Source organism: Terrapene carolina, unplaced genomic scaffold (assembly GCF_002925995.2).
Source record: "Terrapene carolina triunguis isolate 2854851 unplaced genomic scaffold, T_m_triunguis-2.0 Scaffold613, whole genome shotgun sequence".
Classification (NCBI taxonomy): domain Eukaryota; kingdom Metazoa; phylum Chordata; order Testudines; family Emydidae; genus Terrapene; species Terrapene triunguis.
The window spans coordinates 7353096-7475490 of NW_020664964.1; the positions used below are offsets into that span (position 1 = coordinate 7353096).

The following is a 122395-nucleotide window of genomic DNA, read 5'->3' on the forward strand; positions in this document are numbered from 1 at the left end:
CATGCACAGCCAGGAGGCGGGGATAAAAGGGGACAGCCCACCACCCAGGCTCAGGCTCTCCTTCCCTCCCATTCCCTCACCAGGAGGCAGCCTGAACTCAGGCTCTGCTTCTCCCCGCACCCCGATCCCTCACTTGGACGCAGCGGGGCTCAGCTGTCAGCCTCGGGGTGGCAGCAGCCACAATAAAGTAAGGATGGCAATGCAGCGCTAAGTCTGCTGTGAAAAGTGAATTGAAGAATATAACTTTTCACATTGCCACCCTTACTTCTTTGCTGCTGCTGGCACGGTGCTGCCTTCAGAGCTGGATGGCAGTATATGTACTGGGGGAGGGGGGACAGGGATTACAGACGCAAAGAAGGGGGACACAATCAAATAAGTTTGAGAACTACTGAACTAGAGGAATTCCTGGCTGGCTGCTATCACGGACCCCTCTGCCCAGAGACCCCTCCACAGAATGAGGCCAGAAGCAGAACGCGGGGCAGGTGGCAGGGACCCAGACCCCAACTGTGCAGGGATCCTGGACCCCACTGTGTGGGGCCAGGGTGCAGCCGGGACCCCAGACCCTGACCCTGTCGCTGCACAAGGCTGGGGGGCAGCTGGGACCCCAGACCCTGACCATGCCACTGCATGGTGCCGGGGGGCAGCTGACAGCCCTGCCCCTGACCTTGCCGCTGCACGGGGGGAGCAACCGGGACCCTGACCCTGCCGCTGCACGGGGCCGGGGGCAGCCGGAGCCCCAACCCCGACTCCTGAGCTGGGCCGCAGCTGTGTGCTAATTGGGCCACATGCGGCCCATGGGCCGCGGGTTGAGAACCACTGGTCTACAACCTAGTATGCATTAGAGTTGGGAACAAATGGAACACCATCTTTTGAACACGTTATGGACACTTTGCGTATCTTGTGATGCCATTTGGGTTGATAAATGCACCAACCATCAATTTATAAATGATGTACTCTAGGACATTTGGACCAATAGCTGGATGACATGCTTATTTTCTCAGACAATGCTGAAGAGCACACCATGCAAGTCTGTTCCATTGTGGACAGGTTATGCCAACATGGCCTCTATGCCAAACTAGAAAAATGTGCTTTTGATCAGTCCTCCATAGAATTCCTAGGTTTCATCCTCTCTCCTGCTGGTATCAAAATGAATCCATACAGTGTGCAGCACTATAGAATGTTCATGAACTACAATGCTCCTTGGTGTTCACAAACTCCTATCATTCTGAAGTTCTCAGAGTGGATCAACCCTCTCACTGTCCTGCTCCTCAAAAACATCAGGTTCCAATTCTCTCCTGAGGTCTAGTAGACCTTCAAACAATTGAAGCTCGCCTGTATGACTGCTCCCATATTGGTCCATCCCGACACCATGCAAGCCTTCATCCTCAAGGCAGATGCTTACAACTTAGCGATCGGAGCTGTGCTATCCCAAACGCATGGTCCTCAACAACTGCTACATCTTTGCACCTTCCATTCCAGAAAACTCAAACCCCCACAGAAGAACTACAACATTTTAGACAAAGAACTACTGGCAATTAAGACCGCTTTTCAGAAGTGGTGCCACTATCTAGAAGGGGTCCAGTTTCCTGTCCAGCTGTACACTGACCACAAGGACCTTGAATATCTGCATAGGGCTAGGGTCCTCAACCACTGACAACTTCAGTGGGCCTTATTCTTTTTGCACTTTAATTTTGTAATCTCTTGTTGCCCAGTAACCAAAATCAGCAAAGCTGATGCTTTGTCCCAGAAGAGTGAGTATTACACTGACCTGAAAGACCTGAACCTGAAAACCTCCTGCATCCTCAAGCTTCAGAACTTTCTGGGTGTAGCTCCTCCCCAAGATCTGTTCACCCTCATAAGATCAGCCTCTGTGCATGGAATCCCTCCTGCTGACCAGGAAACCATAAGTAAGGAACCCCACAAGGGCCTAGATGGGGTAACCTATGTAAAAGGGCATATATATGTCCCCTTGGACCTCTGAGGCTACCGCCCTACAGGTATGCCATGATTCCCCTGTGGCAGAACATTTTGGCCACTTTAAAATTCATTTCTTCTAGTGACTTTGCTTACAGGACACAGTGCAGGCCTATGCAGCCTCTTGCAATATATGTGCCTGCTCCAAGGCATTGCACAATAAATCCCTGGGACTCCCACAACTCCTTGAGATTCCACCTGGCCCCTGGACAGTCTTAGCCTTTGTAGTAGAACTATCCAAGTCCAATGGGTTCACAACCATCCTGACAGTCAGTGAAATGCCTGCGGAAAAGTACCCCTTTCTATTGACGTATTTCGTTGCAAGGTAATCCAGGGCCAAAATTGGGATGTGTGTGCCATCTATCGCCCCTCTGCAGTTAGGGAAACCCATTTCCGCAAAGCCATTCATTATTTCACACACATTGCCAAGAGTCATGGTTCTTCGCAGCAGGGTGTGATTAATGGCCTTGCACACTTGCCTTAAAGCGGCCCCAACAGTCGACTTCATCACTCCAAAGTGATTAGCAACCAACCAGTAGCAGTCTGGAGTCACCAGCTTCCATACTGCAATCGCCACATGCTTCTCCACTGAGAGGGCAGCTCTCATTTTGGTGTCCTTGCACCACAGTGCTGGGGCAAGCTCTGCACACAGTTCCAGGAAGGTGGCTTTCCGCATTTGAAAGTTCTGCAGCCTCTGCCCATCATCCCAGATCTGCATAATGATGCAATCCCACCACTCAGTGCTTGTTTCCCGAGCCCAAAAGCGCCAGTCCCCTGCGTGCAGCTGTTCCGTGAATGCCAAAAGTAATCATATGTCACTCCTATCCATGTCACCCAGCAGGTCAGGCAACTCTGAATACTGTTCAGTTAGAAACTTTATAATTAACTAAACTGCCAACCGTGATGTGTTAATGACAACTAGCAGAGCACTGGAGAGCAGTTTAGGATCCCTCCTTTCACACACAGATGGCTGGAAGACCATGGAATGTTGGGACAGAAAACAATGCATCATGGGACGTTGAGCCCACACCCATGATGCGTTGCGATCCATTCCGCCAACCCACAAGTCATAGCAGCATAAGGTGGTGAGTGGGACTGTGGGATAGGAACCCACAGTGCACCACTCTCACTGTCAATGCTAGAGCACTAGGTGTGGATGTGCTCTGCCAACAGAGGGAGCGTAGTGTGAACATGCAATAGCAATGTTACTATAGCGTTTTTTGGTTGTCGACGTAACTTTTGTCGACAAAACTCTGTAGTGTAGACATTGCCAAAGGATCCCATTCTTAGGCACCTAACTCTCCCCAGACATTGTATAGGGAGCCTGGGTGCCTAACCTGGGGCTGTGAATTCTACTAGGTGACAGGATGCCTAAAGGGTAGGCACTATAATACTCAGCCCTGCCATGCCTAAATCCCTCTGTGGATCTAGCCCTACATGACTAAGATTTTTCTAGTATCTGACATTTCCTTCAGAGCCCCCTTTCCAAGGAATTCCAGCACGTTGAGGGGTGTGATCCTTGCTTTGTGTAGATTGGGTGAATTACTGAAGAAAGTTTAAGTTTGTTTTATATGTTCATTTTTCATGATAAACGTAAGTTACTGCTTTGACTGATGACAGTATTTTGGTACAACATTAGTCACTGTGGACTTTACATCAGTCCTTAGAACAGGACTCTCTATAATTGATGTGTTTCCTGATGCAGAACAGCAGCTTTGATCATGTTGACATTGATGAGTCATAGCTATTTGCTTTTCTCTGATCACACTCACACTGAATACTTCTGAAAACTAGGGAACAGCATGACTTATGATTACATTACCGTAATGCAGCTGCTTACTAGAATCTTTCATCTTCCCTTTATTTAGTTAATATTATTTTCTATGACAATACTTCTAAAGTAAAATTTGAGTAAGCACATGCATTTTAGAGCACTTTGAAATCTCAGCTCTTGAACAAGCTTTGCTGTCAGAGCAAAAATTCTAGAAAGAGCACATGAAGAATGCAACTGATATGCATAACACCTATTATCAGAAAGCTGCCAAGGACAGGATTAAACCTCAAAATACATGGGTTGTGCTTGGGTTCTGGCTTACAGCAGAACCCTAGTGCTGTTGCTTATGCACACTTCACTCTCTTTGGCGTATCACTTTCATTCAACCTATATTGTAGTTTCAAACTTTATCCTGAAGAACTTTTGAAATATTGTGTCTCCAAAGAGCCAGTGGTTGCCCAGCACTAGCTGAGGTTAATTCCAAGTTTTGGAAGTATTAGAGTTATATAGTTTAATCCCCATTGTGCACAAAAACATAAAAATAAATGTAATGTTTTCATATCATTGGACTTTTAGTGGAAATTGTAGCTTGGGAACCGAACTAAACCCAAATTTGGACCACTAGCCCTGCCCCAAAACCCCCTCGGCAAACAGCAATTTTCAAGACCATCCATTAAGCATGTGGATTGTAGAGCACTGAAAAAAACAGCTGTTAAACAGTAAGCAAGTCCCAACTTCAACTACCATTCAGTTATACTGAATTCATGAATGGGCATTGCCCCTGCTCCCTGCCATGGATAAATCTGTCTCTAGATGGTTTAAAGCTACTATAGTACCTTTTCACTAACTCAAGGAAACCTCTTCCTTTTGACTCCACATTTCCTTCATTTCTAATGGGGCTGATTTGCTGTTGCAGTTGCATTTTACCTTCTTTCTGGGTGGTTTCTGTGCTTTGTTCGATGTTATATTCCACAGGTTCCCCTACAACAAATAAGAGCAAGAAGAGACAGTTTGATTAGAGGAGCAGAGAAGTTACTTTGGCCCAGATACTTAGCTGGTGTAAATCGGTGCATGCTGATTTACACCAGCTGAGATTCTAAACCTTTCATGCTAGGGTCACACGAAAATTGTTTTTAAAAGAAAAGCTGAACCAATTTAATCAGTGCAGCCTTCAAATAATCAATGTGACCAGTTCAAACACAGTAAGCATACTGATAATTTCATACTTACACACACTCATATGGCCATAGTCCTTCCTAAGGGCTGCAGGATCCTGATATTTCTGCTGAATATCTTCTGACTGATTTTGTGGGGGAGGGGAGGCAGTAAGGGGAGAAATCTACATTGTTAAATTTGCTAAATTGTGTTTTACACTTTAAAAAAAAATGAACAGTGAAAAAAATCTATTCTCTCATTTATGATTTTTTTATTGTTACTACCAGCCTGCATTTTTACAATAGATGTTTTTGGAATTTCTGTTGTGCATTATAGTTTTATCTATCATTTACAGAATCTATCATTTCAATCCTTAAAACACAAATTTGAATGATTAAAATGCTCATATAAGCTAAATTTTCATTGCATAGTATGTTGATGTATTGGTGGATTAGGGGAGACAGAAAGAATACTGGTGCAGTGTGGAAGAGCCAAAAGGGAACATTGGTGAACAGCATGTGCAGGGAGGAATCGAGGTATTTGTGTGGTAGGATAATTGAGAGAGTTGAGAGGAAAGATGTTATGCAAATATAAATTATATGCATTTTTCCACTGCACCAACATAGACAGGATTGATTCTTCACAGGAGATTCCCATTCCTAGTTCTTGAGCTTCCAGCACAAGACAGAATGAGAACTCAACCTGGCTTTTAAAGTTGTGGTCCTCTGGTGCTGATAATTGAACACAAACCCCCACCCACTCTATCCATTAGTGCTTCAATCCCTCACTAGAAACTTCCAGTCAGTTCCTGAATGGATGAGTAGCAAGAAATCATGGAAGACTTGGTTCACACTCTTAAACTAGTTGCACAATACCAATGTAAACTGTGACTAACACTAATCCCCCTTACACCAATTTCAAACTAGAGTATGCTATACCAGTGCAGTCATGACAGCACACCTCTGTTGGGACTTTGCTCCAGTTAAGGATTGAACTCATAACCCTGGGTTTAACAGGCCAATGCTCAAACCACTGAGCTATCCCTCCTCCCCAAATGCATCTTGTGTAAACATACCCAAGATAGCTTTAATCTAGCTAGATTGCGCACTAACAGGAGTGAAGTCACAGTAGCATGGGCTTCAATGGAGGCTGTACAAGATCACCTGGAACTCATGGTAATTACTTGGGCAGCTAGGCTGTGCTGAAGCCCATGCTGCTGCAGCTTCATTGCTACTGGTACCTCAGATAGCTACATTAATCCCAATTTATGATTGCAATGTAGACATACCCTCAGCATAATCACAAATGTGAAAAGGGGATGGGAGATGAGACAGTCAATAATAATCAGAGTTATAAGATACAAAATCAAAGATTTTAAGTCCAGAAACAACCATTACGATCATCTAGTCTGACCTCCTGATTCTTGCATCCAGCCCATAGCTGCTGGTTGAGCAAGAGTATATATTTTAGAAATACATCCAATCTGGATTTAAAGAGATAATGTGATGAAGAATCCACTACATACCTTGGTAAGATGTTCCAATGGTTAATTACCTTCACTATTAAAAAATTTGATGGTTCTTTCCACTGGATCTTATTATGCCTTTGTCTGGTAGATAAAAGACATCTCTAGAATCAAACATCTTCTTCCCATGCAGGGACTTCTAGACCATGTTTAAGTCACATCTTAATCTTCTCTTTGATAAACTACATAGATTGAACTCCTTAAGTCTCTCTCACCGTAAGGCAGGTTTCCACACCTTGAATCATTCTTGTAGCTCTTCTCTGAATCCTCTCCAATTTTTTCAACTTCCTTTTAGAAGTGTAGACACCAGAACTAGGGCAAAGTATTGTGAGACAGAGGCCCATAAGTGGTTCACTACTCTATAATACAGCAACTCTTATCAAGCCAGACATCTTCACTACACTTAAAACACTGTTTTCATGTTATAGATCCCAAAAGTGCTATGTAATATATATTTGGAAAACTCATAACTCATTGATAATTAATATTATTGTGTGGTGTATGTAGGAGTAACATAGGAAAAATTACAAACATATGCTGAAATTATGTTCTTAAAATGTGTGCAAACAGGACATAATACCCCACCTGAGAAAAAGGAATGTGGTTCCACCTGCTTGAACGTGTCTCTGATGCAAGAGACACAAAGGTGGGTGAGGTAGTATTTTTTAATGGACCAACTTCCGTTGACTCTTCCTCGGGTCTGGGGAAAATACTAAGAGTGTCACAGTTAAAAACAAGGTTGAACAGATAGTTTAGCATAGGCAGATAGCGCATATTTTAAGGGACCATTCAAGATGAGGTGGCCCGTTAACATCCCTGTTGTCACAGAATTTAAAGTCATAGGACAAAAGTTTTTGTCCTAAGGCAGACAAGCTGGTGTGTCAGTGATCTGTCATGCAGCTTAGCAATAGCAAAACGATCACTTGCTGAGGCTGAGAGGGGTACCACAGTAACTCACGATTCTGGGAACCACAGCAGATTGTCACATTGGCAGATGGTTTTGGGGAAATTTGATAATGGGAGGGTGTTGGGGTCACTCTTCAAAATATAACTTGGCAGTGGAAGCCAGGGTGTGACCTGCATGCTTGTAGGCTGGCTGCTGGTGTCAGTGCTGTGAGCCACAGAAGCATAATGTTTAAGGCACCCAGAATTGCAGGGCAGGTGGTGATATAACCCCTTACTCATCTGAGTTGAACCCAAAGTATAACTAGTATTTTAGTAATGGTCTCAGTAATGCCACATTCAGAGATAATTTTATATCACTCTGTCTCTGAATATTACCCTATTTATACATCCAAGGATCATATTAGCCCCTTTAGCTACAATATCACTCTGGGAGCTCTACAGTGATCCCAATTCCAATATTCCTAACATAAAAACTAGGAGACAGTCTGTTGGAGGGAAATAAACCCTTTTCTGGGAAAAAGGGATCTCTTCTCTGCTGAGCCAATACCCAGTAAAAGCTCTCTTCATGCAAAGGGCCTCAGCTCTTTGGGCTGCTAGAAATAAGGCATATATTTTTAACAGTGAAAGTAATTAACTCATGGAACAATTTACCAAGTGGCGTGGTGGATTCTCCTTCACTGACAATTTTTAAATCAGGATACACTCTAGGAAATGTTTTTGGGAAGTTCTATGGTCTGTGTTATACAGGAGGTCAGACCACATGATCACAATTGTCACTTCTGGCCTTAAAATATTTGAATCTATGCTTACTTTAAAAAAAAAGACACAGCTGATGCTACAGAAAACAAATCATAAACAGAATTAAAACGAAGTCTGAAATCCTCCCAAACTGGAGAGACTGATGTCTCTACCTAAGGCAGAGACTTCTGCTTTATTTGTATCTCTATATGTCTGCACCCTCATAACTGGGACCAGCTACTCCAGCTACTTGCCTCTTGAGAAGCCTGAGAGCCCTTAAAAGGTCAGGTCTCTGTTCCTCTGACCACTTTCTCCTTCCTCACTCCAGCAGGAACACAGTAGCAGTGGGCTCCAGCTGGCTCTGCAGCTGGCCAGCACCAGTGGAAATAGCAGGGGAGTACCTTTGGTCACATCTTAACTTTTTGAAAATTGAAAGATATTTTCTAAAAGGTGAAAATGAGGCTGTGACTCCTCTCTAGCTCCTCCCTCAACACAGGAACCATCACTAGGCAGAAGGCTGCCAAAAGGACTCAACTCTCTTTACAAGTACGAATCCCTGTCCCCACCTGAAGGTCAGGAGGCCATTTTACAGCTCTAACTCCGAGCTTGTCTGTACACTTAGTTTGCAGCAGACTGAGGTGTAAATCGACCCTGCCACACACTAGTGCCCAGGTGGACCCTGCTGCCACACACTAAAAGTTCTGTACTGCATTTTGATCTAGCCTGCTTTGAAACAGGAACAGATCAAAGCACACATAGCACTTTTAGTGTGCAGCATCAGGGTCCACACAGACACTTAATGTGAATCAGGCTAGTGAGGGGCAGATTTACATCCCAACTTGCCATGAACTAATGGTTAATGTAAACAAGCCCTCAGACAAGACAAATGGTACGTGCTCTCTCTCTTCCCCTCTCCTTTCCACCTCCTTCCCTAAGCAGGGAAGAGCAACAGGGATGTCATGATAACACAGATAGCTTACTTCAAGGAAATAGATGTCTGATGCAATTGACTCTTCCTCTTGCTCAGCTCAGCCTTACCTATTATTATTGTAATTTATTACTGTTTCCATTGCTGTTATGCCACCATGCTTCCAGCACACCCTCCACTACTCCAGGAACACACTACTCCAGCTCTGCCCATTCCCAGGACTCAACCAGGTTACAACTCCACGGATATCCAACAGACCTGCCCTGCCCATGGCATCTGGTGAATGAGACAACCAATCTCCATTTGGACCATCCCATGGCAACATCCATTTCATCTCCTATCACAGTTCAAATTGGGAGGAACTGTCCCAGGAAACAGAAAAGCAGAAATAAGAAGCCAGGTTCCAGACGTCTAACACCTATGTACTGCAAAGGACCACTACCTAAAAAGGGGCTGGAAGTAGACAGTACAAAGCATCCTAAACTAAAACTGATGCTTATCAATGCAAGATCTGCTGTTAACAAACAACAATATATGAGCTCATCAGTGATGAAGGATCCAATATAGTCTGTATCACTGAGACCTGACTAGATGACACTGCAGGTCCCATGCTAGCCCATCTCGTCCCCTCCAAGATACTCAGAAAATCACAGACATATAAGACAAGAAGAAAGGCAGCACAGCGTTCAAATTCTCTGCAGACATCAAATGCAGGTAAGGCAATTTCATTCAAATTCATTCATCTGACAGTAGAAACCACAGCCAAAGCTAACAGACTTTATGCTCATTTACAGACCAATACAGACAAAAGGATTCATACAGGAGCTTGCTAATACCTTGTCAACCGTAGTGGTGAAATGCCCCCGTCTTATCATCCTGGAGATTTTAAAATGCATATTGACAAGGCTTGCAGATGCACAAGCCCCAAAACTCATCTCCTCACTTGCCTCCTTAGCACTTTCAGAGATCATCTCTGGTCCAAACCACACAGCTGGTCACAGCCTGGCCCTGATCTACAGCCTAGATATCAAAATAGAGGACATCCCAACCCAGACACTGTCTTGGACAGACCTCCAGTTCATTAAGGCAGTGGTCAGAGACCTTTCTGTGTCCAGGCAACAAGAAAGACCAGTGATCCTGATTCACCAGGAAGACTCTTGGACTTCAACAAATTCCAAAGCCTGCTACAGGACAACAGCACCCCATCCAAAGGATGAGGAGTCAAGGACCTGGTGAATCATTGCCATTATAAACTAGCATGCTAGCCTCCAAACGGACTCTTCTTCCCCATTGCCCACACAGATCTCCTTGGTTTTCTGACACCCTGCAACAGACGGGGAGAGAGGGGTGGAAACTCGAGCACCAATGGCAGGCAGAAAAGGCTGATTCAGACTGGATGATAAATAATAAATTTCTAAAAGCCTATGCTGAGGCCATATTTTAGGCCAATAGGACCTTCCTATCGCCTTCCATTGAGGCTGCCAAATTGTGCCCCAAGAAGCTATCTCAGTGGTAAACCGTTTCATCAATCCTGAATGCCTATAACCTGCATCAGAGCTGAGCACCAAGATCATCCACATTCATTAAAGCCTTCTCAAACAGCATGGATCCACTTTGCCTATACCCACAACTAACAGCCCATTTCCATTCCCAGAGTTCAGTACATTCATTCATTAAGAAGATCTGAACACCCCATCATCCTCTCCAGGATTTCATCAGTTTTGGAGCTAAATAAAACTTCATCTTCAAAGGGGGAATCCTCTAATTTTGACCTGATACCAGGAGGCAGTCCAGATGATCTTAAGCAGGCACCCGGCCCAAATTTGATAATGGTAGAGATTCACCTGGTCCACAGTAGGATTTCCAATCTTGCCAGAAATCTATACCCAGATCCAGATAATATGACCTTTAGTGATATGAATCATCTTCATACTATCCTCTAAAAGAAGGTCAATGCAGTTCCTGATAGGAGTTGGACTGCAGATGGACCTTGGATCTGCAATTGATGGTGCTGGAAATAAGAGTGTTCCAGGAGATGAGATTTTTGATAGCCCAGAGCCCAGTAACATGTTTAAAACACTGCCAGCAGCTGTAATACCAACTGTTATGCTTATTTCTGAAAGCAGCTAAAAGGAGGCCTTTCTGAAACCTCAGCACAACTAACAGACCAGGAGGAGAGGATGAAGTGAGTGACCTCGAGGAGTAAATATGACCTTCTGCCCTCCTGACTTGAGTTGTTTTTTCTGAAGCATGCGATTTTTGCAAGATGGAAATTCTGGCAATAGTTAACTATTGCTATATAGCTGGTTAACTGATGGAAAATTCCCTACCTGACAGGCTGGAAATCTCCACACTTAACTTAGCATCTCCTCAGCAGTTTTTTTGATGAACAAGCTATGTAATACTAACAAGTTAGCTATAAAAAGAGGAAGAAATATGAGCTCGATGGACACTTCAATGCTTGCACACCTCTAAGGTTCCCCTGCATATGGAAGGCCAACCACTGAACTTGCAGTTATCCACTTGAGACCTCCCCAAGACCCTGGGTAAATCTGAATGTTGGATTTTTGGGGCGTTTTACTAATCTGTGGCAGATGTGTATAAGTGCTTGAGATTAAATAAAGTATAGCTTTAAGTAAGAGCACTCTTGTACTGTTTGTGCCAACCATCTATCAGTCGGATGCCCATGTCTTCATTGATCTATTTCCTGACACCACACTGCACAGAGTAAAAGTTACGAAGAGCTTTGGGTTGAAAGAATCCCAGGTAACAGAGATACAATCAAAATTGGGGATAGAGCCTTACTAAGGGAGCTCAATGGATCATTGTGTTGCCATGATGACGACTTACCCACCCCTCAGCCCATCTGTGACCAAGTAAAACCGGATGGTAGCGCACTAAATCACTAAAACAGAACGTTCCACTGCTGATAAAGCACTCTCACCTCAGGAATGCACTCACCAACAGTCATACCAAAAGATAAACTGATGCTGAGGAATTTTTGGGAGGGACCAGAGAAACCCAAGAACCACTGGTCATAGATTAGATAAACCTTGAAAGAAAACCTCTTGTGCTGACCATCTGGCAAAACAAAGTTGTAAAGTTAAGCTGTAATGTGTTGTAATAGTCCGGTGCGGGGGTCGTGCCCTCTCAGGGGCCGTCGGGAGCCAGGCCGCCTCACTACACGGCCTGGATCAGTCTTCGGGTTCCGCCCCTCAGGCAGGGGCTAAGCAAAAGTACAACGTCAGATAGGCCCAAACGCTAGCTCAGGGCGGGGCCACACACACAAGGGTCCAAGGGGCTCAGAACCTTCCTGCAGGCTGAGCCAATAACGCTAATAGCTAAGCCCCGGCCCTCAGTCAGGGCGGGGCACCTAACACTTAGGGTTAGGGTTTTTGGGCGCCAGTCCTTGCCTCAGGGTTTGGGCAAGAACACTAGTCTCTGAGCCCAGGTCCTTACCTCAGGAGCTGAGCAGCAATACGCAATCAGGGGAGCCCAGGCCCTTGGTCCGGGCGGGCAATAAACCAGGGTTCAAGGGGCTCAGGTCCTTGTAGCAGGAGCTGAGCACAAACAGAGTCAGGTAGCCCAGGCCCTTAGTCCGGGCGGGGCAGCAACCAATCAATAGTCCCAGGGGAGCGGTCCCCTTTGGGGCAGTTCTGGCCCTTGGGCAGAGAGGAGGAGAGACTGCCACCCAACGTAGGGGGGGTGGCAGGGGGGAACACAGGCCCACCCACTCCACTGTGTTCCAGCCCGGGGCCCTATCCGCAGCAGTCCGTCTGCCATGGGGGTCAGTGGGGATCCTGCCCGCAACACACTGACATAGGTTCGGGGTCTGCTATCCCCGGGCCACTTCCCATCTCCTCCTCCTCCATGGGTACCTGCTCATCGCTGGGCTCGGCAGCGGGGTCCCACACCATGGGCTCCTCGTCTTGTTGAGGGCTGTCTAGGTCGGGCCGCTCCTCCGGTCTCGCGTCAGGGGGACGCTCGGGCCCCTCCTCGGGGTACCGCGCTCGAGGCAGGCTCGGCCAGTCCGCCTCGGGGTACCGCGCTCGGGGCAGGCTCGGCCAGTCTACTTCGGGGTACCTGGCTCTGGGGAGGCTCGGGCCGTCCACGTCCGGATACCTGGCTCTGGGGAGGCTCGGGCTGTCCACGTCCGGATACCTGGCTCTGGGGAGGCTCGGGCCGTCCACGTCCGGATACCTGGCTCGGGGCAGGCGCGGTTTAGCAGGAGCCCGAGCAGGAGCGTCTGGCCTCTCCGGCCGCTGGGCTCCAACTGAGTGCTGGGGCCTGGCTTTTATACTTCCTGTCCCGCCCCTTGACTTCCGGGGGGCGGGAACAGGTGGCGGTGGCTCCGCCCACTTGGGTGCCTGTTCTGGCTCCTCTCTCTCTCAGGGGCCGTCGGGAGCCAGGCCGCCTCACTACATGCATAAAGCAATAAATAAACATAGAACATAGGGGAATTTGTATGATTGGTTAAAATATGTTATTTTAAAGGTTTTTAGAAAGGTGATAGATTGAGGTATACACAAAGTAGTAGTGGTTTTAGCTATATAATGTGTGTGAAATGTAAAGCTCTTTGGAACCAACTCTGGACTTCAGTTTAAGATTGAGCTGGCAGAACTCTTAGCCCTCGCACAACCGTGACGTGCAGAGGCACCAGAGCCCCAAACGAGCAGACCTCGACTGGCCTTGGGTGAAATTCATTTGTATATTGGGAGTGGTGAGCATTGCAAGGTTGGTGTGTGTATTCCATTGTGTATAGTTAATAAATAGTAGCTTAGGTACCATTGTGTGAAGCTCTGTCATTGGGAAAAGGCCCCACCAACCTGTAGAGGGCCAGTGGACCCCAGGCTCAGGGAGGGTAGGGGGTAGAAGCCTAAATTCTGTGGGTGACAGTTGAGATCCTAAGGTCAGACACATGTTTTCTTATGCCAGATGGAGAGAGGTCTCTGCACTGACTCCAAACTGGTGGTACCCAAAAGTCACCATCTTTCTGTAATGAACTTCGGCCATGACTGTAATAATATTGTTGGATGGGTCAGAACTAACACACACAGTCCCTATGGTTGAGGAGCCTTCGTCCCCGTTGTACTTCCATCTGGAGTCAAACCTTTGGATCCATAGGAAATAACATCCATTGGATTCAAGGCTCTTGGCACCAACTCTCTTCTCTCTGATCAGTCCTTGGGAGTTGATGCGCCTGGTACTGAAGAACCTCTATTTAGATACAGAGGCCAATACCATTGATGATTCCTAGTGTTTAGGCTATGGATCCATAGCAGGCTTTGGATCCACTGGTTTTGGATCCTTCCTCTGGGTGGGTACCTTTTTATATCCCAACTCACCAGCTGCCACAGCCTGTACTGGCTTTTATTGTCTCTTAACCCTAGGGGCAGTGGAGGATACCTTTACCATTCTGGATCTGGATGGCTTGACTGCCAACCCTTGCTGCAGTAATAGAGCTTGCAGTCTGTTCTGCCTCTCCTTCCAGGCATGAGTGTCAAGCAAATAGAGCATCTTGAAGGTTAATGTCCATCTCCAAGGCAAGCCAAATTCCTCTCCAAGGGAAGCCAAGTATATTGTGTGCATCCAAAGTTGAGAAAACAGAGGAACAAGAAGCAAACCTCTTGAAGCCTGGCCTCTTCACTTTTGGAACTGCCATAATGGAATCAAGAGACAATAAGACTCTCTAACTAACTGTACTATTCTAAAACTTCACAAAACCAATTAATTATTAAAACTATAGAAAAGATTACTCAAGCACTACCATTCTATTTAACTATCTAGGGCACTGAAGAAAACAATCTTCCTGACTTGTTCCTGAATCCATCGGCTGGATGTGGTTGGAAGGAACTGAGGCGTCTTGAGGGCCACGCCCCCTTTTATAGCCTCGTCTCAGAACCTTCACGAATCCTGAGGAGACATGTGGAGGGGTGCCTGAGCACTCCAGCGGGCACTGATAACTAAAGTTCCACTGTCTGAACTGCATTTCGCTGGCACATCCGATGAGTGGAAATAGCAGAGGCCACTTGAACCCATGGCTTGAACCACTTGAACCCATGGCTACATGCTTGCTATCCTTATGATGTGCACTGTCACACCCTCCTCCTGAACTTACTGCCAGAGGCTTGGACACTGTCCATGGCGGAGGCAGTATACCTAAAATTCCTCTTTTCTGGACAGGGCATCTGCTACCCAGTTCTCCTTTCCTTTAATATGCATAATCTCCATGTCAAATTCCTGTAGGACCAGGCTCCAGGGTAGCAGTTTGGGGTTTGTGCCCTTAGTCCGGTGAAGGCATACCAAAGGTGAATGATCAGTTAGAATTCTGAACCTCCTATTAAAGAGGTAAGGCCTTAATTGTTTGACGGCCCACACAATGGCATAGCACTCCTTCTCTATGACAGAGTAATTATGTTCGGCAGCGGACAGCTTTTTGCTTAGGAAGGCAATGGAATGCTTCTTGCTGTCTTCCCATCTGCATCAGCACAGCACCCAACTCTGTGTCTGATGCATCAGTACATAATTCAAAAGGCTTATCGAAGTCAGGGCTGGCCAGCACAGACTCCGTAGTGCTTTTACCTTGTTGAAGCCTTTCTGGCACGCCTCTGACCAAATTACCAAATTAGGTTGATGCTTTTTACATAAGTCTGTGATTGGGGATACAATGTCACTGAACCCCTCTACAAACCTCCTGTAATAGTTTGCCAAGCCTATGAAGGATTGGACTTGCCTTTTAGTCTGGGGTACAGGCCATTTCATGATGGCTTCCACCTTAAGAGGGTCGGGGGATATTTTACCTCCCCCACCCAGTGTCCCAGATAAGGGACTTTGGCTGCCCCTATCTTGCACTTAGAGGGCTTCATAGTTAGCCCAGCTTCTTTGAGCTTTGATAGCACAACTTCCAGGTGCTCCTTGTGATCACCCCAGGTGTTGCTGAATACAACAATGTCATCTATGTATGCCCTAGCATAATTTTGCAAACTATTTAACACTCTGTTGACCAGTCTCTGGAAGGTTGCACCAGCATTTACCAGACCAAAAGGTAACACTGTAAATTCATAGAGCCCTATGTCAGTGATAAAAGCTGATTTTTATTGTGCCTCCCCCTCCAAAGGGATCTACCAGTAACCTCTGGTTAGATCAAAGGTACTAAGGTACTTGGCTTGGCTCAGCACATCCAGCATGTCATCAATTCTTGGAATGGGATATGCATCTGTTACAGTGACAGCATTGAGTTTTCTATGGTCTACACAAAATCTAACAGTGCCATCACTTTTGGGGACTAAGACCACAGGGGAAGCCCATGCACTGTCAGATTCCTTAATCACCCCCAGGGCCAACATGCTTTGTATCTCAGCCTGAATTTGCTCCTTCACCTTGCTGGTGGCCCTGTAAGGCCTGGAAGGTGGAGGCTGAGCCCCTTTCATGAGGATTCTATAGGATAGCAAGTGTGTCCTCCCTGGTTTGTTGGAAAATACCTCGCTGTACTTCTGCAGCGTTGACAACGCTTCCTCCCTTTCGACTGGTGTCAGCTCACTACAGATTTCCATACTTTCCAGGGTTGACCCATCTTGGCATTCAGCCATCAGATCAGTGAGTGGGTGTGCCTCAGTTTCCCCTTCGACACAACAGATCATGTTTACCACGGCCACACTACTGTGATAGGCCTTGAGTCTGTTTACATGTACCAGTTGGGGCACAGCATCGTCCACGGGCTTTTTAACTTTATAAGTGTCCTCACTTGCCACTTCCACCACTTCAAAGGGCCCCTCCCAGGAGTTTTGCATCTTGAACTTTTTTGCAGGGCTGAGCACCATGACCAAATCTCCTACGTCAAAAGTGCGTTTACAAGTATTTTTATCATACCACGCCTTTTGCTTGGCCTGACTGCTCTGGAGGTTGTTTTGGACAATTTCCATCATGTCTTTCAACTCCCTCCTGAACCATGGGTTCCTCCCTTACCGTGTTGCACCCTTCCCAAGTATCCCTGATGAGATCGAGAGGTCCCCTCACTTTTCTCCCATACAGAAGATCAAACGGAGAAAAGCCCATGGACTCTTGGGGTACCTCCCTGTAGGGATACAGCAGGAATGGCAATAGCTCTTCCCAACTCTGGCCCCTTTTCTTGGCATACATCCCCAGCATGGATTTTAGGGTCCCACTGAACCTTTCCACCAGCCCATTGGCCTGGAAGGTGGAGGCTGAGCCCCTTTCATAAGGATTCTATGGGAAACCCCCTTGAGAACTGCCAACTGATGTGCCAAGACTAATTCTGCCCCTGCTTTTCTGCCCTACCAGCTTGGGACTCCAGCACCCTGTCTTGTTAAGCCAGACATGCCAATCTGCTCCAACACAGAACCAGGGTCTGAACCACGTGCCCCAAAGCTGCAGACTTAACTGAAAGAAACTTAAGAAGTGTTCCTGTCTTCGAATACAAAAACAATGCATGCATACAAATAGGATGAATAGATTCAGTAGATCATAACCTTTACAGATATATGTCACATGGAATATGTAGTATAAAACATATTCCAGTTATGTCATATATATACATTCCTAAGCATATTTCCATAAAGCCTTATGGGGTGCACTGTCACACTGAGTTTTTGGTTTTTTGTGTTTTTGTTTTGCATTTGCTGGCTATCTGTGCTAACTAATTAGGAAGCAGGCCTTACCCATTGCTGTATTCAGTGTAGCCACTCAGATTACTATGGTTTCATAATCCAGTTTTGCAGCCACTTTGCATTTTATCTATGAGCCCCAGAATAAACTACAGTTTTCACAGATCTCTCCATACATTTGCAATATAGCATGGAGTGGAAAGTTGTTCACAGCTATTGCCAAAAATGATTCAGTGCTCATCTGCCACAACAAAGAAAGGAGTAAAAACTCCTTTATTTCTGACACCATGTTACGAGCTGATGTAGAGGGCTACACCAAGAAAGCCATTTATAGTGAACTAGTTGTACTGCTCTGACAAAACCCAAGATCTATGCTACATATCCTTGATCTACATATACACCTCTACCCTGATATAACGCGACCCGATATAACACGAATTCGGATATAACACGGTAAAGCAGCGCTGGGGGGGGCGGGGCTGCGTGCTCCGGTGGATCAAAGCAAGTTTGATATAACGCGATTTCACCTATAACGTGGTAAGATTTTTTGGCTCCCAAGGACAGTGTTATATCGGGGTAGAGGTGTACTGGCAACTTAATTATACTTAATTATTAATTATTAACTATTTACATATTATGGTGCTGTGGCAACTGCATCATAATTAAGCTTCCTTTAAGAACTTCCATTTTATTTTGTTCAGAGGAAAGTCTCACTTTTTTTTGTACTCCTCTAACATAATGGTATGATTATGGTTCAAATTTGCATAGATATAATTTCTGTGACAAGGATTCCTAAAATACTATTTTTAGGTACATGTGTGGCATATTTTTAAAAGTATTTTAAGTTGTTAAAGGCAAGTTTGTGTGCCCACCTGAAAGTGCCAAATTATAATTTGATAACAAAATACATGATCTCACAGCAGTGAGATCACAATCACTCACTTCTAGAGAGTCTTAACATAAGAGAGAGAGAGACTGATTTATCAAACACTCTGTAGCCTAGGAAAGAGTTCCCTGAGTTGGAAAAGAGGAGACCAGGAATTCAAATTCACTATACTTACTGAGGACAGGCATGATCCCCAACCTAGAAGACAGTTTGGGAACAGCCACTGAACAATTCCTCCCATTTTTTAAAAAGACATTAACAGGCAGAGAACCCAGCTCTCCAACATGACAAACCTAAACTTCAGTTACATTCAATATATACTGTGCCTTTCAGAGTGACTAAGCTAGAGAAGTCTGTGCGTGCATAGAAAATTTGAAAATGTCAAATAATGTACTTTCATTACACATTTCAATAAAAAGCAGTTTTCAATTAAATATTTTGATTTGAAAAATTCTGACCAGACATTAATAGCAAATGTGCTAAGTGAGTTTCTGGTGGAAAGGAATATTAAAATTATGTATATGTACTAGGGCTGTCAATTAATCACAGTTACTGCCTGTGATTAACTGAAAACACTGGGTGGGGAGGGAAGCATCAGTTGCGAAGGGACCTGACAGTGTCCAGTGAGGCATAGTAACCCAATACACCACTGGAGGGCAGGAAGAGAAGAGGAAGTGGTTCCCATCCCAGCTCCAGTGGAGAGGTAGCGATCCTGACCCTGCCATGCCCTATTTCCTCTGGCCAGCACCTCACTCCGGGGACCGACCCTTCCCCCGTGCCGGGCCTCATTGTCCCTGGCTGGCTCCTTGCTGTGGGGGATACCCCAGAGAGAACTGGGGCCTGGTGAGCTCAGCCTCCCTGCACCAACCTCTCCTCCCCACCCTCCATTGCAAACAAGAGCTCACTCAGCTGAAGGGAGCCCACCTAGCTCAGTAAAAGGAGGCAAGCCTGGCGAACCCAGTACCAGAAACCACCCTTCCAGAAGCAGCAGCAAGACACCTCCCTCACCCTCCTCCTGCACAAGTCATTGCTTGTCCCCCCCTCCTCCCCACACATCCTCCTTGAACATTGAATGCAGATTTCTATGATGAAACTCTTCCTCTTTGGACAGGAGGCAAGCCTGGTGAGCTCAGAAACCCAGCCCAACAGGAGCAGCATCAAGATTCACCTTTCTCCTGCAAAATTGACCCTTCTCCTGCACAACTCATAGCCCTCCCATCTCCAGAATACTGACTTTCTGAGTTGACTTGTAGGCTCTAAAATTTTACATTGTTTTATTTTTGAGTGCAGTTATGTACAAAAATAACAATAATAATTCTACATTTGTAAGTTCAACTTTCATAATAAAGAGATTGCACTACAATACTTGTATGAGGTGAACTTAACTACTACTTCTTTTATCTTTTTTACATAGCAAATATTTGTAATAAAAATAATAATATAATGTGAGCACTGTACACTTTGTATTCTGTGTTGTAATTGTAATTAATATATTTGAAAATGTAGTAAACATCCAAAAATATTTAAATAAATGGTATTCTATTATTGTTTAACAGTGCGATTAAAACTGCCATTAAAAAAAAAAAATCTTATGATTAATCACAATTAATTTTTTAACTGCTTGACAGCCCTAATATGTGCTTTTACACTTGCAATTCTGAAAACCTGGCTGTAAAAGAAGGTATTTATTCATTACGTATTTTCTGTGGCTTACCATTCCGAAGTCACCTTTTGACTTGCTTCCAGTGTGAATATTTTCAGTTTCAGTTCTAAAAACAAACCAAATATATAGGGAGTGAAGTCTATGAAGTCACTAGAAGCAATTGTATAACCAGCAACTACCTTAAATGTTTCATTCAATTTTTATATTACTTGTGACTTGCAAAATATATACCATAGCTTATGGTTTAACTCTTAGGTCTGATTTTGATTTAAACTTACAGGTTTTCATCAAAAAGTGAAAGCTTGAAAACCAGTTTTTGACCAAAACCTTACTTTTTTTAAAGAAAAATGTTAAGGAAAACAAAAATTTGTGCTTTTACTGAAATTGTTCATGGGAACAAAAAACATTTACCAACCAGTTCTACAGTCGAAAGCCAGAAGGAACCATTATAGATCATTTAGTTGGTCCTCCTTTATATCACGGTATAATTGTTGGCACTCATCTTTGGAGTGACCCTGGTGGCCTCGTGCGGAATCACGGTTACATCCGTGCCTCAGTTTCCCGTAGTCAGCTTTTAATAAGTTCAGTAAAGCTTGTATACAGGGAACATTGTCCTCAGGGGTCTAATTTATATAATCAACTACAAAAAAAGGATTCTCCATTGCTTAGAGCAGTTGCTCTCAACTTTTCCAGACTACTGCACCCCTTTAAGAAGTCTGATTTGTCTTGCGTACCCCCAAGTTTCACCTAACATAAAAACTACTTGCTTACAAAATCAGACATAAAAATGCAAAAGTGTCACAGCACACTATTACTGAAAAATTGCTGACTTTCTCATTTTACCGTATACTTATAAAATAAGTCAATTGGAATATAAATATTGTACTTACATTTCAGTGTATAGTATATTGAGCAGTATAAAAAAGTCATAGTCTGAATGAAATTTTAGTTTGTACTGACCTTGCTTGTGCTTTTTATGTAGCCTGTTGTAAAACTAGGCAAATATCTAGATGAGTTGATGTACCCCCTGGAAAACCTCCATGCACCCTTAGGGGTATACGTACCCCTGGTTGAGAACCACTGGCTTAGAGCTCTGCAGTCTCTTCCCTGCTGACTCAGGGTAACTCTCAGGCATGCCCTGTCTAGAGAGCTTTGTAGTCTCTCTCCTCTGGAGGTCTCTCTCTTTGTGTTTTGGGATTGGTTCTCTGTCCAGGAACTTCTGCTCTCTGGGGAGACATCACTGGGAGTAGCTTCCTACCCAGCTCCTCTGAGGAGCTATCTCCCCAGCAGCTTCCTCTCTGTGTTCTGGGCTCCAACCTGAGCCTTCATAAACTTTTATAAAACCCAGACATTCCTTAATTTAGGGCTTCAACCGCAGATCACTCTCCCGTCGATTCCTGTACAGCGCTGGATCGAGAAGAGTAGGGGGAGTCGACGGGAGATGCACGTAGTGTGGACCCCACGGTAAGTAGATCTAAGCTATGTCAATTTGAGTTACACTATTCACATAACTCAAATTGCATAGCTTAGATCAAATTTCCCCTGTAGTGTAGACAAGGCCTTAGACTCTGCAGGGAGCACCCTAACAGGGTTGCTTCCCATATAACCCTGGGTTGGGTTCTAGAGGAAAGGGAAGGCCTAGGTCCCCCACCACACTCCTTTAAGGGCTGTCGCCCAGATGCAGGTGGAAGCCTGAAGATTGCTGGCTTGGGGTCAGGAAACAGGCACCTCTCCCACCCTGACAGACAGGGAATGGGCCAGAGGTCTGGAGCGCCAACTGCTAGGATGCCCATCCTTCTGAGCACCTTATCACAAGTTCTCTGCTCATTATGCTGTCTCCCAAGTGTCAAGGTCTGTGATGGGGTGGACTAGGCCCAAAGGCCCCCCGCTGGAGGCCTCAGGGTCCTCCCACACCCATCCCAGAAAAGGAGCAGCGGAGAGGTCTTCCAAGCAGACTAGAGTGGCTGCAGGGGAAGCAGTCAATCAGAGAGGCTGCAGGGAGTAGCCAGTGAGGGCCCAGCAGGTTCATGTAAAAGGAACTGCAGGGCCAGAGTGAGTTCAGTCTGCTTGTAGGGAACCTGGGAGCAAGAGGTGCTCCTGGCTGGCTGCAGGAGCTGAAAGGGCTGGATAAATCAGTCTGCTAGCAGGGACTGGGGGAGCAAGAGATTCTCCTGCTGGCTGCAAGGCTAAGGCAGGTAGTTGCTGGCAGGGATTGAGGAAGCGAGGGAATAGCTTCTGGCTGGCTGCCAGGAAACAATTAAGAGGGGTTATGCAGAAGTGGCCCACAGAAAAGCAGTTAGTTAAAGGGATATGGCACATGGCTGCTACTTAGAGGGTCCCTGGGTTGGGACTCGGAGTAGTGGGTGGGCCTGGGTCCCCCCAAAGCCATTGGGGAAGTTGCTGTGCCCTGAGAGAAGGGAATTTAGACAGGCCCAGGGAAGGTACTGTACATGGAACTGTTACCCCTGGAAGGGGACTGAATTGAGACTGACCCAGCTGAAGATCTGGGGTCAAAGGACTAAAGGGCAGGCAAAGACCCTGGGGGGTGCTACTCCACCCCAAAGCTGGAACCTTCACATGTAAACTGGCCAATTAGGGTACTGAGATAGGCCCTGTTGGTCAGACTGAGGATTGAGCCTGGGGAGGGCTACAGAGACATTGCCAACAGAGGGGTACCATGATGAGCCCAATTGGACTGTTAAAGGACATTACCGAGGGCATTGAGCTAAGCCCGGTTGAATTGTATACCCTGGAAGGGGGTTGTTTATTTTTCGCACATGGACAGAGTGTGACTTGGCCAGAGGGATGAGTCAACAAAGACCCACCTGACAAGGGCAGCAGCTGACAGGAGACACTGTGAGTTGAGAAACTGAGAAAACTGCAGGCACACACACACTTGACCAGGGGGCGCTCGTGAGAGGTGGGTGCCACCCCATTACACAGTCTCTGTTCAGATAGGCTGTGAAAGCCTCCTCCATCTTGAACTGCTTGTCAGTCATCTGAAGAAGAATTGACATGTGCAATCACTCAAAGAAGGAAAAACTGTTATTTACCTGTTCTGTAACTATTGCTCTTTAAGATGTGTTGCTCATGTCCATTCCACAACTCATCCTCCTTCCCCTCTACATAGGAGTCTAATTTATTGGATTCCAGTGAGAAGGAACTGAGGGAGAGTTAGGGTAGCTCTGCCCCAGCTACCCAGCGTCTTCCCGTGCTTGGGAGACGATCGCATAGTGCGAGGAAAAGGTGTGGACAGAGGACCACGTGGCAGCCCTACATATGTCCTGGATAGGGACGTGGGCTACAGAGGCGGCTGACGAGGCCTGCGCTCCTGTAGAATGCGCCTTTACGATAGGCGGCGGGGGAACCCCTGCCAAGTCGTAACACGTGCGTATGCACGAGGTGATCCAGCGGGTAAGGCGCTGGGTGGAGACTAGTTACCCTCTCATACGCTACTGTCCAGGACAAGTGGGACCAGGAACACATGGCCAAGGATTCAAAGGGAGGGCCCGTGAGGCGGGATAGCACTAGGTTCAGATCCCATTGCGGGACCGGGGCCCTGGCGTATGGAAATGTACGATCTAGACCCTTTAAAAAGCGGGAGGTCATCTCATGGGAAAATGGCCACTAAATGTACCCTGACGGAGGCCAGAGCTAGACCTTGGGTCCTCAGGGACAGGAGGTAATCTAAAATAAGTTGGAGGGATGCGGATGATGGGGAGGCGCCCCGCTCCCTCGCCCACCTAGAAAACCTAAACCATTTGGCAAGGTAGGTCCGTCGTGTAGACGGCTTTCTGCTCTCCAGCAGAATTCGTCTGACATGCTCCAAACACCTTCTCTCCTCCTCGTTTAACCATGGAGCAACCACGCTGTCAAGCGAAGCGCAGCTAGGTTGGGATGGAGAAGGCATCCCCTCTCCTGGGAGAGGAGATCCGGGTGGAACGGCAGCCTCCATGGGGGGGCCGCTAACAGTTGCAGGAGGGTCCCGTACCAGTGCTGGAGGGCCCAATCGGGGGCTATGAGGATGACCCTCGACCTGTCCGCCTTTACTTTCTGCAGGACCTTGCCTATCAGTGGAAACGGTGGAAAGGCACAGAACAGTTGGTCTGACCACCGTAGGAGGAATGCGTCCGAGATCGCCCCCCCTTTCTACCCCTGCCCTGGAGCAGAACTGGGGGCAGAGAGGATTCTGGGCAGTAGCAAAGAGATCTACCTGGGGAGCTCCCCACTCTCGGAAGAGCTGCCGGGCGACCTCCCAGTGGAGTGACCACTCGTATTGGTGGGAGAAAACCCTGCTGAGGTGATCGGCTCGCATATTGCGCGTGCCGGGTAGGTGAAAAGCCCTCAGAGACATGTCATGGGCTATACAAAATTCCCATAGGTCCAGGGCTTCCTGGCACAAGGCCGAGGAGCGCATGCCCCCTTGCCTGTTGATGTAATACATCGCGGACGTATTGTCCATGAGGATTCTGAACATCTTTCCCCAAAGGTGCAGGCTGAACGCTATGCACGCCAGGCGCACCGCCCTGAGTTCCCAGATGTTTATGTGCAGGGACAATTTCGAGGTCGACCATCTGCCCTGGGTTTGGAAGCTCCCCACATGGGCTCCCCACCCCAGGTCAGAGGCATCCGAAACTAGATCTAGTGAGGGAGGGGTCTCTCAGAAGGGGATCCCTTGTAACATGTTGTCCGGGAGGGACCACCATTGCAGGTCGGCCACTACGTTGGGAGGTACCGTGACAACCTTGTCGAGGCTGTCCCTTGCCTGGGAATATTGGGAGGCCAGCCACAGTTGGAGGGGCCTCATTCTGAGCCTGGCATGTCACACCACGGAGGTGCAGGCTGCCATGTGGCCCAGGACTTGAAGGCACACCCTTGCTGTTGTCACGGGGAAGGATGTGACCGAGGCTATGAGACTTTTGAGCGTCTCAAACCTGTCCCTGGGAAGAGAGGCCGTGGCTGCGCTCCTAGGAAGTGTATGCGCTGAACCGGCACTAACGTGGACTTGTCCTCGTTTACCACTAGGCCTAGACTCTCGCAAGTGGCCAGCAGGAATTTCATCTGGGCCTGCACCTGTGACCGAGACTTGCCTTTGAGCAGCCAGTCATCCAGGTAGGGGAAAATTTGCAGCCCGTTCCTCCTGAGGTAGGCTGCCACTACCGCCATGCATTTGGTAAAAACCCTGGGGGCCATGGAGAAGCCAAAGGGAAGGACCGTAAACTGGTAGTGGTCCCGCCCTACCAGGAAGTGGAGGAAGTGCCTGTGACCCTCGAAAATATGGATGTGGAAATAGGCATCCTGGAGGTCCAGGGCTGCGAACCAATTCCCCGGGTCTAGGGATGGAATAATAGAGGCCAGGGAAACCATGCAGAACTTGTAACGAACCATAAACTGGTTGAGGCTCCGCAGGTCGAGGATGGGCCTGAGCCCGCCTTTGGAATCAGGAAATACCGGGAGTAGAAACCCCTGCCCTGGAATTCCCAAGGCACCTTCTCCACCGCCCCCAGGGTGAGAAGGCGCGTCACCTCCCTCCGGGTCCCTGGGGATCTCCGGGGGCGGCGGGTGGTGGAGGGGGGGCGAAGTGAACTGCAACATGTAGCCCCTGGAAATGGTGCTGAGGACCCACTGGTCTGACGTGATCTGGGACCATTGCACTCGGAAGGCAGATAAACAGTTGCAGAACACAAATTTTATTAACTGGGGGGCTCCCCTGGCAACAGGCCTGGTGACCCCCCGCAAAGAGTCAAAAGCGCCTCTTCCCCTGCCTTTTGCCCTTGGAGGGCCCAGGTCGCGGGGCCAAGCGGGACTGGCGCTGGGACCTACATCTCTGCTCCCTCGCCCTCTTAGATGGAGGCTCATATCTGCCCCTACTTGGAGGAGCCGAGGTCTGTGGCCTGGGTTTGTCCTTAGCTGGTGGGACATATAGGCCCAGAGTTTGCAGGGTGGTGTGGGAGTCCTCCATCCCGTGTAGACCGGTTTCTGTCTGATCCGCAAACAGGGCCTTCCCGTTGAAAGGCAAGTCCTGCATGAGGGACTGGGATTCCGCGGACAGCCCTGACAGTGAGAGCCACGACGCCCTGCACATGGTAACAGCAGAGGCCATCAAACGGGATGCTGTATCTGCCACGTCTGAAGCCGCTTGGAGGGCCGCTTTTGCCGCCGCCGCCGTGCCTTTGTCGACCAAAGCTCTGAACTCCTTATCCCTTTCCTGAAGAAGAGGTTCAAACTTTGGCAAGAACCCCCACAGGTTAAAATCATATCGGCTCAGGAGGGCTTGATGATTTGCCACACTGAGCTGGAAGCTCGCCGATGAATAAACCTTCCTGCCGAAGGTATCCAGTCTTCTAGCGTCTTTATCTTTGGGGGTGGGCGCAGGTTGGCCATGCCTCTCTCGGTGGTTTACCGACTCCACCACCAGAGAGTTGGGTACCGGGTGAGAGTACAAATATTCGTGCCCCTTTGCTGGCACAAAGTACTTCCTCTTCACCTTTTTTGAAATAGGCGCCAAGGACGCCGGGGTTTGCCAAAGCGACATGGAGATATTGGCCACTCCTTGGTGGAGAGGTAGGGCCACAGGGCCCGGTGCCGAGGAGGACAAGATGTTGAACAACGTGTCCGACGGCTCCTCCATCTCTTCAGCCTGGAACTGGAGATTGGAGGAGACCCGCCTAAGGAGCTCCTGGTGAGCCTTAAAATCTTCCTGTAAGGCAGGTGGTGGCACCGCAATGGATTCCTCCGGTGCCGGTGAAGGGACTGGATCTGCTCCCAGGGCGTTGGGCGGTACTGGTGGTTCAACCCCCGAGTCCGAGCCTTGGTGCGGTGCCACTGCCTCGGTGTGGCTGACTTCTCCCGGTGTCAAGGCAGGGACGTTGAATGCACCTGCGATGCCCCAGCCACCGAACGGGGTCTCGCCGGTGCCGGCGGTTAGAGCCAAGGTGCCCACTGACACCATTGCCCTTGCCAGTGCCCCACTTGGGGACCTAGCAGAGCCGCTTGGTCGTGCGGGATGGCGCGGCCCGGGGATGAGCGGCTGGGTGCCGAGGCCGACGTTGCTGACGACTGCACAGTGCCAAATGAGTGACAGGAGCATCCACAGCTGCGTCGGTGCCGGCCTCGAGATTTAGATCTCGACAAGGAAGACCTGTACCCATCAGAGGTACCTCTTCGAGAGTCACCATGGCGACTGTGGCTACGACGGCTAGGTGCCGGTGATGGCCGAGGGGTGCTTCACAAACAACGCCTGTCAGAGCGATCACTCGAGTCTGAGCGTCAGTGCCGATGGTGTCGAGACCTGCTCCTATAACTCCTGTAGGAAGAGGAGCATCGATGCCTCCTGTCTCGGTGCCTGCGACCCCTCCTGGTAGCGGAGGACCCTCGGGACTCCCTCTCAGGCGAGTCAGCCAACAGCGTGGGCGTGTGGCGCAGGCTACGAGATGTGGTACCAAGTCAAATGTTGTCTAAGTAGATTATATCAACCACACTTGTAATCTCATCAATAAAAGATATCAAGTAAGTTTGATAGGATCTATTTTCCATAAGCCCACATTGATTCTTTATTAATCGAGTCCCATATCAGACATTCCATTATCTTAGCCGGGGTCAATGTCAGATTGACAGGCCTATAATTATCCAGGACATCCTGTTTACCGTTATTAAATATTAACATAACATTAGCTTTCTTCCAGTCTTCTGGAACTTCCTCAGCTTCCAAGACTTATTGAAAATCATCATTAAGGGTCCAGCAAGCTGGTCAGCCAGCTCTTTTAAAACTCTTGTATGCAAGTTATGTAGACCTGTGATTTTAAAAATGTCTAACTTCAGTAGGTGTTTAACATCCTCCAAGGATACTAGGGGAATGGAAAGAGTGTTATCATATGATCTGACTATATCATCTGTTTTTCCCCTCAAAACCAGAACATAAATATTTATTGAACACTTCTGCCTTTTCTGCATTATTATTGATAATTTTACCATTTCCATCTAGTAATGGACCAATACCATTTTCAGGATTCTTTTTGTTCCTAATGTACTTTAAAATGCCTTCTAATTGTCCTTAACTCAACTAGCCATAGATTTCTCCTTGTGGGCCTTCACTTCCATTATCAATTTTTTACAATTCTTAACTTCAGATTTATATTTATGGCTATCAACTTCCCTTTTCTTTGATTTGTAATATTTTATTTGTATAGCTGTTTTTGCTTCCCCTCTAAACCAGACTTTTTTTTTTAATCAATACTCCTTCTTGCTCAATTGTGGCCTTTTGGGCATCTACTAAAGTGTTCTTAAACAATTCACAATTATCATTCACATTTTTCTAATTCTTCTTCCCAGCTCATTCGGTTCATAATTGTCTTCAACTTTGTGAAATTGGCCCTTTTAAAGCACCACATATAGATCACTGGTCTGGATTTTATACTGTTTGCACAATCTCTAATAATTGGGTTTTTTAATTAATTGGTAGTGCTACTCTTCAAGATCTTGAGGTATGCAGGATATCCACCAATTTATGTGGCTTCTCCTGCACTATCTCCCCTTATATACCAAAGAAATTAGCCAATCTTTCAAATAATTCTTGGTATATAATCATCCTGAGTCAGGTACAATGATTTTGAGACTATTGCCTCATCAAGAGAGGATGAAGATGTATCCGGGGTGGCTGCATAGGAAGATTCTGAACTGGTCAGTTGGGTCTAGATCCAGCTTTGAAACTGATACCAGGATTGACATTGCCTTGGAGGTGATTTAGCTGGGCAAGGTACCAGAGAACCACAGGAAGCTAGTGACATGCCCCATGGGTTCTAAAAATATCCCATGGCTCTTTGTTCCTAGAACTGCTCCTGTAATCATCAGTGCTGAGAGCTGGATTTCTGTGGAAAGGATGGTGAATTTTGTGACCTCATATAATAGAACTAGGATGTATAAGATCCCACCTCCAACTCCAAAGAAGAAAAGGAATAGTCAGAGAACCATGAAGGTGTGGTAACAGAGTGTAGGAGGGACCAGCAATCAAGCTCTACTATGAGATGTAGTAGGTACTGATGAAGCACCTGAGGTTTCCCAGTGACAGTACCGAACATATAGGTCATAGCTGCATGGAGCCTCTCTCATCGTAGATACTAACATTTGCTGCATCAAAACCTGTATTGAGTTATACAGTGCCAAGGATGTAGACAGTACCAGAACTTGTGAAGTAGATGGGTACTGATAAGTCTACCTCCTGTATAAAAAACAGTTACTTACTTTTGTGTGACTTGTTCTTCGAATTGTATTGCACATGTCCATGCCACTATAGGTGTGTGAGTGCCCCATGCACAATTCTTGGAGATCTTTTTCCCTCAAGCAATAATCATAGGAGCAACATGAGTGCCCTCTGCCATCACATGCCACTGCAGGTATAAAAGGCTGGAGCCACCCCTGAAACCTCAGTTCCTTTCTACCAGATAGACTCCAACAGAGAGGGGACAAAGGGCAGGTTGTGGAATGGATATGTACAACACATCTAGAAGAACAGTAGTTATGGAAAGGTAGATAAGTTTCATTTTTATGAGTGATTGCACACATCTACTCCACTGTAGGTGACTCACAAGCAGATTAACCTGGAGGTGGGCTTGGAGTCTATTTGAACAGAGATTGTAGAACAACACATCCAAAAGTGGCATCACTTCTGGACTGACTGCTATAGCATAATGAGAAGCAAACATGAGCACTGACAACCACATTGCTGCTTTGCAAATGTCCAGAATAGGCACTTGTGCCAGGAAGCCTGCTGATGCTGCATGGACCCTAGTCAAATGGGCCAACACTCTAGATGGTGAAGTCACATTAGCTAACTGATAACACACACAAATACATGAAGAAATCCAGGATGAAATCCTCTGAATAGAAACTGGCTGGTCTTTCATTCTATCCATGACCATGACAAACAACTGTGTTGAGGACCTAAAGGAATTAGTACAGTCAAGGCAGAAAGCTAAAGTTCTTCTCATGTCTAATGAATGAAGTTTCTCCTCATCTCTATAAGAATGAGGCTTCAGTAAGAAAATTGGCAAACAAATTGCCTGGTTAACATGAAAATTCATTAGGAACTTAGGGTGAGGGTGGAGGTAAACTTTATCCTTGCCAAATGGAGTACCGAGTCTTTGAAAGGCCTCTGTCTTTTCTTTGGCACCAGTGATAAGGAATGTGGTGCCATAAACATCTCTGATGGGGTGCTCCATATTGAAGCTTCAGTACTCGGCATCTGTTCCAAATGCGATAACTCTGATAGTGAGCTGCCTCCCTAAGAAGATACTTCAGCATGGCTGCTCTAGCCTTCTTAAAGCAAGGCTTGAATACCTTACAGATGTGACATTTGTCACTAATGTGGGACTCCCCCCAGCATTTTAGGCAGGATCTTTCAGGAGTAAGTCAAGTACAGAAGGGGACTGAGATTTCCTTGATGAGGAAGATCTTTTAGATTTAGCAGAATGTGGGTTCTCTGATATTTTTTCTCTCCTGAATGGTACTGGGGACAGAGAATGATAACTCCTTTCTGAATCCTTCCTGAATAATAATGGGGGATTCAATCATTAGAAACATAGAAAGCTGGGTTTGCGATCACCAGGAGAATTGCATGGTGATTTGCCTACCAGGTACAAAGGTTGAGGATCTCTCGAGACATTTAGAGAGACTTATGTGTACTGCTGGGGAGAAGCCAGTGGTCCTGGTACATGTAGGTACCAATGACATAGGGAAGGACAAGAGAGAGGTCCTGGAGGCCAAATTTAAATCGCTAGGTAAGAGATTGAAGTCCAGGACCTCCGTGGTAGGATTCTCTGAAATCCTTGCAGTTCCATGTGCATGGCCAGTTAGACAGGCCGAACTGCAGGGTCTCATTGCATGAATGAGATGATGGTGTAGGGAAGAAGGGTTTAGATTTATTAGGAACTGGGGAAACTTTTGGGAAAGGAGGAGCCTATAAAGGAAGGATGGTCTCCACCTAAATCAAAATGGAACCAGATTGCTGGCACATAAAATTAAAAAGGTCATAGAGCAGTTTTCAAACTAAGGGGTGGGGAAAAGCTGACAGGTGCAGAGGAGCACATGGTTTGGACAGCAACATCCCTTAGGGTTGGATCTATTAATGGAGTCTCTATATCCTTGTAAGAACAAGAGGATGGAAGATAAAATACGGGTAGGATCTGATAAGAAACAGTCAAATAACAGAAATATGGTGGAATAGTAATCATGACTGGAGTACAGGTATTGAAGGGTATGTGCTGTTTAGGAAAGACAGAAATAAAGGCAAAGGTGGTGGAGTAGCATTGTATATCAATGATGAGGTAGACTGTAAAGAAATAAGAAGTGATGGAATGGATAAGACAGAGTCTGTCTGGGCAAAAATCACATTGGGGAAGAATGCTACTAGAGCCTCCCCTGGGATAGTGCTTGGGCTGTGCTATAGACCACCGGGATCTGATTTGGATATGTATAGAGTCCTCTTTAATGTTTTTAATGAAGAAAATACTAATGGGAATTGTGTGATCATGGGAGACTTTAACTTCCCAGATATAGACTGGAGGACAAGTGCTAGTAATAATAATAGGGCTCAGATTTTCTTGGATGTGATAGCTGATGGATTCCTTCACCAAGTAGTTGCTGAACCAACAAGAGGGGATGTCATTTTAGATTTGGTTTTGGTGAGTAGTGAGGAACTCATAGAAGAAATAGTTGTAGGGGACAACCTTGGTTTGAGCAACCATGAGCTAATTCAGTTCATACTAAATGGAAGGATAAACAAAAATAGATCTGTGACTAGGGTTTTTGATTTCAAAAGGGATAACTTTAAAAAATTAAGGAAATTAGTTAGGGAAGTGGATTGGACTGAAGAACTTGTGGATCTAAACGCGGAGGAGGCCTGGAATTACTTCAAGTCAAAGTTGCAGAAACTATCAGAAGCCTGCATCCCAAGAAAGGGTCATAGGCAGGAGGTGTAGACCAAGCTGGATGAGCAAGCATCTCAGAGAGGTGATTAAGAAAAAGCAGAAAGCCTACAAGGAGTGGAAGATGGGAGGGATCAGCAAGGAAAGCTACCTTATTGAAGTCAAAACATGTAGGGATAAAGTGAGAAAGGCCAAAAGTCATGTAGAGTTGGACCTTGCAAAGGGAATTAAAACCAATAGTAAAAGGTTCTATAGCCATATAAATAAGAAGAAAACAAAGAAAGAAGAAGTGGGACCGCAAAACACTGAGGATAGAGTGGAGGTTAAGGATAATCTAGGCATGGCCCAATATCTACACAAATACTTTGCCTCAGTCTTTAATGAGGCTAATGAGGAGCTTAGGGATAATGGCAGGATGACAAATGGGAATGAGGATATGGAGGTAGATATTACCATATTTGAGGTAGAAGCCAAACTCGAACAGCTTAATGGGACTAAATCGGGGGGCCCAGATAATCTTCATCCAAGAATATTAAAGGAACTGGCACATGAAATTGCAAGCCCATTAGCAAGAATTTTTAATTAATCTGTAAACTCAGGGGTTGTACCATATGACTGGAGAATTGCTAACATCGTTCCTATTTTTAAGAAAGGAAAAAAGTGATCCGGGTAACTACAGGCATGTTAGTTTGACATCTGTAGTATGCAAGGTCTTGGAAAAAATTTTGAAAGCAAAAGTAGTTAAGGATATTGAGGTCAATGGTAATTGGGACAAAATACACCATGGTTTTACAAAAGGTAGATCATGCCAAACCAACCTGATCTTCTTTGAGAAGGTAACAGACTTTTTAGACAAAGGAAACGCAGTGGATCTAATTTACCTCGATTTCAGTAAGGCATTTGATACGGTTCCACATAGGGAATTAGTTAAATTGGAAAAGATGGGGATCAATATGAAAATTGAAAGGTGGATAAGGAACTGGTTAAAGGGGAGACTACAATGGGTCATACTGAAAGGTGAACTGTCAGGCTGAAGAGAGGTTACTAGTGGAGTTCCTCAGGGATCGGTTTTAGGACCAATCTTATTTAATCTTTTTATTACTGACCTTCGCACAAAAAGTGGAAGTGTGCTAATAAAGTTTCTGGATGACACAAAGCTGGGAGGTATTGCCAATACAGAGAAGGACCGGGATATCATACAGGAAGATCTGGATGACCTTGTAAACTGGACTAATAGTAACAGGATGAAATTTAATAGTGAAAAGTGCAAGGTCATGCATTTAGGGATTAATAACAAGAATTTTTGTTATAAGATGGGGACTCATCAGTTGGAAGTAACAGAGGAGGAGAAGGACCTCGGAGTATTGGTTGATCACAGGATGACTATGAGCCGCCAATGTGATATGGCCGTGAAAAAAGCTAATGCGGTCTTGGGATGCATCAGGCGAGGTATTTCCAGTAGCGATAAGGAGGTGTTAGTACCATTATACAAGGCACTGGTGAGACCTCATCTGGAATACTGTTGCAGTTCTGGTCTCCCATGTTTAAGAAGGATGAATTCAAACTGGAACAGGTACAGAGAAGGGCTACTCGGATGATCCGAGGAATGGAAAACCGGTCTTATGAAAGGAGACTCAAAGAGCTTGGCTTGTTTAGCCTAACCAAAAGAAGGCTAAGGGGAGATATGATTGCTCTCTATAAATATATCAGAGGGATAAATACCAGGGAGGGAGAGGAATTATTTAAGCTCAGTACCAATGTGGACACAAGAACAAATGGATATAAACTGGCCATCAGGAAGTTTAGACTTGAAATTAGACGAAGGTTTCTAACCATCAGAGGAGTGAAGTTCTGGAACAGTCTTCCAAGGGGAGCAGTGGGGGCAAAAGACATATCTGGCTTCAAGACTAAGCTTGATACGTTTATGGAGGGAATGGTATGATGGGATAGCCTAATTTGGGCAATTAATTGATCTTTGAATATTAGCGGTAAATATGCCCAATGGCCTGTGATGGGATGTTAGATGGGGTGGGATCTGAGTTACTACAAAGAATTCTTTCCTGGGTGTCTAGCTGGTGAATCTTTACCACATGCTCAGGGTTTAGCTGATCGCCATATTTGGGGTCGGAAAGGAATTCTCCTCCAGGACAGATTGGCAGAGGTCCTGGGGGGTTTTCGCCTTCCTCTGCAGCGTGGGGCACGGGTCACTTGCTGGAGGATTCTCTGCACCTTGAAGTCTTTAAACCATGATTTGAGGACTTCAATAGCTCAGACATAGGTTAGGGGTTTATTACAGGAGTGGGTGGGTGAGATTCTATGGCCTGCATTGTGCAGGTCAGACTAGACGATCATAATGGTCCCTTCTGACCTTAAAGTCTATGACTCTAAATGAAAAAGAGTCCTTTTCAATTACATCACATAATGGCAGACAGGTAAAAAGTGACAATTTTTAAGTGCTTATATACAAATGCTAGAAGTCTAAATACTAAGATGGGTGAACTTGAATGCCTCATATTAAATTAAGATATTGATATAGATATAATAGGCATCACAGAAACTTGGTGGAATGAGGATAATCTATGGGACACAGTAATACCAGGGTATAAAATATATTGGAAGGTCATGAGGCAAGGGGAGTGACACTATAAGTGAAAGGAAGCAGAGTCAAATGAAGTAAAAACCTTAAATGAACCAAGCTGTACCATAGAATCTCCATGGATAGTAATTCCATGCTTGAATAATAAGAATATGGCAGTAGAGATATATTACTGACCACCTGACCAGGATGGTGATAGTGACCGTGAAATGCTCAGAGAGATTAGAGAGGCTATAAAAATAAAAAACTCAATAATGGGGGATTTCAACTATCCCTATATTGACTGGGTACATGTCAGCTCAGGACGGGATGCAGAGATAAAGTTTCTTGACACCTTAAATGACTGCTTCTTGGAGCAGCTAGTCCTGGAACCCACAAGGTGAGCAGCAATTCTCAATTTAGTCCTAAGTGGAGCACAGGATCCAGTCCAAGAGGTGAATATAAATGAAACACTTGGCAATAGTAATCATAACATAATAAAATGTAACATCTCGGGGGGGGGGGGGGACGACACCAAAGCAGCCCATCACAGTACCATTTAATTTCAGAAAGGGGAGCTACACAAAAATGAGGAAGTTAGTTAAACAGAAACTAAAAGGTACTGTGTGAAAAGTGAAATCCCTGCAAGCAGCATGGAAACTTTTTAAAGACACCATAATAGAAGCTCAATTTAAATGTATACCTCAAATGAAAAAACATAGTAAGAGGACCCAAAAAGTGCCATCGTGGCTAAACCATAAAGTAAAAAAAGCAGTTAGAAGCAAAAAGGAATCCTTCAAAAATTGGAAGTTAAATCCTATTGAGGAAAATAGAAAGGAGCATAAACTCTGGCAAGTGAAGTGTAAAAAAGACAGTTACTCACTTTTGTAACTGTTGTTCTTCGAGATGTGTTGCTCATATCCATTCCAATTAGATGTGCGCGCGCCGCGTGCACAATCGTCGGAAGATTTTTACCCTAGCAACAGTCGGTGGGTCGGCTGAGGCGCCCCCTGGATTGGCGCCCTTATGGCGCTGGATATATGCCCCTGCCGACCCAGCGCCCCCTCAGTTCCTTCTTGCCGGCTACTACGACAGTGGGGAAAGGAGGGCGGGTTTGGAATGGATATGAGCAACACATCTCGAAGAACAACAGTTACAAAGGTGAGTAACCGTCTTTTCTTCTTCGAGTGCTTGCTCACATCGATTCCAATTACGTGATTCCCAAGCCTTACCTAGGCGGTCGGGTCGGAGTTAGATGTTGCGGAGTGAAGAACCGCTGAACCAAACACTGCATCGTTCCTGGACTGCTGCACTATAGCATAGTGAGAAGCGAAGGTATGTACGGATGACCAAGTCGCTGCCCTGCAGATCTCCTGTATGGGCACATGAGCCAGAAAGGCAGAGGACGACGCTTGAGCCCGAGTAGAATGGGCAGTGAGCCGGGTAGTTGGAACACCCGCCAAGTCATAACATGTACGGATGCACAATGTAATCCAATTCACTGCGAGGAGACCGGGAGACCTTTCATCCGGTCTGCCACTGCTACAAACAGCTAGGATGTCTTTCTAAAGGGCTTAGTTCGTTCGATGTAAAAGGCAAGAGCCCTGCGAACGTCTAGGGAATGTAGCTGTTGTTCGCGTCACGAAGCGTGAGGCTTCGGAAAGAAGACCAGAAGGAAGATGTCTTGGTTGACATGGAAGGCAGACACCACCTTAGGGAGGAAGACGGGGTGTGGTCGCAGCTGTACCTTGTCCTTATGGAACACCGTGTATGGTGGATCCGATGTGTGGAGCGGCGAACAGCAGAGGCTAACAGAGGGAGTTTGCCTGGGAGCTGTCCGAGAGGAGGTACGCTAAGTGCTGCATTAGGGGGGCTGTGTTGGTGAGTATCTGAGTGTCTGTTGCTGGGACAGTTTGTCAGTTTGACCGTGTGCTTGATTGCTTGCTTGTTTGTTTGAAAAGTGTGAATTGGGAGTGCTTTGTTCCAGGTGGGCCTTGAGTGGGCCTGACTGGTGTATATAAGGACAGTCAGCAGCGAACCAGCTGAGCGGTGAACAGCAGAGGCTAACAGAGGGAGTTTGCCTGGGAGTTCGCCTGGGGAGAGTGCACCGAGGCTTTCATCTGTGGGTTTCTCTGACTAGTTACTGCAACAGCTGAGGAAGCTCTTAAGAGGAAAGTGATATGGAAGGTGAGCGATCAGCTGTTGTAACCTGCACAGGTTGTGCCATGTTTGTCTTTCTTCCACAGGACAGAAGCGACTTTGTCTGTACAAAGTGCAAGCTGGTCTCCATATTGGAAGAGAAGGTTCGAGGTCTGGAGAAACGAGTATCGACTCTGCGTTGCATAAGGGAAAATGAAAATTTCCTGGACAGACGTCAGAAGATGCTTCTATGGCCACAATGTTCTGAAGATTCAGAGCAGGCGCAGCAGGGACAGAAGGATGGTGAAGAAGTTTGGCAGTATGTGACTTCCAGAAGGAGAAAGAGGAGCGTCCATGTACCAGCAATGGAGATACAGGTGAGCAATCGTTTCCATGTTCTCTCCACAGGTACTCATGCGGAGAGTGGACTAGATGACCCATCTGAGGGAAGGGAGCAGAAGGAGACTCCACCGATTGGAAGGCAAAAGATGCACTGTCCTAGGGATGGAGGTTCCACGACCACCACTCCCAAAAGGAGGAGGAGGGTGGTGGTGGTCGGGGACTCCCTCCTCAGGGGGACTGAGTCATCTATCTGCCGCCCCGACCGGGAAAACCGAGAGGTCTGCTGCTTGCCAGGAGCTAGGATACACGATGTGACGGAGAGACTGCCGAGACTCATCAAGCCCTCGGATCGCTACCCCTTCCTGCTTCTCCACGTGGGAACCAATGATACTGCCAAGAATGACCTTGAGCGGATCACTGCAGACTATGTGGCTCTGGGAAGAAGGATAAAGGAGTTTGAGGCGCAAGTGGTGTTCTCGTCCATCCTCCCTGTGCAAGGAAAAGGCCTGGGTAGAGACCGTCGAATCGTGGAAGTCAACGAATGGCTACGCAGGTGGTGTTGGAGAGAAGGCTTTGGATTCTTCGACCATGGGATGATGTTCCAAGAAGGAGGAGTGCTAGGCAGAGACGGGCTCCACCTAACGAAGAGAGGGAAGAGCATCTTCGCAAGCAGGCTGGCTAACCTAGTGAGGAGGGTTTTAAACTAGGTTCACCGGGGGAAGGAGACCAAAGCCCTGAGGTAAGTGGGGAAATGGGATCCTGGGAGGAAGCAAGAGCAAGAGAGTGCAAGAGGGGAGGACTCCTGTCTCATACTGAGAAAGAGGGACGATCGATGATTTATCTTAAGTGCCTATACACAAATGCAAGAAGCCTGGGAAACAAGCAGGGAGAACTGGAAGTCTTGGCACAGTCAGGGAACTATGATGCGATTGGAATAACAGAGACTTGGTGGGATAACTCACATGACTGAAGTACTGTCATGGATGGATATAAACTGTTCAGGAAGGACAGGCAGGGCAGAAAAGGTGGGGGAGTTGCATTGTATGTAAGAGAGGAGTATGACTGCTCAGAGCTCCGGTATGAAACTGCAGAAAAACCTGAGAGTCTCTGGATAAAGTTGAGAAGTGTGAGCAACAAGGGTGATGTCGTGGTCGGAGTCTGCTATAGACCACCAGACCAGGGGGATGAGGTGGACGAGGCGTTCTTCCAGCAACTAACAGAAGTTGCTAGATTGCAGGCCCTGGTTCTCATGGGAAACTTTAATCACCCTGATATCTGCTGGGAGAGCAATACGGTGCACAGAAAATCCAGGAAGTTTTTGAAAAGTGTAGGGGACAATTTCCTGGTGCAAGTGCTGGAGAAACCAACTAGCGGCAGAGCTTTTCTTGACCTGCTGCTCACAAACAGGGAAGAATTAGTAGGGGAAGCAAAAGTGGATGGGAACCTGGGAGGCAGTGACCATGAGATGGTCGAGTTCAGGATCCTGACACAAGGAAGAAAGGAGAGCAGCAGAATATGGACCCTGGACTTCAGAAAAGCAGACTTTGACTCCCTCAGGGAACAGATGGGCAGGATCCCCTGGGAGAATAACATGAAGGTCAAAGGGGTCCAGGAGAGCTGGCTGTATTTTAAAGAATCCTTATTGTGGTTGCAGGAACAAACCATCCCGACGTGTAGAAAGAACAGTAAATATGGCAGGCGACCAGCTTGGCTTAACAGTGAAATCCTTGCTGACCTTAAACGCAAAAAAGAAGCTTACAAGAAGTGGAAGATTGGACAAATGACCAGGGAGGAGTATAAAAATATCGCTCAGGCATGCAAGAGTGAAATCAGGAAGGCCAAATCGCACTTGGAGTTGCAGCTAGCAAAAGATGTTAAGAGTAACAAGAAGGGTTTCTTCAGGTATGTTAGCAACAAGAAGAAAGTCAAGGAAAGTGTGGGCCCCTTACTGAATGAGGGAGGCAACCTAGTGACAGAGGATGTGGAAAAAGCTAATGTACTCAATGCTTTTTTTTGCCTCTGTCTTCACAAACAAGGTCAGCTCTCAGACTGCTGGACTGGGCAGCACAGTATGGGGAGGAGGTGACCAGCCCTCCGTGGAGAAAGAAGTGGTTCAGGACTATTTAGAAAAACTGGATGAGCACAAATCCATGGGGCCGGATGTGCTGCATCCGAGGGTGCTAAAGGAGTTGGCGGATGTGATTGCGGAGCCATTGGCCATCATCTTTGAAAACTCATGGCGATCGGGGGAGGTCCCGGATGACTGGAAAAAGGTTGATGTAGTGCCCATCTTTAAAAAAGGGAAGAAGGAGGATCCGGGGAACTACAGGCCAGTCAGCCTCACCTCAGTCCCTGGAAAAATCATGGAGCAGGTCCTCAAGGAATCAATTATGAAACACTTAGAGGAGAGGAAAGTGATCAGGAACAGTCAGCATGGATTCACCAAGGGCAAGTCATGCCTGACTAACCTAATTGCCTTCTATGACGAGATAACTGGCTCTGTGGATGAGGGGAAAGCAGTGGATGTGTTATTCCCTGACTTTAGCAAAGCTTTTGATACGGTCTCCCACAGTATTTTTGCCACCAAGTTAAAGAAGTATGGGCTGGATGAATGGACTGTAAGGTGGATAGAAAGCTGGCTAGATCGTCGGGCTCAACGGGTAGTGATCAATGGCTCCATGTCTAGTTGGCAGCCGGTTTCAAGCGGAGTGCCCCAAGGGTCGGTCCTGGGGCCGGTTTTGTTTAATATCTTTATTAATGATCTGGAGGATGGTGTGGACTGCACTCTCAGCAAGTTTGCAGATGACACTAAACTGGGAGGCGTGGTAGATACGCTGGAGGGTAGGGATCAGATACAGAGGGACCTAGACAAATTGGAGGATTGGGCCAAAAGAAACCTGATGAGGTTCAACAAGGACAAGTGCAGAGTCCTGCACTTAGGACGGAAGAATCCTATGCACTGCTACAGACTAGGGACCGAATGGCTAGGTAGCAGTTCTGCAGAAAAGGACCTAGGGGTCACAGTGGACGAGAAGCTGGATATGAGTCAACAGTGTGCTCTTGTCACCAAGAAGGCTAATGGCATTTTGGGCTGTATAAGTAGGGGCATTGCCAGCAGATCGAGGGACGTGATCGTTCCCCTTTATGCGACATTGGTGAGGCCTCATCTGGAGTACTGTGTCCAGTTTTGGGCCCCACACTACAAGAAGGATGTGGAAATATTGGAAAGAGTCCAGCGGAGGGCAACAAAAATGATTAGGGGTCTGGAGCACATGACTTATGAGGAGAGGCTGAGGGAACTGGGATTGTTTAGTCTCCAGAAGAGAAGAATGAGGGGGGATTTGATAGCTGCTTTCAACTACCTGAGGGGGGGTTCCAAAGAGGATGGCGCTCGGCTGTTCTCAGTGGTGGCAGATGACAGAACAAGGAGCAATGGTCTCAAGTTGCAGTGGGGGAGATCTAGGTTGGATATTAGTGTTGAGTCTGAACTTTTGATGAGCTTAAACTTAACCCAGACTTGATGTCTCTGTCTGAACTTTTAATCAAAGCTCTGACCTGCGAACTACTCATGACACCCCCCTCCCCTTAAGTAGCCATCTCCCCTTTTGTCTTTATGAATTTACATTTTAACCTGTTTTATCCTGTAGAATCTTGATTGATTATGCATGACCATTATGATCTGTTAATCACTTTGTTTACTTCTGTGTATAAATATTGATGCTCACCCCTAATAAACTTGCCACATTTACTCTGAAGCCTTTTAAGCTAAGGATAATGTGAGCCCGTTGATCAACGAATTGGTGTCTGGTCTCTGACAGATTGTGAGCCCCATACCAACTCCGCACGAACTCGGGTGCTGGAGAGGTGAGTAAGGACTTGCTTTTTACCTAACATTAGGAAACACTATTTCACTAGGAGGGTGGTGAAGCACTGGAATACGTTACCTAGGGAGGTGGTGGAATCTCCTTCCTTGGAGGTTTTTAAAACCCGGCTTGACAAAGCCCTGGCTGGGATGATTTAGTTGGGAATTGGTCCTGCTTTGAGCAGGGGGTTGGACTAGATGACCTCCTGAGGTCCCTTCCAACCTTGATATTCTATGATTCTATGAGAGCTCGAAGCTCCGATACTCGTCTCGCCGATGTGATAGCGATGAGGAAAGCTGTTTTCCAGGAAAGGTACAGAAGCGAGCAGGTGGCCATCAGCTCGAAGGGGGCACCCATAAGTCTAGAAAGGATGAGGTTGAGATCCCACGTAGGGGTCGGATGACGGATTTGCGGATACAGACATTCCAAACCCTTGAGGAACCTGCTGACCATGGGATTGGAGAAAATCGAGCAGCCATTTTCACCTGGGTGAAAGGCTGAAATCGCTGCCAGGTGTACCTTGATGGATGAAATCGCTAGACCTTGTTGTTTGAGAGACAAGAGGTAATCTAGGATGATAGGTACTGGAACCTGTAGGGGGACAGCATTCTTTAGGACACACCAGCAGGAGAAGCGTTTCCACTTGGCTAGATGTGTGGATCCAGTGCAGGGCTTTCTACTTCCTAGTAGGACTTCCTGCACCGAACTGGAGCAGCGCAGCTCAGATTGTGTCAGCCATGCAGCATCCACGCTGTTAGATGAAGGGACTGCAGGTCCGGATGGCATAACCTGCCGTGATCCTGAGTGATCAGGTCTGGCAACAATGGGAGAGGAATTGGCTTGGTCACCGACAGATCGAGGAGTGTGGTGTACCAGCGTTGTCTGGGCCACGCTGGAGCGATCAAGATTAAGCGGGCCTCGTGTCTGCGTAACTTCAGAAGGACCTTGTGGACCAACGGCAATGGAGGGAAGGCGTAGAGCAGCTGGTCTTTCCACGGTATCAGGAAGGCATCTGACAGGGAGCCCGGAGAGCGTCCCTGGAGAGAGCAGAACACTTGGCACTTCCGATTCTCACGGGAGGCGAAGAGATCTATGTGGGGAAACCCCCACCTTTGGAAAATGGAATGAATAACGTCTGGACGTATCGACCACCCGTGAGTCATAAAGGACCTGCTGAGGCGATCTGCCAAGGTGTTCTGGACTCCTGGGAGAAACGACGCCACCAGGTCGATTGATTGGGCTATGCAAAACTCCCAGAGACATATGGCTTCCTGGCATAGTAGGGACGATCGCGCTCCGCCTTGCCTGTTGATGTAAAACATGGGCATCGGGTTGTCTGTTAAGACAGCCACGCAACGGCCTTGGAGGTGTTCGCGGAATACCTGACACGCGAGGCGCACTGCCCTCAGTTCCCGGACGTTGATGTGGAGGGATATTTCTTGTGCGGACCAGAGGCCTTGAGTGCGAAGGTTCGCGAGGTGAGCGCCCCAGCCCAGAGACGACGCGTCCGTGGTGAGGACTAGAGAGGGCTGTGGGGCATGGAATGGCATCCCTCCGCAAACAAGGTTGGGACTTAGCCACCAACCCAGAGAGGACAATACCTTCGTCGGCACCGTGAGTACTGTGTCCAAACTGTCCCGGCCTGGACGGTACACTGACGAGAGCCACATCTGAAGTGGGCGGAGGCGAAGTCTGGCATGTCTGGTCACGAAGGTGCATGAGGCCATGTGGCCCAGAAGACCGAGGCACGTGCGTGCTGTCGAGGTCGGAAAACTTTGGAGGCCGTGGATAATGGTCATCACGGACTGGAAGTGGGCCTGTGGTAGGCAAGCCTTGGCGAGATTCGAGTCCAGGACTGCCCCAATGAGTCTATTCTTTGGGTCAGCTCCAAAGTGGACTTTTCGGCGTTGATCAGCAGGCCCAGCTTCCTGAAGCAGGTGACGACGAACCGAACGTGAGACTGCACCTGTAGCTCGGACCGACCCCATATGAGCCAGTCGTCGAGGTACGGAAAGACTTGGACCTGATGTCTGTGGAGCCAGGCCGCTACGACAGCCATACATTTTGTGAAAACCCTTGGTGCTGTGGACAGGCCGAAGGGGAGGACAGCAAATTGGAAATGTTGGTGTCTGACCACAAAGCGAAGGAACCACCTGTGCGGTGGGTCGATCGCTATGTGGAAGTACGCGTCCTTCATGTCGAGGGCAGCGTACCAGTCTCCAGGATAATGGTTCCCAGGGTAACCATGGGGAACTTCAACTTTACCATGAATTTGTTGAGTCCGCGTAGGTCTAGGATGGGCCGAAGCCCCCCCTTTGCCTTGGGGATTAGGAAGTAGCGGGAGTAAAAACCCCTGCCCCTCAAGTCCCTTGGTACCTCTTCCACCGCTCTGATAGACAGAAGCGTTTGCACCTCCTGTAAGAGGAGTTGCTTGTGAGAAGGGTCCCTGAAGAGGGACGGGGAGGGAGGGTGGGAAGGGGGGAGCAAAATAAACTGAAGATGGTATCCCATTTCCACCGTGCGTAGGACCCAGCGAGCTGACGTTATGTGGGACCACGCAGGGAGGAAACAAGAGAGGCAGTTGGAGAAAGGCAGGGAAGGATCCTGGGAGGAGACTGGTGCTCCATCCTCGAGCGCAGCTTCAAAAGTTTTGTCTGGGCCCCGCTGATGGTCTCGGGGGCCTTGATTTTGGCCTGTTTGCGGACCAGGTTGGTGCCTCCTAGTGCCACGACCATGCCTTCTAGCAAAGTCTTGCCGCGGTCGGGGGTTGGGGTAAGGGCGCTGCGGCTGGGGCCGGAAGGGTCTGCATTGTGTCACCGGGGTATGCATGCCCAGTGAGCACATAGTGGCCCGGTTATCCTTCAGACTTTGCAGCCTGGGATCAGTCTTTTCCGAGAAGAGGCCTTGGCCTTCAAAGGGCAGGTCCTGTATGGTCTGCTGCAGTTCCAGCGGGAGGCCGGACACTTGCAGCCATGAAATATGGCGCATGGCCACTCCTGAGGCTAGAGTTCTAGCTGCCGAGTCTGCTGCATCTAGAGACGCCTGCAAAGATGTCCTTGCCACCTTCTTGCCCTCTTCGAGCAAGGCCCCAAACTCTTCCCTGGACTCTTGGGGAACTAGCTCTTTAAATTTCCCCATAGAGTTCCAGGTGTTATAATTATATCAGCTCAGGAGGGCCTGCTGGTTAGCTACCCTGAGCTGTAGGCCACCGGTTGAATAGATCTTACGCCCGAATAAATCCAGGCGCCTAGCGTCCTTGGATTTAGGGGCAGGCGCTTGCTGGCCATGTCTCTCCCTCTCGTTTACGGATTGTACCACGAGGGAGCAAGGTTGGGGGTGCACATACAGGTATTCGTAATCTTTAGATGGTACCATGTACTTTCTTTCAATCCCTCTCGCTGTGGGAGGGATGGACGCTGGGGACTGCCAGATAGTATTGGCATTGGCCTGAATGGTCCTAATGAAGGGCAAAGCTACCCGGGTGGGGGCATCGGCTGACAAAATGTCTACCACTGGGTCTTCAACTTCCGCCACCTCCTCCACCTGCATATTCATGTTCCGTGCCACCCTACGAAGCAGGTCCAGGTGAGCACGAAGATCTATAGGTGGGGGGCCAGAGGCGGATGTGCCTGCCACAGCTTCATCGGGCGAGGATGAAGAGGACAATCCCTGGACCAGCGGGTCCTGGGGAGGTCAGGCTGAGGCGGGTCCGGTTGTGGTAGGTCCTCAACCGGAGGGGCAACCTCCTGCTCAGGCGGTAGGGCAGTCGTCTCTGACGGCACCGGAGGAGGGTGGCTAATAGTTGCCTCAGGTACCCTAGGCTCCGAATGAGCCGAGCGGGAAGCGCCTGAGGGACCACCTTGGACTTGGTAGTATGCCCAGGGAGTCCAGAAGGACCACTGCGGAGGACCTTGGTCGGGTTCCTGACCCATGCCCGGTCCCTGGCTAGCACCGTCAGCGTCATGGCCCTGGATATTATAGGCACTGCCCTCTTGGGATGATGCCCAGTTGGGATGAGAAGACCAAGGCGGTGCCGAACACATTTGTTGAGTCGTCTCGTCACCCTCTACCGGTCCGCGCCTGAGGGTCGGAGACCGGTGCCGGTGTCCCGAGCGGTACCGTGATCGGGAGCGGGACCAACGGTCATAGCGGTGCCGAGAAGTCGATCTGGATCTGGACGACAACTGACGGTGGAGGCGGTGCCGCGACCGGCTGCGCGATGAACGGTGCCGGGACCGGTATCGGGAGGTGGACCGGTACCGATCGTACCGGGAGGGAGACCTACGCGAGATGGAGCAGTGCCGCGAGTACGACCGGTCCCGAGATGGAGATCGGCGCCGGGACTGCGAGCAGCGCCAAGACCGGGACCATCTGCGGGACCGGGACCTCGACCGGGACCGTGAGCGGTGTCAAGCAGTTTCACTCTGCAAAGGGGGCCGCATGAAGGCGGGCTTCCCTATAGATGGGACAGTCCGTACCGGTGGTGCTGCAGGGGGTGGCGGTCTGGGGTCAGTGAGCGCGATCCGGTCGCAGGCAGTAGAGAAGGTCTCCGGAGTCGAAGGCAAGCCTAGCTCAACCACGGTGTGCACCAGGGAGCTTATGTGCACCGGACTCAACGGCGCTTGGGGCGCCAGAATCGATGGTGCCAGAGTCAGGGCCTTCGTGGTGAGGTCTGGCATGGCGTGCTGCTCCGCTGAAACTGCAGGCGGAGCTTGAGCTTGCGAAGGAGCAGCAGGTGGCTTATGCTGCTTCTTAGGCTGGGGAGAGAGCAAGTGGTGCCGCGTCTGTGTCGGTGCCGGAGACGTCTGGTGCCAAGGTACCTTGCTAGTACCGGGTCGCTCCGGTGCCGGAGGTGCGCTGCGGACCGACGGTGCCTGGTCTACGCGCAGTGTCGGGGGCACTGGGCTAAGTGCCGCTTCCATGAGGAGCTGTTTTAGACGAAAGTCCCGCTCCTTTTTTGTCCTAGGCTTAAAAGCCTTGCAAATACGGCACTTGTCAGGCTGATGAGATTCCCCCAGGCACTTCAAACAGGAGTCGTGCGGATCTCCAATGGGCATCGGCTTGAGGCAGGCCGAGCAAGGTTTGAAACCTGGAGACTTGGGCATGAGCCCCGGTACCGGGCAGAGGAACGGGGATAACCCTGAATCCTCAACTTATCTACAACTAGATACAGCAAATATAAACTATCCTATAAACTTACTAAACTACTCTAAAGTACTAACAACGAACAAACTATACTAACAAACTAACTATGAACAAGAAAGCTAGGGATGTGGAGGTCAGCTATGCCGCTCTCCACAGTTCCAACGACCGTCACGGGCGGTAAGAAGGAACTGAGGGGGCGCTGGGTCGGCAGGGGCATATATCCGGCGCCATAAGGGCGCCACTCCAGGGGGCACCTCAGCTGACCCACCGAGTGTTGCTAGGGTAAAAATCTTCCGACGATTGTGCACGCGGCGCACGTACACCTAATTGGAATTGATATGAGCAAGCACTCGAAGAAGAAATATAATTATGAAAGCCAAAAAAGAATGTGAAGAACAGCTAGCCAAAGACACAAAAAGTAAAAGCAAAAAATTGTTTAAGTACACCAGAAGCAGGAAGCCTGCTTAACAACCAGTGGGCCACTGGACAACTGAGATGCTAAAGATGCACTCAAGGAAGATAAGGCCATTGCGGATAAACTAAATGAATTCTTTGCATCAGGCTTCATGGCTGAGGAGGTGAGGGAGATTCCCAAACCTGAGCCATTCTTTTTAGGTGACAAATCTGAGGAACTGTCCCAGATTCAGATGTCAAAGGAGGAGGTTTTGGAACAAATTGATAAATTAAATAGTAATGAGTCACCAAGACCAGATGATATTCACCCAAGAGTTCTGAAGGAACTCAAATGTTAAATTGCAGAACTACTAACCTAGTATGCAACCTAACATTTCAATCAGCTTCTGTATCAGATGACTGGAGGATAACTAATGTGATGCCAATTTTTTTAAAAGGCTCCAGCGATGATCCCGGCAATTGCAGGCCAGTAAGCCAGTACCAGGCAAATTGGTTGAAACTATAGTAAAGAAGAAAATTGTCAGACACATAGATGAACATAATTTCTTGGGGAAGAGTCAACATGGTTTCTGTAAAGGGAAATCATGCCTCGCCAATCTACTAGAATTCTTTGAGGGGGTCAACACGCATGTGGAAAGGGTGATCCAGTGGATATAGTGTACTTAGATTTTCAGAAAGCCTTTGACAAGGTCCTTCACTAAAGGCTCTTAAGCGAAGTAAGCTGTCATGGGATAACAGAGAAGGTCCTCTCATGGATCAGTAACTGGTTAAAAGATGGGAAACAAAGGGTAGGAATAAATGGTCAGTTTTCAGAATGGAGAGAGGTAAACAGTGGTGTCCTCCAGGTGTCTGTAATGCTGCTTCACCCCCCATTTCCCCTGCCTTTCCTCACTTTAGCTCTCTCATCTTGTTTTAAAAGTTATAGTTTTTACAGAAACCGCCAAAGGATAAAGCATTGAAAACAGAACAAAACAACAAACAAAGAGAAAACAAGGTAAAAATGTTACTTTACATAAATCCAGTAAATTAATTATTTTAACCCTTCAGGGATGCAACAGCTGGAATTATTCCTAACTTTCTTGAAGATATGGTTGCCAAGCAACAAAAAGGCACACTCTGTTTTTAATCCTAACCATTAACTAATATTTGAAGCATGAGCTTTTCTGTTTTCCATATAGCAAAGTTTTAAAATAATGTTAAATATAAAGTAATAAAAAATGCCTTAAGTTACTAAATTAATACAACAAATTTTGCAAGTAATTATATAAATTTTATCATTTTTTATTAAAAGTTTTAAATAACAAAGGTAATAACTTGCTTATTTAGATGTTTAAACCTTTTGTTTATTTTATATTTTAGTTTGCCTTATTTTGTATAGTTATAAATAAAATTCTGGTGCCATTTGTTTTTAATTGTAAGTTTGTCCTGTATGTCATGTGTGTTGTATGTTGTGTGTGTCATGTGACTATTTTTTATTATTGTTGCAACAAAAATAAATTTTACACCCTTTTAAAAATATATGTATATGTGGTACCACACTGTTTTAAAATCATGGTTGGGGTATAAATCATAGCATTATTAGCACCATTTTTTTGTGCAAAGTTCAAAAAGGTTTCCATTACAAATATATGTACATATATTTCTGCCTCAACAAATAATGCAATTGCAAAGAATTCTCTTTTTATCAAGCACAGTTTTGTTTTGTTTTTTAAGTTTTTTTTAATTTGTTATTCAAAGAAAAAATGTAAGGGAAAACCTCCACATTAAGGTAAAGATAATATTAACAAAATGTCAATTTCTTGTGTGGGCTTTTTATAAACTTGTTTGCACTTTTAAATATAGTTATAAGAATATAATAGCAAAAATGTTTTAAAATAACTATTTATGCATAGAGCTAACCAAATAATTTCAACAGGTTTTCACGTTTTCAACAGGTTTCCACCTTTGGCTCCCAAACATAACAAAGCACCATGAAAGTTTAATACCCTCAAAGTATTTGCATGGATCTGTATTTAAAATTTATTTTGGTTTAATTTTACAATTGGTTTAATTTTGTACATTTTTCTATTGTTATGTTAATGGGAAGCAATGGTTGTTAAAGTTTATGCTTCTAAACAGTTAACACGAGTAAAGTTGGTATCAAAAAGAAAATTAACTCTAAAAGGCTTGTTAAAATTATGTCACTGACTCTTTTGCTGAAACAAAGTGTTCAGCAAGGGAAAGCAATACACCTTCTTATGAAAAATTGTGAGCATTTATTTTAGCTGTTAAGCATTACATTTAATATAAAATATTAGTAATGCACCTCAAATAAAAATGAATGTCTATACAACAATTGCAAAAAGTATAGCTTGGGTTATAAAAAACTTGGTCCCTACTCTATGTATTAAATTTGGGATACTAAAACCAAAAAAAATGTAAAAACCAAAAAACCTTTATTATGTTAACTAACTGGATGTTTAAGTTGCATCCCATCAGAAGATATCACACCACAGAAATACCAGATGATATCAGTATACAGTGAAGAAACCTCCAAGCATCAAGAAAAGAAAAGTGAAGTGTTTTATAAATAAGAAACTGGTCAAATACACCTATCTATCATATATGGACAATTAAGTTAACAATCAGCTAAAAACTACTAGCTGAACCAGGATAAACTGTCATTTAATGTCAACTTGGTTATTTTGTAAAAACAACTGTATTATTGCTGTACTACTGTATTATTGCTGTACAACATTTACCATGTGCATAACCTTGCTAAACTGTTTATAACACATGAATGGCAGCAAACAACATAAAGGCAAGGAAAAAACAAATTAGTAAAAAAAATTAAGTTACACAGCAACTACAAATTGGGTAAACAAATTCCCTGTTAGTACCAGTCATAATTTGGGTTACTAACACTCCATACAAATATCTATGCATATATATTAATTCATAGTTATTGCTGGGGCCTTAATGTTTGCCTGCATTCACTATTTGCCTCCTGTTATTGCAGGATATACTCAAATATTGTTACACCTTAGAGACTAGGTGCCACAAGTACTCCTGTTCTTTTTGCGGATACAGACTAACACGGCTGCTACTCTGAAACCTGTCAAATATTGTTGTTGCTAAGCCGGAGGTTTAGGCCTCGGGGGGGATGTGATTAATGTGCATAAGTCTTGTCAAGTACTGTTAGGCCTCAACATTCCGGAAGCTGTAAGAAGCGGGTACAGTTGAGTCCTGCAAGCATAAGCATAATCTATCTAGGAAGCTTCATAGACTGAAAAGGAAACTTTGTAAAGATAGATACAGACTTGTGGTTACTATGCTCTGCAACCAAATACCTCTTTAAGCTGACTCGAGCATTTTTTGAGTCTAGCAAATTGACCACAATTAGCCGCATAGAGAAGAGATGAGCTGAGCACAGGTGCACAGTTCATAAGATCAAGACAACCGCAGATACCACCTTAGAACATTTGGCCACCTTGATTGGTTGCCCTGTTTTGAAACATGGCCAGCAAATACCGTATAAAAGAGGTATAAAGACGCAAGTGTGTGTGTGTTGACCTAAAGGAGATCACTCTTTGTCAGGCTCACATGCACCCCCTGAACCAAAGGGACTTGCGCTTCACCGACTATCTGCACCTGGCCAGTGCAGGAAACGGTCGACTGAAAGGTAATGTATCTTTGGAAAAATACAGGGTAAGGTTTTGGACTAAAGAGCTCCGGTTGTGCTTGATCTAGTTAATCTTAAGTCTGTATTAATACTATAGTTTAAGTATATTAGTAAATTGTTTAAGTTGTTTAAAAATAGTAGTAGTCAATAGTTAATCAATATATAGTAACTGTATATGTTTTGTGCCTTGCTGGAAACAGGTGAAGCGCTGGTGAAGCTAGTAGTTTATAAATCATAATAGCTTTGCAAGTCGCTGTGCCTGTCTTCAGTATAAGTTACCATCAAATTTATCATAAAAGTCAATAAAAGTTTGTAAGTTGTTATATAAGGTTATAGGTAGGTTAAGGTTAGTAAAATATAGTTAATCAATGTATTAATATCGCATATGGAATTGTATTTGTTGGGGGTGGTTACGGTACATGTGAAGTTGCTAGGCAATCAGTAATAGTAGCGTTGCATGTGCTTGTGACTATTTTCAGTATTATTTACCTTTTATATGTGTACTCATAGAAATAGGTAGTTAATGCATAATATTACTTGTACTTGTTCTTGTCTCCAGTATAACTTGCCATTTGTATTAATCCTCACTCAGTGCTGGTCTTTAATTCTGTTTTTCTTATTCTGCCTATGTTGCCTTTATAGTTGGAAGTCATTAAAAACCTTTATTGAGGAATAATTAGTTGTTTAGTTTCTCTTTTGCGGACACTACTCAACCTCATTACATCTGTGTAGGGTGGTGGGAAGTAGCGATCACCCAGAGCCCCACTAGGGCGCTGACGTGAGCCCCCCTAGGGCTCTGATGTGTGCCTCCTCCTTCCATTAATCTCCACACTAACATACAAGACATGGAGTCTCTTCATCTTTATGAGAACGAAGCTTAGGAAAGAAAGTTGGTAAGTATATCACTTGACTGAGGTGGAATTCCGATACTACTTTAGTCAAAAGTTTTAGATGTGAAAATAAGTAGACTTTTGTCCTTATAAAAGGCTGTAAGGAGGGTCAGCTACCAATGCTAGTAACTCCACCACTCTTCCCACAGAGATAATAGCTACCAAAATGCTGCTTTCATAGATAGTGAAGAGCGGGTTCAAAGGGTTCATCAATCTTGCTAGCACCAGATTCAAGACCCAGGCAGGGATGGGATCCACAAATTGAGGATAAAAACTCTCCAGACATTTTAAGAACCTGATTGATATCAGAATTGAAAATACTGAGCAGCCAGCAGTTGTAGGATGGAAAGTGGAGATAACTAACAGGTGAACTCAGAGGGAACTAATAGACAGGCCTTGTTGTTTCAGGTAGAACACGTAGTCCAAAACATGCTTAGACTGTCTAAACACTTTTGCTGTGACCATAAGGAGAATCATTTCTACTTTAACAATTATGTGTATCTAGTAGAAAGCTTTCTGATATTCAGGAGTCTGTTTTGTACATTTCCCCAAACACTGGACCTTCCTGAGGCATTAATTATGGAGCATCCAGACCATAAAATGGAGAGTAGTCAGATTGGAATGTAGTAGGTGACCATGGTCCTGGGAATTCAAGTCAGGTTCTGGAGGTAGTGTCATAGGAGCCTGGTGCAGAGGCTCTGCAGACTGGAGAACCAATGCTGGAGAGGCCACGCCAGTACTACGAGGATAATGTGAATCTGATCCTGCTTGAGTTTGAGCAACACCAAGGGAATGAGTGGAATGGAAGGTAAGCATACAGCAGATTGTCTTTCCAAGACAGCAGAAAGGTGTACATCAGAGATCCCTGAATGACTTGCCCTTGAACAAAAGAGTGGGCATTTACTATTGTGGTGAGTAGCAAATAAGTCTATGTAAGGGCCCCCAGTTTTGAAAAACAAATCTCACAATATCTGCCTGAAAGACCACTCATGAGCTCTGCTGAATGATCTGGTCAGGTGATCCACCAAGCTGTTCTGAACACCAGGCAGATTGGATGCTTTGAGATTAATTGCATTGGTGATCCAAAACTCCCAAAGCTGTATCGCCTCTTGATCAAGAGAGTCCTACTTGGCCCCTTCCTATCTATTCACATACAACATTGCTGCAGCATTCTCCATGAGGACATGTAGGGCCTCTCCCTTGATGTAAGGGAAAAAAGCCCAATAGGCCAGATGAATGACTCACAACTACCGCACATTTATGCAGAGAGTTAAAATTTGACATAGTATCTGAAGAAGTGAGGTTCTTACCCACGAAAGCTTATGCTCCCAATACTTCTGTTAGTCTTAAAGGTGCCACAGGACCCTCTGTTGCTTTTTAAAAATTTGACATGACCACAGAACTTGAGTACATAGGTTCCCTAAGCGAGCTTCTCAAACTACAAATGAAGTGTCCATAACCAGAGTCAATATGGGTAAAAAAGGGGCAAAGGAAATTTCCATAAATACATTAGCTGGATCCACCCACCAGTCGAAGGAGGCTAATACTCCTTCAGGTACTCGAATCAGCATATCCAATGGGTGACGAGCTAAGGGGTATACTGACTTTAACCAGCTCTGTAACTTTCTAAGATGAAGTCTGGCATGCAGGAGGCCATGTGTCCCAGAAGTCTGAGGCAGTTTCTTATTGTTGTGGTTAGATGGGATTTTAGGTCTGTGGAAATGGTTAACATTGAAATCTGTCTTAAGGTAGGAACGTGCTGGCTACTGTAGAATCCAAAACTGCCCCTATAAGCTTTATCCTCTGAACTTGAGAGAAGACTGATTGTCCAGGTATGGAAATATTTGCACAACTGCTTTTCTTAGGAAAGCAGACACCATTGCCATGCATGTTGTAAATGCTCTTGAGGCTGCAGAGAAGCCAAAGGGCAGGACTGTAAACTGATAATGACTATTGTTAACCAGAAATTTTAGGAATCTCCTATGATTTTGAAGCATAGGCACATGGAAATATGCATCTTCAAGTCAAGGGCAGCATACTAATCTCCAGATGGAGATAACCGAGGCCAGGGTGACCATGTGAAATCTTATTGTCTTTATATATTTGTTCAGATATCTCAGGTCTAAAATGGGCCTGAGACCTGCTTTTGCCTAAGGAATCTGGAAGTGAATAAAACTTCTTCCCTCACTGGAGAGGGGGAACCTCCTCTATAACTCTCAAATGGAGGAGAGATTGGCCTCCTGGAAGAGATCAGCATTGCAAGAGTGGTCCCTGACAAAGGGGAGTGGGATGGAGTGATAGAAATTAACTGTAAGGTGTTTCCTGTTCCACAATACTTAGAACACGTCAATCCATGGTAATATGGGCCTGAGCTCATAGGAATTGGGATAAACTGTTGGAAAAAACGGTCAGGAGAAACTGGCACAAAACTAACTGGTACTCTGTCCTCGACAACACAATCAAAACAGACTGCTTGGAATTTCCCAGGTGTCTGGAAGAACCTGTTGCAGAAGAAAACTGAAGAAGTGGAGGTCTCCTGTTATTTTTCCCCTTTTTTTGTGGAATGGTCAGGTTTTCTAAGCTGGAAAAGCAGGTAATGTTGGTAAAACTGAAGGCAGAATTGTTTCCTTTCTTCTTAGGGAAAGGAGTGTAAATTCCCAGTGATTTCAGCATGGCCCTTGAGTCTTTGAGACTGTGAAGCTTCTCGTCAGCCTGATGTGAGAAGAGGGTAGGATTCTCAAAGGGAAGATAGTCTGCTGGACTTCATGTAGGAGACCCAACAACTGAAGTCATCAACACCTGCTCATTGTTAAGGCTACAATTTAGTCATTTTTAGTAAAAGTCGTGGACAGGTCACAGGCAATAAACAAAAATTTCACAGCCTGTGACCTTTTCTATAAATACTCCTGACTAAATCTTAGCTGGGGGGCCCGGGGCTGTGGCTGCTCTGGGGGGGGGCTTCTGGGGCGCTGCTGTCCCCGGAGCCAGCAGCTGGAGCCCGCTAAGCAGCAGCTCATGCAGCCATCCCTGTGGCTGGCTGCAGGACTGCTCCAGCAGCAGCCGGTGTGGCAGTCCCCAGGGCCACCTGAACCTCTTCATGAGAGCTAGCCTGGTGTCTGCTTGAGGATCTAGTCAGAGAAGGAACCAGGAAGATCTGATGGTGGTGATGAAACCCCATGGGTTCCAGTACGGCCATTGGACCCCACCCTCTACCAGTCCACGGAACTGGGTTCCTGGACCACCGTGGGACATCTGCTGGATACCAGGAGTGAAATCTTTGTGATGAAGGTGAAGGTAGTCTTCTATCCCAAGAGCGAGCGGCTCTTATGCCTACCTCCAACTCCAGGGAGGACCCTGAGTTGCCAGACCATTGAGGTGCAGTGCCAAGATCTGGTACTGTGTCTCCAGGGACACCAGCCTGTGAGGAAGTGCTGGATGGTCTGAAGAAGTCAGCCACAGTACTGAGGGTTGGACCCATCTTGCAGGTAAGTCCAAAGATGAAGCCTGAGGATCAAGCAGTACTAGATAGTTTGTCTCCTGCACTGCTGGATCTGGAACAGACAGAGCAGGTCCTGTGCTGCAGCATATGCTTCTGGTATCATAGGTACTGAGAGTTTTCCCTGATGCTGCTATTGTTGTTGCATCAAAGGGTCCAGTACCACAGTGGGCCAGCATCAATAACGCAGGCAGTACTGAGGAGAGTCTCTTCCCAGGACACTCTGCCTGTCCTCCAGCTTGTTTGCTCATACATGGTATTGGGATCTCAATCTTTGGAGGCTCCTTTGAGGAATATTGTCTGTGCTTCTGCCTTGGCACTGAAGAAGGGGATTAGTGCCAAGTTTTGCAATGCACTTCTAACCAAGACAGAAGTACTTGGTGCCTGAGCAGGACAATTCAGAACGTGGATGCAGGGCGGCCTTCATAAGAAGTTGTTGCAGTCTCACCTCCGTATCATTTTTCTTCTGGGGCTTGTGGTCTCCGCAGATCTGACAAGACCCTCACTAAGATACTTGAGGCACATGGAATGAGGGTCGCTTACTGGCACAGACTTCTTGCAACCGTTACACATCATACGCCAGGTACCAGGTGTCAGCACCCAGAACAAGCAGGAACCGACACTCTAAGAAAACATAACAAATGAAACTTACACCAAAGTACTAAATATGAAAATGAATACCTCTAACAATATACAAGAGAGAAACAAATTCCCTGGAAAGGGAGAACACTTGCAGAAGCAAGCTACATGCTCCAAGCACCAATCATAGTTGGTAAAAAGGAACTGAGGAGGATCTGGGGTAACTCCACCCTTTATACCATCATGGAGCAGCACAAGGCAGTGGAGAGTGAATGTTCCACCCTGACAGGTACTGCTAAGTGAAAAAATTCTGACTCTGGAGCACTGGACATGCACATGCCTGAAGTGGAATGGACATGCACAATCACTTGAAGAACTGACAGAGGGTCTGGCAGCTCTGCCCCTTTATACCATGAGCTGGCAGCATGAAAGTGCAGTGGGCATGTATGCCATCCTATAGGTACTGCTATAGGAAAAATCTCTCCAGCTTCAGTGCACTGGGAGTACACACCCCTGAAGTGGAATTGACATGTGTAATCACTTGATGAAGAATAAAGGTTACAGGTTATTTTTTTTCATCCCAAATAGAGTGTGAATCTTCCTGACTTAGAAATATGGAGCTGTGGTAATATTTTACACACACACACACACACACACACACACACACACACAGACACCCCTTGAAAGATCCCAAAGTACTTTGAAAACTATACATTCAAATTGGAGATTTGCCATAATCCTTCAGTAAGTGGCAGCGTTTAGTTGTGCTGCCCCAGAAGCAGACCATGAAGCAGACTGGAACTCAGAGCCACAACATGTCCCTAATTTCTCCCTTGCTCTGGCAGAGAAGTAATCTTTACCAGTCCTTTACATTGTGACGAATGCTTCTCCTTCTGCACTGACTCAGCTGTGCTGGCTGGTTAGCTCTACGCACCATCTGCACAGAAGGGCAGTAGTGGCTCCTTCTCCCCTCTGAAGTGCTACTTATAACATGGATAGCTAGTGCAGAGGAATAAAAGAGGAGCTTTATGTCCCCTTACTCACCTGCAGGGAAACATAAAGGAAGTAACAATCTTGCCCTAAATACAGACAAATCCAATGAAATGCAGGTGGAAGGTTAAAAATCAACTGGAACAACATATTGCACAACAATGGAATCATGGGAAGTCTAATGATATATTAAAACTGTAAATGTTAACACTTGAGGAATACTAACAAGCTTTTTTAGTCAACTAACCTATCCATACATGGCTTTGCATGTGAAATTTCTGCTGGATCTTCCACTCTTCTCCACTTCACTGTTGCTTCTGTTTCAACATTTTCTATCATTTCAATTCTATCCTTGACCTTTAAAATATATCAAACTTTAAATGTTTCTGTTCCTTTTATTTTTAATATAAAACCTCATTTTTCAAGAAAAATATAAATATAAGCTAATCATTTTACTTTTACTGATTCAGCTTTGTATTTTTTATAAATGTCTGGCTCTTTATTTTTAAATAGAAATATTAATTTAAATTTAAACATCAAACGTCAATATTACTTCACAGAACTTTCAAAATATAATACATGATGAAAACCCAGAAACCATTAATGTACAAAATACTAAGCTCTCTAGCCAAACAAAAGACAAGACACTCCAGACAACCATGTTCAAATCTGCTTAACACAGAGAGTTACTAGGATATGGGATTTTAGAGATGGTGGGGACAAAGAGTAAGGGCCTGACTTTTAAAGTCTTTCAGGTGCCTAAAGATGCAGATAGGCACCTAGTGGGATTTTCAAAAGCACATGTGCATTGATTTCAAAGTGAGTTAGGTGCCTAAATACTTCTGAAAATCCCACTAGGCATGTTTCTGCATCTTTAGGCACCTACGTACCTTTAAAAATCTGTCCCTAAGGTCCTACTCCTACAAAGCACTTCAGAATTAGCTTAATTTTTTCCTCTAATGTACAACATACTTAGTATTTAGGAAAGAACTTCATTACTTTATTTTTAAAATATTAATGAAAGGCAGATTCAACTCATGGAGGAAAACCATTTAACAGATCAATTTAGAGTCAATATTGGACTTGTGTAGTAATCTTTGTACAAAATTTGCCTTGTGAGATACAATTTAAAATTAATAACTCACTGGTCAATAATGTCATCGTGAAATGTATGTGGCAACATTATATGTAAAGGTATAAACATAAACTGAAATTAGGTCTGACGTGTTTACCAGACAAGTCTGAGTAAACCAGTTTCTCAAAGTCAAAGGACAAGCTTATACCTCTAGCCAGATGTCAAAGTTGATGAGCAATCACCTGTCAAGAGGCTATTCTTTGGCAAGAAAAGGGGGGCAGGAACAAACGGATCTGCATTTTAGCAAACAACAGCATGGAACCTCTTTCACCACTAGTCTCCTTGTCTCTGTCCTCATAGCAGGAATGAAGTGTATCTAGGGGTAACCCTCAGGAAAATGCATGTCAAAAGGGGACTGGACTATAACAGGGAAGAACAAAAACACCCCAATGTAACTCTCCCTATCCACCTCTCTCTTTTTCACCTAAAACAACAAAAGAAACAGCCGTTGGACTTTGGGAGCAGATCCTGGCCTGAGAATTTAGTCAGCAAAGTTACTGGGAGCATATGGTAAGGGACTGCACCTTGAATCAAATCTAGTTTAAGTATTAGTACTAAAAAGCATTTTATCTTTATTTCTCTTGCAAATATTTCTGGCTTTAGTGCCTTATACTTGTACTCATTAAAAACCCATATCTTTGTAGTTAAATAAACTTGTTTTATTCTTTAATCAAAAATAATCCCATGGTGTGTCTACACTGAATTGCATGGGTAACTACATTTAAAGTAGCAAACTGTTAGATACAGAGGGGCAACAGACCTCAAATACCTGAACTGTCCAAGATAGGGCTGGACAGTGCAAAACATATATTTTGGAGGGGAGGGGAAATTTGTTTCTAGGAGTATGTTGCAGTCAACCTGCAAGTAGCAACCAAAGCTGCTGGAAGCCAGAGTGTGGATGGTGTGCTGCTGACAAGCTGCTGGAGTCAGAGTTGCTGGACCAGGGCAGTGGCTATACACAGACACTCAGGGTGTGACTTGCTGGAAGGCTGACTGTGAGCAACCCAAGCTGGAAGCTACAAGAGCAAAGCATTGTGAGGCGCCCGAGGTTGCAGAGCAGGGGCAACCCAGCCCCGCACTGGTCTGGATTACAACCCGGAATATCAGACCATTGAAGACAATGGGTTTTGGATCAGGCCTCATTTGCTTAAAGGTAGACACATGCTAAAGTGTCTTGTTGGACTGGGACCTAAAAGGGGAGAGATATGGAGTTGTTGGGGTCGGAGGGTTGCAATGTAATAATTCCAAGCAGTATGTTTTTCTACATTCCCTTCTCTAGCCCATGTACCATAAAACTCAAAGAAAACATTACTTACAAAGTTACAAGCATCCGTATTTATTTCTTTTCCTGTAATATATAATACAGGAAATATTTAGGAAAGAACTGCATTACTTAATTTTAAAATATATTTACTGCAGCACAGCTTAATTTCATGGAATTAAACAAGCAATTTAGAGTAAATATAGGATTTACGTACTACGTGCTGAAACTGAGAAATTGGCATATAGTCTGTTTGGGTGAAAGCAGTCTTTTGGAATTAGAACTCTAGCCGATAAAGCAGGGGTGGGCAAACTTTTTGGTCTGAGGGCCACATTGGGGTATGGAAATTGTATGGCGGACCATGAATGCTCACGAAATTGGAGGTAGAAGTGTGGGAGGGGGTGAGGGCTCCGGCTGGTGGTACGGGCTCTGGGATGGGGCTAAAAATGAGGAGTTCACGCTATGGGAGGGGGCTCCAGGTTGGGATACGGGCGGTGGTGAGGGCCCTGGAGTGGGGCTGGGGATGAAGGGTTTGGGGTGCAGGCTGGGGCTCCAGGCTGGGACCGAGGGGTTCGGAGGGTGGGAGAGGGATCAGGGCTGGGGCAGGAGTTAGAGTACGGGGGAGGGGTGTGAGGGCTCCTGCTGAGCCTCATCCCCCCACACTCAGAACCCGCCCGATGAGCCCCACTCCTCCTGCACCTGGACTAGCCACCTGCACCCAGATCCCCACCCCACCAAGCCCCAACCTGGATCCCCACCCCCAGAGTCCCATTACCATTGCACCCAGAACCCTTCAACCCCCTGTGCATCCAGATTCCCTTTGCACCCAGATCCCCCACTAAGGTGCCTGCACCCAGATTGCCCCACAAAGAACCCTCGCAACCCACACCTGGATCCCCCCACACTAAGCCACTCCACATTTGGATCCTGCCTTGCTGAGCCTACCTGGTGCACTTGGCACGGAGGGGCAGGACCCTGGAGTGCTTCTGGGGTAGGCCCCATCCTTGCACTGTGTCAGGGTTGGGTGCAGCCTCCTCACTGAGTCCATGTTGGGGGGGAGGGGTAGCTACACAGTGATCTCCCACCTCTGTGCAGCCAGTGGCTTGTGCTCCCCAATGCCATGCTGGAGCCTCCATATTTCTTTGACAATAAAATTTGCAGAATTTTAAAATATTGCGCACAGAATTTTAACTTTTTGGCGCAGAACACCCTCAGGAGTAAACTGTTATACACCTAGACACCCAACTCCTACACAGTGGCTAGGTGGAAGGCAAGGTCAGGAAAAAGCAGCAACTGTCTCAACTAGTATTTCATGGGAAAGCCACCTTAGAATAGGAAAAGTCAGTTGGTTTCACATGTGACAATTGTGTCATGCTATAATAGTATACATTTCTTTTCAGTACTTCTTTAACCATAACCTTACAAACTTACCAACAAATATACTTTGCTGAAATGAATTGAGTTCAACATACATAGTGCAAACATGAGGATATGGAGCAAGAAATGTATCCCCATGTTTGAATCTCAATTTTGATACTCTCTCCCATTTACTTAAATCTGGATAGTGGAGTTAAGGCTTTAAAATGTAACATTAAAATTATATAAGATGAATAAAAATCATGTGGCTAAATTTCCATTCACTGCTTCAAAAGTGTACCTTTATAAACCTATATAAACGTATGTACCATACTCTTGTATGTTAACTTATCTGTGTATTTATAAGAAAAATTCTATACGATCAACATTTTTTTCTTTTATCAGTGGTTTGTGTTTTCACCCCAGATTCAAGCAGCTTCTTTACTAGGCCCTAGTCCTAAAATCCTCACTCAAAGTAATATACCCGGCACCTCCATGAAGACAATCGGAATAAACCCTTGAATGTTCTTCATTGAAAGTAACACATTTACATTTTTAATTAAAGTACCTTTCATAAGTACACTATCAAATGTACAGAATTGACTTGTTCAAAATGTGATTAAAAATAGTTATTTACCTTATAACAACTGGTTCTTCAAGATATTTGTCCATGTGGATCCTGCTCTGGTTGTGCATGTGCCCCAGTCATGCGAGATGGGATTTTAGCCAGAAGTGTCCACATACCTCCCCAGCCCAAGGCGAAAAAGGCACTGGTCCTAAACATCACTTAGTTACTTCATCAGCACAGACTCTCCATGCTATATAGGACTCTGTAGTAGTGACGAAGGAGGTAGGGTCATGGGATCCAGATGGACAAAACATCTAAAAGACCACTTTACTTTACGTTGAGGAACTGGTCTTCAAGTATTTGTTCATGTGGATCACACACCTGGTGATTAGCTAGAAGTCAGATCTAGCAACCCGAACCATGGAGCAGTGAGTACTGTGACAGACCCAGACCAGTGGGGTACAGGAGTGTGGTAGAGGGCAAATATACTGGTCACTGGATGAGTAGTTTTCTGTTCCCTGAGTGACCAGAGCAGGGGCTGCACTAGAGTAATCAGGAACCTGCTAGAACCAGTTAAGGCAGGCAGGCTAATTAGGACACCTGGAGCCAATTAAGAAGCTGCTAGAATCAATTAAGGCGGGCTAATCAGGGCACCTGGGTTTTAAAAGGAGCTCACTTCAGTTTGTGGTGCGAGTGTGAGGAGCTGGGAGCAAGAGGAGCAAGGAGCTGAGAGGGAGAGGGTGTGCTGCTGGAGGACTGAGGAGCCCAAGCGTTATCAGACACCAGGAGGAAGGACCTGTGGTGAGAATAAGGAAGGTGTTTGGAGGAGGCCATGGGGAAGTAGCCCAGGGAGTTGTAGCTGTCATGCAGCTGTTACAGGAGGCACAATAGACAGCTGCAGTCCACAGGGCCCTGGGCTGGAACCCGGAGTAGAGGGCGGGCCCGGGTTCCCCACAAACCTCCCAATTGACCTGGACTATGGGTTCTTCCAGAGGGGAAGGTCTCTGGGCTGTTCCCCAACCCACATGGTGAATCTCTGAGACAAGAAAAATCCGCCAATAAGCGCAGGACCCACCAAGATAGAGGAGGAACTTTGTCACAGTACCTAAGAGAGTACCTAATTGCATAAGGACTGCATAAGTTGGCTAAGCAGTTTCACCCTCTGTATTAAAGCCCACTCACCTGGAGTCCAAGCAGCTACATTTGCATGCTTGAGGAATGTTCCAATCTCAGAGATTTGTAGAGGGGCAATGTGGAATTCAGTGTAAGTGGCTTGAATTTCACCCACCCTCCAAGCAAAGGTAATGGGCATCAGGAATGCCATCTTAATGGAGTAGTGATTCAAAGAGCAGATTCAAAAGGACGCTCCATTAAGATCCTAAGGAGGAGGAAAAGGTGGTTCTTGAGCTAGATGAAAAATGTGAATTAGACCTCCAAAACTAGGGGGTGTGAAAATATAATGTAACCCTGAAAGGAAAGGTGGCGGGCTGATATTACAGCTAAGTGGACTCTAATCGAGCTAATGGAGAGAATAGATTGCTTCCAGAAGAATAAGTAATTTAAAATTTGAGAGATAGGAGGTGATACTGAATGGCCCAAATAGAGGACCTTTGCCTCTTAGATTTATAAAAGTTGACTCAGACACTTTTCTGCTTTGTATCAAAGTGTCCTGCACTTGAGATGAGCAGCTTCTGTCAGTAACATTCAACCAGCCAACATTCTGGGTGTCAGATACAGAAATGGAGATTCAGGGTGCAGGATCTGGCCTCAATTCTGAGAGATGATGTCCATCAGGTTTGGTAGGGCAATTGGAGATTGCATCAACAAGGATACTAGGTCTGAATACCAAAACTGCCTGGCCCATGGTAGTTCTATATTATTAATGAGGCCTTATCCTATTTTAGTTTCCTGAGAACTTTGGGAATTAATGGAACTGGTGGAAATGCTTACATCAGCCCTCACATCAGAAATGTATCCAGTAGAGAACCCTGGTGAGACATCCTCTGAACAAAACAATTGCTACTTTTTATTCAAGTTGGTGACAAAGAAGCCTATGTCAGGGATACTATACTTGAGGACAATTCTTTAGATGACTGAATCTTTGAGAGACTATTCATGATTGTTCAAGTACTTCCTGCTGAGATGGTATACTAAGCTATTCTGAGTTCCTGGTAGATGTAGAGCTATGGGAGTAAATGAATACTGTATGCACCAGTTCCACAGATTAATCACCTCCTGACAGAGAGGGGATGATCTTACTCCTCCTTGCCTATTGATATAACACATGGCAGTAGTATCGTCTGTCATGATTTGAACTGTTGATCCTTGAAGAAACAGGAATACTTTGCATGCTCAGCAGATGGCCTTTGATCTCCAGAACATTTACTTGAAAGGAATAGTCTCGAGCACCAAATGTCTTGTGTCTGAACGTGCTCTAAGTGAGCCCCACAACCTTGCTTGGACACAACCCTCACCAAGATTTTGGTAGGAAAGAGTGAAGAAAGTTATCCCTTTGCAAACTTGCTCTGGGTCCATCCACCAGTGTAGCAAAGATAGAATTTCCTGAGGAACTGACACCTACAAGTCCGGATCGTGCATGCTGGGTTAATAAACTGACTTGAATCATCCCTAAAAAGGGTGAATGTAAAGTCTGGGATGTATAGTCACAGAAATATGGGAGGTAACATGCTCTAGAAACCTGAGACACTCTCTTGCTGAAGTCCTCAGGTGACTGTAACTTTATGATGAGGTCCACCATATTTCAGAATCAATCCTATGGATGTTATGCTTTCACTGATTTTCAGTTCAAGAATGCCCAGTGGTTTGAGCATTGGCCTGCTAAACCCAGGGTTGTGAGTTCAATCCTTGATGGGGCCATTTAGGGATCTGGGGCAAAAATCTGTCTGGGGATTGGTCCTGCTTTGAGCAGGGGGTTGGACTAGATGACCTCCTGAGGTCCCTTCCAACCCTGATATTCTATGATTCTATGAACCAAACTATCATAATCCTTTGTAGGTAAGCCAAAGTCCCAAGTGTCCTGTGTTTATAATTCTTTGTATATAAGATGAATGTTAGCTGATCATAGTGATTTGTGTTAAACTAATGATCAGGAAAATAATGTCTGTAATCAATCAGTAAGACTGTACTTAATTAACCATTTTGTTTTTACTCTGTCTTAGCTGTCCTAGCCCAAATAGGGACCACTTGTAACTGATATGGGGCAGGTTTTTTCTGTGATTAATAAGATAAGCTATCAAAAAATGCTTTTAGCTTATTATGTAAACCAGATATCATGAAAAGAGTTTCATGGTCAATAGATCATTTTTAACTCTTATCTGTAAACACATATAGCATATAAAGGGATACCTGTTATTATAGATGCATGTTGTCATGGATAAAATTCATAAAGGATGTTCATTTTGTCAATTACTAATTGTATCAATTACAAATATTTATGGACAAGGAACATGTGGTTTAGGAGGTGTGTTCTGTAATCAATGTAACAGCAAAACATTAATATATAGATTAATGTCTAAGCATTAAGATCTAATTGTGCTCATGCATTGTCCCAGTAGGGATAAATTAGTTATAAATATCATTGGTTTATTGATTCAAAATAAGATCAAGCATAAGAAAGGATTTTTTCTTTTTTCTAAACTAGTATATAAGAGGTGAGATAAAGGAAGTTAGTCAGAAGTGAACTAAAGTAAAACTTCCATTATTTCTCCAGTTACAGAGTTGGTATGTATGTTTATTTTCTCTATTAAGTTTTGCTTAACTGTTTTACTTAAATAAAACTTTAACTGAGTTAGTTGTTTGACATCATGACATATTAAATCTGAACACACAACAGCCCCTATTAACTCCACTGTATGAGCCGGGGTAAAACAAGATTTTTCACAGTTTACTTTGCGTCCTTGGGTGGTAAGTAGGTCAAGAATTTTGTTTATTCAGTAAGTTATTTGTCAAAGAGATTTGCCTGGGGTCAGCCAATCATGGTGATATGGATAAATGTACTGTCCTTCTATTCTTAGATGAGCTGCTACATTATGCTAGATATTTGGTAAACATTCTTGGTCCATGAAAAGTCCAAACAGTAGAATCTTGTATTGGTACACCTCTACCCTGATATAACGCGGTTTGAAATAACGCGAATACAGATATAACGCAGTAAAGCAGCGCTCCGGGGGACGGGGCTGCTTTACCTCGTTATATGTTACTGCAAGCGGTTCCTCTGCGCCCGCCACTTGCTGTGGCCCTCCCCGGGGCCCCCCTGCCCCAGCTCACCTCCGCTCCGTCTCCTCCCACAAGCATGCCGCAGCTCCGCTTCTCCCTCCCAGGCTTGCTGCGCCAATCAGCTGTTTGGCACGGCAAGCCTAGGAGGGAGGAGAAGCGGAACTGCGGTGCGCTAGTGGGAGGAGGCAGAGCGGAGGTGAGCTGGGGCAGGGGGGCCGCAGCAAGTAAGGGGGGGCGCACAGAGGAACCGCTCCCCGCCCCAGCTCACCTCCACTCTGCCGCCTCCTCCTCTTCCCACAAGCACGCCGCTCAGCTCCGCTTCTCCTCCCTCCCAGGCTTGCCACGCCAGTCCGCGGCAAGCCTGGGAGGGAGGGGGCAGAAGCGGAGCTGCGGCGCACTCGTGGGAGGAGGCGGAACGGAGGTGAGCTGGGGTGGGGTGGCCCCGGGGAGGGCCGCAGCAAGTAACAGGGGGCGCAGAGGAACCACTCCCCGCTAGGAAAGTCTCTTTATAAGAGTAAATTCTCAAATAAAAATTCTGCAACAGAAGCCAAACATAGGGAGAGATCCTCAGCTGATGTAAGCTGCATAGCTCTCTTGACTTCAATATTGATTTATGCCAGCTGAGAATCTGGCCCATAAATTCCACATACCAATAATATAAATTAAACAAGCTCCCATACATAGGCTCACTGAATTTATTTTGACACCAAGCAAAGGATACACGGAAATATAGTAAAGTGTTCTGTAGCAAACAGATGTAAATTATCAAGATTTCCAATAATTATTCGAATGGGTTTCTAAAAGATTTAAAAAAACAGGGAAGGATATTAAAATATTAACAGTATATGCAAATTTCTATGTGAGTATAGGTTTTTTGTTTTGTTTTGTTTTTGCAGCTGGAGGTAGGTGGAGCCCAGATTTGAGTCCTCAAACCAGGCCAAGGCAGAACATCTGGCATATGGCACTACCTGAGGACCGAAATGCTTTAGTTAAACTAAAGACATTGGGCTCAGCATAAGAGTGTTAGGGCATTAAATTCCACCCAATGATATGCAGGTCAGATTAGATGATTTGATGATCCCTTCTGGCCCTAAACTCTATGAAACTATAGAAATTCCATCTCCCTGCCATGGGTGGTAAGAAGAAACTGAGGGCTGCTCTGCCTTTTATGCCCTCCAAAGAAAGGTACAAGGTAGTGCAAAGCACAGGTGAGGCCTCAACCAAAGCTGCTGGTCAAGAAAATTCAACCTCACATGCATGGAGCAGAGGCACAACAGAAGCAGAATCCATATGGATAAATACTCAAAGAACACTGCAATTTCAGGTGTTGCTAATATTTACTTTTGTGCATTCCAGTGTTTCTCAATCATTGGGGTCATGGCCTGACATCCTCTCCCCCCAGTGAGATCACAAAAGGTAATGGAAGTTTTCATTACAATTCTAAAACAAAGAAAATAAAATTTTGAGAATAACTTTAGGTGGCCAAAACCTTAAAAGTTTGTGAGATCAAATGTATTAGTAAAGGCTGCATTATACAAGCTTACTGTTACCATGGCATGTTTTTACTTTAAAATGTAAAGAGTTATAAAAATTATTGATTTCAAATAAGGGGCCACCACCCTAGAAAAAGATTGAAAAGCACTGTGTGCACTCAAATAATAATTCTGCAACTGAAGACAAACATAGGGACAGATCTTCAGCTGATGTAAACTGCACAGATCCATTGACTTAAACATTCATTTATGCCAGCTGAGGATCTGGCCCATAAATTCCACATAGCGATAATATAAACAATTTCCCACAGATTGGCTCACTGAATTTATTTATTTTGACACTGAGCAAAGGATACATGGAAATATAGTCAAGCGTTCTGTAGCAAATGGATGTAAATTATCAAGATTTCCAATGATTACTCGAATGGCTTCCTGAAAGATTAAAAAAAAGAGGGAGAAATATTAAATATTAACAGTATATGCAACTTTCTACTGTTGACTTAATTTTAACAGTGTGGGGACATTTTTGTTTTATGAGTCTGTTGGTAAATATCACTGGTCACAGGTTCCTGAAGATGCCCAAAAGCCCATCAGACCTGCAGGATGATAAGCAGCTGATATACACAGAATACCGCAACCAGTTCCTGATCAAAGAGTAAAACAACTGAGATTTCACCCCAAAAGAGGCCCAGAATCTGAGGTGGGTTCACTGAGAAAGACCAGAAAGGGAAGACAGGTGCAGCTAGCTCCATGAACATGACAATTTCTATTTTTTAGATGTATTTTTCAGGTGTATTTCTATATTTAAGTTGGAACCTTAAAACTTTGCATTTACAGGCTCACATTTGTGGTTTGGATGAAAACTACAGTATCTTAAGTTTCTTAACTGGTAATATATTTGTTGTCAACCTCAATCTGCAGATCAAAAAAGTGTTTTTCTCTGGGAATATTTCATTTGTCAGAATACTATTACCCCGTAATGAACAAAATATTTATTGAGAGGAGCACCCAGTGTAAAATTTAGATAACCTACCTCTAATTCCTTGGCAGTACTTTCATTATTGTCTATATCATCACTGCTGTGAAACAAACAAAAAATATATTTAGCCTCACAAAATGAAAGACAAGATGGAGCTTCAAGCACTAATTATTTCCATACTGATAAAATGTCTCAGAGGAATCTGATTTCACATGGAAAATACTAAGCAGATACAAATGAATTCTTAAAAGGTGAAAGAACAGTTATTTACCTCACAGTAACTCTGGTTCTTCAAAATGCGTTGTTCTCAAGGATTTCACTCTTGGCATGACTGCACCCAATGCACACAAGGTCGGCTTTTTTTTGGCCACTAATGTCCACTGGGACCGCAACCCCTCCCCAACTGAGGGGAAAAAATTCAGGGTGGGTCCAACCATCCCTCAGTTCCTTTGCCAACACAGAATCTGAGAGAAGTAGGACTCCGAAGTAGCAGAGAAGGAGAGGGGTGTTGTGGAACCCATATATCATATATCAACATATATCAAAGAACCACAGTTACTGAAGGATAAGTAACTGTTTGTTCTTCTTCAAGTGAATGTCCATCCACATGGATTCCACTCTTGTTGTCTAACAGTTATCTGTTTGCTTGCAGGTGGGTTCTAGGAGTCCTACTTAAACAATGCCTGCAGGACAGCCATACCAAAGGAGGCATCCAATCTGGAAGCTTCTGCCAAGGAACATTGTCTTGTAAAGGTATGGACTGAAATACATGTAGCTACCCAGCAGATTTCAGACATGGGCATTTTTCAAACAGGCAACAGAGGCTACCTGTGCTCTAGTGGAATGAGCTTAATGTGGCTAACCGGATCTATTCTGACTAGCTTGTAGCATGTTCTTATACAGGTAGAGACCCTCTTTGATAACCTCTGAGATAATACTGCTTGACCCTTAGCTCTATCAGCAAAGGCCATGAAAAATCTAGGTGTGTTCCTGAATGATTTTGGCCTGATAAAGTTGTCTGACAATGCCCTTACTAAATCAAGTGTACGAAGTTTAGTTTCCCTTGCTGTTGAGTGAGTTTTGGGGAGAAAACTGGGAGATTGATGGATTAGTTCATTTGAAATGTTAAAACAACTTTGGAATGTGTCCTGAGAGTAACCCTGTCTTTACAAAACGCTGTATAAAGGGCCATGAGGGCCTGCATCTGCCCTATCATTCTAGCTGATGCAATGGCTACTAAAAAGCATTATTCATTGATAGGTAGTATAGACAGATGATTAGGGAACATGTTGCTAAGATCTCAAAGGGAGATTGTTTGATGTCAAGGGAAAGTATTGAGATGCTTAAATAGAATACCTCTTCCAGCTTAGCTTTATAAGTCAGTCTGGTTCAGGGTTTCTTGTTTTGGAGCAGAATATTCCAAACTTAATCTGAACAGCTTCTTTTAGTTTATGTCATCCAGCCAGTATCCAGTCTTTCAGTTATAAGGAAGCTGGGTCCTGATGCAAGATCCCAGATGTTGTTCTGGGAGACTGTCAGGCAGAACTAGTAGGGTGATGGAGGGCTGTGCTGAAAGGTTTTTCAGATCCCAATACCAGAAGTGGTTGGCCTATATTGTGGTTATCATAATCGTCTATCCTGCATCTTATCTCTATTTCCTCAGAACCCTCGGCATCATGGAGATCAGTGGAAAGGCATACACCAACCCTGATATCCAAGGAATGAAAAAGGCATTTATCAGGAAGCCTGGGCTTGCACTCTCCCCGGAACAGAATGTTGACACTTCTTGTTCTGGTCTGTGGTACAAGTCTATTTCTGGGCATCCTCATTTGCAAAAGATGTTCTGAAGGTTTGATTGTTTGATAGACCACTCCTGGTTGTCTAAGAAGTGCCTGGTGAGTTGATCAGCTTAGGTGTTTATAAGGAAGAGAAGGTGCAAAGCAACTGGTATGCTTTGCTTTGGAATGCACCAATTCAATAGTCACATGGTTTCCTGAGAGACTGGAGATGACCATGCTAGCTGTGGTGTTGTCTGTCAGCACATGTGCTGCGGATTGCTGGAGAAGAAGCAGGAATCTTTTGCATGTCAGGCAGATGGCTCTGAGCACTACGACCTTTATGCGGAGGCAAGCCTCTTCAGAGAACCATAGGCCCTGAATTTGAAGGTAATCTAGATAAGCCCTGATCCCTGACTGGAGGTATCCGTCACCACAATGTTGGTAGGAAGAGGTGCACACTTTAAGAGGGTCTTTCCATCAGTTTAATGAGGTCAGGACTTTTTGTGGGACCGTGACCAACATGTCCATGTGCTGCTTGCTGGGTAGATACACTGATTTCAACCACCCTTCCATAGAACACAGGAGAAAAAAGCCAAACAGCATCACATAGGTGCATGAGATCATAGGTCCGAAAAGTCTGAGTCATATTTTCACTAATGTTCTTGGGTGATCATGAAGTTGATTGATAACTCAGATGAAAATTATCTTAAAATGCTTATAGATCAATATCCTAACAGATAAAGCACAAGATAAGCCATTAGTTGGTGTCTGCTATAAACCACCAAATCACACTAGGGAATAGGATAACTACCTCATTATGCACCTATATGTAGTTTTAGGTGGGGGAAGTAGTGTGATAATGGGGGAACTTCAGCTTGAGTGACATATGCTGGAGGTCTCATGTTGCCAGTACTAAAAACATCCTTGGAATTTCTAAATATTATAGATAATTTCCTAACTCAAAACATGTTGCAGCCAACACAAGTGAATTCTTTATTAGACCTCATCCTAACAGACGAAGAGGAACTGATCAGAGAACTAAAAATTAATAGTAGCTTAGGTACAAGTGATCATGACTTGATCACATTTATCATGTGCAATCAGAATAAAGTCCATACCAGTAATACATATACTTAGTGCTTTAATAAGACCAATTTCACAAAGCTGAAAACAATTATGAGCCAAATCAGGTGGGAGGAAGAATTTAATCATAAAAATTTGAATGATAATTGCAAATCATTTAAGAACACCTTACTAGATGCCCAAAAAGCTATATACTCACAACTGAGGAAGAATGCCCTGCTGGCTAAAAAAACAACCTGGTTTAGAAGGGAAGTGAATGCAGATATAAATAAATAATACATAAGTAAAAAAGGGGGAAGTTGATAGTAATGAATATAAACCAGAAATCAGGAATTATAGAAAATTGATAAGGGAAGCCAAGGAACACAAGGCCAAATATATGGCTAGCAGAATTAAGGCACCTGATGCTGAGGGGTCAGTACCAAGAGAAGCACGATCCGCAGATATAGTGACACCACTTGTGTTCTTTTAGTGATTTGTATCAGGGCACCAGAAGAGGCCTTCTCAGTCTTCTGGCCCTTGGAAGATTGAACCTGAGACAAGTTAGAAGTCTGATGATTCTTGTGTCTTAGCTTTCTAGGTGCCAGAGACTATAATCTGATCCTTCACTCATGCTTAGAGTGGTGCTTCTTTCTGCCCTTGTCAGAAGACACAAGTCCTTGAATAATAGTAGATGAATGGGGCCTTTAAGTAGAGTGCCCCAGGAGCTCAGGATGGGGTCTTGGCTCATCAGGCACTAACAGACAGAAACTGACCAGGCTTGCATTGATCTCTCAAGGAGGCAAACCTTCAGGTGGGCTTCTTTAACTCTCAGTGCTCTCAGAAACAAATGGCTCATAGCTCATGGACATGTCCCTCTCCAAGGTAGAGTAGGCACCGGCAGTGCCACTTGTTAATAGGCATCAAAGCATCAACAAAGGACTGGTCTTGAATCCTGGAGATTTAGTTTCTGCCATGCTGCTAGCTTGCATGGAGGAGAATAGGGGTCTAGTCTTACTGAAACATAACAAAGATGCAAATTCCTATATTTATATAGTTAATTAGCTAAACAAAATAAACAAACTGATTAACAATAATCCTAAATAACTCCAGCACTGAGCATAGAGAAAAGTCAGGCATCTCACTGTTATGGGTGGTAAGGAGGAACTGAGCGATGATTGGCCTGCTCTGCCCTTTATGTCTTGGGGAGGGTCACAAGGACATATACGGCACAGTTGCAACTGAAATAGACACTGCTGGCCAACAGAATCTGATCTCGCATGCATGGGGCACATGCGCATGAAGAATGGAATCCATGTGCATAATCACTTGAACAGAAAAACTTCATAAATAAAATACATTTTTAAAATCCCAATTCAGAAAGGGTCGGATCCCAAGGCCTTTGACATAAATGGAAAGACATATTAACCTGAGTGTACTGTGGATCAGGCCCTAAAAGAAAATATACTGATTTCTCCTCCTTGCTGCTTAGGTGACAGCAGAGGAAGCACTGAGAGTCCAAGAGCCAGTCTCATTGTTCTCAGTTCCAGTGCCTGACACCAGAACAACATCTGTCAGTGGAGAGGAGCAATTACAGAAAAAGTCCTTCTTGGCCCCTGCAGCCCCAGAATGAGGCATGCTGTTGCTCTATGGGGAGCTCTATAGTGCTGTGAGGAGATGGTGCAAATGGAACCTCCTGTGGAATAAGGCTCACAATATAGCAAGCAAACCTCTACTAAACATGTACCAATAGATTTTCAGAGGCTTGTAACTTATCTAGAGACAGCAAAAGGCACATCCTTAACACTAGGGCAACCTATCAAATCCCTGCTCCAAACCATGGAGGCACTAGAGCTTTTCAGTTAAACATTTGTAAGAATATTTTAACATGAATTAAAAAACGGTTACTCACCTTCTCGTAACTGTTGTTCTTCGAGATGTGTTGTTCATGTCCATTCCAAGCAGGTGTGTGCGCCTGGAAGATTTTACTATAGCAGCGTCCGTAGGGTTGGCTTCGGCGCCCCCTGGAGTGGCGCCTTCATGGCGCTGTATATACGGGCCAGCCGACCCTCCACCCCCTCAGTTCCTTCTTGCCGATACTCCGACAGAGGGGTAGGAGGGTGGGTATTGGAATGGACATGAACAACACATCTCGAAGAACAACAGTTACAAGAAGGTGAGTAACCGTTTTTTCTTCTTCGAGTGATTGTTCATGTCCATTCCAAGCAGGTGACTCACAAACCCGAATCTAGGCGGTGGGGTCGGAGGTTACTGCAGACTGGAGGACTGCACGGCCAAAGGCAGCATCATCTCTGGCCTGGTGTGTGATGGCGTAGTGCGCCGTAAAGGCGTGGATTGAGGACCAGGTGGCCGCTCTACAAATTTCCTGCGTCGGGACCTGGGCCAGGAACGCAGCGGAAGAGGCCTGCGCTCTTGTGGAGTGGGACGTGATAGGCGGGGCTAGTATATTGGCCCGAGAGTAGCACTCCTGGATGCAGGTTCTGATCCAAGCCGAAATTCGCTGTGACGTGACCGGGAGCCCTTTTATCCTGTCGGCCACAGCAACGAAAAGTTGGGTTGACTTCCTGAAGGACCTTGTCCTTTCGATATAGAAAGCGAGAGCCCTGCGAACGTCGAGGGACTGCAGCATACGCTCCCTCGCAGAGGAGTGTGGTTTCGGATAAAAGACTGGGAGAAAAATGTCTTGACCCATGTGAAATGGGGAAACCACCTTAGGCAGGAACGCTGGGTGCGGCCTGAGTTGGACCTTGTCCTTGTGGAAGACGGTGTACGGGGGTTCAGATGTTAGAGCTCTGAGTTCTGACACCCTCCGGGCTGATGTGATAGCCACCAAGAACGCGACCTTATATGAAAGATATAACAGCGAGCACGAAGCCAGCGGCTCGAAGGGGGGCCCTCTGAGGGCGGACAGGACCAAATTGAGGTCCCTAGCGGGGACAGGTTGACGAATGTGTGGGAACAGTCTGTCAAGGCCCTTAAGGAACCGCGTAACGAGTGGGTTCGCAAACACTGAGGTACCCCCCTCTCCCGGGTGGAACGCCAAGATTGCAGCAAGGTGTACTCGAACTGACGAGAGAGTCAGTCCCAGGTGCCTCAGATGCAGCAAATAGTCCAATATGAGGGGGACCGGGGTGAGCGAGGGAGCCTGGCCCCGTTGTGTGGCCCAGAGGGAGAAGCGCTTCCACTTGGCCAAGTACGTGGTCCTTGTAGAGGGCTTCCTGCTACCCAGAAGGACCTGCCTGACCTGATGAGAGCATTGCAACTCCACCGGGTTTAGCCATGGAGCATCCAGGCTGTAAGGTGGAGCGACTCCAGGTTCGGGTGAAGCAGGCGACCGCGATCCTGTGTGATCAAGTCCGGGAGTAGGGGCAACCTGAGTGGCACCCACATAGACACGTGCAGGAGAGATGTGTACCAGTGCTGGCGCGGCCACGCCGGCGCTATCAGGATGAGCCGAGCGTGATCTCTGCGGGCCTTGAGGATTACTCTGTGAATCATGGGAATTGGGGGAAAGGCGTAAAATAGCCCGTCTGTCCAAGAGAGGAGAAAGGCGTCTGTTAGGGACCCCGGACTGGGTCCCCTGAGGGAGCAGAATTGGTGACATTTCCTGTTCTCGGTGGAGGCAAACAGATCCACCTGGGGATGACCCCAGAGCCGGAAAATTGAGAGAACTATATCCCACCGGATAGACCACTCGTGACCCTGGAATGAGCGGCTGAGTGCGTCCACGAGCCCGTTTTGTGCCCCCGGGGAGGTAGGATGCTGTCAGGTGAATTACGTTCTGTACGCAAAAGTCCCATAATGCGAGGGCTTCCCGGCAAAGGGGAGAGGAGCGAGCACCACCCTGTTTGTTGATATAGAACATCGTTGGAGCATTGTCCGTGAGGACAGAAACGCACCTGCCTGCCAGCTGGGATTTGAAGGCTATGCATGCGAGGCGCACAGCTCGTAATTCCCTGACATTGATGTGGAGCGAAAGATCCTCTTGTGACCAAAAGCCTTGGGTTCTGAGGTCGCCCAGATGTGCACCCCATCCCCGATCCGATGCGTCCATTACCAGGGAGAGGGAGGGAGAGGGGTCGAGGAAAGGAACTCCCTTCAATGGCGGGTCGAGCCACCATTGAAGGGAGTCCAGCACCGGCCGAGGTAACGTCACCACCGATTCTAGGGAGTCCCTGACTGGCCGATAAACCCGTGCCAACCAAGACTGGAGTGGGCGCAGTCTGAGTCTGGCGTGTCTCACCACGTAGGTACATGCTGCCATGTGCCCTAGTAATTTGAGGCAGCGTCTTGCTGTGGTGGTGGGGTAACGTTGGAGGCCGAGAATAATGTTGGATATAGTCCGGAATCTGGCCTCTGGGAGATATGCTCTGGCGTGTGTCGAGTCCAGAACCGCTCCTATGAATTCGATTTTTTGGGTTGAAGATAGTGTGGACTTGGCCTCGTTGAGTAGGAGGCCGAGCTCGAGGAAGGTTTGCCTGGCAAAGACCACCTGAGCCTCCACTTGCGCCCTGGACCTGCCCTTGATGAGCCAATCGTCCAGGTAGGGAAACACCTGGATCCCGTGCCTGCGTAGGAAGGCAGCCACGACTGCCATGCACTTCGTGAAGACCCTTGGGGCTGCTGACAGACCAAAGGGCAGAACCGTAAATTGTAGATGAGCGTTGCCCACGAGAAACCTGAGGTAACGCCTGTGCCGAGGGATTATCGCAATATGAAAGTATGCGTCCTTTAAGTCGAGGGCGGCATACCAGTCTCCTGGATCCATGGAAGGAATGATGAAGGACAGGGAAAGCATGCGGAACTTGAGCTTCTTCACAAACTTGTTGAGACCGCGCAAGTCTAGAATGGGTCTGAGGCCCCCTTTCGCTTTCGGTATTAGGAAATACCGAGAATAGAAGCCCTTGCCCCGTAGCTCCTGAGGAACCTCCTCTACTGCCCCTGATGCGAGGAGGGGCTGAACTTCATGAAGTAGAAGTTGCTTGTGAGAAGGGTCCCTGAAGAGGGACGGGGAGGGGGGCTGGTGGGGTGGGAGGGAGGAAAACTGGATAGAATATGCCTCCTTTACCGTGCGAAGCACCCAAGCGTCAGACGTGATCCGGGCCCATGCATGATAGAAGGGGGGACAGACGTGACGAAAAGGTAAGGTTGGTAGGATCCAGAGTTCTGACCAGTAGGTCGTCCTCGACCGGGCCATCAAAATGGTGGTCTAGGCCCCTGTGTAGGCCTTGGCTGGGTAGAAGACCGGCTGAAGGGCTGCTGTTGTTGCCTCCTCCTGCCCGTCCTTGGCCTTCTGTGCAAGGCATCCCCTCGATTTTGAGGTTGGTACGGCCGAGGGGCCTGCGGTGGCCTAAACTGTCTACACTGAGTGACAGGGGTGTGGAGGCCTAGTGAATGGAGAGTGGTCCGTGAGTCCTTTAGGCTATGAAGCCTCTTATCGGTTTTCTCCGAAGGGCGTGGGCCCTTCGAAAGGGAGGTCCTGGATCGTTTGTTGGACCTCGTGAGGGAGGCCGGACACTTGAAGCCAGGCTCCACGCCTCATGACCAGACCAGTCACCAACGTGCGTGAAGCTGAATCGGCCGCGTCCAGGGCCGCCTGTAGGGAAGCCCGGGTAATCAATCTTCCCTCCTCAACCAGGGCTGAAAACTCAGTTCGCGAGTCCTGCAGAAGGAGGTACGTGAACCTAGACAAAGCCGAGCACGTGTTGTGTCCATACCGGCTCACTATGGCTTGCTGATTGGCAATGCGCAACTGCAGGCCCCCCGTTGAATAAACCTTGCGCCCGAACAGGTCCAACTTTTTGGCCTCTCTATTTTTAGGCGTAGCCCCCTGAAAACCCTGGCGTTCCCTCTGGTTGGCGGCATCCACCACTAGGGAGTCCGGGGGAGGGTGTGTATAAAGATGTTCATAGCCCTTGGTTGGAACGAAATATCGCCTCTCAGTCCTTTTGGCCGTAGGGGCCAATGAGGCAGGGGTTTGCTACAAGGTGCGGGTTGTGTCCGTAATGGTCTTTATGAGAGGTAGGGCTACCCTGGATGGGCCTGAAGGGGTCAGGATATCAATCACCGGATCCGTGTCCACCTCGATCTCCTCAGTCTGGATCGAGAGGCTTTGGGCTGCTCGAGTAAGCAGTTGTTGGAGGATCCTATTGTCCTCCAGAGCCGGTGCCGCTGAAGTTCCCGCTACTGCCTCGTCCAGAGATGAGGAGGAAGAGATGAGGAGGGCCTTCATCTACCCCCTCTCCCTCTACGAGGGCCTGCGGCACACGGTACTCAGGCTGCGCGGCCGGTGCAGACTCGGGATGCGGCACCGCGGCCGGTACCGGGGTCGACACCGAGCGACAAGGCGTGCTGGGCGGTGCCTGCGGTGTTGGGAGCAAGGTCCCCGTTGGTGCCGTTGTCTGGCTAGGCAGTGCCGTGTCCCTTTGTGGCACACTCCTGTCAGACAGCCGTGCCGGTGCCATTAGCGGCGGTACCGCGGACGTCGAAGAGACAGATGCGGCTCATGAGCGGGGTCCGTACGCCTGACCCACTGACTGGTGGTAGGCCCATGGCGTCCAGAACGGCCACTGAGGGGGCGGTTGCCACTGCTGCTGCTGCCACTGTGGTGGGTATGGCTGGGCACTCGTACGCGAGGACGATCGCCTACTTCTCGATCTGTTAGAGCAGTACGAGTCCGCCTCCGAGTCCGAAGTTTCCGAGTAGGAGGACATAGGAGGTACCCACTGTCGCCGTAGAGGGTGCTGTCTGCACCGGTGCCGCTAGAGTGGCGCGGCGCGGGAAGCGCGGCGAGAGCAATGCCGGTTTACCCCTAGATTGATAATGGGGCCGAGCGGTAGCCGGAGGTTCTCTGCACCGGTGCAGCGGGAGGTTCAAGAGGTCTGAGGCGGCCTCGAACGCCTCCGGCGTCGATGGGAGGCGCACTTCCTCCATCGTGTCTGGGAATCTAGGCTTTTCCGGACTCGACCATAACCTCTCCGGGGCGGGAGTCAATGGGATGGCCGGATGGGTCTGTGGCACGAATTGTCCTGTAGTAGACGTGGACGGCGCCGGCCCTTTAGAGTCCCGGTGTGGAGAACGATCCCTCACCGGCCTGTTCTTTTTAACTGGCACTGGCGATGGGGAACGGTGTCTCACAGAGGACGGTTTCTTGTGCGCCGACTCTCTCCGGTGCCGGGGTTTGGTGGCCTTGGCCTCACGACTCATCTCCGGTGCCGGAGCACTGCGCACCGAGGATGAAGTGCTCGGTGCCGTCTCAGTAGGCCCGGGATCTGATTGCGGCCACAGGGCCGCCTCCATTAGGAGGACTTTAAGTCTCTGCTCTCTATCTTTGAGAGTCCTGGGGCGAAAAGCCCTGCAGATACTGCACCTGTCTTTTTGGTGGCTCTCGCCTAGGCACCTCAAGCACGAAGAGTGTGAGTCACTCTTCGGCATGAATTTCCCGCAGTCCGGGCAGAGTTTGAATCCTGGGGACCCGGGCATGCCCCAGCGGGGTGACGAAGACTTGGGGAAAACCCCCCAAGTAATAACTAACTAAGCTAACACTTAACAACAAACTAACTATTTACAACAATGACGGAACACTGCTACGATTGCTGAAGAGCAAGCGAAGTTCCAGCTAGCCGTCACCGGTGGTAAGAAGGAACTGAGGGGGTGGAGGGTCGGCTGGCCCCTATATACAGCGCCATGAAGGCGCCACTCCAGGGGGCGCCGAAGCCGACCCTACAAACGCTGCTATAGTAAAATCTTCCGGCTGGCGTGCACGCAGCGCGCACACACCTGCTTGCAATGGACATGAACAATCACTCGCAGAAGAACATATTTTTCCTTAACTTCATTCTTGTAAATAGCTGAACTATTTTAGATGAAAGTTGCAAAAAAAGTCTGAGGCAGATACTCAACAGGAAAGTTTCAGACAAAACATTTAAAGTTTAGCAAAATTATAAGCAACTGAAAACAAGGCCTTATAATGGAAAGTGTTAGGCAATCTTAACTACAGTAATAGGTACGAGCTCCACCAATAATAATAAAAGGGCAGTGTCCTCAACTCGTCTGGAAGAGAGAGCATGAAGACCATTTCATAGTCTCAGGTAACTCCCTCTGGCCAATGCTCAGTCTGGTGTTAATGAACTTTGAAGCTGAAATATCCAGTCCTACATGACCAAAAATAGAACTGTTGCAGTTTGGAACCTTCAGAAGTGGTGCTAGTGCTTAGTAAATGAAGAATCTCCCAAAATCCTCATTTTGAGATAGCAGTACAATACATTTTTACTGTAGCCTCATGCTGTTGTGGGGTGAAAGTATGGGTTTGGTTCATACCTAGGAATAAGAAACTTGCTTACCTGAGGAAGTTGCCATATCTGATTTTAAGTTTATATACACTTCTGCCTGCATGAAGAAACCTTGTTTCGGGTAGTGGATACGTAAAAGGTTTTAAAAACATCTTTTTCAGAATACCAACCTAAGTAAGCAAGAGAAATCAGATGTTAAAAAAGATTAAATCCATCCCAATCCATGTCTGTATCTTTCATAGTAGAAGACAAGAGTATTATACACACAACTTTTATTCTAGAGCAAGTTTGCCTATCAGACCTGTACCCTGGATCTCCCTTGAACCTAACCCCATAATTCTGCACATTTTGCTACTAACTGGAAATTTAATTGCTGAGAGTAGTAAAAGTGGTAGTAAAAGGGACATTTGGTGTATGTGTAAGATGAAAACAATTTAGTGCTACCACAGCTGACTGTTGAAAGAAAAAAAAAACTTCCTCTTAGAATTTAGGCTTGTTTTTCTATCATTACTGACTGCGCACACAAAATGAACTACTGTATTTAAAAATACTAAACTTAGGTAGCCACATTAAAGTACTTTCATGGCTATTCAAAAAATTTGGAGGCTTTTTCCCCAGCATAAATCTGTAGCCAACTTTTACTGCTTAGTTATTAAGTGAGTGAATCATAGAATATCAGGGTTGGAAGGGACCTCAGGAGGTCATCTAGTCCAACCCCCTGCTCAAAGCAGGACCAATTCCCAACTAAATCATCCCAGCCAGGGCTTTGTCAAGCCGGGCCTTAAAAACCTCCAAGGAAGGAAACTCCACCACCTCCCTAGGTAACGCATTCCAGTGCTTCACCACCCTCCTAGTGAAATAGTGTTTCCTAATATCCAACCTAGACCTCCCCCACTGCAACTTGAGACCATTGCTCCTTGTTCTGGAGTGGAACTGACATGCTGGATTTAATTTCCTTCAGGCAGTTTTAAAACCTGGGATAGCTTGGATCTGATTATCAGAGGCACTGAGCAACCACAAATCCAAATAAAATCAATGGGAGTTGAAGATGCTCATCACCTCTAAAATATTAGGCCCAATGCATCTCAAGTTGAGAACCCACAAAAGGAGGCACCTAATGTCTGAATGTCTAATGATCATGTCTGAAAAGGTTGTCCTTAACATTAAGGTTTCATATGCTGTCTTGAGCACTGACAATTTTCAAAGAACAATTCTGAAAATATAAAAGAAGTTTCTAAAGGAACCACAGGTGACTCACTCAGTATACCTATTCCGAATGGTACCTTCAATCACTGTGCCTGTAGATAAGAATCTGTGGGTTTTGCATTGAGATACTTTGCACGATCTGCCAGCAAATCCCATCATTTTTAATCTTTAGGATCCTAATTCTGGACTGACATATCCAATCCCTCTCTTCAACACTGCATCTACCATCCATCTATGCAGCCCACTGTGAGTATCTCAAGTGGGCTCCGCTCCTCCCATTGGACAAGAAGTTTCATTTGCTTTGCCCAACAACACTTACTGTCAGTTTCTCAGCATCCGTATGGTCTGTGCTCCATATGAGCTTCACAAATATTGCAGCCCCTGCAACATAGCCCCACCAAGATAAGTTCTCCCCACAAAATTAAGATGTCAGTCTGTCCTGCAGTGGCTCAAGAGTGTGGGTACCAACCTCAGGGCAGACTCTTAGGAAACAGCAAAAAAACCCAAATTGGCTGAGAGTTCTATACTTCGATTTTACCAACCAATTATCAACTGTAAACTCCTCAGGCACTAAAACAGCCTTAACATGGAGTCACAGATAGTCCCCTTCGATACTCCAATCTGTCTTGCCACCCAGGTAGGCTTGCCTTTGTGATAGATGGTCCCTTACGCCAAAGAACACAGCAACATTCAGATTAGTCCCAGTCCCAAAGGGCCGCTTACCCCAGGTCAAGTGCACCTTAGATTTCACGCCAAAAACAACACTTGTAGCCAATCCTATAATAAACTATCTAAAGATTTATTATATAGGAAAAAGAAATAGAATTATTTACAAGATTAAATCAAGTAAACATATATACACACACAAATGAGTTCCAATTTGAAGTTTCAAAAAAAGGTTTTGAAATAAGCAACCTCTATGTGTCCTTTAGGGCTAACCCAGGCTAAGCACTGGGGATCTTTTGCTTATGCTTCATAATCCTTGCCCCTCATAGTCCAAGCAGCATAAAGATATAGTTCCTCCTTGTTAGAGGTTTTTATCCCTTCCCCCCTTCTGCTTCAAATTGCAAATTCAGCTGATGGGAAGAATTCACTTGCACATCTCCTCTTCATGGGGGGGAGAGGGGAGAAAGTCCATTTTGATGTTCCACAATAGTTTGTCTGGTGTTGCTTGATCTTCCTTATGAGGCAGGACATAACACCTTCTGTTGGAGGCCAACATTTCACACTAATTAAGGTCTCTCTTCTGGGGTCTGGTGATTTAAGCCATGTCTGCATTATAAAATAAAATCAACCTAACTTACATCGGCATACGCCCATGGCAGAAATTACATCGCTTGTGCGTGTCTACACTTTGCTGCTTGTGTCAGTGGTGCGCGTCCTCACCACGATCACTTGTATCAATTGTACTGCCAGTGTGGGGCATTGTGGGACAGCTCCAGAAAGCCAGTAACAGTCAACATAAGCAATGCAGTGTCTACACTGATACTGTGTTGACATAACAACACTGACCTTGGCTCTACGCCACTCGTGGAGGTGAAGTTATTAAGTCAGCATAGGGGGGCACTTACATTGGCAGGAGTGACATTTAAGTGTAGACACTTCCATAATTAGGTTGATATAAGCTACCTTGCATCGACCTAACTCTGTAGTGTAGACCAGACCTTACACAGTTATACAGCCTTACAATTCAAATACTCAAATATTACCTTAAAATATGGGATACAGATGTTCTAAGAGATTAGAGCACGCAGCAATTTAAAAGCATTCAATAAAGTAAACGTTCATCACATTTTTATAACTCTAATATCTATTTTAACAATACTAACATACAGGTGCACAAGACTGATTCCAGCTATATATTTGACAATATCCAAGTGAGGCATGGACCCTTGGCATGAGTTGGCACCACCTAGTTTGCCAGCATCACATAAGAATTGGAAGAAACTCAAAACATCCATCAATAAACACACACTTCCATGAGTTAAATACATGGTTAATTAGTAGTGCTGCAAATTTGTCACAGTATTTTTTTTTTTTTTTTAAGAAATCACAAATCACAAAGCAGTCACAATAAATCTAGTAAAAGTAACAGGTTTACCACTCCATAATTTTTTTATAAAAAATGCCATGACATATGAAATTCAACTATAGCTCTTAAAGTCGTAGGTCAGTGTCCTTCTCACCACAGCCAAAGGGGCAGCGACCAGCTGCAGTAACACCCTCTGCCCCAGCACCACAACCCTAATCCCTGGCCGGGGAAAATGAGGAGGCCCCCCCATGTGGCCAGGGGGCTGGAAAGCAAGCCCACCCTCCATTCACCCCACTGTGGTGGCTCCTGTGTCCCAGGAGGCTGGGTCCAGAGATTGAGAGCCAGCTCCCCACACAAACACTCACCCCAAGCATTGTGATCTGGCACACAGGGTTGCAGTGCCACTCAGGTTTGGCCCACTATGATGGTTCTTGGGTCACTTTGTTTTCCTCATGCTTGAAGCATGAGGAAATCTTGCCTGTGCCTGACTGGGTGTCTGTGCCCTAACACCAGCCTTTCAGATACTCAGCACTCTCCTCTGGGTTATACCAGCCCTATCTTTGTCTTGTAGATTAAACAAGAGATGCAACCCTGTCACCGAGTCCCTTTGAATCATTCCTCTGGGATATCCAGCCTCTAACACTGAATACTCTCAGAAATCCCAGATCCTCTGTCCCCAGAGGAACACTGTGCCCCAGCTTACTAGTTTTACCTTAAACCCCCTTTCTTGTGTAACACACAGCACTTGCAATAAAACAAAAGAAAAAACAGAGATTCTACAAAAACAGGAAGGTGTGGTAGAAACAAATGGCTAAAATACACAACAAAACTATAAAATGAAAACCTGTCTCTATACTTATTAATAAGTACCTTTCCTATCTAATAAAGTAGGTTTTCCCAAAAAAGTTCAGTATGCTGCAGAGCTGGCTGGCTTCACAGGAAACAGGATCCAATTTTTCATTAGAACACTCCTGCTCCTCAGGATGTCTCCTCAGCTTATGTTTTCATTAAATAGTCTTTTGTTGCTGTTCATAGACAGGGCAAACCCCTGTCTTGTTGTAATTTTTCTTTTTTATATATACCTTCAGGAGATTTTGATTGTTTGCAGTTGTCTCTGATGGTTTTCCAATGAACTTCTTAGGACTGGGTAAAAGGCTAAACAATTGAGCCATGCATTGCACCACCAACAAAACAGGGCAGGATGACAATTTCTTCCTGCCTGAATGAACCATTACTGAGACATATTATCCCCTAGTGACCAGGAGTTACTCCAAATCCATAAAGCATACTTTCAATATAAATACAAAGTATCAGAGGGGTAGCCGTGTTAGTCTGTATCCACAAAATCAACGAGGAGTCTGGTGGCACCTTAAAGACTAACAGATTTATTTAGGTACAAGCTTTCGCGGGTAAAAAACCCACTTCTTCAGATGCATGGGTTTTTACCCATGAAAGCTTATGCCCAAATAAATCTGTTAGTCTTGAAGGTGCCACCGGACTCCTCCTTGTTTTTTTTAATATAAATACATTATTCCTTATATATTACCCCATATATACACCTCATAATGATTATGAATCTTGACAAGTTACAAGCTTTCTCATAGATATCTTACATGTTACAGGATATTTATCCATAAAGAGTAAGACATGTTTGGTGTAGTGAGTTTGTCAAGTCTAAGTAAGAGTTATTTGCAAAGAACAAAGGACCTTTCTCCTAGGAGCTTCTGTGTCACACCCTCCTACCCCTTTGTCAGGCCAAACCTGAGAGGCACCGCAACCCCGTGTGCCAAGTTGCAAAGCCCAAGTCCTGCAGGACACAGGCGCCACCGCTGCAGGATGAGTGCACAGCAGGCTCACTCTCCAAACAGCCCCCCGGGATCTGCCCTCCACACGGGGCTGGTGGCCCACCTAGAGCCTTCCAACACAAACAGAAAAATCATGGTATCCGTGACATTTTCTCCACTTTGACAAACCTGCAGCCCTACTAATTAGACGTAAGACCAGATCCTTAACCCCTGGTAAGTCAGCAGCACAAAGAGGACTGGGCAGTAGACAAGTATTCCCCTGTCATGGTGGAATCATTATTTTCTGGTGCAAGAAAGGACTAGTGACCAATTTTGCCCCAGCATTCCCTATAAGCCACAGGCATAAAGGTGTCATACAGTCAGAAAGAAATGGTTACTTACTGTAACTGTGGTTCTTTGAGATGTGACAAAGCTTGACAAAGTCCTGGCTGGGATGATTTAATTCGGGTTAGTCCTGCTTTGAGCAGGGGGTTGGAATAGATGACCTCCTAAGGTCTCTTCCAAGCCTAGTCTTCTATGATTCTATGATGCAGATGTGTATTCTACTTGGGTGTGTGCACACCCAGTGCACCAGAGACAGACAATTTTGCCTAGTAATACCCGTAGAGGGGTGGGGCTTGTACCTCTTGGCCATAGCCCCTCCCCTGTCTATATTAGGCGGCGCCACCCCAAGCCCCCTCAGTCCCTTCACACTGAACACTCAGAGACTAGACTCCAATGGAGGGACAGAGGGTGGTCATGGAATACACATCTGTATCACATCTAGAAAAAACACAGTTACAGAAAGTTACCGTTTCTTCTATGAGTAGATGCAGCTGTTTATTCCTCTTAGGTGACTCACAAGCAGTACCCACAGGGGGTGGGGCTTGGAGTCTATTTAAACAAGGACTGCAGGACTGCCTTCCTAAAGTTTGCATCTGCTCTTGATGCCACAGTAATGGCATAATGGTTCATAAACCTATGTATCAATGACCATGTGGCAGCCCTGAAAATATCCAATATTGTGACGTCACTTAAGAATGTTATTGACGTAGCCTGCATTCTCAGCCTAGGTCTACACTACGGGGGGGGGGGGGGAAATCGACCTAAGATACGCAACTTCAGCTACGTGAATAGCATAGCTGAAGTTGCGTATTTTAGGTCGACTTACCTGGCTGTGAGGACAGCGGCGAGTCGACCGCTGCCGCGCTGCCGTCGACTCCGCTTCCGCCTCTTGCCGCGGTGGATTTCCGGAGTCGACGGCAGAGCCATCGGGGATCGATTTTATCATGTCTTCACTAGACGCGATAAGTCGATCCCCAATAGATCTATTGCTACCCGCCGATCCGGCGGGTAGTGAAGACTTGCCCTCATAGAATGAGCTTGTACCCATAGAAGGGGGTGTAGCCGAAGCTGTTTCGTATGCAGTCTTGATTCAGGAAGTTATCCACTTAGAGATCATCTTTGAGGAGACTGCCTGTCCCTTCATACAGTCTGGATATGACACAAACAGATGAGGTGAAGACTGGAAGGACTTAGTCCTGTCCAGATAAAAGACCAAACATCATCTGATGTCCAAAGGGTGAAGACACTTGCTCCTCAGGAGATGAATGTGGCTTAGGAAAAAACACAGGCAAATATACCGAATGAAATTGAGACCACTTTAGACACAAATTTTGGGTGCAGCTGCACCATCACTTTGTCTTTGGAGAATGGTGTTTAACAAGGCTCTGCCATCAAAGCCTGCAACTCATGCACTCTCCTCGTAGGTATTATTGCCACGAGGAATGCAGGATTTTTTTACATAACAGAGGAAAGGGGCAAGATGCTAGAGGCTCAAACAGAGGTCCCATGAGAGTTCCTAACATCATATTAAGTTCCCATGCCGGGGTGAATGGAGAATCTCACCATCACAGCATTGAAAAACACCAATCCTCCATGAATGGGTGGATGAAAGGCTGAGATCACCACTGGATGCATCCTCAATGAGCTAAGCTTAAGGCTGATAACTGAAGATGCAGCAAATACTCTATGATGTCTTGGATACTAGCCAGTATCAAGCTGAACTCCGCAGGGCAAGGACCACATTGAAAAAAAGCTTTCACTTTGCTGAACAGTCCATCTTGGTAGAGAGCTTTCTATTACTGAGTAGGACCTATCAAACTGTCTCCAAACATCGCTCTTCCTCCTCATTCAACCCTGGAGCAGCCATACCATGAGATGCAGGGAGCTGAGCATGGGATGCAACATGTGACCGTGATTCTGCATGAGCAAGTCAGGCTGGAACATAAGGGATAAGAAGGTCGGAAAACCAGCACCACCTCAGCTATGCTGGGGTGAGGGTGAGCTTGGCCCAATCTGCTTTCAGTTTGAGAACGATTTGTGGAACAATCAGGATCAGAGGAAAAGCACACAGGATAGCCAATTGCCAGCTGAGATGGAAAGTGTCGTTCAAGAGCAGAACAGATAGCATTTTCTTTTGTCCCTTGTAGCAAACAGGTTGACCACTGGAACATACCACAATGCAAAGATGACTCTCCAAAGACTGGACTTCAGAGACCACTTGTGGTTCAGGGAAAAATTCCTGCTGAGATGGTTCACAAGATGAGTCTGGACTGCCACAACCTGAGCACCTCTTGGCAAAGCACCCTGGAGTGTGCTCAGCCTTGCCTCTTCACATAATAGCATGTGAATTACCAAACCCTTGATGAAGTCTAGGAAAGTGAGACAGGCATTGTAGATGGCCCGAAGCTCCAAGACATTGATATGCAGTGGCACTTCCTGCTCCAACCACAGATCCTGAACCTTCGGTGACCCCAAATGCACTCCCCAACCTACCAGGGAATGACAACAGTGCTGGTTGGTAAGGGTCATGCAAAGGAAATGTCGTGACCTACATTTCCCTGAACCATCCACCACTACAAGAAGTCCAGGATCAATGGAAGGAGACAGACCAACCTGTCCCGGTGATGACGGATTGGACAGTAAACAGTCCTAAGCCACATTTGAAGAGGGTGAAGGCGCAACCTTGTGAACTGAACCACCTGCGTGCATGTGGACATGTGGCCTAAGAGCCTCAGGCACATACAAACGGTCATGGAAAGCTGAGACTGCAGATTGAGACAAAGGCAGCGAATTGTCTGGAAATGGTCAGTTGGCAGAAACGCTCATGAAGTCATACAGTCTATTAGGAACCCAGTGAACTCAATTTTCTGTGTGGGGACCAGCGCTGACTTTCTGGTGTTTAGGATGAGACCCAGACAGTCGAGTAAGCACAGTGTAATGAGTACGTGAGAAAGGACTCTTTCCCTGGATGTGCCCCTGAGTAGCCAGTCGTACAGATATGGGAAGACGTGGATTCCCTTCTTCCTGAGGTATGCTGTCACCCCAACTATACATTTAGTAAAAACTCAGGGGTCAAGAGACAGACCAAAGGGAAGGACTGTGTACTGAAAGTGACAGTTTGCCACTACAAACCAGAGAAATCTTCTGTGACTTGGGAGAATCGCCAAATGGAAGTAAGCATCCTGAAGGCCCAGAGAAGGAAACCAGTTGTTCTGAGTCAATGCAAGGAGGATAGTTGATAGCTGTCCAATTTACAAAAAGTCATACATGGACAGCAATCCCTGCTGGTTTACAATCTGCATTTGCAAGGAGGAAGAAGTGTAAATCTTTCTGCCCATTAAATCCATCCTTTTGGAGTCCTTGTCCTTAGACATGGACTTAAAACCTCCCCTGCTGGGTTCTATCATTCACTGCAGTTCGACTAGGGAATTTAGGGCCAGATGAGAGTAAAGAACATAAGAATGACCATAATGGGTCAGACCAATGGTCCACCTAGCCCAGTATCCTGTCTTCCGACAGTGGTTTCAGAGGGAATTAACAGAATAGGCTATTATCGAGTCACCCATCCCATCCCATGTCACTCACAGCTTCTGGCAATCAGAGGCTAGAGATACCCAGAACATGGCGTTGCACCCCTGACCATTTTAGCTAATAGCCATTAATGGACCGATCCTCCATAAACTTATCTAGTTTTTATTTTTGAATCCTGCTATAGTTTTGGCCTTCACAACATACCCTGGCAATGAGTTCCACAGTCTGACTTGCATTATGTGAAGAATTAGTTCCTTTGTTTATTTTAAACTTGCTGCCTATTAATTTCATTGGATGATCCCTGGTTTTTGCATTATGTGAAGGTGTAAATAACACTTTCCTATTCATTTTCTCCACACCAGTCACAACTTTATAGACCTCTATCATATCCCCTCTTAGTTATCTATTTTCCAAGCTAAAACATCCCAGTCTTTTTAATCTTTCCTCATACAAAAGCTGTTCCATACCCTTAATCATTTTTGTTACCCTTCTTTGTACCTTTTCCAATTGTAACATTTTTTTTTAGATGGGGTGACCAGAACTGCATGTAGTATTCAAGGTGTGGGTGCACCATGGATTTACATCTTGGCATTTATATAGTGGCAGATTTTCTGTCTTATTATCTATCCCTTTCCTAATGGTTCCTAACATTCTGTTCACTTTTTTGACTGCCATTGCACATTGAGCAGATGCTTTCAGAGAACTATTCACAATGACTCCAAGAACTTTTTCTTCAGTGGTAACAACTAATTTAGATGCCATCATTTTGTATGTATCGTTGAGATTATGTTTTCCAATGTGCATTACTTTGCATTTATTAACATTGAATTTCATCTGCCATTTTGTTGCCCAGTCACCCAGGTTTGTGAGATGCCTTTATAACTCTTTGCAGTCTGGTTGGGACTTAACTAGCTTTAGTAATTTTGGCAAAAATTTCAGATTCACCCCTTTTTCCAGATCGTTTGTGAATATGTTGAACACAACTGGCCCCAGTACAGATCCTTGGGAGACACCACTATGTACCTCGCTCCATTCTGAAAATTGACCATTTATTCCTACCATTTGTTTTCTGTCTTGTCTTTTCTTGTCTTTCTGTTACTAAACCATGAGAGGACCTTCCCTCTTATCCCATGACTATTTACTTTGCTTAAGAGCCTTTGGTGTAGGACCTTGTCAAAGGCTTTCTGAAAGTCCAAGTACACTATATCCACTGGATCACCCTTGTTCGCATTTGTTGACCCCCTCTAAGAATTCGAATAGATTGCTGAGGCATGATTTCCCTTTACAAAAGCCACCTCGACTCTTCCCCCAACAAATCATGTTCATCTACATGTCTGATAATTCTGTTGCTCACTATAGTTTCAACCAGTTTGCTTGGTACTGAAGTTAGGCTTACCAACCTGTAATTATCAGGATCACCTCTGGAACCTTTTTTAAAAATTGGCATAATATTAAATATCCTCTAGACATCTGATATAGAAGCTGATTTAAGCGATAGGTTCCATACCACAGTTAGTAGTTCTGCAGTTTCATATTTGAGTTCCTTCAGAACTCTTGGGTGAATACTCTCTGGTCCCGGTGACTTATTACTGTTTAATTTACCAATTTGTTCCTAAACCTCTTCTATTCACATCTCAATCTTGGACAGTTCCTCAGATTTGTCATCTAAAAAGAATGGCTCAGGTGTGGCAATCTCCCTCACATCCTCTGCAGTGAAGACTGATGTAAAAAATTCATTTAACTTCTCCACAGCAGCCTTGTCTTCTTGCATGCTTGTTTTCCTTAAAATGCCAGTCAATTTAAATTTTTCTTTATTAAACTTGTTCACTTCAGTTAAACCACTGAACTTGTTGGCCATTTTTCTGCCTACATTCATCTTATTTTCAGTGGTATGTTTTTGGAATTTGACACCTCTTTTTGTCACATCAGTTAAATCACTCAAACAACCTAAATTCCCCTCCAAAAAAGTTACCTTAATCCCAAAACTAATTTGAACTTTCTACCTAAAGTTGTTTACTTTAAACTGTCTAATCTGAAATGCCCCCCTAAACATTTTCTGTTAAGCTACCAACAAATGCAACTTTAACAAAAAAATCATTTACCTCACTGAAAGCATCAAACTGATTTCAGATTTTACTATTGAAGGACATAAATCCACACCGTGTAGAGGTCAAGCATAGGAGTTTATTACACACAGCGCTGGCGGAGTGTCACCTTGCTTATTAGGCTCAGAGACACTGTCAATCAATTGATTACAATAGAATATATAGATTTTCCATGGGCGGGGGAAAGTGATGGGGTAGGCAGTTCCACAGGTTTTGAAGCAAGGCAAGATAGCACATTAGCCAGTGGTTAACAGATTACATAATGTCTCCGCCCATAGTCTCAAGTTAGCAAGTTAACATTTAATTAATACTTTGATAAAATGTTATTAGTATAAAATATATATGTTGAATTCTGATTTGGGGTCTATAAGAATGGAGCAACTCCTTTGATTGTCCAACAGGTACATTCCTAGCGGTTAAAACAAAAACTGTGAAAGTATATGGCAATAAAGATTGTCTCCTTTATGTCTTAAGGCAAGCATTGGTCCCTTGGAAGGGAGGTGGAAGGATGCCATATTTTATATTGGCATGTGCCAACTTTTCATAAACTCAAGGTTGGATCTGTGGGAAGAACGTTTGCCTACACTAACACAATAGGAACAGGGATCCTTTGTTCCATTTGAAACATAATTATTCAGTTATTGCTCCAATATCTGGCATTTTGCTGACCAGGCCTATCTTAGCAAAGGCAATGTTATCTGTTTACTCCAGCTTTCTCTTAGCTAATCACTATTTGCTAGGCCTCTGGTCTCTTGACCATACTCTGGACCTTGGGCCTGGAAAAGAGCTGGCACAATCCATATACACCTCTACCCCGATATAAAGCGGCCCGATAGAACATGAATTCGGATATAACGTGGTAAAGCAGCGCTCCGGGGGGACGGGGCTGCGCACTCTAGCGGATCAAAGCAAGTTCGATATAACGTGGTTTCACCTATAACACGGTAAGATTTTTTGGCTCCCGAGGACAGCGTTATATCGAGGTAGAGGTGTACCAGGTTGTTATATAAAATGCACATGGATTTTAACCCTTCACTATCTTCAATTTATTTACTTAAGGCTATGTCCACAGTTGGAGCTGGGGATATACCAAGCCTTTGAGTTTGCCTACACTGCAATGTAAACCCAGGCTCAGACTCAGGCATGTGCCCAAACCTCCCTTCTGTCTACACACAAATCTCTCAGACTCGGGTCAGAACCTAGGGTCCCAGGAGCCTATGGGTGGAGGGTCCAAGCTCATGTCAAGCCATTACCCAGGATTTGAGCCCTATTGCTTTGCAGTATAGACACAGCCCCGCTTGGCATGTGTCCCAGGAGTCTGTCAAAGATATCCCACAATCCTATCAGCCAACTTCCTTTGTCCTCTCTAGCCCCAAAATTTCCAGCTGACTCAACTGAAAATGGAAGCTACCTCCTGCCCCCTTGGCGCATAGCAATAATTCAGTGAATCAACATTAATCCTTCCATTGTCTTCTGACCACCGCGCTGCAAACACTCCATGAGAAAGCCTTCTGTGTTTGCAATGGAAACCAACCAGAACAGGCCTTTTGAAAAGTAAGCTGCTTCATGGTCATCAAACAAGCCATCAAGCAAGATTTGTGAAATGCAAATGAAGAACTTTAACAGAAAAGTGCTAATTTCAAAGGAAGTGGTCATTGTGTATGATGACTGGAGGTCAAAGACTCAAAATGCATTCCTCACTCTCCATCATCAAAGGAAAAGTCCATGTGGATAGTGAAACCATGAGCTTGTTTTCTGTGAAAAGAAGCTACAAGTATGGATTCAGGGAAAGATCCTTCATCTCTGGACTGCTTGGACTCCTACAGAGAAGTGTACCAGATGCAAACCAGAAATCCCAGAGACAATCTAGGTACCCTGACTTTTGGGAAACTGGAAGTTTATTACATCACTGCCACCATTTGGAATTACAAACTGTGACTCACCTGTGAGTCTATTTTACCTTCTTTAACCTCTCAATAACTCTCATTTCCTTTTCTTAGCTAATAAACCTTTAGTTAGTTTACTATAGAATTGGCTCCCAGCATTGTCTTTGGCGTAAGATCTAGAGCAGGGGTTCTCAAACTTCATTGCATCGTGACTCCATTCTGACAACAAAAATTACTACGTGACCCCAAGGGGGCGGGTGAAGCCTGAGCCCGTTCCCGGCGGAGGGGGGGGGGCAGACCTGAAGCCGAAGGGCTTCAGCCTCACCACCCAAGGCTGAAGCCAAAGCCTGAGCCCCGCTGCCCAGGGTCGAAGCCTGAGCCCCAGCAAGTTAACGCCAGCCCTGGCGACCCCATTAAAACAGGGTTGTGGTCCACTTTGGGGTCCCGACCACCAGTTTGAGAACCGCTGATCTAGAGCACCAATTTCATCTGGGGTGACTAGTCTCTTGGGACAGGGCACAACCTGATGTGGTGTGATTTTTGATTTAAGTGACTTTTTATCACAAAGTGCAGTTCGTCTGGGTGATAAGGTAGACTGGAGAGTCTAAGGGGACTGTCTGTGACTCCATGGTAAGACTGGTACAGTGATCCAGAAATTCACATTTGTCACTAGCTTAGTGAAATCTAATTATAGAACATACCACCAGTTTGAGGTATCTGCCCTGTTTTCTGACAGTCTGCCCTGAGGTAGGCACTGACGGTTGTGAGTCACTCCAGACAGTGTGACAATCATACAATCTTGATTTGAAATAATAAAGTTAAACACATGATCAGGAGCAATTAGACATTACTAAGCAAACACTATTGCTCTATAAAGTTATGTATAGCAAATCACACTTCAATCACTTCCTTATATGAACCCATACTCTGACTCCTCTCCCCGCCATTTCATAATTTATCATGTCTTTCATAAGCACATTGCATGGATGGCACTCAAGCCCCCACCCCACCCAAGCACTGAACCCCCCAATTTAATTGATCCTACCCCACTCCAAAAGCACATTCTTGAAGTACAATTCCTCCTCTTCCATTGGGCCATGCAAGTTCATAATGTGAGAACACAAAGCATCCCTGACTTCTGTCACCTGGGTGAATCCAGTCCCAACTGTGGTAGGTACACTTTCTGGCTGAGTGTACTGATTCAGCAGCCCCTCTCTGTCATAGGTCCATTCAGGGGGGAAATGGTTCACCTCTGGCTTCACAAAGATTGTGAAGAGCACAGCAAGCCACAGTGATGCAACAGAATTAATTATACTGTTATCCAAATGGGTCTGCAGACATCTCCAACAGGATTTCAAACTGCCAAAAGTACATTCAACAACGATTTTACACCAGCTGAGAGCATAATTAAACCTTCTTTTGTCAGGCTTCTGAAATCAGAGTACAGTTTCATAAACCAAGGCAAAAGAGGGTACACGGGGTCCCCCAGAATAACAGTGAGGACAGTAACTCCATATTTTATGTCATCATTTGGTGGGAATAGCATCCCAGCCTGTCTATGAATGTAGACTCCCAATCAGCAAAAGACCCTGGCATCAAGAATTTTTCCAGTGTAGCCCACAATGACATTCACAAATTGATCTCTGTGGTCCACGAGGGCCCGCATAACAATGTGGTTGTTATTTATGTACTCATGTGCTCCTTGTTGAGGGCAAACTATGGCCACATAAGTCTCATCAACAGCCACAATGCAGTTTGGAAACCCCATTTTCTCAAAGCAAGCAATTACTTCAGTAGTATCTTTCATGCCTTATACCTTGGAGTAAACAACATGTTGGATTGCCTGAGAAATCCTCGCTACCATTCTACCCATAGTCAACTTTCCAACACCAAATTGGGTGGCAACAGACATGGAGCAGTAGCTTGTGGCTCTCTGCCAGAAACATCAGTCTATGTAGGGGACATCAGCAGCTATACCGAGTATACAGAGCAGCATCGTGCAAGTACAAGTTTGCCATGCCAGGTTACTCTTCCTCCTCTGCCACTGCCTCCTCATCCTTCTGCTCCATTATGAGCTTTGTCGGTTGCCTTTGCTGGGTCAGAAAATGCCGTCAAAATGTCCGCCAGCACCTCATGGAAGCTCTACCCATTTCCTGAGACAGGAGTGAAAGCGCAAGCAAGAACCTCTTGGAAAGGGGGCTTCTCCATATTGCTCAGCAGGCTGTTCAAACTTCCTGTAACATGCAGGGTGGGCAGTAAAGCTTAGTCACAGTGCACCCCGGACAAAGGACTAGAGTGGCCACATTTCAGGAGGGAGTACTCCTGGGGGAATTCTGCACCACTGCGCCCATGCAGAATTCATGTCCCTTGCAGATTTCTTTGTTTCCCCACAGAAAAATGACTTTCTGACGGGGACACAAAGGGAAGTCGCAAGAGCAGTCATGCAGTCCTCCCCAGCAGCACGGGAATGTCATTTCGGGCACCCGGAGCAGCCAGCAGAGAGGTAAATCACTGCAGAGGTGCGGGAGCTGGTAATGCCCTGGCCAGTGGCTCCTACCCTGTACTAGGCTCAGCTGCTTGCCCCAACAGGGTGGGGGATGATGGAACTTCCTCTTACCCTTCAAGGAGCAGCCGGGTCTGGGTCAGACCTACCCCCAAAAACCTCCCCCAGCTGCAAAAAGCTCTGCACACACCCCTGCTTCCTGCTCCCATTGCTCATCAGCTATGGGGGGAGGAGTCACTATATGGGGAGCTGCTACCCTGTCCACCTAGTCCCCATGCATCTGCACCCCCACACCCCAGACCCAGACCTACCTGCCAAGCCAAACCCCCTCCCCCACCAAGCCCCCCCCACCTGAATGTCCACCCTCCCGAGCCTCACACACACACCCCTGCACCCAGACCCACCCTGCACCCAGACCCCCGCAACCTCCCCAGCACTCAGACCCCTCCTGCTGGGCCCACCCCCCCTACATCCGGATTCTGACCCCTGCACCTATAACACTGCCTACTGAGCCCCCCACACTCAAACCCCCCACCCCAATGAGCCCCACTCCCTCAGCACCAGACCCCACACCCAGAACCCCCATCGAGCCTCAACCACTTTCACCTGGACCCACCTGCAGAGTCCCATTTCCCCTGCTCTCAGAACCCCGCAATGTGCATCCAGATCTCCCCCCCCCCGCTGAGCTGCTTGCACCCAGATTGCCCCACACAGAACCCCCTCACCCCACACCTGGATCCCCCCCACACTTGAATCCTGCTGGCCTGAGCCTGCCTGCCCATGCCTGGTGCACCTGGCATAGAGGGGCAGGGCCCTGAGGTGTTTCTGGGGCAGGCCCAGCCCTTGCACTATGTCAGGGTTGGGTGCAGCCTCACGGCTGAATTCATGTCCCCAGGTGGGGTGGGGAGGCTGCAGCACCATCTCCCACCTCCATGCACCCAGTGGCCTGTACTCCCCACTGCCATTTTAGAGCCTCCACATTTATTTATTGACAAATAAAATTTGCAGAATTTTAAAATATCGTATGAAGAATTTTTAATTTTTTTTGGCACAGAATTCCCTCAGGAGTAAGGGGGCTACAAAGTCTAAAATATGATTGATTCAACTCAGGTCTGCTTGCTATGGTGTGGACGGCAGAACCCCAGGCTCAAGGCCAGGTTCGAAAATTCTTAACATAGGGTTAAGAATCAGTGTAGATGCTGAAGCCCAGGATCTTCTAACACGTCCTCTGATTCAGTCCCACTAACACCAAGCTTACCTTGCACTATAAACATACTCTGACAGGCTATACTGCAGACTTCTAGTCCCTCTGCCGGCCCTGCCTATGCTCGGTTTTTTAGCACTGTGATAAAAAGAGCTCAGACCTGGCCACAGCTGGTCCAGGTCAGCTGACACAGGCTCATGGAGCTATAAAAACTGCAGTGTGGCTGGTCAGTTTTGGGCAAGAGCCTGGCCTCTGGAACCTTCCCTTCAAAGTGGGGTCCCAGAGCCCAGGCTAGGCATCTACACAGCAATTCTACAGCCCCACAGTCCGAGCCCCACGAACCCAGGTCAGCCAACCTGGCCTAGCCTCAGACACACTGCAGGTCTTTTATTCCATGTGGATGTACCCTCAAGGGCTCACAGCTAGCCCAGTTGGTCTCCTGAAGCTGGCAATCACAGTGTAGTACAGGAAATTGCTCCCTGTAGGAATGTGCTACTTATGATGTACTGAGCATATTCACACAAACTGAGCATGCTCAGAACATCTGCTGCAGCCACTGCCCTTCACTCTGCCCTTATTAGCCGTAAGATTCTGCTAACTGCTTTTTACAGGGGTTAAGAAGGGGCAAAGAGGGCAAATCGGAGGAGGGGGGTGGCCAGGGTCTGAGCAGAGGACAAAAATTGACTCGTCAGGGGGGTCAAGCAGCTGGAAGCAGGGTTAGGATAGGGGCTGAAGGCAAAAATCAGGGATGGGAGGGGGGAAGGAGATGGAGTTAAGCCCAGGGGTGAGGTGCTGCCAGAGGGTGACAGAGGGCAAAACCTCAGCACAAGCGGGGCAGAGGTGGTAACAGTTACCCCCGTGGACTGAGACACAAGTGTTTGGCAAAAATAACAGGGTGGGAGGAGCAGAGGGGCTTTTTTATTTCCCCTCCCACAGACAGTACCTCTCAGTATGGGCTTCCCATGGCTGAGTTCTTAAAGGCATAGGCATCTGAATGCCTAGTCACTGCAGCTCCTCTTTGATGTAACCTACTGAGGTGTTGCAACAGGAGACTTAATTCAGTGAAACCGGGCCTTCCCTACACCCCCCCAGGGGGCACTACACCCCCCCTGAATTTCCTCAACACCCACCAGTGGTCAACTAGTTACAACGGTGTTGCCAATTTTGTCATTGATTAGAAATTTGAATTGAAATTGAAACATTAATACACACTTTAAAAGCATAGACAATGTATGATAAAATACTTGTACCTGGAAAAGTATAATAGGTTTGAAAAGTATGAACAAATACTAGCTTCCTCACACAGCTGTTGTTTTTTCTAACAATGTTGGCGCATTATGATTTGTAAGCAAGGTCTGAATGAGCTCTCCCCTGACAGCTAGTGATGAGGCAGGGAAAGGGGGAAGGCTTCAGGACCAGATTGTATTTACATGAACTCACCTACTCTGCCTAGGTATCCAGCAGACAGAGCTGTGTTGCCCAAGTGATCAGTTTTGGCTGGTGTTGGGAGTTTCTATACTAAACATTTTTATATTATAATTAATTTTTACATAAGAACATAAGAATGGCCATATTGGGTCAGACCAATGGTCCATCTAACCCAGTACTCTGTCTTCCAACAGTGGCCAATGCTAGGTGCTTCAAAGGAAATTAACAGAACAGGGCAATTATTGAGTGATCCATCCCATTATCCACTCCCAGCTTCGGGCAAACAGAGGTTCTCAGAGCATGGCATTGCATCCCTGCCCATCCTGGCTAATAGCCATTGATGGACATATCCTCCATGAACTTATCAGTTATTTTTTTAATCCTGTTCTAGTTTTGGCCTTCACAACAGCCCCTGGAAAAAAGTTCCACAGGTTGTCTGTATGTTGTGTGAAGAAATACTTCCTTTTGTTTGTTTTAAATCTGCTGCCTATTAATGTCATTGGGTGACCCCTAGTTCTTGTGTTATGTGAGGGAGCTTTTCACTTTCTCCACACCAGTCAAGATTTTATAGACCTCTATCACATCCCCCCCCTTAGTAGTCTCTTGTCCAAGCCGAAAAGTCCCCCAGCCTTTTTAATCTCTCCTCATATGGAAGCTGTTCCATATCCCTAATCATTTTAGTAGCCCTTCTCTGTACCTTTTCCAACTCCAATATATCTTTTTTGAAATGGGGCGATCAGGACTGCATGCAGTATTCAAGATGTGAGCATACCATGGATTTATATAGTAGAAGTGGAGGAGCTTGGTTTGCCAGACTGATCAGCAAAGACAATGCTGACAAACTATGTGAAAAGGCTGCAAAACACCAATCCTCTGGACTGCATCAACATGCAGAAAGCCTTACAAGCCAGTCATTGTCAAAGCCGATTTTAGAAGAAGTACTTAATGAGGTTGTTAAGAATGCTGGAGCCACAACATAGTTTATGCAAACAAACATGGCTGTCACATAATACTTTCTCTTTAAGCAAGAGATACCACACACTACAAACTGGAGGCCAATGTTAAGTGCATTGTCATTTGTTAATCTGGAAATTGGACACTGGTTCCGCCCAAGACCAGCAAATGCTCACTATCTTTCTGCAAGAAACTCAACTGACTGATTAGAAGCATCCAGTGCAACAGTGAAAGACTCAGCGGTTGAAAAAGTGAAGAACTCTCTCTCTGCATTCAGAAAATGTACATACAGGGCTGATGAATGCACCGACGCAAATGGGTGTCAAGTATTAAGTCACAACCTATATTATCTTGATTTCAGTGGTAGGTCAGTAGATAAATTTCTAGATGTTCAGGTTATAGAAGACACATCAGCTGCATCTCTGAAACCCACATCTTAGAAGAATTAAATGCTTGTCAACTGAACCCCAAACAGATGGCTGCTTGTGCATTTGATGGAGCTGCAAACTTCTCTGGAAGACATAGTGGAGAACGAGCTTTTACAGATGCCTGTCTTATAAAACAGACAATTGAGTGGAGGCACTACCAGCAATGGGGATGCCATGTGATCAAGAGAGAATAGAGAATTTGAATACAGAGTGGAATATCATACGATGAACAAATGTAGATTTGATTTCAACTTCTTCTTTATCATCACTAATGATTCAACCCAATTTTTGTGCTATGTTTCCTGGGATGAAAGAAGTAGGAATTCATCTCTTTCTACTCCCTGTCTCAACAGCTACAGTTAAGCATTCTTTTTTCTCACAATAGAATTTTGTGTTCTGAAAAAAGTGGCCTTCTGCCTGATCAGGAGCATATCATGAAGGACTGGAAGATCTGACACATGAGAAGCCATCAAAAATGAATGCACCGCATTTTTAAAATTTATTAACAGAGTTGTGCAAATTTACAAGAAACCAAGAAGGATGTAGATATAGTGCTTCATATAGGCTTGTATAGCCAACTTTAATTTGTGTGATGATTTAAAAACATGAGTTAAAACTAATAAAATGGTCGTGAAACATATTTGTTTTTACAATGGTGCCATACAGCCCACCTTTTCCCTAACAGTCCCACACCTCATCGGTCCTCACCCCTCCCCTGTATTTTTGAACACTGTCTCATCTCCATTTCTGTGGAAAACACAGCAGTGAAATATTTTTTCTGTGCGATACTTGTTTATATCACATTCTGTCAGCTGCAGGATTCAGCATCAATTATCCTCCTAATGTAAATAGCAGGGTAGGTTTGTTTATTTTGCTAGGCTGCTTCACTGGCTCATTTGTTCATGGGAGAAGCCTGAACCTCTAAAGAGCTATTCACCTTACCAAAAACATCACATCAGTTTTTCAATAGAACTCTTTGCCTCCCCACTGACTTTGAGATCCTCAGTAGCAACAATTATAATCAACCTATGTCATGTTTTATAGAGATCATGAGCACTTTACCAACTCCAGGCTCAGTTATGGCTCTAAAGCTTGAGCAATGGCAGGGAGGAAGAGAAGGTGGTACATCTTCAAGCAATAGTGATAGGAGCAGTGCTTGTGCTGGTGGAAGTCAGGGGAAGCCCTGGGACCACCAGGAGCACTGTGGAGTGAGGGTTGCCCTCACCAGTACAGAATAGATGTAAAAGCATGGACTCCATACAGTGCATGGCTCCTCTGAGGTGCTCAATATACCGTAGCTGGCAGTGCCTTCTGCCTCTACCCGTTTGCCATCAGGTTATTTAGGCAGCAGCAACTTTACAGCTTCCACATGCATGGGAGTGTTTGGGGGAAGGAAAGGACTTTTTGGCCCTCATCTCACCTCCACCACCACTAATGCCTCTGTGTGATGGCAGCCATATTTTGACCCTGTAATAAACAGATAGGAACTGCTTCGCCCAGGAAAAATTTCAGGTGAGCATCGATGGTCCTCAGTAAGGGAAATAGGAAACCCAAAATACTTCTCTCTCCTTTCTACCCAGCCCCCAGAGAATAAAATATAGCTGCATGGAGACAAACCCATCTGGTTCATCTTTACCCTACAGACTTCAAAATCTATTTCTGAACAAGCCCTTTCATCTCCAATAGCTTGCCGAAATCTATGCTCCCTTTGATCAGAAACCTCTCTCAGTCAAGGCAACAGGACAAGTGCATTGCTGCCTCTGCCTACCTGCTGAGTTGATGAGATCGCACCAACATAGAAGTATACTGAAGGCGAACTCTAAGGAAATTAAGAGTTTAAATTATCCTCCACATGTCCCACATCCCACTAACATGAATCCAGGCAGGGTCATTTGGACGCTGAACACTTTATGCTTCCATCCCACACCACTGTCAAGTTTTAGTAAATTAGGACAAGTCAGCACGTAAGAACAGCACGATACAACCATATGGATCAGTAACTGCTAATGGTAACAATTCACTACCTCTCCCTGCTACAGATAGCAACTTCCTACTGGTAGTAGTTTCACATAGCATTTTCTTACACTGTAGGGTATCTGTAGGAATTAGCTACATCATATAGCAGTTTTTAGCAAATTAGGACAAGTCAGCAAGTCTAAGGGGAAAAGCAATTGAAGACAATTGACAGTTTTTCAAAGAGACATTATTAAGGGTGCAAGAGCAAACTATACCACTGAGTAGGAAAGATAGGAAGTCTGGCAAGAGACCACCCTGGCTTAACCAGGAGATCTTCAATGATCTAAAAATCAAGAAAGAGACCTACAAAAAGTGGAAATTAGGTCAAGTTACAAAGGATGAATATAAACAAATAACACAAGTATATAGGGACAAAATAAGAAAGGCCAAGGCACAAAACGAGATCAAACTAACCAGAGACATAAAGGGTAACAAGAAAACATTCTACAAATACATTAGAAGCAAGCGGAAGACCAAGGACAGGGTAGGCCCATTACTCAACGAGGGGAGGGGGGGAATAACAGAAAATGTGGAAATAGAAGAGTTGCTTCATGACGTCTTTGTTTCAGTTTTCACCAAGAAGGTTGGTGATGATTGGACGTCTAACATAGTGAATGCCAATAAAAATGAGGTAAGATTAGAGACAAAAATAGGAAAAGAACAAGTTAAAAATTACTTAGACAAATTAGATGTCTTCAAACTACTAGGGCCTGATGAAATGCGTCCTATAATACTCAAGGAGCTGACTGAGAAAATATCTGAGCCATTAACAATTATCTTTGAGAAGTCATGGAAGACGGGAAAGCTTCCAGAAGACTGGAAAAGGGCAAATATGGTGCCAAACTATAAAAAGGGAAATAAGGACAACCCTGGGAATTACAGACCAGTCAGCTTAACTTGTGTACCCGGAAAGATAATGGAGCGAATAATTAAGCAATCAGTTTACAAACATCTAGAAGAAAATAAGGTGATAAGTAACAATCAGCATGGATTTGTCAAGAACAAATTGTGTCAATCCAAGCTGATAGCTTTCTTTGACAGGGTAACAAGCCTTGTGGATGGGGGGAAGTGGTAGACATGGTATATCTTGACTTTTGTAAAGTTTTTGTTACTGTATCGCATGACCTTCTCATAAACAAACTAGGAAAATGCAACCTAGCAGGAGCTACAATAAAGTGGGTGCAAAACTGGTTGGAAAACCGTTCCCAGAGAGTAGTTATCAGTGGTTCACAGTCATGCTGGAAGGGCATAACGAGTGGGATCCTGCAGGGATCAGTTCTGGATACGTTTCTATTCAATACCAATTCAATATCAATGATTTAGATAACTGCATAGAGAGTACACTTATAAAGTTTGCAGACGATACCAAGCTGGGAGGGGTTCCAAATGCTTTGGAGTACAGGATTACAATTCAAAATGATCTGGACAAACTGGAGAAATGGTCTGAAGTAAATAGGATGAAATTCAACAAGGACAAATGCAAAGTACTCCACTTAGGAAGGAACAATCAGTTGCACACATACAAAATGGGAAATGACTGCCTAGGAAGGAGTACTGCAGAAAGGGATCTGGAGGTCATAGTGGATCACAAACTAAATATAAGTCAACAGTGTAACACTGCTTCAAAAAAAAAAGGGAACATCATTCTGGGTTATATTAACAGGAGTATCGTAAGCAAGACACGAGAAGTAATTCTTCCGCTCTACTCCACGCTGACTAGGCCTCAACTGGAGTATTGTGTTCAGTTCTGGCGCCACATTTCAGGAAAAAAGTGGACAAATTGGAAAAAGTCCAGAGAAAAGCAACAAAAATGATTAAAGATCTAGAAAACATGACCTATGAGGGAAGACTGAAACATTTTCAAGTACATAAAAGGTTGTTACAAGGAGGAAGGAGAAGAATTGTTCTCCTTAACCTCTGAGGATAGGACAAGAAGCAATGGGCTTAAATTGCAACAAGAGAGGTTTAGGTTGGACATTAGGAAAAACTTCCTGTCAGGGTGGTTAAGCACTGGAATAAATTGCCCAGGGAAGGGAACCTCCATCCCTGGAGATTTTTAAGAGCAGGGTGGACAAACACGTGTCAGGAATGGCCTAGATAAATTTGTCCTGCCATGAGTGCAGGGGACAAACTGCTATCTGTTTTTTTACAACAGCAGTTTCTTACACTCCATTACATATTAGTAACTGCTACAGCTAGCACATAGCACATTCCTACAGGGAGCAGTTTCCTACACTACAAGCAGCAGTGGGCCAATCAGATCAGACCAACCAGCCATGGGCCGCTCCCACAAAGCATCCGCCGGCCCCTTCCTAGGCTAGTGCCCCGGAGTCCCGGGAGAGTGGGCACCAACCCCCAACCTCGGAGCGCTGAGCGAGCGTGGGGGCCCCAGCCCCACCCCGGAGCGCAGGGCCAGGGCACGAGCCACAGACGCAAGACGGGACTAGCGGCGGAGCGTGGGTGGGGCGACGCCTGGTTGTTGCTTGTGGCTCAGCCTCCCCTCCCCGCCTGTGATACCTGCCGCCCATGCAACCGGCCTTGCTTCACAGCTGAAACGGAGAGGAAAGTTCTCGCGGCCACAGTCCTTACGCGCCACACGCGGGAAGGCGCCGCGACGTCAGCTTCCCGCCTCCGCTCTTCCGCTGCCAGCTCTGTGTGCGCGAGCCCCGACCCGGCCGGCACCAGCACAAACGGAAACAACCGCTCCCCGCGGCCTGATCCGCTGCCATGGGGAGTATCCCGCACCGGGTGGCGCCCTGGCTGGGACTCCTTGCCCCCGGGAGCCCCTCCGCCTGGTGGTTTCTTCTTTGTTTACTTACCGTATTCTTCTTCTTTTCACTGATGTCATGTGACTTTTACCACTTTTCACCAAATAAATGCTCGTGACAACTTTACCGGAGCTACTTGTTGCCGTTCCCAGCTTTCCTGGCCCGCGGTCTCCCGTCTTTCCGGGGACTCACGTGGCAGTTCAACAATATTTTGTTGTCTTTTCACCACCCAAAATGTAAACGCCGCCCCTATATCTGCACAGGGCGAGCTCCGGGTTTGGGGGAGGGCTAGAAGTCTGTCCGTTGGTCTCAGCCTGACCCCACTGGGGGAACTCGTGGTGGTGGCTCCTCACAAAGGCTATCAAACATTTCCTTTCCTAACCACTATCTTTCAATTGCTTATGCTTTTGCCAGACTTCCAAGACTTGAGCTGAAGCTTCCTGTTTGGGCTTTGGCTCAGGCGGGAGTCTTGTGGAGAGTATCAGCACGAATGTTTCAGTCACTTTGGAGAATGAGGTTAGGGAAGTAGGTAGTTTTGCCAATGTTAACCAATTTGTAAAGAGCTCCAGAGTTGGGTTAGAAACTTCAAAATCGGTGAAAGTCTTAAACTTAACATGGTTCCTTCTGCTTTCTCCATGAAAATCCATTTGGCTATGTTACAAGACACAAAAATCTGCACATGCATAGGAGAGCTTGTTAGAGGTTTGCTACCAAAATTAACTTCTATTTATGCTCCCTTTCAGGAGCTCCTGCAGAAGCTGCTAGTTGGTGGTATAAATGGCCTCTGCAGAGCTGCTGAAGTGGGGAGGGATAAGGAGGAAAGGTGCTCCATGTGGGGGGAAGTTCATAGGCTCCTCTACAGCATTCACCCAGGAAGGAGATACAACAGCTCACTCCAAACTTGTCTCATCTTATCCCAAACTAAATCTTCTCCCTAACACTGTGTTGCCAGCCCAGATGGGCCCAGAGGGGGCAACAGGGTTCGTTGCCCGGTGTGCGCTGCACCAATAGACACACCAGGGGTGGAGAAGAAAACAAAGTTTATTTGAGATCTCAAAGTGGTGCAGGGAGACAGGCACGTCTCAAATCAAGCACAGCACATACAAGCAAGTTTACCCTTTTATATTCCAAGCTGTTTCTGTGTAAGCTTTGTTCTGTTACTTTTCCCTCTACCCCTTCTACCCCTCCCTCCTCGAGCAGTTACCCCAGGTACACATTGTGCATGTTAGAAACTTTCCCATTCACATGCTTATCTTTGACCTTGCAAGCTCTACGCACTAGGCCTTTTCCTCCCCTTTTTCCCCCGCATTATCACTACCGTTTCTGTTAGTGCGAACAAAACTGCAGCTGTCTGCTAGAAAAGCTGACCATCACATATTCTGCTTCAGCATAGGCTATTAGCATGGAAGTAGGTGAAAGTTCACAAGATGGAGTTCTGTGGTTCACTTAGACCCAGAGCAGGGAGGTTTCATTGGCACTTATGGCCTTCCATCCCCCCGAGTTACCTGGTAGCTATGCCTAGTGACACCAACAACTGCATGACAACCTTGGCCAGGTACAGACCACAGGCACCGGTTTCCTCCTTGCTTTGGGGTTGCTCAACCCCCCGCTCTGCCGCAGGCCCTGTCCTGCCTCTTCCTGCCCCCACTCCACCCTAGACCCTGACCCCACTCTACCCCTGCTCTGTCCCACTTCTTTTCTCCCAGTTCCACCCCTTCCCCTGATTATGCCCCATCCCCGCTCCTCCCCTTTCCCCAGCGCCACCTGCATGCTGCAGAACAGCTGATCGCGGCGGGCAGGAGGCGCAGGGCGGGAGGGGGAGGAGGAGGAGCTGGTCCTAAGCACCCATTAATTTTTTTCCTGATATGCTGTCCCTTGAATGTTTTATGTGCAGAACCCAAATCATATCAGCTCTGCAGGTGAGATAGGCAAAGGAATGCCTAGTTTCAGAATCCCACTGGGGCTTTGGCTGGCACTCCAAGCAACTTCTTAGCTGTGAGGCAACATCACTACTTATCTGGCATTGTGCATGCCTACCAGCAGATACCTAGACTGCACAGCAACTTTAGATACCGACAGCTTTAGGTGGCAGCTGAGAAGGGGTTTTGAGAGTGTCAGTGGCACCTAAATGTTGGATGTATGTGGCTAAAGAGGATACAGATGTAAGTCTTTTTATAAATCTAGCCCCTAGTTATCAAGGGACCTACATGGGGCGGGGCTCCGGGCGGCATGGGCACCCTGCAGCTCCCGGCCGGGTGGTGGGGGTACCCTGCAACTCCAAGCTGCGGATGGCAGGGGACCCTACCTGCTATCTATGGGATTGTTTTAATTACATGTATTTTTTGTTATTTAATTGCATAAATATTTAAATTATCATCTATATTTCTTTTCATGTCATTTTTTCTGGAACACAAAGGTCAGCTGTAGGCAGGGGGAGCTGAAGATGCTGTGCGTAGGGGCATGCAAGGTGTAAATCTGGCCCTGCCTGTCTTAGGCATCCAACTCCTGGAGAGGGTTCATGGCTCAGACTTCCAAGTAGAGGGAGAAGTCTAAGACCCAGATCAATGGGGGTTAGGTGCCTAAATACCTTCTGAGGATCTGGGCTCAGCCTTGTAATGCCTAACTTTTAGCCGTCTTGCCATGCAGTGGAATCCACTGCTCAGGGTTAGGCGCCCCAGGTTCTTCATACAATACATGGAGGGTGGGGGGAGTCAGTTGCCTAAGAATGGGATCCACAAAAGCCAGAATACTAAGGGAGGAACCCACCTAAGATAGCTAATAGGATATGCCAAAGTGAGGGGTGGGTCCTAAGCCCCACCCTTCAGAGGGAGTTAGATGCATAAGTGCGAGCCAGTTGGAAGTGCCTGTCTTTTCTCAGCTGTGAACTCTCGGAGTTAGGTGCCTAAGCCAGTTCTCACAAAAAATGCAGGAAGAGCAGGTGCCCCCGCCCCCCATTCTGTCCCTTTCAACATTTAGCCCAGTTGTTAGGGCAGTCTCCCAGGATCAATTCCCATCTCTTCCTGAGTGGAAAAAGAATGTGAACTTGTTTCCCATCTCTCAGAAGAGTGCCATAACCACTGGGCAGTGGAATATTCTGGGGCAGGTCTTTCTCAATCTCTCCTGCTGAAGCTGTTCCACTTTTTGATAACTAATTAAATATACACTGGTCCAGGGAGAGGGAGAGTGACTGCACCCTAGTGGTTAGGGCACTCACCTGAGATATATGTTCCAATGCCCCGCTCCAATGCCAATTTAATTATTTATACAATACCTGTTCCTGACACCTACTTTGTCCCTGTCGTCTTCATTGTCATCCTCGCTGTGGTTCCTGGTTCATTGGTCTTGTGTGTTCCTGTGTGTTTCCCTGGTTCCGGTTTCAGCTTCCTACGGTTTATGCAAAAGATTGGTGAAGTAAACTGTTTGCTTAATACCTTTTGTAACCCACATGTGTTAAGTTCTGGGTCTGGGCTTCATGCCTATTTGGGTGTTAACCACCAAGTTTTTTATAAATAAAACCCTTGTTTTGTTTGTACCCTAACTATTTCTTGTGTTATTTTTAAAGTGTTTGTTCACCTCCTCCCTCTGCCAGGTAGAACTAGAACCTGCAGACGTAGGTCAAGGGGTCACAGCAGTGTGTCAGACTGCCGGCATCGCAGGTTCAAATCGTGTGTGTGCCGGGGTAGCCATTGTCTCAGCCTCTCCTCCAGGGTGGATCCTCTCCTTTCCTCATTTTGTGTGTGTGTGTTTGTGTTTGTTGACCTCCTACCTCCCTGCCTCCCTCCCTCCCTCCCTCCCACTCTGCCAGATGGAACTAGGCCCTGCAGGCGTAGGTCAAGGGGTCTCAGCAGTGTATCAGGTCGTGTGTGTGCCATGGTAGAAATCGTCTCGGATTCTCTTCACGGGTGGCTCGTCTCCCTTCCTCAGTGTGTGTGTGTGTCTGTGTGTGTGTTTGTTGACCACCCTCCCTCCCACCCTGCCAGGTAGGACTAGGGCCTGCAGCCATACGTCAAGGGTTAGCAGCAGTGGGGGCAGGATGCCGGCTACATGGGTTCAAATCGTGTGGGCCGGGGTAGCCATTGTCTCAGAATCTACTCATAGGTGGCTCCCATCCCTTCCTGAGTGTGTGTGTTTGTTGACCTTCTTTCTTCCCTCCCTTCCCTCTCTGTCAGGTAGACCTAGGCCCTGCAGGTGTACGTCAAGGGGTTGCAGCAGTGGGGTCAGTCTTCTGGCCTCGCGTTTTCAAATTCTGTGTATCCCGTGGTAGCCACCATCTCAGAATCTTCTTACGGGTGACTCCCCTCCCTTCAGGTGCATAGACAAATTTGCGCTGAAAACTGGGGGTAAAAAAGGAAGTGGTTTCTCAAGCAATATTTTGCCTATATCTGATCCAAAATTGATAATTTTTGTGTTTGTCAAAGAAAAAGGAATTTGTAAAAACTATATTTTTCTTGGAAAAGCCATATTTCGGAGAAAAGGCTTCAATCACTGTTTTGACGAAGCTTATTCTTAAAACATTCTTTTTCCAATTAAAAACGCTTTTCCAATCAGAAATAATACAGTTGAAAAAAGAACAGGAGTACTTCTGGCACCTTAGAGACTAACAAATTTATTAGAGCATAAGCTTTCGTGGGCTACAGCTGAAAATGTTTTACTAAGCGAGCACCAATTGGCAAGAAATTAGGTTTTTTTGGTTTCAAAAGCTGTTTTTCAGTCCGTAAAGAATTAATTATTTTGATCAAAAAGGGGTCGATTTCACTGAAATCTGTTTTCCTTCGAACGAAACCTCTTCCCCCCAGCTTTCTAGCGGCACAATCATTTCTTTTAAGACAATTTTTTTGATGAGACTTTGTTTTCTTTTCAGGGAAAAAAGATTTTTTTCCTGCAAAAGTTGATCCTTTTTCTCCGCGAAATTGATTTTCCATGTAAATCTCGTTTAACAAGTTCCTTTTTCTTTTTCAACAGAGAAAGGCACTTACTCATTTTCTCCCCAAAATTGATTGGGATAGTAAATCTCGATGAACGAGTTCCATTTTTAGTGGAAGACAGTACTGTGCGGAGAGAAAGCTTGGGAAAAGTGTATTCACTGGATGGAATAGACATTTCAGCCAAAACTTTAGCTTTTGTTATCAAAAACGTCTAGAAACTCTTTTGGTACAGAAAAGCAGTTTTTTTAGAGAAAACCGAGATTTTGCCTGCAACGGTTGATTTTTTTTCTGGGAGCGCCCATAAAACAGCATTATTTTTTCCATTGCAAAGGCGTTTTTAAGTAAAAGTACTATGTTTTGCTCCTCTGAGTGTGACATTTTCTTCTAAAAATTGACTTTCCAGTTAACTATGGTTTCAGAGAGTCCTTCTTGGTTGCCAAAAGAGAACAACATTTTCTTTTTGATGGAAAAAATGCTTGCGAAACCTCTTGTTTTTTCACCCCCAGTTTTTCGATCCAAATTTCTTCATGGACCTACAAAGGGCTTAATAATTACTATTTTATTATTTGTCCCAAAGCAAACTTATCCGGAAGTGCCCCCTCCTCTTGTCCGCTTGTGTGAGCTAGTCTTTCGGGACCCAATCTGGTAGGTGAAATCCTTACTAGATCGGGACCCGCAAGCAAATTAGGTAGAGGGATGCCACCTGTCCCCCGGTTTGTGCATTCTTCTGCGGTTTAAGCAGCAAATACTGGGGATGGGGCTGCAGCGCACAGGCATCTCGGGACACTTTACTGCAAAAATGTAGGTGCCAAGCGAGTTTTAGAACCTACGCGGATAGGCAGCAGCAGAACAGGAGTATTAAATACTCGGGTATATAAGTGCCTAAAGTGGCAGTGAATCTAGCTCAAGGAGCGACAACCAGGCGTCAGGTAGTAGCTTGACCTCAATAATGGAAGAAAAGCTGTTTTGAAAGCTCAGTGATAGGTTAATGTCAGACATCAAGTAAGATGCAACAGATGCAAAGACTAACCCTAACACCAATTGGCCAAGCCCTAGGAACTCTAACCCTAGGACGGGAAGCCCCAACTATAGGACTCCTGGCACTAATTCCAAGTGGCCTACACATAAGACCCCTAACCTTATCTCCAAGTCGCCTACGCAAAGGCAGCCTAACTATGACTGCAAGGGTCCAACCCATAGGAACCCTCATGCGAAGGTGGGGAGCTGTTGCCGTAGGAACCCAAACCCTAAGTCAGGGAGCCCTACCCATAGAAACAGTAATCCTATGGTTAGAAACCCTATGGCATAGGAACACTAGCCCTATGGTGGGGAGCCCTAGCTAACACTAGGGCGGGGAGGCCTACCCATAGAAATCCAGTCCTAACTCCAAGCGGCCAAGCGATAGGAGCCCTAACCTTATGTAGAAGTGGCCTTCCAATAGGAACCCTAACTCTATGGCGGGGATCCCTACACATAAGGCACACTAATCCTAGGGCCGGGAGCCCTACCCAGAGGAACCCTAACTCTATTTCCAAGTGGCCTACCGAGAGGAGCCTTAACCTTATTTCCATGTAGCTTACCTCTAGAAACCCCAACCGTGCCACAGGGAGCCCTCCCATAGCAACCCTAACCCTAGGGCTGGGAGCGCTAACTATAGGAATCCTAACCGTAAGGCAAAGTGGCCTACCCATAGTATCCCTAACCCTAAAGCCAAGTGGCCTACCTCTAGGAATCCAAACCCTAGGGGGTCCATACCCCTAGGAATTCTAAACCGAGGGTGAGGAGCCCTATCCATAGGAACTATAACTCTAACGCCAAGTGACCTACCCATAGGAAGCCTAACCCTAGGCTGGGAGCCCCAGCCATAGTAGCTTAACCCTTACTACGTGTCTCCTACCCACAGTAGCGCTAAGCCTAGAGCGGGGTGCACTATCTATAGGATCCTTAACCATAGCGCCGGGAGCCCAAGCTCTAGGAAACGTAACCCGAGGGTGGGGAGCCCTGGCCCCAGCAACCCTATCCCTACAGTGGGGAACCCTGCCCAGAGGAACCATAAACTTAATTCTAAGTGGCATGACATAGGAACCCGAACCTGAACCCGAACTCAAACAGGCCAAGCCATGAAAACACAAACCCTAACACAACGTGGCCAAGCCCTAGGAACCCTAACCTATGGCAGGAAGCCATACCCATAGGAACTCTAACCCTAGGGCGGGAAGCCCTACTCATAAGACTTCTCACCCTAACGCCGAATGGCCTACCGATAATAGCCATAATCCCAACGCCAACTGGCCTAGCCATAGGAACCCTAACCCTAAGTGGCCTACCTATAGGAAACCTCACCCTAGGGTCAGGAACCCCACCCAGAGGAATCCTAACCCTAGGGCGGGAAGCCCTGCCCATAGAAACGCAATCCTAACTCCAAGAGGCCTACCGCTAGGAACCTTAATCTTATCTCCAAGTGGCTTTTCCATAGGAACCCTAACTCTGAGATGGGGAACCCTACCCATAGGAACCCTAACCCTAGGGCGGGGGAGCGCTATCAAGAGGCACACTCAGGGGAGGTGTGGGCGGGCTGCAGGCAGGGCCAGGGGAGAGACCTGGCCCCGAACATTGGTGGAGCCGGGCCCTAAATATTGCTGGAGCCCAGGCACCCCGGGCCCATACAACTCCCCCCCTGGTGTTCAGTGAAGTAGCAGGTTGGCTGCGAGGTGCATTAACAGTGTTGTTCAGAGGAGGCTAGGACGGGGCCTGCCTGTGCTCTGCCTGGCTCAAGCCAAGCTCTACGATACAATTGCAGTTGCTCCAACCTCTCAGACAGAGACAAACACCTACAAGATCTCTATCAAGCGTTCTTACAACTACAATACCCACCTGCTGAAGTGAAGAAACAAATTGACAGAGCCAGAAGAGTACCCGAAAGTCACCTACTACAGGACAGGCCCAACAAAGAAAGTAACAGAACGCCACTAGCCGTCACCTTCAGCCCCCAACTAAAACCTCTCCAGCGCATCATCAAGGATCTACCACCTATCTTGAAGGACGATCCATCACTCTCACAGATCTTGGGAGACAGGCCGGTCCTCACTTACAGACAGCCCCCAAACCTGAAGCAAATACTCACCAGCAACCATACAGCATACAACAAAAACACTAATCCAGGAACTTATCCTTGCAACAAAGCCCGTTGCCAACTCTGTCCACATATCTATTCAGGGGACACCATCATAGGACCTAATCACATCAGCCACACTATCAGAGGCTCGTTCACCTGCACATCTACCAATGTGATATATGCCATCATGTGCCAGCAATGCCCCTCTGCCATGTACATTGGCCAAACTGGACAGTCTCTACGTAAAAGAATAAATGGACACAAATCAGATGTCAAGAATTATAACATTCAAAAACCAGTTGGAGAACACTTCAGTCTCCCTGGCCACTCGATTACAGACCTAAAAGTCGCAATATTACAACAACAAAACTTCAAAAACAGACTCCAATGAGAGACTGCTGAATTGGAATTAATTTGCAAATTGGACACCATTAAATTAGGCTTGAATAAAGATTGGGAGTGAATGGGCCATTACACAATGTAAAACTATTTCCCCATGCTTATTTTCCCCCCCTAAAGTTCCTCACATCTTCTTGTCAATTGCTGGAAATGGGCCATTTTCATTACCACCACAAACAGTTTTTTCTCTCCTGCTGATAATAGCTCACCTTAACTGATCACTCTCCTTATAGTGTATATGGTAACACCCAGTGTGTGTGTGTGTGTGTGTGTGTCTTCCTACTGTATTTTCCACTGCATGCATCCGAAAGCTTATACTCAAATAAATTTGTTAGTCTCTAAGGTGCCACAAGTACTCCTGTTCTTTTTGCTCTTTCACTGTAACTTATGAACGTTTCATGCAAAGCAATGTTAAACAGGAGGGAGACCTCACTGAAAAGCAGGTAAGCTGAGCTTCCCTGGGGAAATGTAAAAATAAAACCTAAATAGCTGAGCCATTCACAGCCTGTGACTCAGGTTCTGACTAAAATGGGGATGATGATGCTTTGCCCCTTTTATAAACCGTTTTGAGGCATTCATGTCAAGAGCACTGTATAAGAACCAAGTCGTACGTTCTCTTTTTTTATACTAGGAGCATTTCCATGAAAACAGCTCTCTTGTTTTTTGTGCCAGCTGCTTATTTTTCTCTGTCACATTCCTCTGTGACATCAAAGCTGCTGCTGATGTCTCCAACTGACTCCTTTTTACATGTCAAAATAGCTAAAGTTGCCAGAGTGCGAGCCCAAATCCTCTCTCCACAGAAGAGGTTTCTACCCCACCTTGCCAGTCTGCCACAGCCCTTCCTGGATGCTAAAAACTGCAGGAGCGAGAAGGCTGTTCACTATTTCTGTCCATCCAATCCTGGGTGTCTCTGCTAAAAATCCAACAAGGCTGCCTACTATGAGGGTGTTTGGGCTCGTATGGACACTTGGCATTGGACTGAGACCATCCAGTAATTCAGGTGATGAATAGCAGTTGTCACATGGAGATGATTTTCACTCTCAACCGCTATGGGCTGGAAGATGCCGAGTCTAAAGGTTTTATCCCATCAGCAATCATGAGAGCACTTTCACCCAGAAACGAATAAATCAGTTCCCATAGTGCACTGGGATCGGTAGTAGCTAGCATAGTACTGTAATAGCAACATATTGTGCGCTCTTGGCCACGGGCCTTGGTGCATGTGTGATCTTAGGACTCCTGCTTCCTAATGAGTGGAGATCATGTTGTCTAGCCCAGTGTGTCTAATCTGTTGAGAGAGCCCTGAAACATGCAGGTGCAGCAGCTCAGGTTAAGGATTGGATCTTGGCCTGGTTTTCATTGCACCGAAAAAGACCCTTCATGTTGCTTTGTATCAGTTCTTGTGTGAGCTAATTCCCCATCAGTTTCTTGAGTTTATAACATGGCTGTTTATGTATAAATGCTATGAAAAAACTGCAGAGATTTTTTTATAAAACATGCAGTTAGTATTTTATAAGCTAGTAATTCAGAGTGCACAAGGGTTAACACTGTGAAGTTAATCGCATGGTCAATATTATTAAAAACTTTTCTTTCTGCAGCCTGCACTAGCAAAATAATCCAGCTAATAGAAATCTGCCACAAGGAGAGTAATCTGCAGGTCACATTGCTAAAGTCAAATATATGGCATGGTTATTTCAGGTGAGCAAACCTCGCTGCCCTACAACTGCTCAGGAGAATCCTCAGAGCAATCAGTGTTCATGCATATTTGCAAACTGATACATTTGCATAGTGTTGCAAGAAGCTGCACTGGCCCGGGCAGCTCTGTGTTTGGAGCAACATTCATTCCCACGTGGATTTCTGAGAGGAAATGCTGAGGACAAGTTAATCCCCTGATCCTCTTCAGGTTCTGCTATTCCAGTGCTGCAGAGTTGTGAGGGAAGGCTTGAGGGTTGTGGGGGACTCGATGGCGTGTCCACCCCAAACAGGACTGGAAGGGGTTAAGGTGGTTAGGTAAGTCTATGAACTCCACAGGCTGCTGCTGGGAAAGGTCAGTCACTCCCTGGGAAGTGTTAAAATCACCAGCTACAGCTTTGTCTGGCATTTCCCAATTGTTGAGTGCTTGACTTGGCAACCTGAATGTTTTTAATGCTGTGTGTGTGTGTTCAAAACACAGAATTTAGAACTTTAGAAAGATTCTGGATTGTTGGCTGTGCTACAAGCACTGCTAATTAACTGTCACTATCTGCTTAGTGTTCAACTCTACTAGCTCAGGCAGCCGAGTCTCCCCTTCCCCCTTCAAACTGCAGTAGTCCAATCAACACTGAAGAAACCAACCTTTTCTCTTGTAAACTGATAGCAACAATAGGGTTACCATATTTTAGTTTTAAAAAAGGAGGACATTCCACAGGGCCCCGGCCCCGCCCCAACTCTGTTTCCCCAAAGTCCCCGCCCCAACTCTGCCCCGTCCCCTGAACGCTCCGCCCCTGCTCCTCCCCCTCCAATGCTTCCCGCGAATCAAATGTTCGCGGGAAGCTTGAAACAGGGAGGCAGCAGGTAAGCTGGGGCGGGGTGCGGCGCGGCCCAGTCCGGCCCCCCTGGCCGAGCGGCTCCCTCCGGCGGCCAGCCCAGGCCAAGAGGCTCTGGCCCCGGCGTCTCCCACCCGGCTCTGCTCGGGCCCTGGGCCGCCGGCCCCCGGCCCAGCACCCCCAGCCCGGCCCCGGCTGAGCACCGCCGGCCCCGGCCTCGGCCCCATCCCGGCCCCGGCTGAGCACCGCCGGCCCCGGCCTGGCCCTGGCCCCCGGCCGAGCACTGCTGGCCCCGGCCCGGCCCCACACCGCCGGGCCCTCCCTCCCTATTTTCTCGGACATGTCCGGCTTTTTGGGATTTCCTTCCGGACGAGGATTTGAGGCCCAAAAAGCCGGACATGTCCGGGAAAATCCGGACATATGGTAACCCTAACTGCAACAAGTATTTTTTATTTTTTAAAAAGACACTTCTGCACCATGACAGATGTGTGGTCACATTGCTTAATGCATTATTAGAAGGTGCTCAGATATTATGGTGTTTAGCACGGTATAAAAATCTACATAAAATAGAATCCATCAAGGAAGAAAGCTGAAGTTTCTCCAGAGCCATACATGAGCTTATGAAGGTTGATACTGTGTGTAACAGGGTCATTCATCTCCTATGCATCCCTTTGTGACCTGAGATCATTCTGCAGACATCTTGCCTCGGTTTCTCTTCTTCCTCGTCCCTTGTTCTTTTTAGCAGGCCATTTCCAGCCCTACCTGACTGGAGTTTTGTTCCCCAGGTGTATCAAACTCATCTGTAGGAGCCTCTAACTTTCTGCCACCACTTCCTCACGTGCCTTTTTAAGCCCAGTTGGGCAGCAGGTTCACTCACAGTGGCACTGGGCATGACTTCCTTTTAAAGGGGCCAGTCACACTGTGCTTGTCATTATAAGACAATTATAGTCCTGCATATAGCTAAATGTAGTGTAATGGCCAGATATAGGGCATGTTGCTCCTTGAAGTAAATTAAACCTGCAGCCTTTTCAATACCAGTAATAGTCTCACATGCTCAATAAGAAGATCCCTTCACCCCCATTGAAGAACAATGTCTGATTTAGTGATCTAATGGCAGCTACTCAAAAGGTGTTTCACCCAGATGCCCATTCCTGAGCTGAAGTTCCTCGGGCGTGCACTCAGGAGCACCAAGAGAGAGAAAAGGAATATTTGTAAATGTTTAAGAACAGTTCCCAGGTGGGAGCATCACAGCAATAAGGAACAGAAAGCGCCCTCCGGCCTTCAACCACCAATTTCCCTGCCCCCCTCCCCCCCATATAAACTCATCGTTAGTTTCTTTTCAAGGGGGTTTCTAGGCTTTTGGTTGTAGTCCCGGTGTTTCTGGGTTCTTCCTTCTTTATTTTTTTATCTTTAGAGAGAAATTTCTCTCCTGTTTTTGTTATGTAACTTGAGCGCCCTCGTGGCCGATGGAGTCTGCTCTGCAGGCAGCTCTGGCCAAGAGAAGGCGCGTGCAGGAATGCAGCCGGGAAAGCCCCTTCCATGCATCGGCATGGGAACTAGGGGTGCAGGGAGTGCTGCAGTACCCCTGGGTTGCCGGCCCTGCACGCCCAGGGCTCCTGGCCTCAGCTCTGGCGGGGGAGTGGATGGGGTAAGGGGAATGGCTTTCAGCACCCTCATTATTAAAAATGTTTGAGTACCACTGCTTCCACCCCAGGGGCACCTGCTCCAAACCCCCCAGTGTGAACACACACACGCTGAAAGAGTACAATGAGTACAGGAAAGGGAAATATTTATTTACTGGGAGACTGAAAGGAGAAAAACAAGAGGAGGAAGCTAGGGGGAGCGGTAAAACAGGGTTACATTCAACACAAGGCCTCACAGGCCCAGTGGTAGCAGAGTCTGAAAGGACAGACACTCAGCAATGTGTCTGTACACAGAGTTCAGGAGTCCCGGGCAAAGTTCTAGTCCAGGGGTGAGTCTTCAGTGCTCCTTGTTGTCTTTGGCGCCAGTAAAGTTTCCCCAACAAACCCCTTCGGTGCCCCCTTCTGCTGCTCTCTGCAAAGCCACACAGTGACATGCGACAACCTCCCCACTTCACTAGCTAACATCCAGTTTGTCTTTCTCTCTGCTCCCCTCCCCCTCCACGCCCCACAAAAAGGACTTCCTCTTCCTGAAATAATCAGCACCCCCAATCCCCAAGAAAAAGATTTAAAGGGTCCATGCTCTCTAAACCCCAAAGGGGTTACAGTGCGTGTTTGGGCAGGTCGGGGAGAGAAGTCACCCTCCCTGCCCTTCCTGACACTGGCTCCAGCTTTTAAACTACTAACACTAGAGAATCATTCCTCAAGTACCTGCTCTGTGCTTTGTCTGCAGGGCTGTCCGATTCCTCAGTGGGGTCACTCTGGGTATTCACAGCATTTTATGATTAATTTTTTGTTTCTGGATTAATTGCTGTTTTTTGCACTCTGGGCACGATTCTGCTCTCACACAATGGAAAGTAACTCCACTGAAGTCACTGCAGTAGAATGCTGGTGTAAGTGAGGTCAGAATCGGAGTCACAAAATCCACATTAGTGGTGCTGATTAGACATAGGTGAGGAAAAATGTCCCGGTGGCTTTAACTGTTGAGCTGAGAAGATGATTTTTTTTTTTTTTTTATTGGGGTGGGGAAGAGGCAGAGACCCAGTGGACGAGGGAGGATCGGGTGCTTTTTTAGACATTCCTGTTTTGAATTATGTTGTTTCGTGTGATACTCTCCATGGTGCTGTACTGCAGGCGAGTTGTGTCAAAGACATAAAGTGTTTATTTACCTCGGGCAGGCAGCAAAACGTCTGATGGCACAAGCTGGTACAAAGAAAACAGAGTTAACACAAAGGACCAACTTCAACCCAGGTATAAGCAGTGGCCAATCCACTAGCAGTCAACAGGAGCTACCCCTGCTTGTGGCAGGGCTGAACTGGCAGAGTGTGGTATGGTTTGCACCACCTGGCTGTATGACGTACCAAAGGTCGAGTCATGTCAGGTGTTCAGCGCCCCGACTTCCGTTGAACCCCATGGGGATTGGCTTGCTGAGCCCTTTGAGCCAAGCGCCTGGTGGGGTCAGACCCTAGAGCTAGTTGTCAAAAGTTGTTTTTGAAGTGGGGGGAGGGGCTGTGGGGCGCTGCAAAGCTTTCTGGCGTGAGAATTCAAATCAGGACGATTTCTGACATCCTGACCTTTGCTGGCCCTGACTGACATCCCATCGCTCCAGCCCAGCTGTGAGTGCCTCACATTATGGGGGCGGGAGGCTGCCAGCACTACCTGTTATTAAGGTTGCCCAGTGCTTCCCATGATAAGCCTTTGTTTTCAGTTGCTTATAACATTGTCACACTGTAACTGTTTGGGCTGAAATTTTCCATGCTGGGTGTCTGCCCTGAGGCTGAATATTTCCTGAAACTTCCATTAAAATAATTCAGCTGTTGCTGAGAATGAGGCTAGGTGAGATGTTGTGGGTCTGTTACAGGAGGGGGACTAGATGATCACGATGGTCCTTTCTGGCCTTAAAGTCTATGATTCCATGACGACCGTGCTTAGCCCATGCTAAACATTTCTGGTGCTGTTTTCTTTGAAAAGCTCTAGCACCCCCAGGCTTTGGAGCAGGGACTTGAAATTTCCCAAGGAGGTGGCCTTTGTGCCAGGGATGCGCCTTTTGCTGTCTCTGAAAATCTACCTAAACTGACCAAATGAGAAGTTTTTGAAAAGTCAGAGTTCACACACACCCAATAGAGACTTCTTTGACATTAGCAGCTCCATTCCCCCTGACAACTGTGTCTGCACTGGCATGCTCCAGGACTTTCCCTACAATTGTAGCTCTGATCTGCTGGGTCTGTGCTGGGTCCAGGTACCTGAGCAGAGAGCCTGTCTCTCCTGTGCTTTCAATGCCCCACCCCCCATCCTGCTGGGCTCAGAGGAGGAAGCGCTAGATTCAAATGCAGAGACTAGGGGACAGGGGTGAGTAGATTGGGAGAAAGAGCCTAAGGGATCCTGGAAGCTGGCAGGAGGTGAAAGAAATTGGCATTTGGAGTTGAGGGGAGGGTGCAGAGTAGGTCTGAGTGAGCAAGGACACTTGCAGCCAGAGAGGAGACGGGGAGTGAGATCCAATGGGGTGGGTGGAAGGAGGTGAGGGGGAATGGCAGACGGATCTGATGAAGAGCTGGGGTTCAGGAGAACTGGGACTGGCTGGGCAAAGAGAACGAAAGAAGGAGCTAGGGGCTGGAGATTCATGGGTATTGCGATTGGATGAGGAGCCTGGGAAGTTAGATTGGTACAGGAAGCCAGGATAGGGGAGAGCTCGGCGGACTAGCAGCTAGGACCCTCCTGCTGGGGTGCTCCTGGCTGGGATGCTCCCAGCAGCACGGGGAGATGGGATTTCACGGGGCAGGGCTAATTTTATGGTCCATGACACGTTTTTCACTGCCGTGAAATTGGTAGGGCCCTAGCTATAGAAGAAGATTGAGAGGTGACTTGATTATGGTGTAGAAGTACCTTCATGGAGAGAAAATAATGAGTACCGAAGTGCTCTTTAATCTAGCCAAGAAAGGCACAACAAGAACAAATGGCTGCCAGCTGAAGCCAGAGAAATTCAAATGAGAAGTAAGGCACAAATTTTTGACAGCGAGGGTGATTAACTAATGGAAACAAGTTACCAAGGGAAGAGGTGGATTCTCTGTTTCCTGATGGCCTCACATCACAACTGATTGTCTTTTGGAAGGTGTGTTTTGGTGAAAAACAAGCTATTGGGCTTAATATGGAAAGTGGTGTGTGAAATTTCATGGCCTGTGAAATAGAGGCCGGATTAGCCGATTTAATGGCCTCATAATCTATGAAAAACTCAGTGTGGGGTGAGGAACAGACTCTGCTGTTTTACTGGAAAGCCTGTTTGCTCCCCAGAATCAATAATGAGCAAGTGGGGTGATCCGGGGAGCTGCTCAAACATACAACTGGGCTGGCCAGGGGCAGACATCAGCCCTGCAAGGGCGAGGTGGGTGTGCCAGTGCCTTCACAATGGCCTTTGGCAGGAACTCAGCCTATTGGGCAAAGGTGATGAGGAGGCTGTGACCTCACAGAGCTTCCTTGACATCAGCCAGGCAGGACGGGGTGCAAGGCCGGAGGAACATTGGAGACCCCTGTAGCCTTGCTGCACCAAGTCTCCTTCTCACGGTCTCTCCTTGAGGACCAAGAGAGGGTTTGTGTTCATGCACCTGAGTGTTGAGGAGGAGCTGCTTTGGGAGTTTTTGCCTTTCTGTGTTGATTTTGTAGAGAGCAGACATTCCCTGTGTATAAGGTAAGATTCTCAGTGAGGGTTGGAACCTGTTCAGTCTAAGATATATGTTGCCAGCTGAGCTCTAGGCTCAGAAAACACAAGGTAAGTTGGCAGAAAAATGTCCCACCTAGGACTCCGCCCCTTAGCAACTGGCTAACTAATCGGTCTCAAAATATAGTTGTAAAGGAGGAATCATTATCGGGTGAGTGTCTTTCTAGTAGGGTCCTGCAGGGATCGGTTCTTGGTGCTATGCTATTTAACATTTTGATCAGTGACTTGGAAGCAAATATACAATCATAACGGTAAAATCTGCAGATGACAGAAAGATTGGGGGAGTGGTAAATAATGTAGAGGGCATGTCACTGATGCAGAGCCAAGTGGATTGCTTAGTGGCCTTAGCACAAGCAAATAACATGCATTTTAATATGTCCAAATGTAAAGTTTTATACCTCTAGGAACAAACAAATATAAGCTATATTTACAAGATGGGGGACTCTATCCTGGGAAGCAGTGACCCTGAAAAAGACTTGGATTCATGGTGGATAATCAGCTGACCATGAGCGCCTAGTGGGACACTGTGGCCAAAAGGGAAAATGCGATCTTTGGACCCATACATAGCAGAATCACAGGTAAAAGTAGAGAGGTTCTGTATCTCTGTACTGGGCACTGGTGCAACCACTACTGGAATATTGTGTCCAGTTCTGGTGTCCACAATTTGAGGCAGAAGCTGATAAATTTGAGAGGGTTCAGAGAAGAGCCACAAGAATGATTAAAGGATTAGAAAACATGCCTTATAATGATAGACTCCAGGAGCCCAATCTATTTAGCTTAACAAAGTGAAAGTTAAGGGATTAGCATAAGGGAACAAATATTTGTTAATGGGCACTTCACTTGAGCAGACAAAGGTATAACAAGATCCAATGGCTACAAGTTGAAGCTAGACAAATTCAGACTGCAAATAAGGTGAACATTTTTAATAGTCGGGGTTTGGAGCAATTTACCGAGGGTTGTGATGGATCCTCCACAACTCGCATTTTTTAAATCAAGATTGGCTGTTTTTGTAAAAAATCTGCTCTAATTCCTATAGGAATTATTTTGAGGGAAGTTCTATGGCCCATATTAAAGAGAAGGCCAGGCTAGATGATCAGAGTGGTTTCTTCTGGGCTTGGAATTTATGAATCTGTGACTGACTGGGGGCATTTAGAATTTGTCCTTTTTCCTTCCCTTTTCCTCCTTCCTTCTTGTCTCTTCTTCTCTTTTTTCTTGTTCCATTTCTCTCTACTGCTCTTCTTCCTGAGGCTGGTGGGGCTGTTCTTCAGCCATCATTGTAGGAGGCCCTCACAAAGAGGTGGGGCTGGAATAGTGCGCTGACAGAGATTTCCACCAGATTAATCTCCTCTCATGACTAGTGCTGTCTTATGGCCATCTGTTGAGAATGCTCAGCCTCCAGTCCCTGAGAGTCTCCACACTGATTGGCCCAGTTTGAAGTTATTGCTGAGTTAATAGCGGGGAGACTGAGGTCATTGTTGGCTGAGGGCAGTGAGGCCTAACGCTCAATTCAGTGGCATCTCTTTGTCTGTAACGTGATAATTATTGAAGACTACATCCAATTGATTCAAAATTTCAGGGAATTTCTAGGCATGAGTGGGAAGAATCTTGTTGATTTTGGTGACAATTGGAAAACAAAACCACCACAAAAGCCTGGTTTCCACACCACGCCCCTTGAATTGGTGCTGTGAGTTGAGGGGCATTGTGACTTTAGAGCAGGGTTGGGCAAACTTTTTGGCCTGAGGGCCACATTGGGGTTGCAAAACGGTGCCTCCCCAAACAGCCTGGCCCCCACCCCCTATCTGCCCCCTCCCACTTCCTGCCCTCTGACTGCCCCCCTCAGAACCCCCAGCCCATCCAACCCCTGCTACTCCTTGTCCGCTAACCACCCCCTCCCGGGCTCCCCCGCCCCAACCACCCCCCCGGGACCCCACCCCCTATCTAACCCCCCTGCTCCCAGTCCCCTGACTGCCCCAACCCCTATCCACACCCCTGCCCCCTGACAGGCCCCCCGGGACTCCCACGCCTATCCAATCCCCCCGTTCCCCATCCCCTGACCGCCCCCTCCCCCCAGAACTTCCACCCCATCCAACCGCCCCTGTCCCCTGACTGCTCCCTGGGACCTCCTGCCCCTTATCCGACTCCCCGCCCCTTATCCAACCCCCCAGCCCCCTTACCATGCCGCTCAGAGCAGCATGTCTGGCAGCCACGCCGCCTGGCCAGAGCTACACACGCTGCCGCTCTGCTCGGCAGGAGCACACCGCTCCGCCGCCCAGAGCGCTGCCACATGGCAGCATGGCTGCGGGGGAGGGAGGACAGCAGGGGCGGGGCCGGGTGCTAGCCTCCCTAGTCGGGAGCTCAAGGGCTGGGCAGGACGGTCCCGCGGGCCGTACTTTGCTCACCTCTGCTTTAGAGTCAACTCAGTCAGTCAGTGCTAACTCTCTGCAGGTGATTTGCATAATTCAACCCCATTGGTTAAAAGGAGTCAGCAAATGAAACTGCAGGTTTCAATGGGAGAGATGACCAAGGCAGGCAGCAGGCTTAGGGTTTATGCTCAGGGTTATTGGAGTGAGTGAATGATGGGTGGCTGAGTTACCTCTGATGTCACAATGTTACTGCTCAGGCTCCTCTGCCTGCAGTGTCAGATGGGCAGTGACTGTCAGGGGGAAGGTTTTGTTGATCTAAAACTTGTAAAACAAGAAGAGCAGAAGAGGAATGGCTTAGATGATTTGACAATAAAATGTAGGTTTTGCGGCAGTATCCTGTGCAATTGCTACTGGTTCAGGGACAGACACAGCATTCCTGCCCCTGCCGCCCCCCCTCCCCCCCCCCCCGTTAGCTGGGCCTGCATAAACAGACAAATGTCCGACCCTCTAGTTATTCTCTTTTAAGACTGAGCAAATAACACACAACAGATGATTGATATGATTAATTTTGCTGCCTTTTCTCCTTTAATGGAATATGAGCAATTTATGATTCTCGTAAATGAAGTAGTTCTTCTAAAATGAAGGTGAATAAAAATAAATGGTTGTTTCAAAACCAAAAACCCAAAAGGGGATTTTTAAAAATTTTAATTGGATTTTTTAAATGTAAATTAAAAGCAGGTTTATTGGGGGAGGGGGGGGAAAGGGGGGGGGACTGAAACATAGAGGGGGGAATGGCTTGCCCAAGGTCCCTTAAGTCAATAGGAAAACCACTAATGAAAGCCAGGAGTCCTGACTCCCAATCCCCTGCCTCAGTCACTACAAGAAGTCACACTTGGAGCCAGGGAGACTGGGAACAGGGTCCTGCTTGCCCTTCCCAGCTCTGGAAAGCAGTGTTCCTCTGGGGGGTCAGACCCTGCCAGCTGCTGAACACCCACAACCCCAATCAGTGGGAACTGAAGGGGACTCATGCCTCATATGATTGGGACCTTGTGAAGTTTAGCTGGGGACGAGTTCTCAGGGCAAGCTCAGATGCCTTCCCCGGTTCTATTCTTTCTCTAGTCTGGGAGGGCCTGTGGTCGGGGGGGGGGGGGGGGGGGGGGG

General features: G+C 46.3%; 1 protein-coding gene across 1 annotated transcript; it reads right to left on the reverse strand.

Moving 5' to 3' along the window:
• Positions 1-4919: 4919 nt before the first annotated feature.
• Positions 4920-102461, reverse strand: MAJIN (membrane anchored junction protein). The gene is made up of 9 exons (XM_029913366.1): positions 102312-102461; positions 78420-78538; positions 67271-67316; positions 66594-66669; positions 60016-60141; positions 58640-58671; positions 56436-56545; positions 20225-20279; positions 4920-5048 (listed from the first exon to the last, which is right to left on the reverse strand). Exons 2-9 carry the CDS (start codon positions 78518-78520, stop codon positions 4920-4922), a joined length of 675 nt encoding a protein of 224 aa, XP_029769226.1. The 5' UTR covers positions 78521-78538; positions 102312-102461.
• Between the last annotated feature and the right edge of the window lie 19934 nt (positions 102462-122395).

Bases quoted from the DNA above. Each gene is read 5' to 3' on its own strand.
- MAJIN (XM_029913366.1), bottom strand. From the start codon at position 78,520: ATGTTTTTAAAACCTTTTACGTATCCACTACCCGAAACAAGGTTTCTT. The intron at 67,317-78,419 runs GTAAGCAAGTTT...TTTGTTTCACAG, and splicing joins AGATATGGCAACTTCCTCAG to CAGTGATGATATAGACAATA. The intron at 20,280-56,435 runs GTTAGTTGACTA...GTTTGTTTTTAG, and splicing joins GCAAAGCCATGTATGGATAG to AACTGAAACTGAAAATATTC.